Source organism: Nyctereutes procyonoides, unplaced genomic scaffold (genome assembly GCF_905146905.1).
Source record: "Nyctereutes procyonoides isolate TBG_1078 unplaced genomic scaffold, NYPRO_anot_genome, whole genome shotgun sequence".
NCBI classification, from domain to species: Eukaryota; Metazoa; Chordata; class Mammalia; order Carnivora; family Canidae; genus Nyctereutes; species Nyctereutes procyonoides.
In genome coordinates, this window is record NW_026575042.1 from 11,808,307 (window position 1) to 11,929,806 (window position 121,500).

The following is a 121,500-nucleotide window of genomic DNA, read 5'->3' on the forward strand; positions in this document are numbered from 1 at the left end:
AAGTTTGTTCTCTGTAGTTGAGTCTGTTTTTGTTTTTTTTTACTTGTTTGTTTGCCTGTTCATTCATTTGTTTTGTTTCCTATATTCCACATATGAGTGAAATCATATGATACTTGTTTTTCTCTGACTTATTTCACTTAGCGTAATACCCTCTAGGTCCAGCAATGTTGTCCCCAAAGAAAACGAAAACTCTAATTCGAAAAGATATATGCACCCCTACGTTTATTGCAACAATATTTACAATAACCAAGGTATAGAAGTAACCTAAATGTCCATTGCTAGATGAATAAAGAAAATGTGATATATAAATACACAATGGATTATCACTCAGCCATAGAAATCCTCAATATTTAAACTGATACTGTATTGGTGCCTGATAGACAGACCAATGGAGCAAAATAAAAAGACCTGGAGTAGACCCAAGTATATATATATATGTCAACCCAATACATGATAAAGGTGGTGTTAAGTATCACTAGAGAAGGTGAAATGCTTAGCAATTGGTTTTGAGATAACTGGCTAACCATTTGGGAAAAGACTGTACTGGACCTATACTTCATACATATGCAAGTATAAGCTTCAAATAGATCATACTTAAGTATAAAAAATGAAATCCCAAATGCTAGAAAGAAATATGGATTAATTAAAAACCAGACTATAACTTAAAATTAAGATGTAATTTTTTAAAAGATTGATAAGTTTAACTAAATAAAAAAGTTTTATGAAGTTTTTGCAGGACAAAATAAAACAAACACCAAAGGCAAAGTCAAAAGACAAATGACAGCTTGAGAAAAAATATTTCTAATTTATATTATGTACAAAGGGCCAATCTCCCTAATATAAACATTTTTAAAATCAAGAAGACAGTCCAAAAAATTAATAGAAAACTGGACAAAAGACACTGCTGATAATTCACAGAAAAGAAAATGCAAATGGCATTTAAACATATGAAACCATATTTAACTTCATTTATTATAAGAAAAATTCAAATTAAAACTACACTGAGATGATCTGAATTAACTTTTTCAGAATTCTGGAAGTTTACCAAATGCTTACAGCAATCCAGAGAGTGTCTACTCAAGAAAAATGACTGAATCTTGGTAGGATAGGGAGCTTTGTGGCATTATAATTTAGGTATTTCCATTGCCCCTTCTCAGATTTATAGTTACCTTAAAAACAAATACTCCACAACCATGGTAAATACCTGCAGCCTGGCAGCTGTATGAGGGAGCAGAATGAGATTGGAGCTTCTTTAAAGCCCTATTCTCAGAAAATTATAATTATTTGACCTGCTTAATGGTTAAGAGGAATACCTCTCTGGGGCCCTGGGGTGGTCTAGCTGGTTAAGCATCCAACTCTTGATTTTGGCTCAGGTCATGATCTTAGAATGATGAGTTGGGACCCATGCTAGGCATAGAGCTTGCTTAAAATTCTCTTTCTCCCTCTCCCTCCACTCCACCGCCCTAAAAAAAAAGAGAAAACCCCACTCATAAGAGTGGCTTTATTTGACCTGACTCTGAGTTTACCCAGTGTAAATGGTCTTTTCCTCAGGGACATTTGTCAAAAATAATTAAAGTCAACTGTTTGTATCACAGCTGCCTGAGATGGTAGGTAACAGTAGGGCCAAAAAAAAAAAAAAAAAAAAAGGAGGGGTGGGGGCTAATCAAAACACTTAAAAGGAAAAAGATTGGAGAATAAGATGTCCATATAGGACTCTTTGAAAAGAGTCTAAAATATACATACACTTGGACTGAATTACACCACCATCTTTCTTGGATCTCCCACTTGTAGATGGCAGATCAAGGGACTTCTCAGCCTCCATAATCATGTGGGCCAATTCCTATAATAAATCTCTCTCTCGGGCAGCCTGGGTGGCTCAGCAGTTTAGTGCCTCCTTCGACCCAGGGTGTGATCCTGGAGACCTGGGATCGAGTCCCATGTCAGGCTCCCTGCAGGGGCCCTGCTTCTTCCTCTGCCTGTGTCTGTGTCTCTCGTGTGTGTGTGTGTGTGTGTGTGTCTCTTGAATAAATAAATAAAACATCTAAAAAATCTCTCTTTATATATCTATTTAACTATATATCTCTATCTATCTATCTATCTATCTATCTATCTATCTATCATCTATCTATCATCTCCTATTGATTCTGTTTCTTGGAATAGCCTAATACAGGCACCATCAAGCATAGCAACAGAAAAAAATATTTAATGAAATAATAGCTCCAAACTTTCCAAACTTAATGAGAAATACTAATCCATATATCCAAGAAGGTTAATGAATTCTAAGTCAGATGCACTCAATAAATCCACACCTAGACACATCATAATCAAACTATTGAAAGATAAGGAGAAAATCTTGAAAGCAGCAAGAGACAAGTGACTCATGATACACAGGGTATTCTCAGTAAGATTAACAGCTAACTCTTAGAAACTACAGAGGCCAGAAGGCAGCAGGATGGCATATTTAAAGTGTTGAAAGAAAAATACTGTCAACTAAGAATTCTATACCATGTAAAACTATTTTTGAAAAAAAATGAAGGAGAAATTAAGATATTCCTAAGAAAAACTGAAAGAATTTGTTGCTAGCTGTCTTTCCTTATAAGAAATATTAGAGGGAGTCCTTAGGCTGAAATGAATGGAGACTATACAGTCACAAGAATAAATAAAGAACACCAATAAAGGTAACCATATAAGTGAATATAAAAGACAGTATAAACATCTTTGCCTTTTCTCTATAAGACAACTGCTTAAAGCAGTAATAAATCTGTGTTAATGGGCATATAGAGTATAAAGATATAATTTGTTTCACAATTATGGCATAAGAAGGGGGAGGAAGATAGAATTATATAGGAGCATAAAGTTTTTGTAAACTATTGAAATTAAGTGGTGTCAGTCGAACTAGGTTGTTCTAAATGAAGATATTAATTATCATCCCATAGCAGCCAATACGAAAATAACACAAAATATATAGTAAATGAAATTAAAAGAGAATTAAAATAGTACACTGGAAAATCTCCAACACAAAAAAAAAGTACAGTGGAGGCATTTTGGAACAATAGCACAACAAAAGACATAATGCATAGAAAATAAATAATAAAATAGCAAACCTAAAGCCTACTTTATTAGCAATCATATTAAATTTCAAACACTGAAAAATTAAGCCCCCCAGTTAAAAGGCAGAAATTGACAGGATGAATTTTAAAAATGGTACAACTATATGCTGCCTATACAGACTAAATTTAGGTTAGAGGTTCTTGGGAGCTGGGGAAAGAGGAAAGAGGAAAATGACTACTAATAAGTATTAGAGTTGTTGGGGTTTTTTTTTGCAGTAATCAAAATGTTCTGGAATTTGATAGTGTTAATGGTTGTGAAACCTTATGAATATACGAAAAACCAGTGAATCATGCATTTTAAATGGATAAATGTTAAGGTATGTGGATTATACTTAAAAAAGAAAAAACTTCTCTGAGATACCATTTCTCCCCTCTCACATTGTCAACCCCCCCAAAAAAATTCAGCAATGCACCCTGTTAGCAAGACCATAGAGGGGCATTGCTAGAAGAAATACAAAAAGGCATGACCTTTCTGGGGAAGACTGTGACAGTATGTGGCATTTTGTACTTTCCCTTTTTACCAACCATCCCACCTCAAGATACACTCTCACAAATGTGAAGTATCCCATGTGTAAGTTATTTCTTATAACATTATTTGTAGTAGAAAAATATCAGAAGCAACCCTAATGTCCATCAATCTGAAGCCAGTTGGATGAACCATGATACCTCTATAGGATGGAATAGTACCCAGCTGTAAAAAACATTGAAGTCACTCCGTGTATTCATGTGGAGTAATTGCTAGAAAAAGCTGGTAAGTGAAAAAGTAGGTTCAAGTAGGAACAATGTTTCTGTAAGGAGTAGAGGGAAATGAGAGGACAATTAATTATTTGCTTCTTTTTCTAAAAGACATACTGCAAAGGAAAAGTCAGAGAGGAGAAAGAGATTGAGGTGCCTGGGGTAGAAGGGAGACTTTTCTGAGCAGTTTTGCACATTGTTTTGAATTTTGAACAATGTAAATGTCTTACATATTTTAAAAAAATAAATGAGAAAGAAAGGCAAACCCTAAAGTAGAACTAGCATGGGTGATAAAAGTTGACAGGAACAGACAATCAAGTGACTTTTGAACACAGTGTGCTGGCTGCATCTCTTAGCAGATATAATAACAAAAGGACAGCAAACAAATCTTGCACTTCTTGTAGTCCTTTTGGTGTTAAGCATGCAGTTAGTATTACTATCTTGGAGCTGTTTGTGTGTGTTTGGTGGGGCCTAGAGGCCATGATTCCTTGCCCTGTAGCTAGCTGTTGCATTTCTAATGATCACTTCTGGCTACAAGATGGAAATGGAGCTGTCCATTGTCCCTTACTGGCACTCGCATCAACACGTCTACATCATCTTCCATCTCTCGATTGTTCTTTCGTGATTCATCTTTTGGTCCTTTTGTCCTCTAATATGACAGAAGTCCTGTTTTATTGCCTCACTCACTGAGCCATTTTTTAAAAAGATTTTATTTATTTATTTACGATAGACAGACAGAGAGACAGAGAGGCAGAGACACACACAGGCAGAGGGAGAAGCAGGCTCCATGCAGGGAGCCCAATGCGGGACTCAATCCCAGAACTCCAGGACCACACCGTGGGCCGAAGGTGGCGCCAAACCGCTGAGCCACCCAGGGATCCCCTCACTGAGCCATTTTTAAAGCCATGTTCCTATTCTAATTCAGTGCTTGTGTGTGTGTTCTTTTTTTTTTTTTCTCTCTCTCTCTCTTTTAGATTTTTTCTAATTGGGTTTTTTTTTAATAACTTGTTCTTGATTGATATGAAATTGTCCCTTATCCATCTCAAAGTGTTGTTCGCTTGACTAATTAATTGTGCTTCCTCTGCTGTCTATTCCTCTGTTTTATTAGGGCCTCTCTTGGGTACGCTTGATTTTCTTTGGGTGTTTGTTAAATTTTGGTTGTGTATTCATTTTTGCATTTGAGCTGTCCTGAAAAGTGCAGGTGGCATTACTTACCACAGCTTATCATCATGGACATAGGCAAGGGTGACATGCAGCTCCCAAGGAGGATCCAGGTTTCTGGATGTGGGGGCTGCTGGCTTCTTGAGTCATCAACTGTGAAAGATACTGCTTACCTTGAGGTAAGCATCTGTACTCACTGCTCCCACCCAATCAGTGGTGCTCCCCGTTACCTACTGCTGGGACAAGTGGTGGAAATTGACAAAAGGGCCTGAACCACCTGGCTGCCTCTTCTACTACATCCCATCTAGAACCCTTCACATCTCTGTATCTGCCTCTCTCCAACTTGGAGATCCCCCTAGAACGCCTTCCTCCTTTTTAAGAATCCTCCCTTTGCGTGTTTTGGGATTTGGTTTCCTTCCTCCGTCTGACCCCATCTGCCTTCTGACTTTCAGGCATCCCTTATAATGTCCACTAATGGTGCCCTCTCTTGCTTTCCAAAATAGTTATGAATTTTTTAAAGATATATTTTCTTAAATTTCTACAGATTTGTATGGAGAGACTATAGTGGATGCATATGTTTCTCTTGACCTGAGGGATATACTGTTTAAAAAGCATGACCAGGCAATTAGGCAGCATTGACAAGGATGTCCCAGGGTTCCCAGAGCAGAGAATAGAAACTGCAAAATCATGATCTGGACTATTTTCCATTAACGATCTTAAACTTGAAAGGAAGGACTCTAGGGAATCATTGTGTTCTTGAATCCCATTTCTGTCACAGTCTCATTTATTAATCACTGTACTAACAATGACTTTGCCACCATTTGGTGATGCTTCTATTGGCTGGAAAGCACCCAGATGTACATTCTCAGAAGCTAAATCAATTCCATTGATTGTAAGATGATAAATGATCCTGAGGCACAATCCATAAAGCTGATAATTGCCACGTTATCAAAGGAAGACATCTTTAAACAAGCTCTAATAAGAAGGTTAAATGTTATGCAGGTAAGGGCTTGAGAATTCCAAAAGAAAGTAGTCACATTATGAAAAGATGTCGAATTTATTCACAAAAGGATAGGGAGCTGTGTGATTTTCAAATTGCATGTGAAAAAAACTAGAGCTAACAAGAGTACCCATACTATTCTGCCTCCCCCAGCTCCTCTGGGAAGGAACAACAAAAAGCATCCCCTACCTACCGTGGGTCCTCCTGCCTGGTTCCTGACCCTACAGAAGGTAAGAGTGGAAGCCTAGCACCGAGGAACACTTGGCTCCATGTGCTGGTGGTATTGGGGCCTGGGTGAGCCCCAGAGGCCTGCATGTGTCTGATGCTTGCCTCATTGGACTTCATCCCAAGTTTTACACACTGGAGCAGTGAACCCCCCCGCCCCCCGCATGGAACACCACAGCATCAGGAGTAGGAGCAGGTATCACATAAAAGTGCTGCTTTTATTTGGAGCATCAATCTTGTCAAAAACTTCAGAGGGAAAAAATGTAATTTTATGTAAACAGACATATTATGGAGTAGAAGGCAATCTAAACATTAATTTTTAAGACAAAACAGATGTCAAAGAAATGCTGGAGTAGTGGAGCATGGCTTTAACTTTGTCTTCATATTCTTCATGGTATTTATTTCTCCTTGGACCACTTTCCTGAAAGTTTCACTGGAAGAGCTTGGGAAGTCATTCTTGTAAGGGCAGATACTATAGGCAGACTCACTCAGTACCCACCACATGCTTCCCTCTTCAGCTGGTCTTCCTATTTTGCAGCCTCTGGAAAATTAAAAACTGCATTTCCCAGACTTCTTTATGGCAAAGCTTCCTAAGTTTTGTGAAACTAATGTACCCGTTTGATACTACCTGGAATAAAGGACTAAGACCATATACTTGATACCCCTTTGATCTATGAAGTCTAGGACGGTGCCCTGTGCCCTTCTGCTTGGCAAAGGACCTTATACCCACATGGCAAATACAGTGGAAAGAGAATGGGTAGAGACCCAGCCCCCATCATGGTACCAAAAGACCCCTGCCTCCATTCCTGAGATCATCTATCTTCTTGTCATTCAAAAAAGTAGCCTGAATCCATTCCCTTGGAAGTATCAAGACTGTAAGTCAGTCGTCAGTATTCAGGAGAGGAATAATGAGGGCTTTAACCATCAATGATTCAGATTGAAGAAGGTGAATAGGATAGATCACAGAGGTGTTCAAAAAACAGAATCAATGGAGCATGGGGCCAGAGTGGTGACACTAGTGTTTCTGGCCTGGCCAAATCCCAAGTCAGGTAATGTAGGAACATGTTTGGAAGTAAATTATAAATTGAACACTGGAAATTCTGAGCTGAGTCTTGTGAAGAAAACCCCAGAGTGGAGATGCCCAGTGGACCGATGAAATATAGACCTAGAACTTGGGGAAGATATTTGGTCTTGGGAAGTGGACTGAGAATCATGAGCACATACAGGTTCAAATTACAGGTCTCCCCATGGATAAGCAAATGACCCAGTGGGCCTCTTAGTGTGTATTCCCCATATTATTTATGAGTGAATAATGCTCACTTTGCATCATCAGGACCCTGAGTTCAGTTAACTGCTCATCTGTGTGTGCATGTGTGTGTGTATTTTTCCCTAATATATATATTTCCCCATATATGTATATAGATAGATAGATATAGATAGATATAGATTTAAAGGAAGGAATACATGGTAGAGTTTAAGTAGCATCTTAGTACATTTTCCCCAAAACCACTTTTTAAAAATTTAACTGCCAAAGAAATACTAAGTCCAGAACATGAAAAGACCAAAGAAGGGAAATGAAAATGAGAAAGGTTCTGTCTCCAGGCATTGCTCTATTCAGCTTTTTAAAAGAAGATTTTGTTTATTTATTCATGAGAGATACACAGAGAGAGGCAGAGACATAGCAAAGGGAGAAGCAGGCTCCTGCAGGGACCCTGATGCCAGACTTGACCCCAGGACCCCAGGATCACAACCTAAGCCAAAGGCAGATGCTCAACCACTGAGCCACCCAGGTGCTCCTCTCTATTCAGCTTTGATATCTACATGGGATCTATAACATATGAGGTCAGAATGAGGGGATGGCCATTTATTGGATGTACCTAGACTTAGGCTAAGTAAGTGTGCTCCAACTAATCCTTCCAGTACCATGACTCTACAGCAATCACCAATTGATCAGTCTATCAATCAATTTGTCAACCAACAAACTGTGAACTCTGAGTCCAGTGCTTGGTCATACAGAGCAGGAACAGCCTTGACCATGGGAGTAGAACAAGTCCCACTAGAACTAGAAGCAGAAGCTGTGGTCTGACTGCTCCTCTTCCTCCTCCAAGCCCTGAAATCTGCAGGTGCATTTCAAATGCTCCCAAGAAAAAAACTCACCTGGATGTTCCCAGAACTAGACTGTTGTTGGGGGACTTTACCATTCCCTTCCTGTAACAACCCCAACCTGTCACCAGGCCATTCCTAAATTAACCATCTAAGTAAAAAGTGCCCTTGTTATGCAAACACACTTCACACAAGTTTCTCAGCTGGCCCTCACCCTGTGCCAACCAAATTGCTGCCCCTGCCCCACCACCTCTGTCAACTCATAGAGAAATTCTGAAGCCACAACAGTAACCAATAGGAGGCAGCAAGTTAAGATTGTTTATGATTATTTTATTGTTCATTTTCACTTTTGTTTATGGAGATATTTGAACACATGCAGAAGCAAAGGAAATAGTATAACAAATTCTCATTTACCCCTTACTTACCTGCATCCACCCTTTGTTTTTAGGCAAATTCCATGATTATCACTTCATTGTAAATATACACTCAGTGTATATTTCTAAAATATAAGGATTCTTTTCTCAGAAGCCTAACTGTAATACCATTATCTCACCTAAAGATACTCGATAATGATCTAATATCATCAAACGTTATTTATGTTTATTTTACTAACTGGCACTTTTCTACAAAAAGAAGAATTGCATTTCCATCTTCTTTCTCTGGCCTCTCGTTTTTCTGGTCCAGAAGCAGCTCCATGTCACTAAGATAAACCCTCTCCACCTGGGCTAGGGGTGGTGTCCTCAGTTACATCCCTCCCCATGTGACTCTGGTCCAGAGATAGCCCTCTGTTCCCTCAATTGAGGTTGTTTATTACATTTAAGAGACATTCTGAGTTGCTTTCATAGCTCTCAAGCTGGACAAAAAATAATTCTAACAAATTTGAAATTCCAGCTCTGACTTGGAGATCCCTCCAGGGTATTCATTATTTCATTTTCCCTGTGGACTGTAAACACTGGGTCCTTTACTTAAAAGGCACCCTTGGGTTTTGTTTTTACCAACAGCCCAATAGGCAACTCCAAATACTGAAATGCAGGACTAACATTATTTAGAATAGCTTGTTAAAAGAGCCTCCTGCAATCAGGCTGGGAAGCCAGTTGAAAAGAAAGCTTTAGCTTTACCCAGTGGCTTCATTCACTCAATTGAAACATTTATGGGGTATCATGGACATATGGATCTGGCATTGCATAAGGGCTGTGAGAAATGTGCTTTCAGGGACTTTCTACTCTAGTGGAGAGGTAAGACATTTGTACAAATCAAATGACTAACAATTGTGGGCAGTCTAGGGGTGAAAGGAACAGCTCAGAGCATGGACTGAATGTGTCCCCTCGAGCTGCAATGTGCTGGGCAGGTCCCTGGTTAGAACTCGTGGTTTGGGCTCAGAGCAAGCTACAGTGGAGAGCAAAGCTCTATCAGGCAAGGTGGCTGTTCTGGAGATAGATGCCAACTTCTGAATGCAGGCGCCAGTGCCAAAGTCACAACATGTATTGGAGGGTAGGGGGTCCAGGCTGAAGTGGGAGGAGAGCACTTAGGAGAACCACATTGGGGTGCAGGCTGAACTGGCCCCTCACTCCCCAGCCAGCCAGGACCACCTGCCTGCGACAGGTGGCTCTCAGCCCAAAGGAGAGTCCTTCCTTCTTTCCTTGAGCTCTACCTGGCTCCAAGGCCCCCATCCTCTTCCTGGCCTCTGCTGACCCAGACCTTTGTCCAGATCCCTAGCTTTTTGTTTCCTATCCAAGATCCTTTGTTCCTACCTTTACTGAAGCCCTGGATACAAAACTTGATTGATTTTGTTTCTCCTTCTCCCACCCTCAACTGACTCTGGACTCCTTTTCTTGCCTCCTGAACTTCAGACATCTTTCCTTTTCTCTCTGTTTCTGCCCACATATGGAGCCTGACAACTGCCTGCCTGTCTGCAGCCCAATGTCTACCTCAAATTCTCACTTTTTGACAAAGCCAAACTGTATAATTCAATTTTAAAATGAGGCTTTAAGTCTGCTCTAAAGTGAGTTTTAATAAGATGATGGTGTCTGGCTTGAATAAGAAAATGAGATCGTTCAATAGTCATTGTATAGCCAATCTATGGCATCTTTGACAGCCAACCGTGGAGATCTGGCTTCTTGTGCCACCCTAGGCTTATTTCTAGTGAAATAAGAACTTAATACTATTATTTCAAATGAACAAGAAGGGAAGTATTTTTCATTTCCTTTTTTATTAACTCAGTTTGTAAAAATAGGAACCTCTGAGCCAGATAATGTCTTAAACATTTATATGTATGGTCTTACTTTTGGTAAATTAGATAGCTTGAATAAATTTCACATCACTTTTTCAGAAACAAACTGGGTTTTGTATAACTTTTTATTCCCAGACCAAATGTTTTGTGGTTTTAATGAGGTCACTTACTCTACACATTGTGTTTAAGGCTCTAATATATATTCAAACAAGAAGTGATAGAAATTGAAATAGCTGTTCCTGCTGCCAAGTCAGCCTCATGTTACAGAGCAACCTGTGACTCCAAGTCCCTGAGACACTAAGCTCCCAGACCTGCTCAGCCCTGGGTGAGGAAGGGGCTCCATAGAGATGGAGCTCCTGGTTCTCAGGACCCAGCACACCGATGTGCAGAGTTGGGCACTTCTTTCCCACACTGGGGTTTATGTAGCTGAGAAAATTCTGAAAGTTCTGTTCCAAAGTAGAGTTGGATTCAAATCCAAGGTAGACCCTACAAAACCAGGTTGCACATCTTGCCATACAAGTCAGATATTTGTAGATGGAAGAAATTCACAATTTATTAGACAAAAAAAGGAATTAATTGGTTCATGTAACCAAAAAGTACAGGGAGTATACAGCTTCAGGCATGGCTGAATCAGGGGCTCAAAGAACATCTAAAGGAAACTGTATTTACCTTTCTTGTCTCTGTTTTATTTTATGTTGGCCTCATTAAGAGAGAGGTTAATTTGGCCACTAGCAGTTTCAAATATTTACTCTACCAGCTTAACATCAGAGGAAAAAGAGCAACTCCTTTTATGGGGGGGGGGGACAGGTTGTAAGAGCTTTCTTGGGATATAATTCACATATTAAACAGTTCCCCCAGGTATACCTGGGTGGCTCAGCGGTTTTGTGCCTGCCTTTGGCTCAGGGCATGATCCTGGACACCCAGAATCGGGTCCCCCGTAGGGCTCCCTGCATGGAGCCTGCTTCTTCCTCTGCCTGTGTCTCTGCCTCTCTCTCTGTGTGTCATAAATAAATAAATAAATAAATAAATAAATAAATAAATAAATAAATAAATAAAATTTAAAAAAAATAAACAGTTCCCTCACTTAAAGTTCACCCATTTATATAAGCCAGTGGTTCTTAGTATATTCACAAAGTTTTACCAACATCATCACAATCAACCAGAAACATTTCATCATCCCAAAACAAAACCCTATGTCCCTTCCCCCACCTCCCACCCTAACCCTAAACAACCACCAATCTATTTCTTGTTTCTACAGATTTCTAGGCATTTCACGTAGATGAATTCATACAATACGTGGTCCCTTGCAACCATCTTTTACTTAGTGTAAGGCTTTTGAGGTTCATCCATATTGTAGTATGTATCAATATTTTCTCCTTTCTTCTTAACTAACAAGATTTCATTGTGTGGATAGACATTATTTAACCATTCATTAGTTGATGAACATTTGAATTGTTTCTACTTTGGGGCTATTATGAATAATGCTTCTATAAACATTTGCATACAAGTCTTTGTGTGGACATATGTTTTCATTTCTCTTGGGGGTATACCTAGGAGTGGAGCTTCTGGGTCATATGATAATTCTATGTGTAACTTTCTGAGAAACTGCTAAACTGCTTCCCAAAGTGGCTGCACTGTTCTACGTTCTCATCAGCAGTTTAGGAAGGTTCTAGTTTCTCATATCCTCACCCACATTTGTAATTATCTGCGATTTTGATTATAGTCACCATAGTGGGTATTAAGTGGCATCTCACTGTAGTTTTGATTTGCATTTCCCTTGGAAAGAAAAAGAGGTAAAGAAACTCTTTGGGGAGTAGACATCATAATTCCAGACAGGAAGCTTGAACTTAGAATTAATTGAATATTTACACAAAAGAGACATTCAAATGAAAAGAGGTAGAATTACCTTTAATTGGGAAGTGCAAATGTTCTTCTGCTCCCAGAGAGAAATGACTCTAAAGCAAATTGTGGTTATATATATCACACATATGCATGCATAGATACACACAAAGAAAATTACATTTTATGCTTATCTGAGTCTTGGTGGGTAAACTTTGGTACAGCTACATTTGATACAAATGCTATACCAGACACTTGATTATCATAATATCATTCAATATCTTATTTTATAGATTTTTTTTAAAAAAGCCCTCCAAACAAGCTGAGATCCAAAGCTTTAAGGGTAAAAAACTGTAGACAGTACTGGATCTTCCAATCTCCTGGCCAGTGCTCTCCCCACCACATCACATGCCCATCCTCTGAGTCCTTGCGTGTATGCTGTTTCCAGTTGATATGAGTTGAATTTTTTTGTAAGATTTTATTTATTTATTAGAGAGAGAGAGAGAAAGAGAGAGGCAGAGGAAGAAGCAGGCTCTATGCAGGGAACCCGACGTGCGACTAGATACCGGGTCTTCCAGGATCACGTCCAGGGCTGAAGGCGGTGCTAAACCGCCGAGCCACTGGGGCTGCCCCATATGAGTTGAATTTGATTCATTTCTAAGGTACCAAGTTGCACGGGAATAAAAGCCTGGGGTGATGGTTGAAACAGAGTAGTGATAAATGCTGAATCGGGCAGGGAGAAATGTGGTTCATTTTTCCTGTGTGGGTGATCAGCTCACACAGACCATCACATGAATGCGCTCTGCTTTGGATCTCCAGGCCCATGACTGAAAGATGGATGAAGACCATGGATATGCAGACTGCAGGGACTCTGGCTCCTCCAAAGCAAAATCAATGTTCAGCTCAAGCATCATCCACAAGCGGCTGTGGGCTTGAAAGACAGTAAAAATGAATCTGTGACAAGAGGCAGGTTTATCTTCAAGGCCGAGGGTGAGACCGAAGGTAAGGATGCCACCCTGCATTATCGCCTCACATTCTGCAATCCCTTGGATTTCTTAGCAAAAGATAAAGCTACTGCTAAAGCAGCCATCAGCGAGGAGGCCAGGACACCTGCCCCAACCCTGTATGGAATTTACCTGATACAAGTGTGCATTCAACTTGTGCCTCAGAACTGCCTCTCCCTTCCTTGCATGCTCTCCTACCACATCTGGAGAAGAATGGCTTGCAAGATCCCGAGGACTCTTCAAGGATAGGCCACCCATCTCTGGAGTCTTTCCAAATTAAGAGCAACTGGGATTTCCCAAATCAGAGAATACAAGTCACTCTGATGCTTCAGATCTGCCTCAAATTATCCCTCAAGGTGCCATATGGGGTTTCTGGAAGGTAGCCATGGTATTCTGAGGGAAACATAGCATACTGTAGTTTCTCCTTGGAGCTTCATGACCCACATTGGAGAATTAAAAGTTCTTAAGTCCTGACTTAAAGAGAAAAACGTCCTCACTTTTATGTAAACCAGCTCTTCCAGCCTTATCTGAGCACAGAGCACTTGTTTTCCCCTAGAACTCAGGTTAATCGCCCACTGAGGATGGTTAGTGTTGTTAGTGTCTGACTGTCAGTGTTCTATGCCTGGGTGCTTCCTGTGAGGTTAGGTTTGTTCCTTCTGTCAGTTCTAGGAGGTGGGCAGAAATGGAGAAGGTTTGCAGCCCCAAGTCTCCCAGCTGGGTCCTCTAACAGCCCAAGCCAAGGAGTCAGAATGCCCATTGCTAGGGTGACCAAATGGCCTGGTTTTCCCAGAACAGCCAGGTTTATATCATTTTCCCAAGCACAATTATTAATAACTCCTTTCACTCCCCAAAGTGTCTCAGTTTGGGTTATAAGTTACACAGTGCTCATTGCCATTGTGAGTGTCAGCCCTTCCTAATGCTGCGCCTGGTCAAGACTCTTAGACTGGGAGTGAGTGGGCTAGTGGAGTCTTGAAAGTGTGAGCCCAGAAACAGAGAAAGTCTTCAGAGGGTCTCAGGTAGCTCCAAGAAGGGTGAGATACCATCTGGAAGCCATGGACAGAGGTAGACAGGGAGGAGGAGGGCAGGAAGCCAGAACAGCGCCTGAGAATGGCTCCCAGCAGAAAACCCCAGGATCCTAATGCAGCTTTTTGCTGTTTCTACTGGATTTTTAAACTAAAAGTCTGTACTTGAGTACGTCACTAATCTTTCTCATGTTTGTGTTTTCAGAGTTCATCCTCCCATCTTTTTAGTAAAACTCTTCAAAATGTCAGTCTGTGCCAGTTGTGCTAAACGGAAAAACTGTTTCTACTGACTGCAATGTTTGAAAACTAGAACACTCTGGGGCCTGGGGCTGTGGGAGTTGGAGATTGTGTTGAGAGATTCCCATGAAGTGGTTGACTGCTAAGGGCAGAGATAAGAACAAGTGAAGTTCCATGGCACCCAGGAAGTAGGGAGCTTGGTGGAGTTGGGTGGGATGGGGTGAAAGATGGGAGGGTGTTTGGATCAGAGGGAAGAGCATAAAGATACAATTTGTTAGTTTCTTATTGCTGCTGTATCAAGTTACCACAAACTTAGTTTAAAACAGCTTACCATCTTAACAGTTCTGGAGGTCCGAGGTCTGAAATGGATCTCATTGGGCTTAAATCCAGATGTCAGAAGGGCTGCATTCCTTCATGAAAGCTCTAGAATCCACTTCCTCACCTTTTCTATTTTCTAGAGACTACGTGCATTCCTTGGCTCATGGCCCCTCCACATGCAAAACCAGAAATGGCATCATTCTGAGCTCTGCTTCTGCCAGCACATGTCTGACTCCCTCCCCCCTCTCTCTCTTCTCTGGTCTTGCATTTACAAGGGCTCTTGTGATGACAGGGGCCCATGTGGATAATCCTCCCCAGCTCAAGATCATTAATTTAATCACACCCACAAAGTCTCTTTGGCCATATAAGGGTCACATAGTCACAGGTTCCCAGAACTCAAGAGTGGGCATCTTTGGGGACCATGATTTTGCTTAACACAGGCATCAGTAGGGAAGTGTCCCTGAAAACCAGGAAGAGTGAATGGTCCATTTCTCTGGATTGGAAGGAGTTTGTGTGAGAGAAGACATGGAAGTGTGGGCAAAAGATACAGGAAAGGAGACAGATGCTTTAAAGATTCTCTTCAGAGGGCATAAATGGCAATGGATCGTATTCTTCACTCAGGCAGCAAGAAGTGAGGGCAGCTATGTGATGCCAGGGTGGCAGCCATGGGGCAAGGGTGGCAGACCTCTCCCATGATGACACGCCACACCCAGTGGGCCAGCCAAGGTGCAGGTTTGTAAACTTGAAATCTTGGGCACCTTAGCTCATGTTGGGGTGAGCAATGGGCTTGCTTGGTGATTATCACCTTTTTTCCATTAGTGGAAGTAGCATAAGTCTTTTTGCAGATTAGATCCTTAGGTATAACAGATTAAAGCAGAACTGTTCAGGTTGTCTCAGGGTGAGGGGACCCTAGAACTACCTACTCCCCTGCTCACTGAGGTCCCTAAGGCATCTCCAAGGATGCAGAGCACGGTGGGAAACCAGCAGCCAAGTTCAGAAGGCTGAGTGGTCAGCAAGGACTCAGAGGAGCTGGGCTGAATCAAATGGTCAAATGTGATGGTTTGTGAATGGAACTTTCCACAGCAAGGTTTGCACAGTGGGTCTTGGTTTGAGCTCTCCCAGAAGCAGATCTTGAATTAAGGATTTAAGTGCAGGTGGAGAGAGCATGGGAAGGTGAAAGAGAAAGGTATTTGGGCAAGGGAGGATAGTCCGTAAGGGTGTGCTTTCAGCCAGCTACTGCAGTGCGTACCTGGAGCCAATCCTAAGAGCTCTGACATATGTGGGCCCATGGGTGATGGAGCTGGGGCATTCACATCCGCCAGTCATTGCTTAAGAGAGATATTAATTCCCTGGTTCTTCCCATTCCTTCCCAGATACAGACCAGATGGGCTCTGGATGGGTAGCCCTTCAACAAAGATGGCTAATCAAGTCAGGCTTATGGTGTGCCCAGAAATGGCAAGGATTTCCAAGGGTGAGCACTGACAGCACTGCCTGGAGTGGGTGTGGGGACAGCTGAATGGTTCATTCCGCCTATTTTTCTACCATGACCTACAAGCAGGCCTCTTACCAAGGGTTCCAGACCATTCCAGGTTCACAGTGACAGAACCCTGTATTCTGTTCTGCAGTCTTTTGAGGAACACCAACTGCCTAGTATCCATGGCGCCTACCATGTTTTTCTATCACAATACGACTTCTCCATTGTGTAGGAAGAGGAATTTCTGTCTCTGTCTCTTGGTGTTCTGAAATGTCCATCTCTGTGTGATCAAAAGGTATCCAAGAAAATCTGCACGCAGAGAGAAGCATTCCTAATTTCAGAAGCTCCTACAGGATTGGGCCAGTTTTCTGGCAGAACGTGGATGTGAACTCAATGTCCTCTGGAAAACCAGCTTCACTTCTATACCAAGAGCCTGTAATTATAGCAACCAGGCGGGGAAGGATAGTTGAAGTGATGATTAAGACATGAAAAAAAATTAAAGACCCTTTGTTTTTCTGCTCATTATGCCTTTTTATGATGACTATACAAAAAAGTGCTGTTCAGACAATTAGCTTAATTAGCAGATTATATAAATTAATGGTTTTCTAGTTTCCTTCCAGGCCCCAAGCTGAGTGCCCAGCAGTTGATCAGAGCTCGGTAGGGATGCACTTGTGCACCCGCCTTCCTTCTCCCACCCACCTCCTTTTCCAGGTACGTGGCACCCAGGGCTGCCCATTGCAGACAGAGAATGACAGAGAAGCCTCTGCCGTGGCCCATCTCCCAGGGACTTCTGGGCAGAGCTCATCTCCGGTATATGGGGCCTGCCCTGCCTGGGCAACCATAGCCCCTCTGGGCTGTAATCTGATTGCTTGGGGGAGGGCAGGTGGCAGAGATGGAAGCCAAACTCCTCAATCTGAAAAGTCAAACTCCAGCCTGTATACCAGGTCCTTCCCAGGAGAGTTCCAAACTCCCTTCCTGAGGCCACTACCACCTCCTTCCTGGATGCCCCTATCCTGCTGTCTTTCTCCTCCCCTACTTCTGTCTTCCAGATCCTACTATTCTTCGGGGCCCTTCCATCTCCTCCCCGGGGCATTTCTTATTTCCTCTCGGACTCTTTGCACCTCTCCTATGATCCTCACCACTTAAAATTATTTTAATTTAAAAAGCAATACCTTAATTCATCTGACTGTAAAACATGAAACCCAACTAAGCACAATTATCCAGGATAAAATGCGGAAGTCCTCCACCACTCCCTCTGTCCCTCCCAACCCCTTGCCAGAGGTAATCACCGGGATAATCGACAACCCTCAATGTGGGTCAGTGCTTGCTTCTCTCACCTTGGAGATTTTCCATGTCAGGGCTTAGGGGGCGACTTCACCCTTCTCAGTGATTGGTGAACACCTGATGTGTTACCAGCCTGCTACTGACTGTCAGGGTTGCAGGGAATTTGTGATTAATAGAGTTAAAAGGCAAATGTTTCTGAACGAATTCACTCCTTACCACTGCCCCTCTTTCTCCCCTTCCTCCTTTATATAAATTAGAGAGGTTTTAAGTCTATTCCCAACATTCATGCTCACTCTTTTGCATTCTGACTTTTTCTTCATCCTAAAATATAAATGTACACAAATATTTCAATTCCGGAATATTTAAACTGTATGAAAAAATAGAGAGAGAACAATATAACAAGCATCCAGATACATACTTGCTAATATCTGAACACATTTTTTTCCACATCCTTAAAAATAGAAAAGAGAAAGAAAAAGTAAGTTAGAGGCAAAGCCAAATCCTCTTCCCAGTGAATCCTTTCCCTCCCTGCCTACCATGTGTAATACCCACCGCCCTAACATTGTATACTTCTCCCTTGCTTTCACACTTTGCCATTATTGGAGGGGAACACAGTATCAAGATATTTAACCCCTTGCATGGGTCATGGCACCAATCACAGTGGTAGCCAGCCAGAAACCATCGGGCTCTCCCAGCAGTGCCCTCTGCACCCTGCTCCAGCGCATAGGTCTCCATGAACGATGTAGTGTTTTGTGGGTCTTCAGTGGATACTATCCTACTCCATTTCCTTTTGCAAATTGTCCCTTCACTCAACTTTATGCTTTGAGATAGATTCCTATAAACACTTATAAGTCTAGCTCATTCATATTAACACCATGCCCTCTCCGGAGGAGAGGGGGGACATTGTTACATCCAGAGCTCCTAGGGTCATGCAGACACAGCCTATCTCAGCAGGGCTGTAGCCAGGCCTAGAACTTCATGGAGCTGAAGGAGATGTTTCCATGAGGATTGGGACAAAATAACTGTAATGCCGATTGCTTTACTTCCTTGCAGAATTTGTTTGAGGGTGAGCACTGGGTGTTATTCTATATGTTGGCAAATTGAACACCAATAAAAAATAAATTTATAAAAAAATAAAAAAATTTAAAAAAACAAAAAAAGAATTTGAGGTTTCATAAAATGTGGTTATGCTTATGCAAATGTAAATGTTATATTTGCTGGGAGGAAAACAAACACAATTGAAAACAGCTGTGCTGGGGAGGCTCTGTTGAATCCTACATGAACTGACAGTCCTGTCCTACTGACAGTGCCAAGGGGAAAAGCATGGTGCCCCAGTTAGAGACAAGAGGACTAGGATGGAGAATTGAGATCCTTGTGTCCTGGTACCAACTCAACAGCCCAAAGAAGCTGAGGGCCGCAAGGAGCAGACCGGGCTGAGAATGCCCTGTGTTAATCAGTGATGAGGACCTGAGTACTGAAAGAGAATGGGCTTGGAATTGTAGGGTTGGACTGTGCTATCTTTCCTGAGTTGGGTATCAGGATGTGAGAAACCCAAGCAGAACTGGGGTGCAGAGGAAATCTGGACTTAGGGCCTCTCCCAAAGATGCTAAAACATCTTTTCCTCCCTGCCCCTTGTCCTGCTTTCAAAACCATTATCTAGGAAAAAGCTAATGGCAGTCATTTATACTCTCTGAAAATAAATTGCAGTCACTTGTCTTTCTTAGAGGTATTTGCACACCTCCTCCTAACTACGGCATGAGATGTTCCGTCCTTGCTGGGTCAGGTCCAAGTACCAGGGCACAGAACGAGAGGCCAAACAGCACAATTTCTACTTCCATGGAGGAGAATTTGCCAATATCTAACAAAAGCACGGATGCATTTACTTTCTAACCCAAGAATTCCACTGCCAGGAATCTACCTTCTTGATGTACATCCACAAACGCAAAACAAATATGAAAAAGGTTTGTTTTTGTGACATTATTTATAATAGCAAAAAATTGGAAGTAATCCAAATGTCTATCTATAGATGACTTGACTGAGTGACCAACTTGTCCTAATTTTCAAACTGAAAAGTCTCATGTCCCAGAAAACATTGTCCCCTGCTGTCTTTAAACATTTGCTCGTTCTCTGGACCAACAAGATGTTTCAGACTCTGTTCATTGTTCCTTGCCCCAGCCCTAACCCGAGGAACCCTTGTTCTTTTGAGTGGGAATAGTGTTCAGAATCCAAGATCTAGAGGTTTGGGGACTATTGCTTCTAGGCCCTTTCAATGAGGAGAACTATCATATATAGTAGATATAGTTTATGTATGTATTTTACATATCATATATTATATATGAAATATGTTTATATTTTCATTTATTTTATTTAGATATAGACATATTTTATATATAACTGATGGAGTTCACAGGACACAGGTCTTTTGGTTTTAAAACCGAGACAAGTCACTCTGTCAGGCCCCTTAGGGACTTTATACATATTTATGTACACATAAATAAAAATAAATAATCATGGGTTCATATTTATTCCAATTCAAATTTAACAATGCAGATTTTCTATTAAATCTATTTTATTTTGTATTTGGATCTCTTTTCTCTTACCCTCAAAATGTTAGGTCTCTAGTAATATAAGAATATGGTTAATTAATTGTTTTATTCTCTATAATACATAATACATAGTTTACAGTATTTACTTCTTTGCTTTATCTTACAACATACTTAAAATAGTCACCCAATTAAAACAGCTCTGTTCCTAATAAAACTGTGAAGTGAAATCGACTATTTTCTTGCAGTTCTTTCTTCTCTTGGAATACATCTCGCAAAGGACATACTGCCAAAGAACCATGTCAAAGATGTCTGAAAAACATTTTTCTTGGCATCGCTGTTACTAATTTGTTATGCAGTTAAGTTCCTCTAGCCTACTTTGTTTTCAATTTTAAGGTTTGCTTTTTTTCTTCCTTATTTAATTTTATTTTGTGAATATAAAATTTTTATGTAGTTAAATCCAAATGACATAAAAAGCTATATTCAGAGAAGGCACATTTCCATTCTCATCCCTCCATTACTTTCCCCATTCCAGCTCCGATGAGCAACTATTTTTATTAGTTTCCAGATTACCTTCCCAGTATTACTTTCTATAAAGCTAAGTGAGTAGATATGAGTGTGTTATTAATGTACATTCTTTTCCTCCATCTTTCTTTTACAAAAGCTGACATCTTATATGCTGTTCTGCACCTTGTTTTTTTTTTTTCTCACTAACAATATGTCTTGCAATCACTCCATGTTGGTACATGAAGGGCTTTCACATTCTTTTTTACATTCACATAACACACCATGGATGCATGTCCCATAGAATCTTCTGTTCCCAGTGATTACCTCCAGGAAGAGGCTAGGAGAGGGACAGAGGAAGGAAGGAAGGAAAGACAGAGGCAGGAGTATAATATTTCTGTATTTGCTTCTTTATTCTCTATAATTATTAATTGCTTACTGGTTCGTAATAAAAAAATTAATGTATCTCTTTAAAAAATACTTTTTTAAGAGCAGTTTTAGATTCATAGCAAAATTGAGCAGAAGCTACAGAGAGAGTTCTCCTGTACTTTCTGCCCCTACACATTCACAGCCTCCTCCACTATCAACATCCCACACCAGAGTGGCACATTTATTACAACTGATGAACCTATAATGATGTGTCATAATCGTCTAAGGTCCATAGTTTAGATTGGGATTCACTCACGGTACGTTGCTCTATTAATTACAACACTGAAGTGATGAGAATCATGAAGAGATATGTGCCAGGACAGGTCATGGGAGTCAATTTGAAGACTTCTCAGTGGCCCAACTTGAGACCACTGGAGCACCAAAAAAAAAAAAAAAAAAAAAGAAAGAAAGAAAAAGAATAATGACTGCAATTTATTATAAAACATTGAATAATTGAATACACAAAGACACATGAGTCTGTAGTAATAATTTTTAAAAGGGGGGGAGAAAAAATTCAACCGCCTTTATTGGAGATAACTATTATATTAAGTCCTTATTCCAAAAATTGACAAAAGACAAAGAAAACATTTACCCTGCTTCTGTGTGTGTGTGTGTGTGTGTGTGTGTGTGTGTAGGAACTTTATTTAGTTCATCCCTAGTTGATGAGAGAAAGCTCTTCCTTACAGAAAAATAAATGTGAGCTAATAAACAGAGAAGAAAAGCAAAGCATCATTTTGCAATCCCATATATAATTACTGATTCATTTTTAGCCTTTATTGGTTTACGTACTTCCCATGAAAACAATGTCCCCTTGTGACACATGGATAGTATCCTTACAACCCCATCTCTGAAAGAAGTGTGACAAGTATAGGCTCCATTTCATAGACCAGGAGACAGAGACCCAAGGATGCACTGCTGGTAAGAATGTTAAAATCCAGATCTTCGACTCCCCATGCGGCATCCTTTCTTCTAGATGACAGTGTTTCCCTGAGCTCTGGAGGCCAAAAATTTGAAATGAAGGCATTGGCAGGGCTATGCTCCCTCTGAAATCCTTCTTTGCCTCTTCCAGCTGCTGATGGGGACTGGTAGTCCTTGGTGTTTCTTGGCTTGTAGATGCTTCACTGCAGCATCTGCCTCCCTTGTTCTATGGCCTGTTATTCTTGGCTGCTCAGCCCAATCAGTGAAAGGGTGTTGAGGAACACACATTCACACTGTGCCAACGTATCATCCCAGAGATTATTTACTAATCACTAAGGGGAAATGTGCTTTTACAATGGAGAAATCTGGTTATCCCTAACCTAAATAGGCATCATTAGCCTAAACGCAGCATCCCTTACAGTGTGACAGCCTGACATTATGTGTCTCCTAAAAAGATGCAATATGATGGATGCAACATTACCTGGGGATGTCAGAAATATTTAAGTTGGACCCAATCAAGCATTTGGATGTAATTTGAATCTGAAAGAAATCCATGGAAGTAGAAGTCAAGTGGCCCATAAAGAAACCAGTTACATTAATCCAGAATTTGAGACATTCTACAAGACAATTGGCCTAGTTTGTTAAAAAAATCAATGCCACTGAAGAAAAAGAAGAGGATTAATTGATTAAAACAGAGTAAGCAGGGCAGCCTGGGTGGCTTAATGGTTTAGCTCTGCCTTCAGCCTAGGGCGTGATCCTGGAGACCCGGGATTGAGTCCCACGTCTGGCTCCCTGCATGGAGCCTGCTTCTCCCTCTTCCTGTGTCTCTGCCTCTCTCTTTCTCTCTCTCTGTTTCTCACGAATAAATAAATAAAACCTTAAAAAATAAAATAAAATGAAATAGAGTAACCAGACATAGTCAATGTAATGCATGAAATTTGATTCTGGATTTATTTTGTTTTGTTTTTAAAAAAAGATATAAAAGACATTTGGGGGACAATGGGAGATTTAAATTGGAATTTAATGTTGAACTATATATATATTTATATTTTGAATACAATATTGGAGATTAATGTTAATCATCTTAGGAGTTTTAAGGGCATTGTGTTTATGTAACAAAATATCCTTATTCTGAGGAAATGCTTGCTGAAATAAGGAGAGAAGTATAATGAAGTCTGCAATTTACTTTCTTTTTTTTTAAGATTTTATTTATTTACTCATGAGAGACAGAGAGAGAGAGAGAGAGAAAGAGAGAGAGAGAGAGAGAGAGAGAGAGGCAGAGACACAGGCAGAGGGAGAAGTAGGCTCCATGCAGAAGCTTGACGCAGGACTTGATCTTGGGACTCCAGGACCACTCTGGGCCGAAGGCAGGTGCTAAACCACTGAGCCACCCAGGGATCCCCTGCAATTTACTTTCAACAAAAATATAACATATATACACAGAGATAAAGCAACTACAGTAAATGTAGACAGTTTTCCAATCTGAGTGGTGAGTATAGGTGTATTCACAGTACTATTCTTTAAACTTTTGTATATCTTTGAATTTTTTAGTAATAAAAATTGGAATATGCAGTTGTAGAAATCAAGCATCAATCCCGCATTTTTAGTAGGAACTTAATTTCAGAGGCACCAGAGAGCCCCAGAGGCAGAAGGAAAGCTTAATTCCTCAAAGAATGCTAGCTAACAGATGCAGAAGAAAGAGAGCATTGTTTCACCAACACTATTAAAATGGTTGATTCAAACAAGCTTTATTCATCGTTGCTACCATCCTCAGATGAACAATTGATGGGGAACTGAGCATTTGTAAAGTGCCAAAGGATCATCATAGAGTGATATATTCCGACCATGAGCACCTTCACTCGACAGGCAACCTTAGGATCATTCAGGAAAGTATAGGAAGACCGCTCTGTCCAGAGTCATGAGACCTTGAATGTATCTACACAGGCAAAGGCTTGAGCAGCAGCTAATCTGGTCTTGGCAGAACGTCCTGTGATCTCAGAACACAGGATGAGAGGCTGGCAGGGAGCCGCCATGAGGCCACCTTCCACTAGCCTCCCTATCTCCCCTGGGAGGCCTTTTTGGAAACCATTTCTCCTGGCCTCCCAAGTTCTGCTGAGGAATGGGGCCTTCTGTTCCATCCTTGCTGCCACCTGCCTCCAAACACTGATACAGAATACATCCCTGCTCAGCTTGGAGTTTGCGTTTAACCGGTCCACCAGAAGGTCCTGTGATTCCACACAGTCACTGCCCCTGTGGCTTCAGAGTCGTCCCCATCGGTATGTGGCCAAGGATCATGGCAAGCTGGAACCTTCAGCATATTTCCTTTTACTGCCTAAGTGAAGTAAGTAATTCTGTCTAAATTTCAATGGGCTTGTACCTTTACTGATCAAATCAGTCAGGACTTAACCTAGGCCTAGACTTACCTAGTATGTGAGAGCTTGGCAGAAGCGTCACCCAGACATTAAGGTCTCCCAAAGCAATCTGAAGCATGTGGCATCACCTATGGCATACTCTAGGCACAATGTTCAACTTCAGCATGCCACTGTCATCCCAAAGGGGACTGTGCGAGGTTAAAGAAACTTAGGTACCTAACTAGATGCTGTGTCAGAGCCTTGATTTGAAGCTGGTTTGGATAAACCAGCTGTAAAGGGTATTTTCTTTGTCAACTGGAGAAATTTGGATATGATTTGAGTATTAGATAAAATAAAAATTATTTAAGTATATGAATAGAAACAAGTGACCTACAAAACTATGCTCTCATTTTGGTTAAAAATTGTGTCTAGGAAAAGAGCTCAAAGAGAGTATGGACCATTTGTTGCCACAATAATGCACAAAATAGGGACGCCTAGGTGGTTTGATTAAGCATCTGCCTTTGGCTCAGGTTGTGATCCTGGGCTCCTGAGATCAAGCCTCACATCAAGCTCCCCACTGAGCAAGAAGCCTGCTTCCCCCTCCCCCTCTACCCTTCCCCCCTACTGATGTTCACTGTCTCTCTCATGCTGTCTCTCTCAAGTAAATAAATAAAATCTTTTTAAAAAATGTGCAAAATAACCTGAAAATTTCAGTGGAGTGCAATAATAGGTATTTATTCCTTACTCTCTCATTTGCAAGTAATCTGGAATTATCTAGGTTGGCTTTGGTGGGACTTCAGGCTGAGGCCAGGTCTATGCCATGTGTTTCTCCTCCTCCTTAGACCAACACCTACCTGAGGCATGTCCTTCTCTTAGTGAATGGCAAGAGTGTAAATTAGAAAACCCTACCACATGAACACATTTCAAGCCATTGATTGCATCATTTCTGCTAACATCCCATTGGCCAAAGCAAGGCCTGAAATCAAGGGCCAGGGTAGTTTAGCTAGCCATCTATAAGGCCATGACAAAGTGTAGACATTTAATAATACTACAGGGGAGTGGAGAATTGGAACCAAGAATTTAATCCCCCACAAAGGGTATGCTCTGGACTGAAGTTACATCAGTAATCTATAAATGGTAGAAATGCAGTGTTTTAATTTTTCACATTTATGTGTTGGCATTTTTCTAATTTTCCATAATAAATGTATATTATATATTGAAATAATGAAAAAACTAATTTAAAAATTAATAAGTACACAAAACAGTTACTCTGACTCCTTATCCTTATCCCTCTAATCCCCTTCCATATAAACTGGGATGATGTCATTCTCTTAAATGTGCTCATTTTCTTGGAGGCTGCTCTGCTGGAGGCTTATGAGAAGTAAAATAAGGAGCAGTAGGGGAAAGATACTTTTCTTTCCCCAAGACACTTGACAAAAGGCTGTTTGTTCATACTCGGAGGGGTAATGGGAAGTGGAGATGCCATGTCCCTGGTATCCTATCCCTGGAGGCTTGTCTCAGGACCTCCAGAAAGTAGGCTTCTGGATTGGGGGCCTTCATATGTGTCTCCCATATCTCAACACTTTGACCTGACTTTTTTGGAATCTACCTCACAGGATTCCACCCTTGGAAGCCACTCCCCATTGCCTAGGACTCAGCAGAGCAGTGAGCACGGAGTTGGCCTGGGGCCATCTTTCTAACCTGGACACACCTCTTGAGTAGGGGGTGGCATGGGGGATGCTGTGCTCTTGCTGCATTGGGACCTTCCTTCCTCAACATGCCTTACACTCCTGACTGTTCCTGCTGTCCTCCTGCCTGTGACCCTTCTTTTCTCTCTCTACTACCTATCATGCCGCAATAGTTAGTTCCCTCCTTCCCCTAGACTCTCACCTATCACTTGTGTTGCTCCCCAGAGGGCTTCATTCATGCCTGCGTCCCAGCAGCCATGGCCTGACATCTTAGAGGTGCTGGTGTATGTGTCTCCCCCTCAAGATTCAAACCACACCTGCCGATCTTCTAGTCATGTAGGGCCATGTCTACGGTAGATGTGTAATCATTTGCTGAGTGGGCAGATAGCAACATGTTGCACATGGCTTGTGAGTGGACATGATGTCTTATGTCCCAGTGATCAGCCCCTTCTAGCTAGCTAGTCATTCTCAGAAATAATCAGTGCTTCTCCAGGCCCAAGATGAAGACTTGGTTGCCCCAATGACCCTAAAAGGTGTCCTCCATAGGAGACAGTCATCTCCACACCCAACCCCCTAGTAGGACCCATAACCTTCTTATAGAAGTTGAGTCTGCCAAGAGTAACTTGTTCCCAAGAAATGTGATAATAACAAACATAAATCTCCATATGATACAGCCTTCCCTCTTCCATGAAGATGTTCAGATCAACAAGCATTTATGAAGCACCCACTGAATGCCAGACAGATGAAATCATGCAGCTCTTGCCTCAAAGAAGCATGCCGTGGTGGGGCAGAAGGAGGTGGAGAGAGAGCAAGTGGATACAGACAAGGAAAATTTCAATAAAGTTGAGGCCATCTGAGGATGGCTTCCTAGCTCATCCAAGATTGAGCAGGAGGAATGAGTCTGGATCAGGGTGTGGGAACTAATTAGGCAAAGGAGGGATGAAGGTGCTTCCAGCAAGGAGATAGTTGGAGCACAGGCAAATGCCGAGACACCTGAGGGTGGAGGGGAGCAGCCGTGCTACCTTTTTTTTTTTTTAATTTTTTTAAGATTTTATTTATTCATGAGAGATAGAGAGAGAGAGAGGCAGAGACACAGGCAGAGGGAGAAGCAGGCTACATGTGGGGAGCCCGACATGGGACTCGATCCCAGGTCTCCAGGATCAGGCCCTGAGCCAAAGGCGGTGCTAAACCACTGAGCCACCTGGGCTGCCCACTGTCTACCATTAATAATAAATAAGATGCCCAAGACGGCAGAGAGGGGCATTCCTGATGCATTATTACCAAAGCACCACTCGTCTGCACAAGGGGAATGTCCTGAATGCCGTCAGGGTGTGTGACCTGTTCCGCCCTTTCTCCTGCCCCTGCCCAGTGCTCAGGACACGGGAAGTAGATGACACTACTTTCTCAGATTTAAAAATAAAGAAAGAATTTATTATGAAAGAAATACATGCTTACTGTATGACATTTTGGAAATGCAAAAGAAATATAAAGAAAAAAGTCCAAGGCACCTACTGTCCCCTGTGAGGGCTAAATGGGGCTAATATTTACTAAGTTCTCACTGAAAGCCAGGCACACAGCATTTCCCAGAGCTTGCAAGAACCCTGAGAGGAAGGTACTAGTGTTATCTCCGCTTAACAGATGAGGAAACTGAGGCTCAGGAAAGCTACTGTATATGGGCCACTCATGAGTAAGTGAGGGAGCCCATGTTCAAACACAGGCAGCCCAGGTTCTAGGACTGAGCCACAGGTAACCTTCAGCTGTATGGCTGCTGCACCCCAAAGGATGTGCTGAGGAGCCCCCAAGGCACAGCAGGAAACTCACAAAGGTGCTTCTGGGTGTTTTAAATATCAGATGGAAACATAGCAACCTCCATCCAACATCATACAAACTACTACTGTTCAATTGTTTGGACCCAACTACTTAATAAACCAAACTGTCAGGTTTTAATTCAGGGCAGGAAGCAGTATCCAGAGGCTCCATAAAAGAATCCCTGGGGCATAAATGTTCCATGAATCAAGAAAGTTTGAGAATCCCCAGCTAAGTGCATTCTATAGAAGCATAAACAATTTTCTTTTTCATCTTACAAAAATGGACTCATAAAGTGCATCTGACTTTATAACCTGCTTTTTCCTTTCACCATCTTGAGAATATGTTTTGTATAATTAAATGATTTCCCTTTGCTTTGTTAGATATGTATTTTTTTTTCAAATCTCTCCCTTTTTTATAAATAATGCTCTGTGAACATCTTTGTGAATAAGGACACCACATTGCTTGGCTGAAAGTTGTGTCTATGTTTAAGACTTTCAATATGTGGCCAAATTGCTTTCCAAAAGGTCTCCTTTAACTGCATTTCAACCAATAGTATGTCAAAATAGCAGATTTACTGTATATTATCGCTTAAAGACCACTTGTCAGTCTTTAGAAAGATTTAGAAATCTTTCTCATTATTGTTTTAATGTATTTTTGCAGGTGGCTATTGAGTTTGGAAAATGTTTCATTTGTTTATCAGCCACTTGTGGTTCTTTTGTGAATTGTCTATTCACGTTCTTTGCTCATTTTTCACTTGGAACGCTCAGCTATTTCTTATTGATTTGCAAGAGGCTCCATCCAATTTTAATGAAAAGTTTAAATCCCCGACGCAGCTGTCAGAAATGCTGATGGCTGCAGTTCTCTGCAGATCTAATTGTTTTAATAAGTTCCACTAATGACTCAGAGGCTAATGAAGGTGTAGATCTGATTGATGGAGCTTAGAAAAGAGATGTAATTAGAAGTTTCCTCTCCCAGTCAAAAGAGCCAACTATATTTATCAGTTCGACTTCCTACTTTTCTCCTATTTTGAAAAATACATTTAAATATATCCCACTGGTCTTGGCAGGGTGGCAGGGAGGACATGAGAACCTCGTCTGGTTGTTATATAACCCTCCAATTAAGTTAGGGTCTTATCTCCTCTTTTAGGTTTCATATTCTGTCTTCAAAGTGGAAGCTTCAAATCTCTTTGGTTCATTTCTGCCTCTGCAGCCTCCAGAACCGGGAGCCAGGATGTCACCTAGCAACCAGGGCTCTGCTTATAGAAACATAAGCCTCAGCCTGGCCCAGAGAGGAAAATCACCAGTTGGAATAAAAAGTTTTAGCTTTTAACTAGAGACCAGCCAGAGGCACAGCACCTACTGAGATATCATAGCCAAAAGTCCTCCCAGGGGAACCCCAGGCTTGCAGGACTCTGATGCAGAGTTGGGGCGAGGAATGTTTTCAGGTACAACCTCTGGACGCTTTGCTTCCCAACCTGTTGGATGACAAGAAGGTGAGTGCTTTCCATGTGAACTCAGAAAGGAAGTTCTAACTTGCTTACTTCTCACCCCCTGAGCTTCTGAGATAGGTAACTCTATCTCTTGGGGTCCCTGATGCTTCCCAGTGTTCAATATTGGGAAGCCACAGGGTTCAATTCTGCTCTCAAGAATTTAGGCATGAGGTATGCTCCAGGGGAGGGGATCAGTTTCATCATTTGGGTCTGAGAATGTGTAAAAACCTCTCAAGGGGCTCCACTATGAAGTTAAGGGTTAAATTAACACCTCCAGAGTGTTCTGCATCCATTGTCCATCACTAGAAGGAGATGTGTGGGAGAACCTAGGTGCCTCAGGAGGTTATGCATCTGCCTTCAGCTCGGATCATGGTTCCGGGGTCCTGGGATCGAGCCCCATATTGGGCTCCCTGATCAGTGGAGAGTCTGCTTCTCCCTCTCCTCTTACCCCTACCCCACTAGTGCTCTTGCTCTCTCTCTCTTTCTCTCAAATGAATAAATAATTTTTTTTAAAAAAAAGGAGATATGTGGCCAGAAATGGGGAAAAGCTAGATTCACTGAGTTTCTGAGGGAAACAGAAACTTCTGACCTCCAGTGTTATAATCCTACTGGCTGACTGCCCCTATTTAATAGCTATAGTATCTTGAAATGATCCACCCCCCCAAAACACACACACACACACACACACACATACACACACACACACTCATGTACCCACCCATCATGTGGATTCCCATTCCTTCTTATTTTCCCTTCTCTTTTTCCGTGGGACTTGCTCTGGCCAAAGGAATATTACTCAGCAATACTGGACAGGAGTAGGGACTTTAAATGTTCGTTGATAGTTTGGCTTGCTCTTCTACCCTCTGTTATGAAAAGACAAGCCCCAGGCAGTCACTGGTCCAAGAAAAATGAGGAGACATGTATTGCACACCTGAACTTACCTGTAGCCTGAAATAGAACCAACACAGCCAACTCTCAGGACCATGAACAAGAAAAATAAAAGGTTTATGGTCATAAGCCACTGAGCTTTGAGGGCTATTTGTTAAGTAGCTGTACTGCAGCAATACCTGACTATCACACCATTCATTGCTCCTTATCACTATTTCCTTCTAGATTTCCTGTTCCCTGTATTTTCCAAAGTTGAGTTGGTCAGCTTTTCTTTCAATTCTGTGAGCTTTATCGTATCCTTCTAATAAAGTCTTCTCTTGGCTAAAATTAGTTGGGATTGATTTCTGTGGCTTATAACTCAGAACCCTGACTGGTAGAGCTCATCTACCAATATCTTACCAAACCACCGACTCCTTCGTCTGAATTCAGAAGCTTTCTCATATGATCTGAGAAGTCTATTCCAGTCTTCCTTCCCCTTATCTTTTTTTTTTTTTTCAGATAGCCTCTGTGGCATCCAACTGAAACAGTATGTGCCCTGGACAATGTCTGGGGCGACTTTGCATACATTTGCTTTGCCTGGAACATCCACTTCCAATCTCCAGATGCTGAAGTCCTGTGCCACTTTCAAGGCTCCATTCAAACACAGTCTGCTCTATAAAGACTTCCTTCATTCTCCTGGGAGACTCTCTCCCCTCTGCCAGTACTAGAAGCAATTGCCCCTGGTCCAGATGGAGCTTACCTTCCTTGGCAGGGCTGCTATAGTTTATTCCCCACTAGAGGGAGACTCACTGAGGCCATCTCTCAGGGGAAGCAGAGAGAGTCCAGGTTCTCTTCTTTCACACTCATTTCTGCTAGTCAATTTCCAGTCCTGACACTTGAGGTCACAGCCTTGTATCAGTTATTTTTGAATGCTTGGTGCCAAGCTCAGGGCTGAGCAAAGGTGTACTTTAAAGTATCATTGGTTATTTGAATGCAGGCATGAGCAAATATCCGTCTTTTCTAGAATCTCAAGCCAGAACATAGTAGAAATCTATTTTTGGCCAATGACGTGCTTCCTTTGATCCCAAATGGGACATGATTATCATCTTATTTACCTTATCCAAAGATGACGTTGGATCTGGGATCAGGCATGCCAAACACTATGGGAAAAATCCAAATGAAGCATCCAATATTTAAAATTCACTTGGCCTGCTGCACTTGATAGGACCATCATAGATTCAGTACACATAACCCATGAAATAAGGTCCAGAGTGGGGAAGCAAGAAGCCAAAATTTACACAGACGGTTGAGATTTGGAAGCCAGATCTCCAGATTGTTAGTCCTCTATTTCTTACAAGGAGTAGCAGACCGGAAAAGGTCCAAGCTGGGTTTTTCCATTTTCCATGGGTCTTCCTACACAGCCTATTGATGGGGAGGGCATCAACATCCCTGTACCAACCCCCACAGACACAAAGGCTGCTCTTCTGTGCCCAGGAGGATTCTTAAAATAATAATGCTGCCTGCCTCTGTGGGCTGGAGCCAGCTGTCTTGGTACACTCAGTTCCTGAATTATAATTTCCTGCTCTTTTACTTATGGCGATAATTAGTGTCACAGTAACTGGTCAGTCATGCCTACTTCTGTCCTTGTAGTCAAGGCTTGATTAGGCAGAAGAGAGATCCAGGATGGAAGAAATCAGATGAATATCATATGATGGGGCAGGCAGAACTTTGGAACCAAAAAGATGTGAGTTCAAATCCTGGCTCTGCCACTTGATGCCCCTGTGGCCTCCATTTTCTCATTTGTAAGTGGGAGTAATAATGACACCCATCTCAGGGGAGCTGATGTGAGGCAAATATTGTGTCTGACACAATCAGGTGGTTAGTGAGTATCCTAGTCTATAGGGGAAGGAAGAAGGCTGTCTTAGACTGGGCTACTCCAGAAGCAGACCCGAGTCAAGCTTTTTTGGGAGGTGATCCTAGAAAACATCAGTATGAGAGCAGGGCATGTGTCAAAAAAAGGGATGGTAGTGATACTGACTGCTTTAACATGTAGGTTACTTTATGAACATTTGAAGTTCAGCCCTACCCGGGATCTCTGGGACACAGGGTAGAACAAACTTCTGAGTTGTCTGTCCTGCACAAGGTGAGGAGGTTGGAGTATTTATTCACCCCAACTCCCATCCATCACTGATTGAGAGCTATTGGAAGGGGGGGGCAAGACTTAACCCTACAGCACAGCTTGTTCCTGGTGCTTGCTCAGTGGGCTTAAGTAACCAAAGAAGCATCAAGTTACAGCTGCTGGAAATTGGAAATCATGGGGTCCACATGCAAGAGAATGGTCAAGCTGAGCCCCCATAGAGTCTGCTACAAGGACCCAAAACTCATCAAGAGGAAGCCACATTTGTCATATCGGGTCTGAGCTTGGACTAGAATCAGGTGTCAAACCTAAAAGTCAGGAGCTGGTATAGGTAGCCTGTGGAGGTGGGAAGTGAGTCAGAAATGATGTTAGGAGTCCTGGACATTTGCCATCAACTGTCCTGGAAGCCCAAGCCCCACATTCCTGGGTGTTGGTTATACTGTGAAGCAGGTCAGATTTCATTCTGTGTGACCTGGAGCAACTTGGAATTGCATTGAGAACCTTTCTCACTCTTTTCAAATCATAAGGGTCCCTGTTTCCCATATATACCCTCCTCCACTCCCACCCTAGAGCTAAAGCTAAAGACCTGGTCCTGAGTGCTGGATAAGGGTGTGTGTGTGTGTGTGTGTGTGTGTGTGTGTGTGTGTGTGTGTAAGAAAGGCTGAATTCTGTGTGAATCCTCCCAAGGCACAGCCTCCTTTAATGGCCAGTGGAGAGAAGTATTTGGAGATACCTAATGCTTTGTAAGCCAAATGTCAGAAATTCCCACTGGGTTTGGGTTTGAATGGATTATTTGAGTTCCCTGAATCCTTTTCTAATACAATTATAAAAAGGTACGAGGCTTTGTGACTTCCAATGTAAGCATAATGAAATGAGAAAGAAATATCAAAATGCCTCGCCAACTTCACAGAAAAATCACCTACAGAAAGAACTTTTAGTAGCCAATTTCCATTAGAGCTTCCGTTGGAGTTCATAAATATATATACTGATAACAATTATCATGATTATCAATTATAATCATCCCTATTAATATTTTAGCAAGTACCATTTCTTGAGAGCCTCCTATCTGCTGCTCATCTAGATTTTCATATCTTATTGCATTGAAGCATCACAAGAATTATATATGAGGAAATAAAGGCTAATTGATTTGCTCAAGGTTGGACAGCAGGTAGGTGGTAGGGCTGGGATTCAGCACCAGATTGTTGTTTTCAAAGCTGCTCTTTAAATTCAGCACACCACATACCAGGTGACGTATTTGAAACTGATTTCCTTTTGGTGGTAAAATGTTATTTTTGTGTGCATTGTGATTACTCTTGACTTCTTTATCATAATCAGAATTTTCAGACCCCCACAGCTACATGGAATCCATGGTGTTGACTCAGCTTCCAGTTTGGTGATAGCTCCATGCTAACCATCATGGCTGCAAATTTATAGACCAGATCTAGCCTCCAGATTTTCTTAGACTGGCCCCCATGGTGCTGCAAAGTAATTTGAAGTTACACTTAAAACTTGGGAGATTTGATGTTAAAATCAGGATTTCCAGTGCTTTGGAAAAATCAAAAGATCTATAATACTGATGGCAGCTCCCTCTTGAGTTCACCACAGTCCTTACCTGTCCTTACTGTCTCCCTATCATTAGTGCCAGGTGATGGAGCCACATATTATCACATTTTGCACTGTTTGGGGGGTTTTTTAGAGTAAATCAGATTTTTCTAATTCCTTTACCCTGCCTATCTTTTCCTCACTTTTCCTGGCCTCTTTAGGTATTTGCATTTTTGATGCTTGAAAATCAACTCCCCACCCCAATACAGTTCTTTAGAGACACAGGAAAAACATCCTGGGTTTTATCCTGTCCTGTCTTCTATGCTCTTGTCCTGCTGAATGGCACAAAGACACCAACCTTCAAGCAAGCATTTTTATTTTTTTAAGATTTATTTGTTTATTGTTGGGGGTGGTGGTGTGGGGAAGGGGCAGAGGGAGAGAAAATCTAAGCAGACTCCACACTGAGTGTGGAGCCCTAAGGTCATCTCATGACCTGAGCCAAAACCAAGAGTTGAACGCTTAACAGACTGAACCACCCAGATGCCCCCAAACAAGGCTATTTAAATTGTGGATCTAACACTTGTTATTGCCTCCGCTTCTTCATTTGGAAAATGACTCCAGGTGACTTCATCTGGATAGTTACCCAAAAGCCAAGTCAGATGAACAGGTCTCCCAAAACATTGAGATCTAGTCCACCAAATAAGCAATTCAGTATATAATTTGATCCTTTGAAGTATTCTGTTTTCATTGATCAGTTCATCTTGACTCCATACAGGATTTTATGAAATATTGAACTATTATCTCCCCCAGCTCTCTGCTGCTGTAGCTGGAGACTGAGGTGGCAAGACAGAGTGGTGGGGGAGGTTGACAGGAAGAGAGGGGACAAAAGAGAGGCAAGCTGGTGGTGGTGGGGGTGGGCATAAGGAGAATACATTGATAAGATTGTGTCCTTTTTTTTTTAAGATTTTATTTGTTTATTCATGAGAGACAGAGAGAGAGAGAGAGGCAGAGACATAGGAAGAGGGAGAAGCAGGTTCCCTATGGGGAGACTGATGTGGGACTTGATCCCAGGACCCCAGGGTCACGACCTGAGCCAAAGGCAGAAGTTCAACCACTGAACCACCCAGGCATCCCAAGACTGTGTTTTTTATTATAAAGATTCATAAATACATTATCCTTATGAATAAGAAAACATGAGTGAAGGATGCGCTCATAAAACTCTCCTTATTAAAGAATATATTACACTTTTTCTCTCCCTCCACTTCCCCTCTCTCCACCCTTAGGACCCAGGCAACAGCAGAGGAAATGAGAGCAAGGACACAGTGAATGCTCTGTGTAAATGTTGTTATAAGTACAAAATGAAAACTGGTCAATTAAAACTAAATAATTAGACTAAACAAGTAAATCAGCAAAGTTACTGTTCAGTCAATTGGGAAATATACTCATACTTTCCTTGTAGGTATTTTGGGAAGACTAAATGAGCTAATGACTCTGTTGCCTGTAGCATAACACTCTTTAAAACAGGGGCTATTGCATTGATTCAGATGGTGCCAACCAGCCAGTCTGTTACCCAGATCTATCACCTGAGTCAACTTTGATCCCTGCCTCCTGCCCACTCTCAAGTCCAGTCAAAACCAAGATTCCAACTGCATGGTGACTAACAGAGCCCCAAGTGTGGAAAGGAAGAAATTAAGACTGTCTTGAGATTAAGCCAGGAATTAGCTCATGATGGAGTGAACAGAAGTGTAGAGGCCCCAGAAAAATCCCAGGCCCACAAAAGAATCAGCCCTTTGAGGAAGAACAGATCCCTCCATGAAGGTTGATGAACCACAAAAGCCCAAACAAGGAGGGGCAGAGGCTGCACATTGGCAGGGCCTGCACACCCTCTGCCCAGGCCAGCCTGGGGCCATGAGAAGCTCACATTCTGGTTTCATGTTCACCAAGCCACCATCGGATAACTTGGCTTCCTGAGGAGTGATTCCCCCAGGGACAGAACGTGCTGGCCCTGCTGATGTGAACCTTCAGTCTGCTTAAAATTAGCAAATTTTCTTTCTGGTTTGTCCTCATCTTGGGTCCCTCATTGGCAATGTTTATTCAAGCATCAATAACTTCTGGACTTCAAAGATTGAATTTCAGCGCTTACGCCGCTGAGGACCAGACCCCGGGGCGGGTAGTGATTCATTCTCCAAGGTCAGTGTTCCCTGGTGGGGGTCACTCTGCGTGGCCAGTGCCCAGTCCCCACCGTGGGAGTGGGCTCTTCCCATGGGCAAAGCCTCAACCACCCCAACCAGACACCAGTCCTGGAGCAGAAGGGAGGGTATAGCACCACTGCCAAAGAGAGTCAGGTTTGAAGTTCCTCGCAAGGCAGCAGCAAATTTTGTTCTTGAGCAGGACTTATGGCCTTCCCTAATACTGCTAGAGAGGAAGGGGGAAAATTCCTCCCCATATTAGCCTGAAAATCTAATTGAGGCAAATTCTGTTGCCTAGACAATAGCATATTAAATTGTTCAGTAAAAGCAAGAATTTATAAAAAATTGTCTCTGATCTATAGAACTAGGAAACGTAATAAATCTCCCAGGATTTTTAGCCATGCTTAGGATATATCATGCTCAGAAATTGCATTAGCATGTAGATGAGATGGGCAGAGGGCTGCAGGCTCCTGAAGCAAGAGAACAGTGATCCAGAGCAGTCTGGCCTCTTGTGGTAATGAGTGTGTCTCCAGAGCGCATCCAAGAGAAGGAAGGGGCTGAAAGGAGAGTGTACTAATGACCTACTTTGTGCAGGCACAGCCTTGGTAAACTTAACTATGTATCATCTTTTTGAGCCATCACCATGTGCCTGTACCATAGAGTAGATCGTTTGCTGTCTTGCTGTTTTTAAAATCTCCTTTACATTAAGTTTCTTAGGTGGCAAACAAGAGAGAAGCTTAAATAAAAAGCAGTCATCAGTGGATAAATCCTGCTGGATCCCACAGAGAAAAAAGGAAAAGCTAACCCAAGGTTGGAAAAAAGGCAGAAGCTGTGGACTCGGTAGCAGATTTGCTCACTGCCTCTCCATTGTACCGACATTACCATGACTCAGCAACCTAAGATCTAGGCCCTTCAGTTCAAAGACAGAGAATAAGGTGGATGGAGCAAGATTGGGTTCTCTCCTGTAACTCTCAGGATTGGCCAAGGGGGTGGGGATATGCAGTGTAGACAAAAGCAGTGAAGACTCATCCATAATCCTGGAGGTACAGTGGTGGCAAGTCTCCAGGGACCCAGCAGAAGGTGTTGAAATATGTGCAAAATCAGCATCCCTGCCTTCTTAGGCTTCTTCCTGGCCTATGTCTTCCAGGAGCCTGCATTTTCATCAGGGCACTCTTTTAGGGGTAGCAGAATAAGCAGCCTCTGAAATTTAACAAGGCATGATTATTTGACCCCCAATGGCCTCAGAGCATCAGCAGCAAGTGTCTGTCCTGTTGTCACTCAGCTTTCAGGTGGTGGTCCAGCTTGTCTGGAGCTTATCCCTTTCTGGAGGCATTTACTAAAGTCTGTAGATGATCTCCAACTTCTGAAATACTCGGATATTTTGCTGGTCAGCCCCCAAGTGCTTAACCACTGGCCACATGGTCTGGCCCCAAGTTGACAAAGAGAGGTAGGACTGTGTTGGACCCTATATGTAAAAGACCTGCCTATCTCCTGCTGGAATCAGGGAGTCCTCACTTCTTCCCACCCCATTTCAATTCAGCTGCTTCCACATGGGAAACTCTGTTATTTTGCAGCCCATTCCCAAAAACTGTATCAAAAAGAATGAGAGAAGTTAATTTGTACAGATTCAGAACGACGCTAAATACTTTGCATGCATTATCTCACTTAATTCTCACAACAACCTGGTAACCTCTATGCTACTGCTTTTGGTTGTAAGCAACAGAAAAGAAAGAAAAACAAGCAAAGCTATAGTTATTGGCTATGATTATTCCATTCATCTATTGTTGCATAAGTAGCCATTCTAAATAGAGTAGCTTACACTAACAGTAACGATTTACCTTTCTCACAAATCTGCAAAGTTGGGTTCAGCAGGGATTGTTTATCTCTCCTCTTAATGGAATCAACTGGGACAGCTGGACTGAGGCACAAAGATGTACTTCCCAAGTGGTTCAGTTATATTGCAGATAAGATGGTGCCAGTTGTTGGTTTCTCTCCACATGAGCTTTTCTGTGGGCAGCTTGGGCTTCCCCTTCAACATGGGGGCTTGGGAAATGTCAAAGAATTTGGGGGGCCATATTTTAAATCTACCACATTTGCTTAAGCAGAGGGGGATATTTATTGGAAGTAGTCATGGTAGCCCATGGATTCCAGAAGAAGAGCAGGAACCAACAAAAAAATCCAGATACTTCAGCACTGAGAGTGATTTCCTTAGATATCTCTAGAACTGTGCCATCAAAGTGACTCAGCCCAGCTGTCTTCCAGACTCTGTGCTTCTCATTGCAAAATCCCAAACTCCTCAAAAAAGTCATCAGAGTATCACACTGGGGTCAGGTGCCGACCCTGGATTCATCAACTATGGCCAAAGGCCTAAGCCTAAACTTCAGACATTCTTTCCAAAGGAGGGAAACATTTAATGCCCTATTTTACAGGTGAGTAAACTGAAACTCAGTGAGTGTAAGTCATTTGCCTGAAGTCACATAACTGGTAAGTTGTGAAGCAGAGTTTATGCTCAGGGTCTTTCTGCCTCCTATAAAGAGGCTTGGAGTGAATAAAATTCAAAGCTGGGCAACCCTTGAATTTGCCAAGTTCCTTAGGTGAAAGTGGTTGTGGTCAGCCAAGCCATGTTAAATAATACTTCCCTCTATAATGTAAACCCATTCCACCTTTATTAAAGAATCAGAGTATTCTCTCTGTGTATGATAAGTGCCTCACCTTCAGAGCTTCTGATCCAGCAGGTCTAGGGTGGGGCCCAAGAATTTACCTTTTAACCAGTTCCCAGGTGCTATTGTTGCTGGTCCAAGGACTACACTTTGAGAACCACTAGACTGAAAGAACAGACCACTAGATTAGAGGATTTATCTTTCTCAGAGCTTCTGAGATACATGGGTGGGTCAAAGATGACTGTTTAGCAAATATTTACACTCCCCACCACACTTCCATGGGAGGAATAAACTGCCCTGATTGATTCACTGATGTTGGGCTAGGTTATGTGACTTTTTTTGGCTTAATGGTTGATGTGTACTTCCCTGCCCTTAAACTTTGTATTTGACCATGTTATGGGCTTCGGTCAATGGGATGTTGGCAGATATGACATGAATGGAGTAAAATGTGCTTGTATGATTGGGCTTACCTGTGCTGCTTTCATGGGAAGGGCCCCCAAAGGTAATTCAGTAGTTCCAGAAAAATGAAAAATTAATGGAGCACATTTGCACCCAGCAGTGAGCTGTAGTGAAGTACTGCTGAGCCCTGCTGAGCTTAAATTGGGTGGCCCCAGATGACTTGCAGACATAAGAGAAAAAAAATAAATACCTATTGTTAGAGCTCACTCACATATGGATAGTTTGTTATATAGCATTATGGTGGCAAGAGGTAACTGATACAGTGACCAATGTTGGACCTTCCCAGTTCTTTAAACTTGACCCTCTGTATAAATGCCTATTTCACAACCTGGATGAAATCTTGAATTTGTCTTTGTCAGATTTCAGTATTTCAATCTACATGAATTCATTTTCAAAAAAAATTTTAATGAGTTTAATTAACTCATTAAAAATTATTTAAGAATTACATTTAAAAATAATGAGAAAGGTTTGAGCTAAGCCATTTTCTTTGCTGGCCATACAGAGCAATCAAAGCCAACTGGCTTAAAGTTTGCACTTGATTCTGAACTTTGAAAGAAGCTGGGAAAAATGAAAGCCAACACTGAAATGACAGTGCATCTGGGAAAAGCCAGAATTTATTGCTGGGATAATAAATTAGAAATTTCTGGAAGGAAAATCTATCTGGAATGACAAAAAGGGACCCCAAGTCCCAAGTACTTTAAAGACCAGAGCTTGTGGGAAAGCTTGGGTGATTTACTGGCTTCTCTGCCAGTTCCCATTTCATTTTACAGACATCACTGTAGTAGATAAAATTCTATAGAAATAAATCTGCCTTTGCCAAAAGAAATAGGAATACAAACTGTTATTTACATTTGCCCTTCGAAACACCTCCCGAAGGCTGAATTCTAGTCACTGGCTTTCATTAGAATCCAAATGGGTTCCACTCAAACTTGTGCGTCTTGTTATAAAGCGCATAAAGCTAAAATGTAGGGCTTTCTTCCAGGGAAAATAAACATCCTCTGGATTACATTGTATTCTAACAAGCAGTTATAAAGTTTTTTAAATGTCAGTTGTAGCAAAACAGAGCTAGCCAATTACATTCCAGCAAGCAGAAGAAATAGAAAAACAGATCATAGAGAACACATGGATTACCTGCTCTGTGCCAGGAATGGTGCTCAATGTTGCAATTACAAAGTATTTTACTAATAGCAATAACCAATAATAGTTTCTATGGATCAGGCTCTGCAATGTCCCAATGACTGATCCACTTCTTTATTTTCTTGCTCAACAAGTTTTAGAAAGGTATTCCTTCATCTTTGAATGTACTAAATTAGTCCACACCCAACAATACAGAAATTGTGTGTTTGTGTGTGTGTGTATGTGTGTGTGTGTATAAACTTTATAGACAATTTTAGTGCCAGGGAAGAGAGAGTCTTGGACAAATCATCCCTTACCAGGCTTTTACTCTACTCAAAATTATATGTCATAGAGATATTTAATTATCAAAAAAATTAATATTGCTTTAATTGAGACAATACTAGTTAGAATTTATTGACTGTTTAATGTGTACCATGCACTATGTACATCTCATGTTATCCTCATATAACCCTAATTATTATGTTAATTCCCAACTCCCCTACAAATTTCCCAATTTCTTCAGATCAGGAAATTAAGGCTTGGAAAAGTGATCACCTTTCAGGACTTTGTACAGTCAGTAAGTCAGAGGGCTGGAACTAGAACTCAGATCTACTGCATTCCAAGGTCCCTGCTCTCCATAAACTGCCCCAATTTTAGCTTAATGGATTTTTTACAATACACAAACTGTCCAGGACAAGCAGAAGAGATCATTTGACAGCATGTTAGAAGTGAGAAAGCAAATGGTTGTGTGGCAACTGACTGAGAGCGCTCCCAAAAAGCTGGCCTTCCGCCAGCAGCAGAGCAAATGCAGGCTGGGCCGATCCTCAGCGTCAAGGCCAGGAATGCCTGCCACTGATTACTCTGAGAGTGTGGAGAAAGGGAGGGCTACATGTGTCAGGTTTAATCCAATCTGTAGTGAAATGAAATAGAGAGGGAGGCCAGGCAAAAGTTCGTTGAAACAGGCATTTAATTGGACACACTCTCTGGCAAGGTTGGGCGACCTGCAGGGGAGGGAGAGAGCGGGGCAGTCCCAGGCTGGGGGAGCCATGTGCAGGGGAGGGCAAGAGGACTTTTTAAGTGTTGTGTGTCTGTACGGGGTGATAGGTATTAGGCATATTACTGGTGAAATTGGTATGGGGCATTAACTGCCTTAATAACCCCTTATATGGGGTCTGGGTAAAGTACGGTTCAGGTTTCCTGCATAGGTCCAGTCTCCCCCTGATGACTGTCTGCTGGTGATGGAAGAGTTCTGAGGTGGGGGCAACAAGGTGGAGGGTCTGCCACCATTGTGTTGGTGCCTCCCGATCCCCCTTGATCCCGCCAGCCCAACAACATGGCCCAAAGTCTGCTTAAGAATCAGTTAAAGGCCACCTCTCCTTTCCCCCTCCACGCATGCAGCCAATGCTTACCTTGCCTCTCTCATGGAAAACCATCATTCTGTTACCTGAGGAAGGCAAGGTTGAGTTTCTGGACTGGGGATATCAGGCATGGTTCAGAATGTGAGTGCCATATCACAATCAGGGGATTTCAATAAACACATATACTTGACAGCTGAGCCATTGCCCACTCCTTAACTTTCTTCCCAAACTAGCTCCAAGAATGGGCAGCCAGGTCTATCCATTCCAGGTAGAAGACTCTGTCAGCCTTCTCTGGGAACTATGACCACCTTAAGTAGGCAGACTTGAAGACCTGATTCCAGTAATGCCCACAAGGATACAACCCAGCCAGACCATCCTGGGGTGAAGCTCACCCTCTCCAAGAACAGTCCACCCACAGCCTTCGAGCTCCCAGTCAGCTCCTTGCTTTCCCACCCCCCCTTTTTTTAAATTTATGATAGACATAGAATGAGAGAGAGAGAGGCAGAGACACAGGCAGAGGGAGAAGCAGGCTCCATGCACGGAGCCCGACATGGGACTCCATCCCGGGACTCCAGGATCGCTCCCTGGGCCAAAGGCAGGCGCCAAACCGCTGAGACACCCAGGGATCCCGCTTTCCCACTCTTAAACATGAACCAGCAAGCAGGGATCAAGAGACATTTGAAAAAAAAACTTTAAATAAATAATTTTAAAAATTTTATGCTGCAAAAAAAGGAACAACAAAATCCATCATAAAAAAAACATATTACATCTTCAAAACAAGAACAGGGTACTAAAAGGAAAGAAAGAAAGTTCAGAGAACAAAGCCCTTAGAAGTTAAAAGCATGACAATAAAAATGAAAAATCAATAGAAGTTCTGAAAAAAAAAAGATAAGGAAACTTTTCAGAAAGATGAAAAAATCAAAGAGAAAAAAATGGAAAGAAAATATTAAATGAATGAATGAAAAATACAAGATGCACAGCATCCCTATACCAGGAAGGCCAGAAAGAGAGAACAGAGAAATCAGAAAAGAAGAAACAATCTACAAAATAATCCAAGACAATTGCCCAGAACTGAAGAACATAGATCTCCAGATTGAAAGGTTGCATTATATTGAAACTTTAAGTACTGGAGGCATGTCATCATGAAATTTTGAAATACTGAGGACTATCCTACAATCTTACAAAAGAAAATACAGGTCATATACAAAGAACCATAATCAGAATAGCTTCAGACTAATCAAGAGCAATTTAATAAATATTCTAAAGGAAAATTATTTTTGATCTAGATTTCTATGCCCAGCCAAAATATCAGCCAAGTGTCAGGGTGGAACAAAGACATTTTCCGACATACAAAGTCTCAAAAGACTTCAAAAAAGTTCCATTCAGTCTAAGCAAGCATATGGAGGATGTGCTCCAATAAAATGAGGGAATAAACCAAGAAAGAAAGGCTCTAACCCAGAGAGAGATAAAAGTGATGGTGGTAAAAGAAAATTCCAGAACAATAGGTGTGCTGGAGACAAAATACTAGTAAAGACTGAAACAGAATGTGCCAAGAGAGAGAGAGTTCTTCAAGAAGACAAACAGAAAGAAAATCTAGTGAATCTACCCATTTTGAGAGAAGAATTGGACAACTGGGGAAAAGTTGGGGGCTGAATGAATGAGAAGTAGTTAGGCAACTAAGCAAACAATGAAGCAAACACAGTTTAAAGAGGAGAGAATGTTGTCCAGGAAAAAGAAGTAATCATAGACTAGATGCCACGGCTCAGCTGTGAAAACCATTTGCATAGCCATGATGGAGACCAAATGTTGAAAGAACCCAAATTATAATTGGACCATATTGGTAGGATGGGAGCCATACGGGCTCCGTATGTGTGGTGGCAACAAAAGAGCAAAAGAGAATTAAACCTCTATCTCCCTCGTATAAGGAGACCCCTAATTTCACACAAACCAAGGAGCAAGATAAAAGCCCATTCTTCAGAGAATTGGATGTAAATACCAAAGTATTGGCTGAAAGAGTTGAAAGTGTTTTGTTTTGTTTTTTTTTTTCTTCCCTGAAGAAGGTGAGAAAAATGAGGGAAGGCTGATTTTCACAGCCAAACCTATTTTGCTCTTTAAATCATGAGCTTATATAACTCGAAGTAAAAATGAATAATTAAAAGAAACAATTAAACTTCATTCACTTAAATGTTTTTCACTGCAGTAAGTACTTAACAAATTAACCTCATTAAGTCAGATCTTAGGATTTGTACAGTCTTTTTTTGTCTCTTTCCAAGGAAATCAATGTCCTACCAAGGAAGAGAGAATGTAACAAGCAGTACACCCATTTCTACGTTCTCCCCTGGGTTGTAGGAGCCAGAGGCCTGGGAGGTACCCGTGCCAATAGGAAGCAGTTGCAGTATAAGCTTCACCACTGAGCGATAGACTCTCAGTGAGTCTGAAGGGAGATTTAGAAGGGAGGGAACAGACTGTCCTTCATCTGGAATGGTGCATATCGAGACTCAGCAGGCCGAATTCCTGAGTCAGGCTACATCTTCTGCTCCCGGCCACTTCACTCAAACCTGCAAGTTTTTGCAGAAGTTGACAGCAAGCAGTTTCCTGCAAATTCTAGGCATGCTAGTGGAAGCCTAGACTTTCTGCCTCCTTGTACCCCAACTGCAGGGGTGAACCTGGAGGTGGCTAACTTTGCTCCATTAACTCTTCCAGCAACTAATTCTGGAAAGCCTTAGTAGAGTCACAGCTTAGTGCCTAAGGGCTTCAAAGCAAAGCTGTGCTCTATTCCAGAAGTAACTGCTTTCCTTTTGAGAAGCAGCTCCTCCGTTGCCAGTAGGACTGACTATAGGAGACCAGTGACCATGTGAGCTGAACTGCTCATTGTGACCTACGTGCTCTCTGATTGTCCAAGCCACAAGGGTGGCTCTAGTGTCCAGCAGCACACCATTACTGAGTAAAAGTGACAGACCTAGCATTGGGCTTGGTCAGGTCCTGAAGGCACGAGAAAGCTGCTTCAGCAGGTGCTCAGGCTCAGATTCCCATAGTTCCTCTTCTCCCTCCAGCCTCACCTATGGCTTCACAGGGTGTCCTTTATGATCAGGTGATTGTAGAAGACAAATCTGGGGCCTACCTGATGGATGGATCTACACAGAGTGCTGCCCCAAGGAGATGTAGACTGCTATAGCATCATACAGAGAGAAATCTCCCTGTGGGCAGAATTTTAAGCAATACAGTGAGTCTCATCTACAGGAAAGAAAGAAGGATGGTTAGAGGTAGATCTCTATGGTGATTCACAGGAAGTACTAAGAGTTTGGCTCGATGATCAGAAATCCAAGAGGAACAAAAATGGAAGACTGGTAACAAAGAAGTCTGAGAAAGATTTGCAGATAGACCTCTTGGAATGGGTACAGAGTGTAAAGACATCTGTGTCTTATGTGAATGCTCATCACAGGGCACCCCTGGCAGAAGCAGCTTTCAATAATCTGGTTAACAAAAAGGGTTGTGGATGATGGCAGTCTCTTTTCTAGCCATACCCGATGAGCAAATCAAGTGGCTATGATATGAGGAATGGGATTCATGCATGTCCTCAACAATATGGATTTCTCCTTACCGAGACTGAACTGCCCAAGCTTCCCATAGCAGAGACTACTGCCTATGTCCTGGATATAACACCATTCCCCAGAGGAACCAGCTGTGCACTTGCTGGGAGGTTGATTATACTGGATCTCTTCCATCATGGTGGAGGCAGCTATTTATATAGTCATGGGAATATTTGCCTGTCCTACCTGCAGCGTTTCAGTCAGCTCCACTATAGGCTTAAAAAGATTTCTTGTTGTCGTGTTATGCAAACATTTCGGGTTAATCCCATATGGTCTAGATCGCTTGCCTGTCTATGGACAAATGACCCTTGCCCAGTGATGTAGAATATATTACCTAAAGACAAGTGATTCACTTTGGAACAAGATGAATCAGCCTGTCAGCATTATTTAGTAAAATAATTAGATTGATGGTTTGTACCTACTTCTGATAGCAGAGCAGATTTGAATGGTTAGTGCTGATCACATAGCTAAAGTGTGCTTACATGACCAGCCGCTGTAAGATACCCCACTGTGAGTAGGCTCCCTGATACTGAAATGCTTCATATACCTGGAGACATGTGCATCCTATGTGACCCAGAAATTTGAAGACAAAGAAGTCTGCCTGAGATCTCTGGCTTCCTTCCCCCCTGCCTTTGGCTTCATATTTTATTCATATTTATTTTCTACTGCAGTTGTGATGTACAGATGTCTGTCTATTAGATGATCAAGTGGAGATGTAGAACAGGTATTTTTTTGTATGTGAATTTGAAGTTTTGAGGGGAATACGAGGGAGGAAATATACATATTTGGAAGCCATAAGCATACTGATGAATACTGATGTTATGTAACATGGGAGTAGGTGAAAATAGTGAAGAGGCCCAAAGACTGAGCCTGGGTCCCTCCAACATCCACCAGGAAGAGGAGAGATACCAACAAAAGAGGTGAAGAAGGAGTGGCCTATGAGATGGGAGAAGCTCCAGCAGTGTATGGTGGCCCAATGACAGTGAACTTAGTGTTCTAAGAAGGAGTGATCAACAATGTCAAATGATGCTGAGAGCAAGATGTGATCTGAGAATTGATCATAGGATTTGGCAATGTGGAGATCATCGATAACCACAATAGGTGTGTTTCCAAGGAGTTGGATTAAGAAGAGAATGAGCAGTAAGGCAGAGAGGGGAGGGAACCTGGACAATTCTTTTGAGGAGTGTTTGAGGAAATGAGAGGTCATGAGAGGGATTTTTTTTTTAATGGGAAAGATTACAATATGTTCTTATGAGGACGAAAGCAATCATGTAAGGAAGATAATAGTCCAGTATCACTTGTCTCTTGTATAGTCTAAGAGTAAGCGAGAAGGGTGGTATCCAAGACCCAAGTTAAGAGGCTGGCCTTAACCGAGAGCATCAGCAGTTCATCCATGAGCACAGAAGGGAGGGAGGAGCATGTGGGGGCAGGTGTGGTGGGAGCCTGCAGATGGTCTTATCTGAAGGCTTCTATTTCCTCCGTGAAATAGGAAGCAACATCATCCGTTAAGAGGGTGGATTAGGGAGGAGATGTTGGAGATTTAACAAGACAGGAGAAAGTGTGAAATAGATTGGAAATGTAAAGGCCCACTTGATAATGGTTGGCAAGAGTTTAAAGTGACACCAGTCAACATGGTGTTGTGGGATTCTTATTCTTCTCCTCTAAATATGTAGAGCTACGTGGGCACAAACATGGAGCAGGGGAAGAGTCAGGTTTACCTGAGGTTGAGTAGCCAGGTGGGTATGTCAGAGAGATGAAAGATGAGTAAGGGAGAAGTGGATTCATGCTGGCATCACAAAGGCGGCCTTGAAATCTAAGCCAGGGCTGGAGACAAGTGAGGACACAGGAAAGGTGGGGAACAGATCAAGGGGAAGAAAATCAATCCTTTGATATTCCAATGGAATCAAAGAATTGTCAGAGTTGGAGACCTGTGGGAGGGAATGCCATGGAAAGATATGAGGTGGTGTTCAAAGCGTGTAGGGTTAAGATGGAGGCTCTGGAGGTGGCAGAGCTACTAGCAATGGCAAGGCTGAGGAATGCATGGCCATAGGGGTTGTGGCTGAAGTGAGGTTGAGAACAAGATCTTTACAGACAATGATGTTAAGGAAATGAAATGTCAGGGTGCTGGTGGCTTGTCTACAAAAATGCTAAGGCCACTGAGAATGCCTTCAGCAGTGGTGGACAACAGCGTGCCAGGAGCCAAAACCTTCAGGGCAAGAGACAGGAGAATAGAGGGGCAGACTTGCTTCAAAGTAGCTAGAAGTCTAGGGAGGAAGGAGGAAGCAGTGATGAGGAGCCAGGGATGCCTGGCCGCTAACCCTAGATGTAGGTAGAATTTGAGTTTCAAAACGAAAACCAGCCACCGCTTAATGGGAATTCTAGAAAGCAGTGTCCTGAGAATGAGCAAGACACAATCTTCTCAACTCCAGTAACTGATGTGGCCAAGCCATCTGAAGGATACCCATGGCACCAGATGGTGAAAACACACACATGCACACACCACCCTAAACCTCCTGATGGTAGATCTTCAGCAGCACCTTTGCTCATTCATATCAATGTAGCACTGGAAGACAGGCAAAGGGCCCAAGAATCAGAAGATCCCATCACTTCATTGCCACCCCTCAACATGGCCACTGTTTGGCTGGCCGAGCCAGGGTCATTCACTTCACCCTACAGATTGGAAAAATAAGGCTCAGAGAGTGAAGTGACCTAACAGTCAGTGCAGACCCAGTAACAACCCTATGTCTTTTGCGTCTTCCCAACCCATACTCTTGCTACTCACCAGCTTCTCCCGTGTCCCAAAGATCAGATAGAGCTGGAGATATTTTTTAAAAAGACACATTCTGGGGCCCCATACCTAGAGACAAGGCTTGGTAGAAATGAGGTATGACCCAGGAATCAGCATTTTAACAGCCACTCTAGGTGATGTTCATCATGATAGAAGTTGGGAAACATGGCAGGTCACCACACTGCCTTCTCTATTGATTTATTTTATGTAGCTGAGAAAGTTACTTCATTTCTTAGGACCTCAATTTCCCAGCCTGTGAATTGTACACTGTGACAATGGCCCATTGTTCCATGCTGGTTACCTAAAACCTCTTCACCGCAGTCTTTTTAAAAAAATATATTTTATTAATTTATTTAAGAGAGAGAGCACAAGCGGGGGTAGGGAAAGAGGGAGAAGGAGAAGCAGACTCCCCACTGAGCAGAAAGCCCAATATGGGGCTCCATCCCAAGGCCCCAGGATCATGACCTGAGCTGAAGTCAGATGCTTAACCCATTGAGCCACCCAGGTGCCCCAGTGCAAAGTCTTCATTGAAAAGCTGGAGACCAATTTTCTAGCCAATGGTGGAGTGAAAAATTAACACCAACACACCAAAATTAACAGAACTAGGGTGTGGAGTGGGTCGTGTGGGGGAGTCATAGGTTTTGAGGAGATACCCATTCCATCTCCATCTATTACCAAGCTGGAATAAAGCCAAGTTGTTTAGTCCCTCCAAGCCTCAGTTCTTCCACCCATGATATGGTTCTAATTCATACCTACCTTGGAAGGTTTTGCAAGGTTTGAAGATCTTGTATGTAAAGGCCTATGTGTAATATATGTAAGGTTGGGGTTCATATGGTAGCTGCTGGTACTAGAAGTAATAGTAAAGGGAGTCATCATTGAGACTTTTTTTAAATTTCAATTCAATTAGCCAACATATGGTACATCATTAGTTTCAGATGTGGTTTTCAATAATTCATCGGTTGCATATAACAGCAGTAAGATTTTTAAATAAAGCATTCATCATTCCCTACACTGGGCAGGGAGATCTGGCCCCAGAGTGAGTGCTCTTCGCAATGCCCACTACCAGTGGGTTTGAGAGTGCTAAGCCAGAAGTTGATGTTGGGAAACCCCAGAGAGACTATTCCAATCGATATACTAACATTTGCTTTGTCCTCCAGTCTCACGCCCATGTTGACAGAGTGGCCATTAGAGGCCAGTGATAAACCACGGCCAAGTAATGGGCTGGAAGGAGATCGCAGCACGCTGGATTGGGCACTTGAGGAGATAGTGTTTTAATCAATTGCAGGTTGTCATTAATGTCTGGGGAAAGGCTGGGTTGAGGTCAGGTGCATTATCACTCCCGGGCCCACCCTCAGTAACAGCATGGGATTCCCAGCTCAATAAGGAAGTGGCTCTCAGGGTCTCAGAGTGTAGACCTTGCAAGTGTAGACCCAGCAGCAGGGATTTTACTGTACGACTCATGCCCTGTGGTTGGGAACTCTGGAATACCTTTTTCCTTAGACAGGGGGGAATACCACACAAAAACCAATTCAATAAGCTGATCAATCATTACTGAACTTAGTCAAAGCTCTGCCCCGAAATTCTGATTTATAGCTGTTTCTTCTCCCCCCTCAGAAAGCACCAAGAAACAAAAAGAAGGACTGATTTGCTTTCAGCTCTGCCTGCCTTTTGGTGGCCATGATTCCCTGAGGTCGGTTACTTGGTGTCTGGGTAGAAGAGAGTTAACAAAGGAAGGTGATATCCATTAGTTTGTCCACATACAAGAATGCTGTGAGGTTGTTCAAAACAGTGCTGGGTTTCCTATCATAAACCTGGAAATACCAGGCCACAAAATATTGCATGAGAAAAGGCAAGATACAAACTGTTTGTTCAGTGGTAGTTCATGTTTGTAAGGAAAAATGTGTATGTGCGCACACCGAAGTCAGGAAAGCAGACACATAAAAAGACCGACACCATCCCTACCCCAGGGCTCTGGACTGTGGCTGCATCACAATGATGCAGACTTCCATTTCCAGTGGGGAATGATGGGTATTTTTAATTTCCTTCTTTATGACCGTCTGTACTCTCCAAGTTTTCTACATTAAATATATGTGACTCATGTGATTTTGAAAGTGTAAACAAATGAAAGGCAGCCACAAATTGGCACTACAGCATACTTTGTAATGGTTAAAAAATGGCAATATTTAAAAATCTAATGTAGGGAGAAGTTAAATCAAATATGGTGGGTTCATACAGTGGAATATTAACTGGCACTAAGTTTTCATTTTAAAGAATCCCTAACATCCATGGTGAAGCCTATGCTGCTGACAGCTCTCTCAATGCCACTTCAGTTCTTTCCCTCCTGTGCAGTGCTGAAAGGTTAGGAACTGTGCTCTCCACACTTGGGTACCTGGCCTCTGAAGAACAGATAGCATAGCTCTGCTGCTGCTTCTGCTCCCCTGGCTCTGGCAGGGGTGCTCTGGAAGCCCAGACTGGCCCCTGGTGCAAGGATTTTATAAGCCTCCAAGCTTCAGAAATAAATCCCTTTTATTTAAAATCACAATACATGGAGGGGAAAGATTTATTAGCATGCCTTTTTCTTTCTTTTTTAAAATTTATTTATTTTTATTTATTTATGATAGTCAGAGAGAGAGAGAGAGAGAGAGAGAGAGAGGGAGAAGCAGGCTCCATGCACCGGGAGCCCGACGTGGGATTCGATCCCAGGCCTCCAGGATCATGCCCTGGGCCAAAGGCAGGCGCCAAACCGCTGCGCCACCCAGGGATCCCCACCTTTTTCTTTCTAAAACATGAGGTATCAAACTCTGTAACATTATCAGAGCATTGTTGGTAATTCTACAGGAAGAATAAACCCAAAGAGAATAACAACCAAAGCATGATAGCTATTTCCTTTGGGAGCTAAGATCATGGGACGACTTTTTAAACATTTCTATATTTCTCTTTTTCTTTTTTTTTCATTTTTATATTTTTCAATTTCTCTAATGCAAGTATGTGTTACTGATAAATTTTTAAAACTTAACTTCTTACGGAGTGACCCAGCGGTTAGCGCCGCCTTCAGCCCAGGGTGTGATCCTGGAGATCTGGGATTGAGTCCCATGTCAGGCTCCCTGCATGGAGCTTGTTTCTCCCTCTGCCTGTGTCTCTGCCTCCTTCTCTGTGTGTGTGTGTGTCTGTCATGAATAAATAAATAAAAATCTTTTTAAAAAAACTTAACTTCTTACAGAAGAGAACAACTGTCACTTGATTCTCTCCATAGAAGTACAAGGAGGATTTTGTAGTGTCACTTCCTCCTGCATGTCCTAGCATGGGCACAGCTTGGGACTGGTGGCCCTGCTTGCCTTTGACCCCTCTTTCACTGTTATCTTTTCTTCCCTTCCCTACCTAATATTGACATTCATGGATTCATCTTGTCCAGATAGTTTCCTTCCTTCTTATCCTCCATGGTTATGCTAGTAACAATCACAGTATAATTAGACAAGTGGACACCTTTGGTCCTTTTGAGTAAGTAGCTGGTTTATTCTGCATTCTACATCCCCGGATAAAGCAGAATTTGTCCTGTTCCATCTGGAGCTGCCAAGTGGGGAGATAATCAACAGGATTGAGGGAAGATAGCTTACAGAAAAGCATCTTCATTTGGAAGGTGCCACTGGAGAGTGTTGTCGGGGCCACCCTTGCCGATGAAGTCTGCAACCATCCAACCACCGCGCCAGATTGTCAGCGAACCTGCAGTTCAGGGACCAGGAGGGCCTGCAGAGAGGAAAGCAGGGAAAGTGAACAAGAGGGGGCTCCCCAGTGTCTGAGCTCAGGATCTGCAGGGTTCCAGTCTCCTCCCCACCCCAGCCCATTTACACCCTGACCTGACCCTTGAAGCATTGGTTGGAGCTTGCCACCCAGCTGCTGCAGATGCACATTTCTTTTGTGCATCTCAAGTATGATTCTCTTGCTGACTCCAGCACATCCTAGCATGAATGCTAGGGTCCCCTAAATCCTCAGGCTCACACCACCGGTCCCCCTTCAATCCATAAATCCATAAATCTCACACTGTGAATTTGGAGACCCTCCCCTAGCCCTTGATAAGAGAAGTACTCATAAATTCTCTGAAGTGAGCACCAGAGAAGTTCCATGACTTGCTCAGGTTCAGGTGGTGAGTCCTTGGCAGGCCCTTGATCTGAAATGGGAATCCTTGACCTTAAGCCAGGGTTTCTTTCACCTTTCCATGCACGTGCTTCTTCCCTAGCACCTCAACCCTGCCTAGGCCAGTTAGACTGAGTTTCTCAAACTTTTTCTCCTCATGCCCCTAAAAGTGATTCCTCTATTCTCAGCCCCCATGCCAGCACCCAGACCCCAGGTCCTCCTATCCCAACCTAGAAGCTGTGGGGTTCACCAGGCCAGCTGCAGGCCATTAGAAATCCTGGTTAGTAGTAGTAGTAGTCCGTTAGCCAGGCAGGCCCCCATGAGTCTTCCAAGGTAGGGGGTCCCACAGTTAAAGAAGGGGTTCTAGGACCCCTGAGTGGCTCAGCGGTTGAGCATCTGCCTTCAGCTCAGGGCATGATCCCGGAGTCCTAGGATTGAGTCCCACATCGGGCTCCCTGTGAGGAACTTGCTTCTCCCTGTGCCTATGTCTCTGCCTCTCTCTGTGTGTCTCTCATGAATAAATAAAATCTTTTTTAAAAAGTTAAAATAGGGGTGGGGGGATCTGATCCCCTAGCCCCTAACAACTATAAAGCAGTGGGGAAAACACACACACACATATTTTCAGAAACTGCAGGGCTCTCCAGAGCCCAGGGCAGGCACTGAAGAAGGGAATCCTGTAGGTATGCAGGCCCTTGGTCTTCTCCCTTTCTGTCTGCCTCAACTCTGCAGAGCTGCTTGATCAGAGCTTTGAAAAGACATGGGTGCTTATTAGTTTAATAAAAGCTCACTTTGCTGGGAGTCCTGAACAAGTGAGAAGGCTTTAATCAGCCTGGCCCAGCATATCTCTACTTAGTGTTGTGCAATAAAGATGATTTTAGCTCATTAGTGCTCACCCTAGAGAGCCAGCCATGCTTCCAATTAATTGCAGAGTAGAGACTGTATGAAAGATATTTTAAACACTGGGAAGACACACTAGTAAGGGGACTCCCACTTTAAAATATAATCCATTAAATTAGTAAGGAAAATGGATTAATGTATAAGTGGTATTCAGAACACTGATTAACCATTTGAAAAATAGAAAGCTGGATCCCTACACCTCATTTTTTATATGACAACAAATTCCAAGAAGGTCAGCAATTTAAGTATAAAAACGTAAAACCATGAGAATTCTCTTTTCTAATTTATTAACAAAAATTTAATTATAGGGCTCATTTTGGGCGGGTACTATTCTACTTATTTTTTTAAGATTTTATTTATTTATTCATGAGAGACACACAGGGAGAGGCAGAGACACAGGCAGAGAGAGAAGCAGGCTCCATGCAGGGAGCTTAATGTGGGTCTCGATCTCGTGACTCCAGGATCATGCCCTGGGCTGAAGGCAAACATTCAACCGCTGAGCCACCCAGGCATCCTATGGGCAGGCACTGTTCTAATATGGAAGAAAACATAGTTTCATTTCTTTACAAACTTGGAGTGCAGTTTCATATAAATTCAGGAGCCATGCATGAAACAAAATATTGAAGGATCTGATTCTGTGAAAATGTAAAACTCCTATATGATGAAAATACCATAGACAATGTAAAAATACAAACGGCAAACCTGAGAAAAGTAGTTCACATAGATATCATGGATAAAGGTCTAATAACCCTGATTTATAAAGGACACATCTAAAATCAATAAAAACAAAGGAAAACATTAACATCCCAGTAGAAAAATGGGCTACTACGACCCACCAACTGCACTGCTGGGGATTTACCCCAAAGATACAGATGCAATGAAACGCCAGGACACCTGCACCCCGATGTTTCTAGCAGCAATGTCCACAATAGCCAAACTGTGGAAGGAGTCTGGGTGTCCATCGAAAGAGAATGGATAAAGAAGATGTGGTTTATGTATACAAGGAATATTACTCAGCCATTAGAAATGACAAATACCCACCATTTGCTTCCACGTGGATGGAACTGGAGGGTATTATGCTGAGTGAAGTAAGTCAATCGGAGAAGGACAAACATTATATGTTCTCATTCATTTGGGGAATATAAACAATAGTGAAAGGGAATAGAGGGGAAGGGAGAAGAAATGGGTAGGAAATATCAGAAAGGGAGACAACATTGAAGACTCCTAACTCTGGGAAACAAACTAGGGGTGGTGGAAGGGGAGGAGGGCAGGGGGTGGGGGTGACTGGGTGGCGGGCACTGAGGGGAGCACTTGACAGGATGAGCACTGGGTGTTATTCTGTATGTTGGCAAATTGAACACCAATAAAAAATAAATTTATTATTTAATAAAATAAACAAAAAAAGAAAAATGGGTTAAGCATGTGAATAATCAGTTTAGAGAAAAATGGCCAACAAACACACGAGAAGATGCTCAAATTCTTTGTAGTTTAAAAATATTTTGCAAAGCAAAATAGAATGGCATCATTTAAGTCTCAATTTCCAAAAACCACACAAATTTTATTGCTCTAGGTTGGCAAGCTGGGGGAACACAGGCCCCCTCATGCAGTATATCGGAGGTGCCCCTCTCTGAATGCCAGTTTAGCAATCTCTCTACCCACATTTAAATGCACCTGGCAAATGGAAAAAAATCTAAATGTTCATTGATAGGGGACTGGCAGATAATTACCTGCAGCATTTAGAGGGCAGAGACCTTTAGGTGATGCTATACCAAGATTTAATTTTATTAATAAGTGAAAAAAAAGTTAGGTGCAAATCAGTGTATATGTTGGGATTTCATGTGTATTTTAAAATATTTTTCTCATTCTCAATGTTTATAGATTTTTCTCTGATTTATAGGACATATTAATAGTGGTGACCTTCAGGAGGCTGCTGACAAGAGCAAGAAGTTTACTTTTTGATTATCATCTTTAAACACATGTATTATTTTTATTTTCAGAAATAATAAATGATAAATTCTTTTAAAAAATTTAATGGCTTCTACGTAATAGCCCAAATGCAGCCTCGATCTTTCAACAAATATTTAGGGCATACCTATTATATGCCAGACACAGAGCAAGATGCTGGAGACAGAGGCAAGAAAAACAGACAAAAATCTCCAACTGAATTTAGCACCAAAAGGCACAGAAAAAGACAAAAAAGCAACAATAAAAAGCTGACCTCTGAGATTGACACACTTCCTGTTGCCACATTCTGAACGAGGTCTCCACTGCCTACAGGGCCCAGAGGTCACTGTAAGAAACACCACCCAAGATTTCCACTGGTAAAATTAATCTACCTGCAGGTCTGCCCCTCCAGCACTCACTGACTTGTTTGGAAGCCGTGAGTCTGCCCCCACAGAAGAACTGTATAGAGTCCTTCAGTTGCCTTTCACATGATGGAGCACAGATTTCCCAGGCCAACCACCCCCCATCTCTGAGTAGACTTGTGAAAGCCGAGGTCTAGAATAGCAAAGATCTAGAATTAATTCCAACGCTATGGCCACGGGTAACTTGTTGTACCTCTCTATGCCTCCGTGTCCTCATTTTATGGGGAATAAGAATAGTCACTGCACAAGGATTCGTGAGGATTAAATGATGATGTTTATGTAAATATATAAAGCCTACAGATGAAAGAAGTAAAGAAATTATAGCTATCATGAAAGGATTTCCTCTATTGTAAGATTCCTTCTATGGTAAAATACATTAGTGATTTACTAACAACTTTTCTGGGAGGAAGCTATTGCAGGATAAACCCTAATAGCAAAAATATTAAGATGTACAATCTTAAACTGAGGAAATATGACATTGTTTCTAAATCTAACTGGTGACTACAGTGCCCTGAAACAACCAAGCATTCAATTCTGAAATGTGGGGTAGAAAAGGCAAAAGATGGTGGAAATTGGTGGTGAGACAGTGGATAGTGTAGGCCCACCATGATCAATGGAGATGATAGAAGTGCATGCTGGAAATGGAGAGTTTTCATGTACTCCACTGGCTTAGCCTATGAGAGAGGACTAGGCACACATATCAGGAAAATCTGCAATGCAGAAACTGGGCCAGAAGTCTTGCACAGAAGTCTATGCCCAGATGGACATTTGTGAAGTGGGTCTGAACCATTACTAAAATAACAGTGAGCTGAAACAAGAAAAAGTCACATAACCTATTAGGCAAATACTAAATATGGGTAAACCTGTCCTTATTTAAGGAAAAATAAAACTAACATGGTACTTATGGGAAATATTAGTATAAGATAAAGGGCATCATCATGAAATTCAGAGGAACATTTTTTATGAGAATAACATACTACAGAATCCAAAAGTAAGTTTTATAAAACTGAGAGCCTCAATCAGATGTAACCAGGCATAACCTCTGGAGAAAGCCATGGAAGAGAAGAGAAATTAAAAAGGCAACAACTTGAATTTTAAAAATATATATATGGATAGGCTAACATAGAATTGCAAAGATACTAAATATGTAATAACCAAAATTCAACACCCATTCATGATTTTAAAAACTTTAACAAACTAGAAACAGAAAGAACACTCAATCTGAATAAGAGTATCTCAGAACGTTTAAAGAAAATATAACACTTAATGATAAAATATCAAACTTACCTGTGAGATTGGGAATGAGCAAGGATGCCACTATCATCACTTCTATTCAACATTTACTGGTGATCCTAGCCAATGCAATAAAGCAAGAAAAAGGTATTGTAGAGCCAAATATGAAAGATTAAATAAAGCTTTTAGAAAAAAAGTTAAGAATACCCTCATAACCTAAGAATAGACAAATATTTCTCTAAAATAACCAAAAATAACCATAAAATGAAAGTAATAATAATTTAGACTATATTAAGATTAAGAATTTCATTTTATCAAGACTCCATTAAGAAAAGGAGAAGGTAACTCACAGAATGAAAGAAGATGTATGTAATACTTGTATCCAACAAAAACTTTTATCCAGAATATATAAATAATTCCTGATAAGTTAATAAGACAAATACAATAGAAAAACTGACAAAAGATTTGAACAGGCACTTCACATAAAAGGATATCTAAATGGCCAATAAACATTTGAAAAAAGTGCTCAATCCCATTAGCTGCCAAGGAAATACAAACTAAAACCCAGTGCAATACCACTACAGTCACAAGAATAAACAAAAAATACCAAGCATTCTCAATAATTTGGAGTCACTGAAAACTGCAACTGCTGATGGGAGTGTAAACAGAATCTCTTTAGAAAGTGGTTTGGTAAAATATACCAGATCTGAAAATATGCATATCAGTGATTTCATTCCTTGGTAAAGTCAATGGAAATCCATTTATATATTCACCAAAAGAAAAGTAGAGAATGTCCATGGCAGCACTAAAAAAGTGAAAACTACCCAAATACTCACCAACAGAATAATGGATATATAAATTGATATATCCATATAATGGAATATTATACAGTAATGAGAACAAACAAATTAGAACTATGCACAACAGTATGAACAAGTATTGAGTGAAAGAAGTCAAATACAGGCCCAACCACTTGTAAATTTTAGATGGCTTTCTGAAGCAAATATCTGCTTAAAGAAGAAATCAGAGCTGCAGTTATTTCTGGTAACAAATATATAATTATCTGTTAATACACCTAATATAATACTTAATATGTAAGGTGTTCTTACAAGTAAATATGAGGACCTGAAATTTAAAAATAAGCAAAGGACAAGGGCCGCAGGAAAAAAATCACAAAATAATATAAATATATAGCAAACATAACAGGAAAACACCCTAATGAAGTATCACAAAATGCAAAAGAAGATAAAATTGTTATATGCCTTTCAAATGGCAAAGATTTATAATTGATGAGAGTGCAGAATTTTATTAAACTCTTAATATTAATATAAATTGGTGCAAACTTGCTGGAGAGTCATTTCACAACATGCATTAAGAACCTTATAGGAGGGCAGCCTGGGTGGCTCAGCGGTTTAGCGCCGCCTTCTGCCCAGGGTGTGATCCTGGAGACCCGGGATCAAGTCCCACATCAGGCTCCCTGCGTAGAGCCTGCTTCTCCCTCTGTCGGTGTCTCTTGTCTCTCTCTCTCTCTCTCTCTCTCTCTCTGTCTCTCATGAATATATAAATAAAATCTCAAATATATATATATATATTTGTGTATATCTCTGATTATTTCTTTCATCTAAATTCCTATAAGATTCTCTTTTTTAAAGATTTTATTTATTTATTCATGAGAGATGGGGGGGGCAGAGACACAGGCAGAGGGAGAAGCAGGCTCCCTGCAAGAAGTCCGATGTGGGACTCAATCCCAGATCCCAGGATCATGCCCTGAACCAAAGGCAGATGCTCAACCGCTGAGCCACCCAGGCATCCCAGGTTTATTTCAAGGCTACTCATCCTAGCCCTCTGTATAACCCTAAGCAAGATCTAAGAAGGAAAAAAATACATTCCACTTAAGGCAATTTGATAATTATGTCCTTCCTTCTGAGACTTTGGGGTTGCAGAACTCAGTGGTGGTCTACTGCTTAGCATGATGATTAAGATCCCACTCATTTGAGACTACAGATGTTCAGAAACCAAGATTAGGCCAAGATTAGGATTAAAGATAATGGGCGGAAGACATCAACATTGAATATTAAAAAATGTACCACTTACCATGCTCCCATCCCATCTTTTCCTTTTACAATTTTCTTGGCACATTCAATTGTCTTCTTCAAATTTGGATTCAGTAAAGCTGTGGAGAAAATAAAGTGGAACAATACAAGTCTATAACTGGCACTACTTAGAGTGATGTCAGGGAAGGTCTAGTGTGCTAACATTAGAGAGGCTTCCATGTGAGTCCAAGGATAAATCTATGCCTAGATTTTTCTAAGGCAACCCTGAAAGATGGTAGCATGTGGTCATCTCTTACAAAATCTATTGATTTTTCTCTTGTAATTCTTATTATAATACTTTCATTAAAAATATGTATAGTGAATACTCTGTGCTAAGCAATATAAAGAAGCAGTGGAAGTAGAATGGAAAATGCAGTCAATATATCCCTGTCCTGAATTTTAAAAAAGAAAACCATAGCTGGGGGCATCACAATGCCAGATTTCAGGTTGTACTACAAAGCTGTGGTCATCAAGACAGTGTGGTACAGGCACAAAAACAGACACATAGATCAATGGAACAGAATAGAGAACCCAGAAGTGGACCCTGAACTTTATGGTCAACTAATATTCGATAAAGGAGGAAAGACTCTCCACTGGAAGAAAGACAGTCTCTTCAATAAATGGTGCTGGGAAAATTGGACATCCACATGCAGAAGAATGAAACTAGACCACTCTCTTGCACCATACACAAAGATAAACTCAAAATGGATGAAAGATGTAAATGTGAGACAAGATTCCATCAAAATCCAGAGGAGAACACAGGCAACACCCTTTTTGAACTCAGCCACAGTAACTTCTTGCAAGATACATCCACGAAGGCAAAAGAAACAAAAGCAAAAATGAACTATTGGGACTTCATCAAGATAAGAAGCTTTTGCACAGCAAAGGATACAGTCAACAAAACTAAAAGACAACCTACAGAATGGGAGAAGAGATTTACAAATGACCTATCAGATAAAGGGCTAGTTTCCAAGATCTATAAAGAACTTATTAAACTCAACACCAAAGAAACAAACAATCCAATCATGAAATGGGCAAAAGACATGAAGAGAAATCTCACAGAGGAAGACATAGACATGGCCAACACGCACATGAGAAAATGCTCCGCATCACTTGCCATCAGGGAAATACAAATCAAAACTACAATGAGATCCCACCTCACACCAGTGAGAATGGGGAAAATTAACAAGGCAGGAAACAACAAATGTTGGAGAGGATGCGGAGAAAAGGGAACACTCTTACACTGTTGGTGGGAATGTGAACTGGTGCAGCCACTCTGGAAAACTGTGTGGAGGTTCCTCAAAGAGTTAAAAATAGACCTGCCCTACGGCCCAGCAATTGCACTGTTGGGGATTTACCCCAAAGATACAGATGCAATGAAACGCCAGGACACCTGCACCCCGATGTTTCTAGCAGCAATGTCCACAGTAGCCAAACTGTGGAAGGAGCCTCGGTGCCCATCGAAAGATGAATGGATAAAGATGTGGTCTATGTATACAATGGAATATTCCTCAGCCATTAGAAACGACAAATACCCACCATTTCCTTCGACGTGGATGGAACTGGAGGGTATTATGCTGAGTGAAGTAAGTCAATCGGAGAAGGACAAACAGTGTATGTTCTCATTCATTTGGGGACTATGAATAATAGTGAAAGGGAATATAAGGGAAGGGAGAAGAAATGTGTGGGAAATATCAGAAAGGGAGACAGAACATAAAGATTCCTAACTCTGGGAAACGAACTAGGGGTGGTGGAAGGGGAGGAGGGCGGGCGGTGGGGGTGAATGGGTGACGGGCACTGAGGGGGCACTGAGGGGGGCACTTGACGGGATGAGCACTGGGTGTTGTTCTGTATGTTGGCAAATTGAACACCAATAAAAAATAAATTTATTATTAAAAAAATATATCCCTGTCCTCCTAGAACCTGCAGTATGAAAGGGGGTAAAGATCGTAGACAGTTATCATACAAAGGATACCTGGAATGACGGGGGAATGCAGCTTGATGTGGGAGTGGTAAGTGGGGGGCACCCAATCAGACTCAAAGGGTTGGGAAGGGTAATTGGGCCACGGAACATCTAGAAGAGTCCTATCAGGATAAGGAAAAGGGACGGAGGGATCACAGAAGGAAAAGTGTTCCAGGTAGAAGAAACACCATTTGAGATGGCCCAGAGGTGCCTCTGAGGGGCCAACATGACTAGGCATTCATCATTCCATTCTCTTCTTTGAATATGGAAACTGAGACCTCCTACCTGAATTACTGCAATACTTTCCTTCTTGACTGCGTATCAGTCTTCCCCTTTCCCTAATCCAGTCTGATTGCTTTTCCTGAAAACATTGGTTTAGCGCCCCCTAGTAGCCGGTAAAACAAAACCCCAAACCCTTGGCTTACTCACTCTTTGCCCCAACATGCCTTTCCGCTTCTACAACCTTACCTTCCATTGCCTTCCTCCATGACCCCACCGTTAGAGACCTACCAAGGGGCAGGACACAAAGCTAGCGCCTGCCCTGAAAGTGGGTGCTCTGCCCCTGATACCCACAGCTTGGGAACCATGCATCATATGCAGTTCCTCTTCCTAGACTTTGTTCATGTTCATCTGCTCATCTAAGGACAGTCCTTAAAACTCTGTCACTGCCCACATAGCTCACGGTGCCTTCTCCCCTCTTCTGAATAAAATGTCACTTCAATTCAGCACTAATATGTTAAATACATATATACAAATATACATATGTGCATACATAGATACACGTGTGCATACATGCTTACATGCACACACACGCACACACACGCACACACGCATGCACACACACCCTAATCCCCAGCTACCTTATAAATTCTTGGAATGAAGTTGTATTAATCACACACCAGGAAGTATACCCGACACTACGCTCAGCACTTTATATACATTGTAGTATGTTAAAAACTCACAAAAGCCTTGTGAGGTAAGTACTATTATTACCTCTACTTTACAGATAAGAAAACAAAGGTTCAGATCACGTAACTAGTAAGAGGTGGAGCCAAGATTCTGTCTGGCCTCAAAGCCTGTGCTCTCTCTGTCCCTCACTTTGCTGGACAAGAACAGTAGACAATTCCTCTGAACTGCCCCCCAGGACTTAGCACAGGGCCTCGTACCTCTCCATGGCACCTTGCTTCATTGTGAGTCCTACTGGCTTGTGGTGACAAATTCCCAAAGAGACTGTTCCCCCCACCCTTCCCCATTTGGAATGTCTTTGCTTTCAGGACTTTCTAGCTCATCTTTCAGCTGATTTTCTGGGGTCTTGGCTTTTGGTGGAGTCTCCAACGCATCTCCTGATTTTGCTCAGGCCCTATCTACACAATGACGTCAAACCTGTGCCTTAGGCCACAGGGAATCAGCTGATGTCCCCCCAGGTCACCATCGACTTCAATCCTCACTTACCTGTCTGGATTCTCACTTCTCATTTTAACCTTTAAGGATTTTATGTTCTTGTCAGCTCAGCCAGATACTACAGTAGATTCATTAATTTTTTTTTAAAGTAGGCTACATGCCCTAATGGGAGTTAAACTCACAATCTCGAGAGTCACATGCTTTACCAACTGAGCCAGCCAGGCACCCAGATTTTTTTTCCCATTTTGTCTAGTAGGAGGGTTTTTTAGGATATCTAATCCACCATATTTTCATCACAGCACTCAGTAGTACCACTTCCTTTACAGGTAATTATTTGTTTCTCCTGTCAGAGTCTGGCTATCTATCTATCTATCTATCTATCTATCTATCTATCATCTATCTATCTTCTTATGAGATATAAATTATGGGCCCAGTGGGGTTCTCTTTTTTCTTTGGCTACCAGGAAGCTCAGGGCAATACTGAATGCTCTATCACAGTAATTAAATTATGTTCTTAATGTGTAGGTGTCCCCTAGCTTTGATCACATGATTCCTACGGGCCTTGCACAGTGTTTCACATACAATATCACATTTAATGCTCACAGCAACCTTAAGAAGTAGTTAGTGTCATCCCCACTTCATAGATGAGGAAGCTCTGGGAAGGGACCTACACAGGCTCATGTAGCTCACTCATATTGGGGGCCGCTGGGATTCTCACTGGGTTCCTATGTGTTTTCTGCACCTTTCCCTCCTACTTTGCAATTCTGCTTCTTCTTGAATCTGGAAACTATCTTACTCCTCTCTGGAATCCCAAGGCCAAGCATAGGGCCCAATATCAAGCAGCTTCCTTCTGGACCACATAAGAAATTTAAAAGCTTTTACCATGACCTCTCCACTCTGTCTCCTAAAGACCCAGCTCAGAAGGCACAGGTTCTGGAACATTTCTCACTCATAATGGGGAAGGGAGCTTTGCTCATTAGGGAGACCCTGAGAGTGCCAGGCTCTCAGACCCTCCTGCTGCAGAATGACAGCCTCAGGTATCAGAGAGAGTTCTGGCATGGTTGTGCAGCCCATTAGTCTGGCTCTGGCTCTGGGGCCATGCTGTGTGAGTTTGCCCCTCAACAATAACACCTACCAGCTGTGTGGCTTTGAGCATGTACTTACCTTCTCTGGGCCTCAGTTTCCCCATTTAAAGAGTGAGATAATAACAGTGCCCATGTCATGGGGATCTTTGTGAAGATTAGATGAACTCAGACCCATGAAGAGCTTAGAGGAGTACCTGGCAGTTAGCAAGCACTAGAATGTCAGCTCCAGGAGGCCTGGCACTTTGTGGGTATTCAGTGAATGCTAGGAGGAGGGGATCTTGGGCCAGGCATCCTCTTGACTACAGGTACCTGGGACCCCTAAGAGCAGCAGGGAAAGCTTCTCTTGGAATGGCTTACTTCTGTCTCCTCCCAGTGACCCCTTGTGCCTGTCCAAGTGGCAGCATCTATTCCATTTGAAGAAGAGTGTGTGGCTGAGCATGGGTGAAATGAGGCCCATGCAGAGCAGAGCCCTCTGCTCTAACCCTTCAGGCTCAGGTGGGCTCTGATGCCTGCAGCCTCCTCCCCACCACCTCTCCACATCCTGATGCCTTTTCTGCCCATCTGGATGGGGGAATCCATGACTCTGTCCCTGGTCACCACCCGACTCTCCTCTCTGTGTACTCTACTGTGCAGCACTAAGCCTGCCAGGCCTTCTGCCTCCCTGCTCCAAACCTATAAACTCTGGCCCCCCTGGAAGGCTGGCCTCTGAGCTCTGTGCTGCAGCCCCCAGTGCCCAAGTGTGTCAGTAGGGGGGGACCTACCAGAGCAGGACATGTGGCAGAGGTTCCTGCCCCTGTCGCACCAGTCCCAGTCGCGAATCTGAAAGAGGCCGTAGCCAGTGTAGCCACCAGGCAAGTTCTCGTAGATGGCCATGGGGTTGAACTTGCTCTCAAAATAAGCCAGGCACACCCCTAAGATAGAACAGGAGGTGGGTGGCTTGGAGGAGGGAGGAGTTGGGGATGCCTGGGCAGGGGCCAGAGGGAAAGGAGGGGAGGAGGAACGGGGTTGAAAGGAACCTACTCACAGTTTTCAAGGCTATAGCCCTCAAAATAATTCAGGCCTCCATCATAGAGCTTCTTAGCTACCACGCAGCGCCCCAAGATAGCAGCACCACTTGGAACCACTAGGCAGCCAATGAGGGAGAGAACCACAGATGCCTTCATCTTCTCAGGCTCCTGCCAGCTTAAGGCAATAGTGGCCAGGTAAGCCGGTGGCGTCACAGAGTCCTGCCAGGATCCCAAGGACGCTAGTGTCTCTGAGGGTAAAGAAGGGCACTGTGGGGTGGGGGTGGGTGATCCAGAAAAAGGGGAGTCCCACCTGGCTTACCATGATCCTTCTTCCCACTCTAATCCTTGGCTTCACATTACCCCAAAACAAAGACACCTGAAACCCTGCCTCCCCTTCTCTTCTGGACACCCTATTTTCTAAGGAAACAGCTCTTGAAAAGGTCACCTCCCTGCCCCACCCCACCCACACACACATTCTCTCCCTCCAGCAAAACCCAGTGGCTTCTGCTTGATTTTCTTCTCACTCATTTCTCTCTCATGTTAGATACACATGCTCAAATCTTCTCTTCCCCTTTATTATGAAAGTACAACTTGTCCATTAGATACATGTTGAAAAACAGAAAAAGAAGGGAAAACTTTGTTGTGGTCCCACTACTCAAGAACAATCACTACTGTTACGTTGAATTATTTCCACCATTGCATTTTATCCTAGAATACATTCAGAGCTGTGGTCTTACCCTTGCCATAGTCTTACCTCCAGATTATCTATAGATCAAACTCCTCTGAGCTTTTCTATGGTTGTCCACACAAGGAGACAAACCCCAGTCCAGCCCAGACCTGCCATGTCATAGGGGGGATTCATCACTGGCAGTAATAGACAAGGCCCTTAGCCTCATGGGGCCTCTCTTTTCTCATCTGTGAAAAGGGGGGGTCATGTGTGGGGTGCTCAAAGAATTGATTCCTGAGCTTCTCCTCCATTTCTGTTGTCACCACCTAAACCCCCCTCATCATTATCTCCTAAATCCCTCTCATCTCCATCCCCTGATCTCATTTTCATCACCTTAAAGCTCCCTCATTTCCATCCCCTTAGCCTTCCTCATCTCTATTCCCTAAACCCCCTTCATCACCTTCAAGTAACCCCTTCCCTGCACCCTAATCACTGCAAGTTGAGTCATAGTCCAGCCTCTTGGTCTCCACTCCTCCAGGCCACCTCTTCCAGGTGGTGTTTTCTAACATGAGTGAGGAATGTCCCCAAAGCATGTACACAATGCCACTTTGGGAATGCTGCTAGTTCCCTATTCCTTATCAGAGCAAACCCACACTTGGCTTTCTGAGCCCTCCATAACCTGGCGCCCTCCCTCCATCAGGAGGAATCAATTCAGTGAACTCTGAATTCCCATGTTGCTCCTTCTCTGTTCCTCTCTGCCTACCCACACCTCACTGCCCATGCTTCTGCTAATTCTTAGCTCTCCACGCATGGCTCTTCCCAATCCACAAGGCCCTACCATGCTTTTCTACACCAAATGCTCCATCTTCAGGTGTCTGCTCCAGGTGCCACCTCCTTGAAGCCTGATGCAATCCTGCATGGATATTCCCTCTCTGAGACCCTACTGCTCTCAAAATCACTTCCAGAACAGCTAGCAGATGATTGTCCTGTTCTGTACCATGTCTTATCCCTCAGACTAGGATGTGCATTTGGAAATTATAACATATCTTCTTCCTGGCATGCCCTACAGCCTGCAACACTGCATAAATATATATCAACTGGACAACTAACTGGACCCTCCTCTTTGTCATCATTGACAGGTGTATGCATGTCCTCCAGCCTATCTTCACCTGCACAAGGGGTTCTTGACCTTGGCACTTAGGCTGGAAAATTGTTTGCTCTGGGGGCTCTTCTGTGCACTGGAGTTTATTTAGGCGCACACCTGGCCTCTAGATATACAGTACATCCTCCCCCGCAGTTGCGACAAACAAAAATGTCTCCATACATTGCCAAACACCTCCTAGGGGACAAAATCATCCCCTATTGAGAACCAATGACTTAAATGTCTAACTTGGGGAAAAGTTAGAAATAAATAAGTGTATTCCTGAATTAAAAGAATTTTGCTTTTAAATATTTGTTTAAACTCTCAAGTCACATAATTAGTTACAGACATCACCATAAACCAAAAACATTGTTGAGGAGGGCCTAACATTTAAGTGTTCAGACTTGGGAGTCAGGTTGCCTGGATCCAGAGTCTGATTTTAGGAATCCCTGGAATGATCTAAAACAGGTACTTGGCCTCTCTGTACCTCAGTTTCCTCATCTAAATAATAAAATAATACTTACCTAATTGTGTTCACTTAAAAAGTAAATGAGTGGAATATGCAAAGTATTGAATCCCCAGCAAACACTTATCTTTTGAACTATGGTCACACATCGTGCCCTTAGCTTAATAATTGAAATTTAATGCATATTGGAAGAGAAGTCCATGTTTACATTTTCCAGTAGAGCAAACGATATTTTCAGGTGATACCTGTCTCCCAGACATACTCATAAAAGGCATGCTGAGTCTTCCCTCCTTCCCTCTTCCCCTGCAGTGAATTCACTGGAAGCCCTTCCCCCTGTTCTTTCAAAACCAATCCACCTCTCACCATCCCTTCTGCCATCATCCCAGTCCAGATCACCATCATCTCTGACTTCTGTAGAGTCTCCTAGATATACTCTGATAGTCCACAGTCCTCTCCTGTTCCCCCATGCCCTGTTATCCACATAGCAACTAGAAAGTCCTCTTTAAAAACATATATCCAGCCACATCATCCATCTCCAATAGATTCCCCTGGCACTTTAAATAAGATCCCAACTCCTCAACCTGGACGACAAGATCCATGCTGCTCTAGCCCCTGAGCACCTCTCTAGTCTGTTTTCACAGCTCTCTTGCCCTTGTTCACTTTCACACCACCACACTCCCCTAGCACATTTCTTTTTCTTGTACATTCCAATCTCATTCCTACCATAGGTTCTTTGCACCTGTTGTTTCTTCTGCCTGGAACATCACAGAGCTTGCTCTTTCTGGTCATGGTCTCAGCTCAAAAGTGAGCTCAGCATATCTAATAGGGCTCTCTTATCACTGCTCTATCACAGAAAATCATTTCTATTTTCTTCAAAATATAAGTAAATTTCAGAAATTACCTTGTTTTTTAATTTGTTTGTCTATCTCTTAGACCAGAGTGTAAACACAAGGAATGCAGAAACCTGGTCTGTTTTGTTCTCTGCTTTATCCCCAGAACTTAGAGCCTAGTGTGTAGGAGATGCTTTGTGAATCTCTGTTGAATGAATGAATGAATGGGAAAAAGCCAACTCTTCCTAACAGAATTGTCATCATATAAGCAATAAATGGATTTTCTGAGTGTCTCCTGCACCTGGGTATCATCATATCTGTCCCTGTTCCTACCTACCCTATACCAGCTTACCAGTTCACCAGTCCCTCTGCAGACCTTAGAGCCTCCTCAGGGGAGGGCAACTGCAGCAGTTTTGACCTTTTGCAGGAAAGTTGCTCTACCTGCACTCGGTTCCCTGGACTTTTCAGATTCCACTTCCTTGATAACCCACTTACCTTCACCTAAGAGCTTCTAAACTACAAGTGCTTCTCTATAACCTGCTCTTCTAGAATCTTTTCTATGACATCAGTTGCTAGGTGCCAGAATATTCTGAAGCAGAGAAGGGTCTGTCGCCAATGCAATGTATTAGTTTTCTGTTGCTGCTGTACCAAGATACATCAAACTTAGCAGCTTAAGCTACATAAATATATTATCTTAAAGTTCTATAGATCAGAATTCTGACATGAGTCTCACCAGTCTAAAATCATCGTGTTGGTAGGACTGAGCTCCTTTCTGAGGGTCGTAAAGGAGATCCCTAGCTCACTCCCTAGCTCATTCATGTTGTTGGCAGAATAAAATTCCTGGTAACTATATGACTGAGATCCCATTTCCTTGCTAGCTGTAAACTGGGGACCATTCCCAGCTTCTAGGAGCTGTCTGCACATCTTGGCTCTACCTCCCTTCCCTATCTTCAAAACAGCAACGATGGGTCAAAACCCTCTCATGCTTTGACTCCCTCCTGCCTCTTCTTACATTGTTGTATCTCTGACTCACCTTTCTCTCACTTATAAGGACTCACGTGAATAAGTTGGCTTCCCACGCTATCCAAGATAATCTCCCCATTTCAAGGTCCTTAATCTGTAAAGTCCTTCTTGCCATGTAAATAACATGTTCAGAGGTGTCAGATGTAAGAGTGTGAACATCTTTGGGAGATGATTATTCTGCCTATCAGAGTGTTCATCTGGACCCCCACAGAACTGCCTTCTAGTAGGGAGCAGTGGGAGAAGCCATTATTTTGCTCCTTTATTCATAATGAGGTCATGGTCAAGGACATCATCTCTGGAGGCTAGGCAACCTCATTTGCGATGTAGATTATCTTTTTTTATTTTTACTTTTTTAAAAAAAGATTTTATTTATTTATTCATGAGAAACACAGAGAGAGAGGGAAGCAGAGACACAGGCAGAGGGAGAGCAGGCTCCATGCAGGGAGCCCAGCCCAACATCCTGGACTGAAGGCGGCGCTAAACCGCTGAGCCACCCAGGCTGCTCATGTGGATTATCTTTAAAATCCCTTCTAGCTCCAAAGAGTTAAAAGATGTTGAAATGACTAAGGATAATGCTAGCTTTTTGAAACATTGAAGCCCTTCTGGCTGACTCAATTATGATTGGTTATTAGTTTATTAATTAAAAGTGATAAAATATAGAATCATAAAAGAAACAGGCCATAAACACTAAAACTTAAATTGATGAACCCATAAATGCACATTGGCTCAACAATCTTCAGCGATGGCCTTTTCTAAGATATATGTCATGGACTGGAGCACTGCTTGAGGTTTTTGTGTAAATTTTATGATGCCATATTCCATTTCTAGTTTCTATAACTTTAAGGCAAAGCAAGAACTTAAAGACATAAAGCAAAGCAACGTCTCCTAGATTTCCTTTCTAGATTTTCAAGATTTTTCTAAACTTTCTTAAATTACTCACAATTATCCCTTTAGTAAAATGGTTTTTAATAATTTGCTTTTCTCAAGTCTTTCAAAGCATTCATCTTAAGTTTGATTATTAACTTAGCTGGAATGACCAACTTTCCTGGTTCAGGTGGGCAAAGCCTTATACTTGTATAGTTGACAGATCAGTAGTAATGGCACATATCTACTTCCTCTTAACTCTTCAACTGAATTTGCAAAAGTCACCACTACTACTCATCACTGTAGAATATTTTCAACTTTATGTACTTTTAAGTAGTTTTTCAAAGATAACCCTGAATTCCTATGCTTTTCAGAAAACCTCTGATCAAGAGGGATTATGTCTCTTCTCCTGGAGTCAGAAGAAGGGAACAGAGGTATTTTAGGGGAGGTCTAGTTATTAGCCCTCCTCTGTCTCCCCCACACTTCCACTATTATTTGTCCAGATTTCCATTCCTGTGCAAGACTTAAGTGCATTCACTAGAGCACCCTGGAAAGCACAAAGCATGCTATCATTATTATTGTTGTTGTTGTTATTGTTATTATTATATATTATTATAATGGACAGTGAGTTTTTATTGGAACACAGCCACCCCTATTCATTCATGAATTAGGTTAAAATAGGAAACTATTAAAAATAACTTATATTTCCATCAACAGATGTTGATTACAAAAGTTATTGAAGTGATTTCATTGGATGGAATTCTTTTTAGCCTTGGAATCAAGGAGGCAGCTCTCCACATACTATTATGGAAATATTTATGAAATATTGTTAAGTTAGAAGGAGTCTCAAATCAGTATCTCAGTATGCTATCATTTTGCAAAACAGAGTAATATTCATGCATATTTGCTTATTATGTATATGGAAAAATAAGCAAGAAATTTATTACAGTTGGCCATGATTTCAAAACAAGTAAATAAATTGCCTATTCAAAAAAATTAAAATATTTTTAAAAGTTTTAATGACAGAGCAGAAAGTAGACTTTGAATAATTGTTCTTATGCTGAGAGTTTTACACACTTATATACACATACAAAGCATGCCCTACCAAACAAGTTTTGATCAACTTGGCTGCATGAAAGAAATGAGAACTTTCTAGAACTAATTCATTTTAAAAATTTGGAAAGAGTGCTTAGATTTCCACAACTAACTAGCTGACCTGTCAAGTTAGACAATGATCATAACAATTGCTCTCCCACCCAGTCAGACTGGAACATCCTACTTCTCTGCCTTTCCTTATTCTTTCAATCACTAAAAGAGCAGTTATTAAGCATAGACTATGTACTGTATCTAGGGTGGGCTCAGTGAGGAACCAGACACATCCTCTGCCCTTAAATTTGAAGGAACTGCCAGGCTAATGGGAAGACATACATCAAAAACAAAATGTAGTAAGCCAAGCAAAAAGGAAGGGAAAAGTTTGTGTGCACAGATTAACAGAACCAGCCTCAAGGCAGCAAGCCCAAACAGTAATGTTAAGGGATAAGATTCTCCCACTTGTTTTGTGCTAAATGTACATCTCTTGGGAACAAGTCTCTCTCTGTCATTACTGAGAGTGCTCCCAACTTCTGTAAGGTGAATTCATACTTTGCCTCCACAGTATGAACACTCTAAATTTTCTACCTGAATGCACCCACCCCTCACTTGCCCACCATCTACAGAGGGCTCCATGCATAGTTCTGAGGTGGGGGAGAGAGAGGAGGGAGTGCACATGACCAGGCCTAAATCAATCAACACATCACATTCTTCTGGGGACAATGATTTGTTCAGGAATGATTAAGTGACCTAAGCTGCACTAATCAGAAGGAAGATTAAGATTTTGATAAAAACTTCTAGAAAAGAAGCATATTCCAGTGTCCGTGAATCTTTGAGAAAAGGCAAGCTTCTAAAATGGTTGTGTCACTGTGAGGGTTGATCCTGCCACTGCCAAAGGCCACCATGAGGAGACAGAAAATGAAGCCAACTCCACAGTCAGCAGGGCCAAGAAACGAAGATAAACTAAGTCCTGGTGACATAATTTGAATTCTGGATCTGGCTGTACCTGAAGCCAGCCCACCTTAGGGCTTTCCCATTCCTCTTGGCTTCATCCAGTTTAAGTTATGTCTTGAGTAGCCCTGACCCACTCACTTTGTGAGAAAAGCTCATGGCTCTCCATCTTGGTCAGTAGCAGAGACCATCAGAACTATCCCTTTCATTTTGAATTCTTTCATGGGTAACAAAGATCTTCTCTGTGTTTATCTTTATTTAAAATTCAGTATTCTGTGTGTCAGTAATTGGATTTCATTCCTCTTTCAGTTGACATACCCTTTGTCACCCTTTTTAAAAAAGATTTATTTATTTATTCATAAGAGACAGAGAGAGAGAGAGAGGTAGAGACATAGGCAAAGGCTATGTCTCCCCACAGGGAGCCTGGTGTGGAACTCGATCCCTGATCCCAGGATCATGCACACCCTGAGCTAAAGGCAGACACTCAACCTCCAGGCCACCCAGGCGTCCCACCCTTTTTGAAAAAAAACAACAACTTCAAGAAAGGATACTGTATTTTTGTCAAATACTTTTTCTGCATCTATTGAGAAGATCATATATGGCTCTTGTCCTTTCTCTTATTAATGTGGTGTATCACATTGATTGATTTGCAGATACTGAACCACTTCTGCATCCCAGGAATAAATCCCGCTCGGTCATGGTGAATAATCCTTTTAATGTACTTTTGGATTTTGCAAAGCATTTGACAAAATACAGCATTCTTTCTTGATAAAAACTCTTCTCCATGTAGGGATAAAGGGAGCATACCTCAACAACATAAATGCCATATACAAAAGACCCACAGTGTATATCACCCTCAACAGGGAAAAACTGAGAGCTTTTTCCCAAGGTTAAGAACACAACAGGGATGTCTACCCTCACCACTATTGTTCAAAATAGTACTGGAAGTCCTAGCCTCAGAAATCAGACAACAAAAAGGAATAAAAGGCAATCAAATAGGCAAAGAATAAGTCAAACCTTCACTCTTCACTGATAACATGATGCTGTATGTAGAAAACTCAAAAGACTCCACCAATAAATTGCTAGGACTGATACAGGAATTCAGCAAAGTCAGAGGATATAAAATCAATGCACAGAAGTCAGTTGCATTTCTATACATTAACAATTAAGCAGAAGAAAGAGAAATCCATGAATCAATCTCACAATTGCACCAAAAACCATAAGAAACTTAGGAATAAACCTAACCAAAAATGTAAGGGATCTTACTCTGAAAACTATAAAACCCTTATGAAAGAAATTGAGGGGGGAATCCCTGGGTGGCGCCTGCCTTCCACCCTGGGCATGATCCTGGAGTCCCTGGATTGAATCCCACATTGGGCTCCCGACATGGAGCCTGCTTTTCTCTCTGTCTGTGTCTCTGCCTGTGTGTGTGTGTGTGTGTGTGTGTGTGTGTGTGTGTGATGAATAAATAGATAAAATCTGGGGGATCCCTGGGTGGCGCAGTGGTTTGGCGCCTGCCTTTGGCCCAGGGCGTGATACTGGAGACCCGGGATCGAATCCCACGTCGGGCTCCCGGTGCATGGAGCCTGCTTCTGTCTCTGCCTCTCTCTCTCTCTCATGAATGAATAAATAAAAAATCTTTAAAAAAAATAGATAAAATCTTTTTTAAAAAAAAGAAATTGAGGAAGACACAGAGAAATGGAAAAACATTCCATGTTCATGGATTGAAAGAACAAATATTGTTAAAATGTCTGTGCTACCCAAAGCTATTTACACATTCAATGGAATTTCTATCAAAATACCATCAGCATGTTTCACCAAGCTGGAATAACCAACCCTAAAATGTGTATGGAACCACAAAAGACCCCAAATAGCCAAAGGAATGTTGAAAAAGGAAATCAAAGCTGGAGACATCACAATTCCAGACTTCAAGCTATATTATAAAGCCATAATCAACAAGACAGTATGGTACTGGCACAAAAACAGAGACATACGAAGCGATAGAACAGAAGAGAGAATCCAGAAATGGACCAACAATTATGGTCACTAATCTTCGACAAAGCAGTGAAGAATATCCAATGGAAAAAAAGACAGTCTCTTCAACAAATGGTGTTGGGAAAATTGGACAGCCACATGCAAAAGAATGAAACTGGACCACTTTCTTACACCATACTCAAAAATAAACTCAAAATTGGGGTGTAGGTCAGTTAAGTGTCTGCCTTCAGCTCAGGTCATGATCCTGAGGTCCTGAGATTGAGTCCCACATCGGGCTCCCTACTCAGTGGGGAGCCTGCCCCTCCCTCCCCTCCCCCGTTTGTGCTCTCTCTCAATATCTCTTTCTCACTGTCAAATAAGTAAATAAAATCTTTTTTAAAAACTCAAAGTGGATGAAAGACCTAAATGTAAGACAGGAATCCATCAAAATCCTAGAGGAGAACACAGGCAGCAACCTCTTTGACCTCAGCCACAGCAACTTCTTGATAGACACATCTCCCAAGGCAAGGGAAACAAAAGTAAAAATGAACATTGGGACTTCATCAGGATAAAAAGCTTCTGCACAGCAAAAGAAATAGTGGACAAAACTAAAGGGCAACCTATGGAATGGGAGAAGATATTTGCAAATGACATATCAGATAAAGGGCTAGTATCCAAAATCTATAAGAACTTAACAAACTCAATACCCCCAAAATTTAAAAAATCCAGTCAAGAATGGGCAGAAGACATGAACAGACATTTTTCCAAAGAAAACATACAAATGGCCAACAGACACATGAAAAAATGTTCAATATCACTTGGCATCAGGGAGATACAAATCAAAACCACAATGAGATACCACCTCACACCTGTCAGAGTGGCCAAAATTAGCAAGTCAGGAAACCACAGATGTTGGAAAGGATGTGGAGAAAAGGGTACTGTTACACTGTTAGTAGGAAAGCAAACTGGTGCTGTCACTCTGGAAAACAATATGGAGGTTTCTCAAAAAGTTGAAAATAGATTTACCCTATGACCCAGCAATTGCACTAGTAGGTGTTTACCCCAAAGATACAAATGTAGTGATCTGAAGGGACACCTGCACCCCAATGTCTATAGCAGCAATCTCCACAATAGCCAAACTATGGAAAGTGCCCAGCTGTCCACCGACAGATGAATAAACAAAGAACATTTGGATAAAATATATATACACAGGAATACTACTCAGCCATAAAAAAATGAAATGTTGCCATTTGCAATGACATGGATAGAACTAGAGAGTATTATGCTAATCAAAATAAGTCATTCAGAGAAAGACAAATACCATCTGATTTCACTCATAAGTGGAATTTAAGGAAACAAAACAGATGAACATAGGAGAAGTGAAGGAAAAACAAAATTAGATGAAAACAGAGAAAGAGGCAAACCATAAGAGACTCTTAACTCTAAGAAATAAACTGAGGGTTGCTGGATGGAAGGTAGGTGGGGGTATGGGGTATCTGAATGATGAACATTAAGGAGGTCACTTGATGTAATGAGTGCTGGGTGTTGTATGCAACTGATGAATCACTAAATTCTACCCCTGAAACTAATAATACTCTGTGTGTTAACTAAATTAAATTTAAATTTAAAAATGTAAAAATAAATAAATAAAAATAAGAAAACAAAAAAATAAAGCAACTTCGTTGAAATATATTTCATTCTATACAATTAACCCATTTAGAATACACAATTGGATGGTTTTGGGAATATTACATTTTTTTAAGCTGTGGTAAAATACGTGTAACATAAATTTTGTGATTTTAACTGTTTCTCAGTGTATAATTCAGTAGCATTCATTACATCTACAATGTTGTGCAACCATCACCGCTATTTCCAAAATGTTTTCATTACCCAGACAGAAGCTCTGTACCCATTAAATAATAGCTCTCCATTCCTGCCTCCTCCCTGCCCCTGCTAACCTTTCATTTTTCTGTCTTTGTGAATTTGCTTGTTGTAGGTATTTAATGTAAGTGGAAACATACAATATTTACTCTTTGTGTTTGGCTTATTTCACCTTGTTTGGCTTTTTAGCTTATTCTAAAAATAGAAAGTAATTGAATCACTATTGATTTACCTGATGTTCCTCACACACCAAATTCATCCCAAGGCCAGACTGACATTTATGTCCTTCAAAATTACCCCCAAACAAGCTTCTGCTAATGTACCTAGACTCGTGAAATAGGTATATTCATTTCCCTTATGGGACACCCACATTTCTGCTGCTAGGAGGCCTCTGGTTTTCCTGGGGAGTGGCTCTGGTAGGTTTCCGTGATCCCTGGGAGCTCTGGTGTCATATGCTCCTCCCAGAAATGATGCATCACTATGCTTTCCTCATTGGCCATGACCTAAACCAAATTTTCATGAAGAGAGAAAGTGGTGACCTTGGGAATTAGCATTATATGTACTTCTTGTTATCTGGACCTTCTGTGTGCTCTGGGGTTAGAAAGGAATGTGTTGGTTCTGAAGAATGTGCACTACTGAGATACATCCTCTCCTGTAGACCTAGAATCTCTGCCATGTCCAATTCCCAGGCTCTCCAGCCTCCCAGGCTCCTCTCCCTCAAGCTGGTCCTTGAGAAACCATACTACACACCATTTTTTGTCTTTTCAGCTTTCTGCGCAGCCAGAGAAGGAGCTACCATGGGTCCAGCCTACCCCTACCATCTAAGCAACCATTAGTCAATAGCTGACAGGGTGATAGACATCTCCTTGGCTTATTATGAGTCCTTTTTTTCCTTTTTCAGGAGCCAGTGAGTCCATGGGCTAGGCCTCATTTCTGACAATATCCAGCACACTTGGCCTTGGAGACCTTTCAGAAAACTCAGATGTAGGTGAAATACAAGAGAAGGGGTAGCTCAAGGATAGCTTCAAGGCCTGGAGACTGGATAACCAAGAACCAAAGTGCCTTTCACAACTACAGGCTAATCAATAAATAATCCCTCTGCAAAAACTACAATCTCTAAAAAGGCATATTATCAGAAAAGAAATTGTTACACAGCAATAGATAACTGACACATCCCCTCAACTCTGTACTCTTGCCCTGGCTCAAGTCTCTAGGCAACCATCTGTCTGGGACCTTAGCACATTGGCCATCTGCTCTGGCTCCCTATTGACAACCCACCCTATTGACTGCGCAGAATTGGCTGGTCAAGCTGATACTGCAGTCACACAACCTCCAGCAAAGGTATAATTTCCACAAGGAAGAGGATTTCCTTTTCTTCCTTATATGACATTTACCTTTGCCAGAAAAATTGACCAAGAAGCCCTCCTGAAAAGGAGCCACCTTGGGCAAAGACACCAGAGTTTGCCATCCCATCATTTGCCCTTACTGAATCATGGGCATAACTGGATAGAATGGGTCTTGTGTTACCAATGGGATTTAATATACTGGGTAAACTGGGGCTGGGGTGGGGGTCTTCTCTTTCTCAGATCAATTGCTTATCGTTCTGTGCAATGTTTTTTCACCCAAAATATTTATTATGCCCTAGTATGTGACAGAAAACTGTGCCAAGCACCAGAGATGTCAAGAAGAGCTCATAGCATAGTGGGATACCTAAGCAGGTTTTAAAAAATTACAGCAACATTTTAATAAGTGCCATAATAGAAATCCTTTCATGGTACTGTGGGGGCAAAGAGAAGGGAACCCTCACATGCCTGGGGTGGAGCAGAATGGGGACTAGGAAGGCTGAACTGAGGAAAAGATGTGGAAACTGAGTCTCAAACAATGGGCAAGAAGGTCACCAGCAAGGTGAAGGTGAGCTATACCTGAGCTCTGCCTCTGCCCCTTCTTTTGTTGTTTACATCCCCTACCCTCCAGCACCATCTTGCTCAAGTGCCTTTGGAAAGATTGAAAACTTCATCTCCTCCAAAACAGTAGCTTGTCTTTCTTGAGTTCTGCCAATGTGGTTGGGTCCTAGGCTAAGGCAATAGTATGAATTCAGTCATTTAATCATTACAACCTCTCCAACAGTTAAATATTATTGTGATTATTATGCTCATTTTATGAGGAAAGAGCCAAAGCTTAGGAATGACTTGTCCAAGGTCACCAGCAGGTAAGTGAGTGGGTAAGAGCTCTGTTCCAGCCATGTGCTCAGCATGCTGCTCTCCTGCTGCTTAGAGCAGTACTCTGAGCATGCTGCTTCCCTCTGTCCTTCAGGCTCTTCAGTTTCACTCCATTGGGTCCAAATGTAGATTTCTTTTAACTTATTTATCCTACTTAAAATATGTTGAGCTCCTAGAATCTGTTGACAATGAATCACTCATTATTTCTAAAAAGGGTTTTCAGGCACTATCACTTCATCCCATCCTTATGTTCCTCATCTCTCCTTTTTTCCATGTCTGTATGTCTAGACTGCATTTTGGATAATTTCTTCAGGCCTATCTTCCAGCTCACTAATGCTCTCTTCAGGTATGTTTAATCTGCTTTTATTTTTATTTATTATTTATTTTTTTTTTAAGATTTTATCTATTTGTTCATGAGAGACACACAGAGAGAGGCAGAGACACAGGCAGAGGTAGAAGCAGGCTCCATGCAGAGCCCGATGTGGGACTCAATGCCGAGTCACCAGGATCACACCCCGGGCTGAAGGCAGGTGCTAAACTGCTGAGCCACCCGGGCTGCCCTCAATCTACTTTTAAATCCAAGATTTTAGTTTTTCATTTCATTAATTTGATTTTCTGTGTTTTTCATTTCATTAATTTGATTTTCTGTGTTCTGTTCTATTTGATTTTTTCAAGTCTGCTTTTTCTCTTTTTTTTTTCAAGTCTGTTTTTTCTTTTTTCTTTACTCATGTTTTTAACCTCACCTTCATTTTGAAACCATATTAAGCATACTTGTTTCACATCCTGTAAAATCTGGGGACTTATTCCAAAAAGATCTGGGCAGGTATATTCCTATTATTTTTGCTTTCCAGTCAGCTAGTGGTGAAGAGTTGTTAAAGAAAATAAAAGCTCTTCCCTCTTCCCCTTGCCCCTACCACTTCACTCCATGCCCAACTTTAAAACAAGCAATTTCCCTTGCAGTCTGCAGGACAGGATGACTAGGTTACTGCACTGGGTGCAAAGCTCTTTGGAGTCCCAGCCCTACAGGGGCTCTTCTGTGAGACCCCACCTCTCCTCACCAAAGCCCCCCAAAGCTATTCCCTGAGGGCAAAAGCTGGATTCCACACTCATTGAGTTTTAGAGAGAAGTATTTTTGTTTCTGTGTTTTGTTTTGGTTTAGTTTCTCATAGATGTACTTAATTAGTTTTTTAGTCAGTATTTTTAGTTTTGTTTTGCAATTTTGATCTGCTTACCCAGCTCACCATATTACCCAAGAGGTAGTTTCTTACTACTCAATACAAAATAAATACCATACAAAAAATGATAGCCACCATCTATTGAACATTTACTGTGTGTTAGATTTAGACTGAGCCTTTTATATGCTACATCTTATTTAGTAGTCACAGTAGCCTTCTCAGGAGAGAGCTGAGATGCACAGGTTATTAGATGCCCAGTCTTCAGGTAAGGAAACTGAGGTTCAAGGAGATGGCATGGCTTGCCTGAGATCACATAGCTACAAGAAAACTAATTGTCCTAACATCTCCAGAGGATCCCGACTTATGAAGAACAGAAGGAAGTAGGCTATTGCACTTCACTGGGGGGCACTAAAGTTTCATTATCACCCAAGGCAATTTATAAACCTTGACTGCATTCTGGATTGAAAAATAGTAGCTATAAAGGTCATCTGTGGGACCATGGAGGCCATTTGAGCATGGACTGTGCATTGGATGGTGTAACTAGAATAAAGTTGATTTCCTTAGAGGTGGTAATGCTATTGAGCTTAGGAAGGCAAATGTCCTCATTCTTGGGAGACTCAAACTGAAATATTTAGGGGTAAAATGTCATTATGTCTGCAGTCAACTTTCAGATGATTTGGCACAAAGAGAGAGAGAGTATGTGTGTATATTTTGAGAGAGGCATGAAGTGGGAGTAGCAGGGTGTTCATAGCCAGAAAACCTGGCAAGGGGTACACTAGTGTTCATTACATCTCCCGTCTAACTAGAAAAATAAGCTAATTTTTAAGAGGCTAAAAAAAGAACCGGGGCTTTAAAGTTAGACAGTCCTGGCTCTGTGGCTTCCTAGCTATGTGACCTTGAGCATCTAACATATTTTCTTTTGTTTCTATTCTTCACCTGTAAAATGGGGATAGTATAAAATCTACCTCATAGGCTTGTTGGAGAATTAAGTAAGATAAATGTATGTAAAATACTTAACACAGCACCTGGCCCATAGTTGTTGACCAATAAGTAGTCATTTTAATATTAAAATAAGAAGAAGGAGGAGAAGCAGACAGTAAAGGAGGAGGTAAAGAAAAAGAGGAGGAGGTGGAGAAAGAGGAAGAGGAGGAAATGAAGGTAGAGAAGGAGAAGAAGAAAAAAAGAGAGGGGAACAAATTGCTTCCCTTGCCCTTCTCCAAGGAAAGGTATTCCAACACAACAATACATGGGACACAATTTGACCAGGAAAGAACAGCAGTTGAGGAGCATGCTCACCACCCAGAGAGGTAGACAGAGTTTCTCCTAGGCAGGACAATTTAGATTTGGGGAAAGGTTTTTCTTCAAAGTTCTCATGGTAAAATGGTTGATATCCTAAGTTGTAAAGGAAAAGCATTTAACAAAGTTATAAATGAATGCTGCTTAATTACCACCACACTGACTTCCCAACTCCAAGCTTTCCTCTCTTTTATTGTTTTTAAGATTTATTTATTTATTTATTTATTTATTTATTTATTTGAGAGAGAGAGAGCACATGTGCATGCCAGTGGGGCAATAGGGAGAGCAGAGGGAGAGAGAGAATCTCAAGCAGATTCCATGCAGAGCATGGAGCCCGATGCTGGGCCGGATCCCATGACCCTAAGATCATGATCTGAGCTAAAATCAAGAGTCAGACACTCAACCAACTGAGCCACCCAGGCACTCCCAACTCCAAACTTTTCTGAAAAATATCAGAGACAGGCTAACATCAGCTGCACAGCCACTGGCTACTCATCTTCCCCCAGGTCTGGTAAGCAAGGGAAAGACATCAGTCATTAATCCCTTTGTTCCTTGATCTCAAGTCTTTCCAGCAAAGCTGCTGAGATGCCTCCTTCCACAAGTGGGGAACACCTGCGTGAATAGGCAGACCGCCTTTCACTCCACTCCACTGGGGAGACCCTGCCAGGTGTTCCACTACAGCTTTGTTTTTTTAAAGAATCATGTGTCATTTATAATCCAGCAGTGAGATCAGTTTGGTTGGTTCAAGTCCCAAGTCTCTGACAGGAGCCAGGAGCCCTGAATTGGAGCCTGGCTCAGCCACTTCTCACTGGGAGATGGGGAGCCAGTCCTGAATCTCTGAGTCTCACTTCCTCTCATGGGGTTGAGGGCCCTCAGTTTGCCCCAACCATTGCCCCTGGCTGGACTTCTGAGCCTTCTCTGACAGATGGGTCCCCATCTACTCTACAGACACCATCAGATAACACAATCTATAATTATATTTGTATCTGTCAATATCTACATCTATATCTGTAGCGTCTGCAAAAAAATGCCTAGAGACAAGAAAAGATATTGGCCAGCCAATCTTGTAGATGCTCAGAAACGAATGAGGAAGGAGTTCCTTTTGAAATTATCTGGTTCACCTGTTTTCAAGATTGTTTCTTGCCATGAAATCACTGGTGTAAAGCAATTTCATGCAGAAACCCCCACTGTTAGTTTGCTTTCCCTGCCTCCTTTGCAAGTGGTGCAGAGTGGCCATATTGGGAATTGGAGAAGGTGCATCTAGTTCACCATGTTATTCACATCCGAGCAAGACAGAAACAGAGCAAGGGCCAGAACCCAAGGCTTTAGAGTTCCCAAGAAAGAGGGCTAGGGATATATTTTTGGTCATTCAGCCAAAGCCACCCCCTCCCAAAAAGAACTGTAATAGTGTTTCATGCATTGGGCAGAGACCCCTGAACCACAAAGAAGATGGGACCTGCCCCTGTGGACGGTTGGATGCGAGGGGAAGTTTACAGGGGAGGGGAGTGGGAAGAGGGGCTTCTGGGAACAATTTCCCCCCAGGAGAGAGAGGCAAGAAAGGAGGGAGTCCCTGTTCTAGGCTACCCTGTTTCCTCTTTGAACTCAGCTGCCAAAGCATGATGTTTGGAGTTACTGCTAACATTTTTTGACATGAAGGGACCAAGACAATGGCATTGATACCTAATTAGAACCTGACATCACTGATCCCTAAATCAATATCAGCCATTGCCTGTCTCCAGACTTTTTCTTCCATAGGGGGGGAAAAAGGCTCTTGCGTGAACCCCCTTTAATCACGTGGTACACTTGCTGCTGAAAACGTCTCTGATTCAAGGGATTGGTGTAAATCTGCCACACGTTTATTTTCAAATCCAAACATTTTTAGCTGTGGTGTTGCTTGCCTAGTTTAAAAATATTCAGCTTCATCTGAAATGGCATCAGAAAGAAAACAGCCCCAATTTTGTGTACTCATTGAGCATTTGTCTGAGCAAAGTGTGCTTGCAGCGTTGAGAAAGGGAGAGGGAAGTGGAGATGTTTTCTTTTATAAACACTCTTCTCGTGACCGTGTCAGGACAAAGATTCTCTGGTAACCCACAATGCACAGAAATGTAAGGAGAAAGACATCAGGCTGAACAGAGAGACATGCTGAGAGGGGATCAGGCTGGGGACCCATCACGACTACAAGTCCACTCATGGTGGGAGGCAGCAATACTGGTCCAGACTCTGGGGCGTGTGGACACACATTACAAAAGCCAGCAGGAATCACCTCATACCAAAGGGCCCTCCCTGAAGAAGAAAGGCTAAGAAGCACGACCTGTCAGGTTTGTGAAAGGCAAGAATAGGACCCCAGACCTGTGTGGTTGTGGTAGGATGACCAGCCATGCCTGTTTGTCTGGGACTGCAGGATTTCCAGAAATGTGGGACTTCCAGTGTTAAAACTGGGAAAGTCTTGGGTGTGGATCCTCTAAAAAGTAGTTTCTTGAATGCAGGAGATACACATGAGATAAAACCCCCACCTCCTCAACCTTCCCACCTGCACCACAGATGGGGGACATAGCAGCAGAGCCAGCTCAGTTTGGGGGGCCAAATCTGAGCTGTCTTCAGTCACTCCATTGGGTCTGAGTGAACAGAAGACAATGAATGGATGGATGCATGGATGGATGGATGGATGGATGGATGAATGACCCCAACAGAATATGATTATTTATGTGTATACAACAGTTCTGTTTCCAATATGATTATTTTCCATTGACTAACATACAAATTCCATCAATTGACAAACACTGGTAAATCCACTGCCTCCTACCACTAGGCCCCACGGGGCAAAGGAAACTCATTTGAGGCCATGGATCAAAAAAATAATCACATTCACACACATTTTACACTTGTACTTTTTCTGCCTTGAAGAAATTTACTTTCTATTTGAAGAGTTACTGTGAACACAGAAGAGTTATAATCTGGAAGCCTGTGGCCCAGGCCAAAGAAGAGGAGCTCACAGCAAGGGCTGTGGAGACAACACACAGCATTGAAATGGCAGTGACCTTTCCTGTGGCCCAGGCTCTCAGGGCATGATTTACAACATGTTGCCCATAGCTCTAAGAAGTGGGTATTCTTATCACCCCTATTTTACAGAGGGGGTACCTAATGTCTGTAGGATCTGGGCAACCTGCCCAAGGTCACACTGACAATAAGTGGTGGGTCCCATGTCTGTCTCGCTCCAGAGGCCATTCTCTTAACCCACACTCTGCTACTTTTGTGCTCCAGAGACAGAAGACCTGGGTAGGTCCTGATGCTGCTACTTAATGACTATGTGACCTGGGACAAGGTATTTTAGTCTCTGAACTTCCATTTCTCTGCCTGCAAAATGGGGATATAAGCAGTGTTGACCTCATCAGGTTGTGTGGAAAGTTCTATTCCACAGTAAGTTCTTCGTGAATGTCAAGGACAAGGGAGAGGAGTATCTAGGAGCACAGTGCAGAGATGGTATGAGTAGGCCAGACTGGTGGTGAGGAGGAGCTAGCAGGCTCCTTGAGAAAGGGGGAGGGAAGTGGAGGTGTTTTCAGGGACTGAAGGCTGAGGGATCAGCCAGTGGTTCTCAACCCTGGCTGCACATCAGAATCACCTAGATTATCACAACCAAACCAAGTAAATCTGCACATCTGAGAGTAAGACCAGGCATTAGAATTTCTACAACTCCCCAAGTGACCCCAATGTGCAGCCAAGGCTGGAGGCCTAGCCTAGTCTTTTGCTCTTAGATGTGGAGTTTATTAGGAGAGCAGAATCTCAGTTCCCACCTCAGATCTACTAGGGGGACTCTACATTTGAACGAGATCCCCGGGTGATTCATAGGCACATTACAGTCGAAGCATCCCTCAACTCACCTGTGGGTCATACAGATGAGGAAAACAAGCCAAATGCCAGGCAGGCTTTGAACCTGATTAAAATCCAAAGTGCAAGTTGGAGGGGGAAATGAGGAGTGGCTGTTTACAACAATCACCCACGGATAACCTCATCTCCTGGCAAACGCAAAGGGCGGGGGTGATAGGTCTCCGTGTGTTTAAACTTCAATGAATCTGTGATTGTGGACACTCAGGAAGTTGGGGTTCTGCCCGCCACCCGATGTTTGCTCATCTGTCACAGTATCAGCCAGAGGACTAACATTATCTGGTGTCAACAACATGCGTGCTGGTCCTCGGGACCAGGATTAGCAGAAAAATATCATCCTGTGTGAGGCCTTGGAATCATTATCAGGAAATAATTCCCGAAGAACTTTTCCTCGCCCAGAATGCGCAGCTCCCCATCTTCTCCATCTCTCAAACCCACTCTGAGCTGCTCAGGTAGTGGCTGGGTCTCCACCATGGCCGTGACCTGACCCTCTGTGACACAATTTGGGGCAACTTCTGCTGTGGCTCCAGACATACGGCTTTCTTTGGGAGGGAAAAGAAGTCATAACATCTAGAACTTGAAGAAATGATGTGAAGTAAATTCTGATCAGTATTTACTATCTCTGATAACCCCAATAGGTCCACCATCATTCGATAAAGGACAGCTAAAAAGCAGATTCCCCACCTTATATTGAAAGCATTCAAGAAGACAGTACAAATATGAAACCCTGGTTTTAAAAAAGCAATCCAGTGTGGTTCAATAGCTAACATTATCTCAGAATACCCAACTCTTTGGATTGGCCTATTAATCTAATCAAAGCTGTGGACCATCTCCCTGAAAAATGGGCATAGATGTGAACTTGTACACACAACTTAATCTACAACGTATTCCATTTCCCTAGCTATAGTAATTGACTCAGGAATAGGCACATGGACCTGCTTAGAACCAATAAGACTCGATGAAAATTAAAGGAAGGCCCTTTCCTCTTTCCTATTGATATACAACAAGAAGGCTGTAACCACAGGGGCAAAAAGCCAGCAGTTACCATCTTGGGGCCACAGAGGAGAGTCTCTGCAAGAATGGACTCAGCACAAAGAAAGCAGAGCCCAGAAATAAAGAGAAACCCAGTCCTCAACACTGCATGTGAGCCCTGAAGTCCTGTCAGATCTATCCCTGGGCTGCTTAGCAAATAAATCCTGTAAGCCCATGCTTAAACCAGTTTGAGCCCCATGCAACAGAATGCACTCTGATGAATAATCTTCATGAATTCATTGGTTATTTGGGGGTTTTTGTTTGTTTGTTTTTAAAGATATTTATTTATTTATTTATTTGTTTATTTATTTATTTATTCATTCATTCGAGACACAGAGAGGGAGAAAGAGGCAGAGACACAGACAGAGGGAGAAGCGGCTCCATGCAGGAGCCCAATGTGGGACTCGATCCTGGGTCTCCAGGTGGCGCTAAACCACTGAGCCACCCGGGGCTGCCCTCATTGGTTATTTTGATGGTTCTTCACATAACTACCAATTAAACAAATAATGTCACCATACAAATGCTTTTTATGACCTAATGTTGGCCTTCAGTTTCAGTAAATCTTTTTATTCTTACAGTTAATCCTCAGCTTTCCCAGACTCCTTTATACATAAACCCCTTCCGATACAAGGTTCCTTTACTCCTATGTACAGTGATGTTTTCGTGTACCACAGAATTGCAAATCATGATATATCATATCACAACAAATATATAAATCTGATTATTGCAGGCTAGTCTAGGGTCCAACTTTTGGGAAACTACTTAACATCAAAGTACTCTGAAATCGAACAATTCATTGTTACAACTGTGATTAAATGCAATCTAAAAGAAGATTGAAAAAAAAAGGAAGATTGTTCTTAGGTTTCAAGGATATACATGTCATTTTTCAGACTACAGAATGTTGATTTCTAGCAAGCCAGAATAGGAAGAGTCTGCTGTCAGCCCAAACCCAGGTTTAAGTGAATTCCCAATAGTCCTACAAAAAGGACTATGCCATGCAGTAAGGAGTTTGGTCTCTGCAACCAGGCAGACCTGAGATAAATCCCCAGATCCTACGCTTTCTAACTTGGACCACCTCTGAGTCTCCATTTCACCTCTGTAAAAATGGGCATATTAACATCTCTCTTTCAAAGCTACTAAGAGAATTTAAAGGCTCCACCCTCCCTCTGCACAGGTCACATTCAATTATTTGTTATCCACAAAGATAAATTCCCAAGTACTAGGGCACCTACTTATGGTTATGAAAATTAACAAAGAAAAAGAATCAAGCATGTGTCATGCTTCTCCTGCACACACTGTAACTCAAAGAAACTGAAAAGTGGATGAAGAATATCCCCTTATAGGAGAATTTTAGTTAATAAATGAGTAACAGATGATGCAATTAGAACATCATCAGTTTGCAACCCCCTAACAAACTAATGGATGTGGGTGTTGGGCACCAATGATTTCTCACATCTCAAAAATAGAGTGCCACATACTATGTGTTTCTTGAAAGAAAAAAGCACCATCTGTGAAGTGATCTTGCAAAAAAAAAAAAATGACATCAGAATCCAGTCAAGCCTCTATCAAACTGCCAAATTTCAAGAAATACAGGGGACAGAGGAACCTGTTATATGTCACCATAGAGAAACAGTCAACAAAATCTAGACCATGAGAAAGTCAACAAGTGAACAACCTAGTCTCTCGAACAAAACAGTTGCAAGAAAGAATAGAGAGGTTGAAGAGGAACCTACCAATTAAAAGACATGTCAACTAACTGGAACAGATGGGCCCCATTTGGAACTTGATTGAAATAAGCTAACTCAAATAAATTGCAAGCAATCAAGAAATCTGAATGCTGAGCATAGGTAACAAGGAATTGTTAACTTCAAGATGCAACAATGGAACTGGGGTTATGTTTTTAAAAAGAGGGACACCTGGGTGGCTCAGTGGTTGAGTGTCTGCCTTTGACTCAGGGCATGATCCCGGGGTCTGGGATCAAGTCCCACATCGGGCTCCTGCTTCTCCCTCTGCCGATGTCTTTGCCTCTCTCTCTCTTTTTGTCTCTCATGAATAAATAAATAAAATCTTTTTAAAAAAGAGAAATTTTTACCACCTTTAGATAAATTGTGAAATGTTTATGGGTAAAAATCTTAACCATCTGGGATTTGCTACCCAAAAATATCCGGGGTAGGGGTGAGAAGTATTGATATTGACCATTGTTGAATATAGTCAACATGTAGTGATGTGGGTTCATAATATGTATTCTCTCAATTCTGTATATATTTAAATATCCTATAATTAAAAGTTGAAAAATCTCCCAAGCATTGTTGAGTAACGCAGATTTTATTGAAGATTTAGGAGCAGGATGGAAAGTTGGGTTGTGAGAGCAAAACTTATTTAGATGTTCCCACTAGACTACCTCTGCCTCACTCAAGTCTTCTCCTCCCTGTTGTTTTGGCCACATCTGTCCTTCCTCTCCCCCCTCCTGAAACCCATCTGCTCACCTCCCTCTTGGCCCAGGATACTCCATTCTTCATCACAGCTTCTCCACCCCACTCAGCAAAACCAGAGCCTTTCATGCAGTCCAGCAGTGACTCCCAGTGTTTCTCCTACCTACCCTGGGGGCCTCCTGCCACCATATCAAAGGGCTGGCCCACAGCTATTGGTGGCTGTTCTTCCCAGGGTTTAGTCCTACAGCTGCAGAATCATCTGGGAACTTTTTTTTTTTTAGGGGAGGCGGTGCAGAGGGAGGGAGAGAATCTTACAGGCTCCATGCCCAGCATAGAGCTTGATTCAGGGCCTTATCTCACAACTCTGAGATCATGACCTGAGTCAAAATCTAGAGTTGGACACTTAACTGACTGAGCCAACTAGACACCCCCATCTGGGAGCTTTTTAAAATAAAGCCCCACTGCACATTCTCTCTCTCTCTATCTCCCCCACCTCCCCCCCAACTCCCATTCTTCCTCCATCTGGAACGTACACACCTACACCAATGGCTGAACCCAGAGTGGTGAGTGGTGAAACCCACTGCTCTGGAGAGCAAAAAGGCAGGACATTGCATGTGTCATATTGTCAATGATCAGCTTCTGGGATCCAGACTGTGGTTCAACCCTCTTTGCAACCTCCAGTAGGAGCTCGGGACTGCATGTTTAATAAATGAATGGACACCTACTGAACAGGCAGGATGGTATTTAACGTCTTATCCAAAGCCCACATTGAGTAGCTCTGCACTGTACACACTTTGAGGTGCTCAGCTGGTGGCATCAGCAATTTTCCTTGTTCCCAGCTTCCAGCATGGGTCACAAAAAGCCTTGCCATTTTGCTAATAGAGAAATGCTAGAGAAATGAGACATGGTCATGAGCTTCCCTTCAAAGAAATATGGCAGTCTTGAGAACATAAGAGGGCAGTGCTGCTGAGCATCATGGGCAAGTGTTATTACTTCAGATTCTATAGCTCTTATAGATAAATAACAGGAACATAGTGGAGGTAAAAACAGAGAGGGAAACAACCACAAAGCCCCAAGGGAAAGAACAAAATCAAGAGGAACTTGTTGAAAAAGACAAACATCAAACCTATGGAGGGGAGTGGGGGAAGAAGGACAAATCACAGTAAGTTTTGGTTTCCTCAAGAAAAGTTTGAGGCAGCAATTAGAACAAGTAGGAATGAGCTGGAATAACAATCTTGACAGCTAGAACTAAAGTAGAAATTGGGGATGGGGTGGGAAACAGAAAAGAAGCCATCTGAGACCCAAAAGATAAAATAAAATGTGTTTGATCCAAAAGAAGGGCACAAAATATTTTTCAGTGACTTGGGAAGATTCTAAATTTGGTAAGATGGGTGGTGGTGAGGATTTTCAGGCTGTCCCCCACTATCTAGAATGCCTAAGAGTGGAAGGAGATCATCCTGGAGGATTCTGATCACAGCCCTACTGTCCTTGTAGAGCACAAAAGGTGGGTCTACTGATAGATTCAGGCCACCCTCCCAGAAGCTGTCAGCAAAATCTCCACAGGTGCTAGTCTCATGCTGGCCCCTTCACAGAATGCTCCTGCCCACCCTGGGGGGAAACTTGGCCCGTGTTTCACCAAGCTCTTCATTCTGAAGTCCAGTATCTTTCCATATTCTCCAATGCTCTAGTCACTTTCCCTCATATTGAATCATAGGATGATCGAATGGGAGGCTGGGGGAAGAGGGGCATCCTTTTAAAGACATTTTTAGTGGACACACAAACTCCCTGGAGAATCCTGCCAAAATGCAGATTCTGGGTCACATGTCTGGAGTGGGACTTGAGAATCTGCATTTTTGTCTCAATCTCCAAGGTGATGCCAGTGCTACTCCTCCCCAGACTGTACTTTGAAAGCAAGACTTTGGGCCTCATTGTCCTTATACAGTAGCCACAGGCCAAATCATATACAATTCAAAATTCACTTTCTCAGTCACACCAGCCATATTTCAATAGCCACCATATTGCACACAGCAGAACAAAACATTCTCATCATCACAGAAAGCTCTATGGAGCAGCAGGATAGACCAATGACCTCCTCAGAAAGAAATCCTTTTTCTTCTCCAGTGTTTCTGCCTGTGAGATAGGAAAGTTCTCATTCCCACAGTATGTTGCTTGGTGGATTCAGCTGATCTGATCCTTGCACCCACCTTATTTTCTGCCTTGACTGTTCACAGTCAGTCTCCCTATTTTGGAGATATAAATGAGTCTGAGACACAGCATATTATTTAGTTCTAAACAGACATTGGCATCAGATAAACATCTCATATCTTTGGAAAATGTGGCAAAGGGCTTATTTACTGGCAAAGGAGTTGTCAAAGGCTCTACCCTTGCCCTGTTGATTCATAGCTCTTGGAAAACCAGTAAATAGGGAGTTCTTATTATAAGGGCCTCTCTAGCCGTTCAATGGGGAGCACAAAATAAGAACAACCTCTGCTTTGTACATGGCATGTAGCAGTGTAGAGGCAAACAGCTACTTGAGTCCTAGTTTTATGTTCTGTTTGTGGGGAAAGATGAGGGACCTTCCCTCTTTCTAAAAGACATATAAAAGACCATCTGTCGAGATCCCTGGGTGGCTCAGTGGTTTGGCACCTGCCTTTGGCCCAGGGCGCTGTCCTGGAGTCCCGGGATCAAGTTCCGCGTCGGGCTCCTGGCATGGAGCCTGTTTTTCCTTCCTCCTGTGTCTCTGCCTCTCTCTCTCTCTCTCTCTCTCTCTCTCTCTCTCTGTCTATCATAAATAAATAAGTAAATCTTTAAAAAAAGAAGAAGAAGACTATCTGTCTTATATCAGAGTAACATATCATATGGCTCTTGTTCTTAAAATCATGGAATTCGTATGTTGGAGGCATAAGTCACACAATTTCAGGTGATAAGCAATGTAATTTTCTTGATCACTTTATAAATCATGATAATTCATGTGATAAGTCCTGTGATGGAGGCTGATATGTGCTTTCCAGATCTCCCTTCGGGAGTGAAGAAAGCACTTTTCCAGCTGTTGACTGTGCAGCTGGCAGATGACCTCAGCTGTCAGCCCCTCTGGGGATTAGCCCAGCTGAAGGGAGCTGCCTCACCCAAGGTTATGCTCCCTTCTCCTGTGGATGCATCCAATGCCTGATCAGTGCAGAGGCATACAGGTCCAGCCCTCTTACCCCAACTCAGAATAACTCTAAAGGTCTACCCCAACTCCAGAGCTGCCAATGGAGTTGGCTGAGATCTCCAATGGGACTGCATCCAAACTCCACTTCTCCCTTTGCCCAGCCCTGCTTCCAGCCTCTCCTCTCCAGAAGAGTTGATCTTGAGGGCACACCATCCTACAGGCTAAGCTCTATCCTAGGATCTTCTGCCCAGGGAACCCATTCTGTGAAAGGTCCCTTTTTGCTATCTTCTGGCTATACCTGATTTCCAGGGGTCATCATAAACCCAAGACATCAGGTGAGGGTAGGTGAAACGATGACAACAGTTTTTCATTATCATCTACCTACACTGCATCACACATGCCCAATAGCCCATCTGGTCCTCAGATGTCTTTTCACACAGTCTATGCCAGCCTTTTTGGGGCCAACTCTTTGTATGTGTGTCCCTCCATGCTCCTGGACATAAAGGAATCCACTCCTCTGTTCCCACACCATGCTGGGAACTGACCAGGGAACTCTATCTAAAGCTCCATCTTTATGTGCACACCACACAGCCATCTCTTTTCTAGGTCTTTCTATTTCCTCAGGCTCAACCTCAGAAGTGGTGCCAATCTGCTCTCAGATCCCACATATCTCTTTAGAAATTTCTGTGTCCTTCCTCCTCCCTGATCTAGGCCTGGGAAAAGTACTAGGATTCAGAGCCCTTCTATGGTAGATTTCAGATGGCTACCAATTCTTTGATATTCCTCCCCTTAAAGTAAGATTCATGTCCCCTGCTCTTGAATGTGGGTGGGCTTTGTGACTGCTTTCAACAATATATCAGAGCAAAAGTAACACTGTGATTTTACTCATCACTGGGCCCAGGCCTTAAGAGTCCAATAGTTTCCTGATGCTTGAAACATGCTTTCTAGAAGCCTTAGGCCACCATGTAAGAAGCACAACCACCCCAAGTGCCCCATTCTGGAGAAGCCATATGGAAGTGTACCAGTCATCAGTCCCAGCTGAGCCCAGTCTGAATTCCTAGCCTATGAAATTGAGATGAAATAAAATGGTTGTTGTTTTAAGCTGCTGCTACTCCTTCTCAACAACGTTGTCGTTGCTTTCTTTATGCATCTCTATCTGTATTCATAGATTCCCTTCAGTGAATCTTTGCTGGTTGAGGGGCGTGACTGTACCGACCAGGAAACTAGAATCTCTACATCATGCATCATGCATCATGTAGTCTCTCAAATTACTCTGGCCTGAGCACATCCCTCTCCCTGCCAATGGTTTGGCTTTTGAATCTCAAAAGCCAGGAGTCTTACCTACTTTCTTATCTACTTTCTGCTGTGCCTTCTCTTCCCTGTAGACAAGGGACAGAAGGGCCTTGTTGACCAAATTGGCATAGTAGTGGGAGATCAGCAGAGGAAATACAGAGAGAAACATGAGAAAACATTTAAGTATGACACTGAATTCTAGTGACTTTTGAGATCAAGGTCTAAACCACTTCTGTTACAAAGAAAGGAAGACACAGGAAAATGAGATGATCAGCAGAGCATGCAGGGCTGGGTGACAGAGTGAGAACTTTAGACCCATGGACTCTGACTTCCAGCCTTATAGTCATTTAGGCAAGTCTTCCAAAATATGTCTGGGATACTTATTTGAAGCTGAATTATCCATCTTGAAAATACAGTTCACTCTCATTCAATGCTGATGGAAAGGTAAACTGGTATAATGACTTCAGACTGCCACTCCACACCTAAAAGAAATGAGCACATGTCCAAAAAGTGGGTACAGAAATGTTCATAGCACGTTTATTCACAACAACCCAAACTGGAAACAACCCAAGCGTCCATCAACAGGAAAGTGGATAAACAGACTGTGGTATACTCAATACCATCGAATACTACAGCAATAAAAAAAAAAAACAGACCACCAGGTATGCAACAAGATCATGGAAACTCACAACACATTGTGTTGAGCAAAAGAAACAAGACACAGAAGAGCACATACTGTATAATTCTATTTATATGAACCTCAAAGACAGGTAAAAGTAATCTATGGGGAAGGGCTCTCTGGAATGAGAAGATTGGCTAAAAAAGAGGCACAAGGGAATATTCTCACATGGTGGAAATGTTCTGTGTCTTGGCATATGCATATGTAATAGTTTAAGAAAATCAAGATTTTAAAATTTTATTGTATGTAACTTATACCTCAATTTAAAAAAACATAAATATATATGTATATGGCATATATATACACATACAATACACTCACTATAAATACATGTATATTCCATACATGTATGTATTTTATATATATTACATATATGCACATCTGTATGTACTTCATGTATTATATAGCACATATATATTATCACTTCCAAATCTAATTCAAGAAGTTATTCTTCTGGGGGTACTGAGGTGGCTCACTGGTTAAGCATCTGCCTTTGGCTCAGGACGTGATCCCAGGGTCTGGGATTGAACCCCAAGTTGGGCTCCCTGCTCAGCAGGGTGTCTGCTTCTCTCTTTCCCTTTGTACCTCACCCAGCTTATGTTTTCTCACTCTCTCTCTCAAATAAATCAATAAATAAAATCTTTTAAAAAAGAAAAAAGTTGTTCTTCTGGCTACTGTTCTTTTACCTCCTGGCATGATTTTGATTTTCATTTTCCCCAAGATCAGTCTCCTTTCTTTTGCTTTAAATTTTTATTTTATTGCTATGATTATATTCTTGGCAGAAATTCATTTTAAGTTTTTAATATTTTTCTAAATGGCTGACTATCAGGGGTCCTATAGTTCTACTCTCCAAAACACCAGGAAGCAAACCCTTTCCATCTGAATGCACTACACAACCTTCTCCTTCAGAAATCTCACTGCCTCCCCAGAATCTACCAGAAGTGGGGAAGGTCTTCTCAACTCTCAGACCTCCATGCAGGTTCAAACTTAAAAACCTTGACTCAAACTGTTCCCTATGCCTGGAAAACCTTTCCTTCTGTATCTGTCCAACTTCTATACATGCTTCCAAACCCAACCATCCTTGGTATCCTCCCCTTAATCTTTATCTGTTTTTCATGGCCTCTGTGTCAGCTTTCTTCCCACTGGACTCTAATTCTCTATTTCACTCCTGTGAATTTTCCCAGCTCATGTCCAGGGACATGTCTGCATGGGATTTGCACCCCCTTTCTAGCACAGTGTCTAGCAAACATTGGGGATACAATTTGTTTGGAGGTGTCTCCCAATGAATGGATAAATCCTCGGGTTCCATTATAACACAGCTGTTTCACTTTCCGTAAATAAAAAATCTCCAACATTCCAAAAATTCATCTGGAGATTGGGGAAATAAAATGTTCACAAAAATAAAAGTGCTGTGAATGCAACTGTAAATGGGAAGCCTCTCCTTTCTATGGAGACTAATTGCCCCCAACGGGCTAACAGCAAATAATGAGTAATGAAGGATGCCAAAATTATTTATAAAGCTTTGGCTCCTGTGGCTTTGATAAATTTATCATGAAATGCCCTACAGAACCTCAACCCCAGGGGGGGAGTCCATTGCTTCTGTGATCACGACTTGAGATGTGTTTAAGGCTGGGTTTCAGAAACATCAAATGTGTGTGTGTGTGTGTGTGTGTGTGTGTGTGTGTGTAAGAAGTCACAAAAGCTTTGGAAAACTAGAAAACTTACTATGTGGGCATACATCTTATTAGTGATGGCAGACCTTTGACACATCTGTTCCAAACCCCCACTCGTTTTCCTCCCTACAGATCCTGGGTAGGAAGATACAGGAAAGCCTGCTTTTGTGAATTTAAATACAGGCTTCCAACCTAAAAGTCAGGTGGACATGAGTGATTCCTGGAGGTAAGTAGATAGAATATCTGAGTAAAAAACCTCAGTTCTACCCAAGATTTGTGACCCCAGAAATATCTCCAACGTGTCTGCCCTCCACTATCTTGCCACCACCCCTAGCACTCTGGGCTTTCCCTTGATGTAGGAAATATTTTCAGTAAAAAGGTTGAAGGAAGAGGATGAAGGAGCTTGGGTGGAGGTAATCATCATCAGAGCATCTATGACCCTCTCCAGAAAGCTCTGAGCAGACAAAAGTGTTCACAGGACCTGAAAGTAACATCTCTCCATACTTTCATGGAAAATGGCATCTTGCTAATTGTGATTATATTCTGCTCTAAAAAAGTGGAAATTGTTTCTATGAGTCTTGAAGCTCCAATATCCTGGCAGGAGGCACAAAGGGAAGGAAGCCTGAGCAGTTGTATGATCTTGATGCCTCTTCAGTAGGAAGTGAAAGCAGGACTCCTCTGGCCTTGGTTTCAGAGGATGCTCCCCTACGCCAGTGAGATAGACAGGGAAATCCGAACCACAGTCTCCCCATATAGAGATGTGCCAAGGACATGAGAACCCCCAGCTGGATCAGGGTTGTGAAAACAAGATCAGAGTGTGGGAAGGGATAGGATTGGAGGAGAAATTCTTTGCAGAAAACTGTGCTGATGCCTTGAGGGGCTGGATGGAGTGCTATATCCATTGCTTCTGGTCTGTAGGGAGTGGGCTTCAATAGAAACATCCAGAGGGCTTCTTCTGGGTTCTCCTCAGTTGGGAGCAATGTGGCCTAGAGTTGTACTCCTGTCCAGGTAACCAAGGATGTGTGTACCAGATGTGGGCCATGTTAAGTCTTGTTCAAGGATTCAGCTGGGAGGACCAAGACCTCACAGGATGAGAGCTGTGAAAAGTGGACACCCTGACCATGGCACTTGGAATCAACATTGCTATCCTACCTCCATGCACTGTACTTTGATGGGGTCTCAAACAGCAGCTTGCATGTGGGAGAGAGGTAGGTAAGAGAAGAGCAGAAGTCACTTCTTCCCAGTGAGAGATAGCTGCCAACCACAGGTGTTAGCATGGAGTGAAGTCTTACTTTGAGCGCTGTATGAGCCATGTCTTTGTATTCCATATTTTTTGGATGCTTTGACATCTTGCTGATCCTGGAGGACTGCAAGGGCTAACCAATTCTTAGAGATAGTTTAAGGAGTAAAATAAAAATAAGACTTGCCTTCAAAAGAGTACCTTCCTATGCAAACCAACCAATCCAGAGCCTCTGCCCCCAACAACCACCGCGTTGGTCAGACTCTCACACTAGGCCACTATCCAACCCAGGGCCAGATACCAGGTAACTAGGGACAGCTCCTATGCACCAAAGCCTGCTAAAATTATTCAAACCAACCAATCCTAAATCTGCTTCCCCAGCCTCACAGAAACTACAGTAAAGGCTCTTGCTCACATTTTTTCTCACTCCCTCTGCCTGACCCCTGTGCTTCCATGTGTGGCTCCTTGTGACAAGGTACATCCCCTTCTCTTGGGATCTTCTCTTGGGATAGTGTCATGAACTATCATTTCAATGGCAGCCTCCTGATCTGTTGGCCTCACTGTATCTGAATAATAACAAAACCTACATTTTAGAACAAGTGAAGATGGAAGGCTTCATTAATATCCTTAATTGGATGCATCCTCATTATTAGCTAAAAGTGACTGAAAGACCATCTATGACCTAGGTCAGAGTAGAAAACAAGTTATATTAATGTTCAGAGGCTAGGGAAAGTTACTCCCCTGAAAAATTATAAAAGGACCATTTGAGACAAAAAATAAAGTTGCGTTTTGGTTTTGACACAAGTTGTATTTATGGAGCAGACCATTTTCAGCTATATTTAAATCATTATTACTGTTCACAGCCTGAAATGTTACTGCAACCAGGAAGAAGAAAATGTATTCTACAGTTTAGAACTCTCCATGGGTTTTGGAAAAGTGACCCTGCAACCAACATCATACACGTAACACTCTCGCTGTTCTATGCTCGCTTGAATGTGCAGGTGTTGGTAGAAAAGGAATATGAGGGTTGGGAACTGTGAAGTCACAACTGCCAAATCAAAGCAGTCAAATCTAAGGGTAGACGTTAATTCATGCCTGATTTTGTCAGTAGGGGTGAGAAGAAGGACCCCAGAGAAATGAAAACCCTGAAGGGTGGAGAAGCATCCTGATGAGGGTTGTGACCATCTCCTGTCTATCTCCTGAAATCACTTGTGAAACTAGGGAAAATTGGCCAGGTGCCAACCAAAGGTTAGAAATGTGCAGTGTCTGTAATAAACATGCAGAGGAAACCAAATGGAATAAGGCCACCAGGTGGACCTGTAGCCAAACTGCTCAGAAGGTACTGGGCTCATGAGAAGAATGTCCTGAAGACCAGGGGCTGCATGAGCTCCTCATCCTCCACCACTGGAAACAAAGAAGCTAGAAGCAGAACAGACTATGTATCAGCTGATGGAGGCTACTGGGGGTCCTTCTGATGGTTCTCAGACATTGGAAGCACAAGAATCATACCTGGGTAGCTCTTTAAAATACTGCTTCTCAGAGGCACCGGGGAAGCGCAGTCAGTTAAGCATCCAACTCTTGATCTCAGCTCTGATCATTATCTCAGGGTCCTGAGTTCAAGCCCCATGTTAGCTCCACACTGGGCGCAGAGCCTACTTAAATAAATAAATAAATAAATAAATAAATAAATAAATAAATAAATAAGCAAGCTGCTTCCCAGGTTCCATGCCAAATGATGCTGACTCAGGAGGTCTGGAAGGAGGCCCAGAGTCGAGCATTTATCAAGCACATAGACTGTCCCTATGAAACTTCTGATTTCACTCCACACCAACCCTCATGCTTGATTCGGCACTGCCTCATATCCTACTGTCCATCACTACACACATACATACACATACACCCCAGAAAGAAAACTCCACAAGGCCATTCTGAGCTTACTTAGGATGTTGTAGGAAGTTTCAGAGGAGGTCACACTGTAAGACACACAGCATTTCATGACAGACTTCCCCTTTGAACATCACCTGCCTGGTCTCTCTCCTCTTGGGCACCAGCCATGCTGCATCTCTCCCTCCTGACCTTTCCCCAACTGCTCTATATTCCCATCTCTCCCTCACAGGCTTCAACTCTTTGCCAAATTTAACTCCGCCTACTCTGTTAACTTTGAGTACTCATATTTTGCAAACAAAATGTCCTCCAGCTACTAGGATCCTCACACACCGCCTCCCTTTCGAAGGAAGGTTATAAGTAACAACAGCTTTTTCCCAGTAGCCACGGTGAGGATGAGGTTCACCTCCAGTGAGATACCAATGGGGAAGCAGCTGAGCAGAAGTGACAGCCAACGACAGGAGACCCAAAGAAATGGTGAGTGCATGGGTGGGAGAAGTCAGTGGGCCATGGGGAAAATGCATGTCAAAACCACAATGAGGGGGGCCTAGGTGGCTCAGTCGGTTAAATGTCTGCCTTCAGCTCATGTTATGATCCCAGGGTCCTAGGATCAAGCCGCACATTGGGCTCCCTGCTCCTCCAAGGAGTCTACTTCTCCCTCTTCCTTAGCACCTCCCCTTCTTGTGCTCTCTCACTCTCTCTGTCTCTCAAATAAATAGATAAAATCTTTTTTTATATAAATTTATTTTTTATTGGTGTTCAATTTGCCAACATATAGAATAACACCCAGTGCTCATCCCACCAAGTGCCCCCCTCAGTGCCCGTCACCCAGTCACCCCCACCCCCCGCCCACCTCCCCTTCCACCACCCCCAGTTCGTTTCCCAGAGTCAGGAGTCTCCCATGTTCTGTCTCCCTTTCCGATATTTCCCACTCATTTTTTTCTCCTTTCCCCTTTATTCCCTTTCACTACTTTTTATATTCCCCAAAAGAATGAGACCATATAATGTTTGTCCTTCTCCGATTGACTTATGTATACAATGGAATATTACTCAGTCATTAGAAACGACAAATACCCACCATTTGCTTCAACGTAGATAAAATCTTTTTTAAAAAATCACAATGAGATACCATGCCATACCCACCAGGATGATTAGATTCAAAGTCAGATAAGAACTAGTGTTGACAAAGATGTGGAGAAATTGGAACCCTCATACATTGTTATTGGTAAGAGTATAATATGGTACAACTACTTGAATAACAGTCTAGCAGTTCCTCAAAAAGCTAAGCATAGAGCCATGATATGATACAGCAATTCCACCTCTAAGTATGTAGCCAAGAGAAAGAAAACACAGATCCATGCAAAATCTTGTACATGAGGGTTCATAGTAACATCATTACATTAGCCAAGAGGTGAAAACAACCCAAATACCCAACAACATGTGGCCTATCTGTACACACTGGGTGGAATACAATGGAACACCAGCAATAAAAAGGAATGAGGGTGATTCATGCAACAACATGTGTGATCCTTGAAAACATGCTAAGTGAAAAGCCAGACACCAAAGGCCTCATGTCATATGATTCTACTTATATGGAATGTCCAGGATAGGCAAATATATATAGAGAGAAAGCGGATTAGTGGTGGCCTAAGGCTGGGAGAACTTGGGGGAAACATGGAATGGTTACTGATGGGTACAGGGTTTCTTTTTGGAGTGAAGGAAATACCCTCAAACAAATCATGGTGATGGCTGCACAACTCTGTGACTATACAAAAGCAGTTTAATTGTGTATTTTAAATAAGTGAATTGTATAGCACATGAATTATAGCTCAATAAAGCTGTGTTTTTTTGTTTTGTTTTGTTTTGTTTTTGTTTTTGTTTTTTAATAGAAAAAGAGAAAGACCACCAGTGGAGAATTTAGGCTTCAAGCGAAGCAGGCCTGTGTTGAATACCTACCACTTCCCAGCCATGTGGCTTTAGGTAAGTTATTTAGCATCTTAAAGCCTTTGTCTTCCTTATCTATAAAACAGGGACATAAATACATACTCCCAGGCTTATTGTGAGGATTGAATGAGATCATGCATGCAAACTGCTCAATATGCTATTGGAACACAGGATAGCACACACTCAGTGAGTAGATGCTAATAGTACTCCTAGTAATAGTAATAAATGCTGTGTCTTGCAAAGCCTCAGAGGTCTTTGTGCTCATTTGTTTATTCAGTGAATACAGACCCAGGCCTACCCTGGGTCTGACAATGTTCAAGACACTGGGGATATAGCCGTGAGTAGATTAGAAAAAAAATCCCAGCATATGTGAAGCTCACATTCCAACTGGGGGAGAAATAAGACAGAAAGACATGACAAATACCAGAAATGGACAGGTGGGCCTCCAGGCCTCCTCCTCAGAGCAGCTCACTATTAGGTTTGTTGTTGTTGTTGTTTTGAGAGAGAAAGAGACAGAGAGACAGAGAGAGAGAGCTTGGGAGCAGGAGCAGAGAATCCCAAGCAGGCTCCATGCCCACTGTGGGCTCGATCCCAAAATCCTGAGCACATGACCTGAGCCCAAATCAAGAGGGCCAACCCTCAATCTACTGAGCCACCCAGGCACCCCATCACAATTAGATTTTGATTATTGACCTTTAAATGAGGTTTTATTTGAATCTACAATTCTCAAAGCTAAAGAACCTACAGTCCTCAAGAGGGGAAAAAACTCCTGCCCACTTTTATTCCCAAGAACCTTGGAGCATCTTGAGGTCAACATGGCATCTCACACATAAATGTGCATTCCAAATTTTATCCCAATGACATGGCTTGAAATAGGCCCCCTTCTCAAGCCATGCAAAATGGAATTTCTCATTTGTCGTGAAAGCTAGACTTCTGAGCAAATGCAATTCCAAGCAGTCATCAAGATTCATGCTGCTAATAGGGCCTCCTGTCTTTCTGATTCAGTTTGGATCTTTCAAAAACGCCTTGATTAAATTTGGCTCTCTGAAAATGTCAGGGACTTTGATTCAGGAAGTGTGAATTCTCAGCACGTTTGCCAAATGTAGGACGCTTCTCTTCATCACACATTCACTTTCCTCAGTGACTAAGGGCTGTGTCTTACACAAATGGGTACATTTTTAGCCTAGTGGCTGAAGAAGAACACCAGCCAGAATTAAATGCCCACTTCCCTTGCAGGTTCACTGTGCCGTGAAGGTAAATGACATCGTGAGTGGGTGCCCTCAGTCTTCTGAATGAATCTGCGGGGACTAGGCTGGGTGCATTCCAAGCTTGCTCATCAGCAATGCCCAGGTAGGAGGACTCGGAGACACTTGCATGGTATCTGCCAGAAGGTGTGCTTGACTACACTAAAGCACTTCTCAGTTTTCAAAAGTCTCAGCGGCCTCCTCTGTCTTCCCTCCTCGGCCCAAGCACACGGCAGTGGGATGAGCTCTCATCTCTCATGCGGTGCATCTGGCATCGGCTGACAGGGCGCTCAATTACAGTCTCCTCTGGGAAGCAGCACCAGGAGCCACTTGTATTTTCTGACAGATGCCAGGGGGAGGAGGATGTGAGCAGACAAGGTATACCTGTCCTTTAATATCCCAACATCTGTAACAAGGACCACCCCTGCGGCCACCCAAACAAAGAACAGGGTGGTGATGGGGAATCACGACAAGACTGTGGGGATGTTTAAACACCCCCTTTGTGTTGCTGGAGAATACCTGGAAATGTTGGCTGCATATCCTCCTATGTCTGGCTTCTTTCTCAGCCCCGACAATGACAACCTCCCCTTGTGACAGAACGGGAGAAAAGTCAGAACCATGGCTTGGCTTTTGAATGTCAAAAGTCAGCTTTGGGTTGTAAGAAACTGAAGGATTCAGAGCCTAATTCATAGATTATCTAGAAGCTTGGAAGACCTATGACAGGTCAGAGTTAGTTTTCCAAGCTCGGGAGAGAAGTTCCCAGGAGGGCAAAAGAGAGAGCATCTGGGAAGTGGTGCAGGCAGCAAGGGAGGTGGACACTGGGGCTTTCCTCTGAAAATGGCCCTGCTCCTCCACCCACCGTCAGAACCTGCAGGGGAGCACAGAATATGACAGTGACCTCAGGGCAGGGGTGGGGGTCCTACGGCAGAGGGTCCCACACTTAGGTTGCTAGACAAAATGAAATATTGGGACATATTTATACTAAAAAACCACTCATTGTTTACCTGAAATTAAAATTTATTCAGGTGACCTGTATTTTTATTTACTAAATCTGGCAGCCCTACTTGTTCCTCACCTTCTTGGGGAGGGCATAAAAAGCCCATAAAAAGCCCCTTCATCGTAAGTATGATGAGAAAGATCAAGGGAAGGGACAGCCTTGGGAACGCTGCCGCCCCATGGCCAGTAGCAGAAGGAAAAATGTTTGCTCTGCATAAGGGGGAGTCCCAGAGCCAGGCTCTTGGGTAAGTTTCCAGAAGCCAAATGAGGACACAGCCGCCACCTGTAGGAGGCATTCTCCTCAGACAAGGTCAGTATGGCTTGATAGTGCCACCCAGACCAGAGTTGACACACACATACACTGTTCCTCTGTGCCAAAACAATAAAATCCCACACTTTATAGAGCACTAGCTATGTACCAGGGACTATTTGCACAACTTATGTTAATACTTCCTAAATGCACTATACTTTGTCCACTCCTCTAATCCTTGCAACAACCCTACAAGGTAGGTAGTTTTATCTCCATTTTCCTGATGAGGAAGCAGAGACAAAGAAGTTAGGTGAGCATCTCAAAGTCATCTGGCTGGCAAGTGACAAACCAGGTGTGAGGAGGATAGCTGTTTGAGTCCAGAGCCCACACTCTTCTTTTCTTAAAGATTTATTTATGTATTTATTCATGAGAGACACAGAGAGAGACAAAGACATAGGCAGAGGGAGAAGCAGGTTCCATGCAGGAAGCCCGATGTGGGACTCGATCCCTGGAGTCTGGGATCTTGTCCTGAGCCAAAGGCAGATGCTCAGCCGCTGAACCACCCAGGTGTCCCCAGAGCCCATACTCTTAATCTCCTCCCAATGGCCTCTACAACATGTATCATTTGGGCTTGGGTGTAACAACAAGTTATGGAGAAACGCAATTAGCAGTGACTGAGACATAAGTCCAGAAGTAGACAGGCCAAGACTGGTCTGGGAAGTTCCTCCCAGCCTCCCCTCTGCCCTCACTAGGTGGTTTCAAACTTGTAGTCCGAGATAGCTGCAGGGGCCCCAGTCATCACATCTGTGTTCCAATCAGGAAGAAAGAGGGAAAAGAGTGGGCTCCCCAACCTCCTGCTGCCAACTAAACTCTTCCAGGAAGTCACACATACCACCTCTTAGATACATGGCCTCATCTTGCTGCAGGAGAGGTTGGAGCAACCAATGTTTTGGCTAGTTGGCAACATGCCCAGCTACAATTAGGAATGAAAGAAGAAAATGACTATTGAGCAGTCCCCGTTACATTAGCTCTGAAATGTCAAATTTCCCAGAACTATCAACTTCTACTAGATTTTCCTTTCCTCAAGTCCCTCCCCTCAGCTCTGCTGTGGACGGAGCCAACAAAGTAGCATGAGTGCCTTCTCAAGGAGTCTGCGAAGAGCTCATGAGGCTGGAGGCTGAGGAACAGAAGAGTTCTCAGGAATTGTCCTCATCCCTTGCACCCCCAGTTTGAAGCAACCACCATTCTGATTCCTACCACCGCAGGTTAGTTTCACATTTTTCTCAAACTTCATGTAAACCAGAATCACAGAGCATGAACCTTTTGTGTCTGGGCTATTTCACTCAGCCTTGCATTTGAGATTCCTTCCTGTGATGTGTAACAGGGCTGTATGGTGCTCCCTATGATGATGTCACAATGTGCTCATCTATTCACCTGCTGAGAGATATCTGGTCTTCTCCAGATTTGAGATACTGTAAATAAAGCTTGTGTGAGTATTCTTGCACAAGGCTTTTTGTGGACTTCACTCTACATTGTTCTCTGTTAAATACCTAGAATTAAAACTATAGGACAGATAGGCCTGAGTTATAGGACAGATAGGCATTTAACTTTTTATGTAATTGCCAAGCAATTTTCTAAAGTAGTCACAAAATTTTACAACCCCCTATCCAGAGACAATACATGAGTGTTCCAATTCTCCACATGGTGGGTTCCGGGGAGGAGCCCCAGGGGTGACACATTGTCCTCACCTGGACCTCAAGGGCCTGGCAAGATCACCAGGTGAAGCTCCAGCCTGGGAAGCCATGGTAGGAGTTCTTCTGCATCATGGCCACAGGGAGGCTTGGGCTGAGGAAGTCCAGAGTAGGAGGCCACTGCCACAGGCCCTGTGATGTGAGGGATACCTGGGTGAAGACATTCTTGGGAACCTGAAGGTCACAAGCCCCTCACAGAGGGGCTCCTGCCATCCTTCATGTCAGCACTGGCCTGTCAGGAATGCAGGGATACAGTAGGATATATGAAGGGAGGTGCGGTTAGGAGATGAGGTTTCGACACTCAGGATAGGCCCCAAAGGGAGTAATGGCCCCAGAAAAGAGCCAGCAATGCCTCCATCACAAACCCCCACATACTCTAAGAAGCCAGGATGCAAGGACCCCTCTGACCTGGAGTACGAGGAATGTGTAGGTGGTAGGAGCTGTTTCACCCAGATGTAAAAGATGCTGCTGTCTTATGGAAGACTCTCCCAGTGGAGTCTTAGGTCCACGGTTCAGGAACTCTGGAAAATCAACAAGCCTTTCAGGTGGCTTGATCAAGAAACATCTATCTATCTTCATATTTCTCCTGATTTTATTATCTTCTCAACACAGAACATTTGTTCTGACTCTGAGTAAGGAGACTGTGGCACAAACCCAGCCCCTTCCCCAAGACCTGGAGTCTCTCAGTAGCAAAGCAGTAGTTCCCATCTTACCTTGGTGGTTCCAAAGCAGGAACTCCATGCTTTACACCCCTATTCCTTTTATTTACATCCTGTAAACCCACTGGGCTGAGTGGTGGCCTGAGGACTTAGGAATGTGGTGCCACTGCCACCTGGTGGTAATGTGATCACATGGCCTGTGGCTGGGGCTCCCAGAGAAGACAAGGGGACAGAGATAAAGGACACATCTTCAGAATGAAGGACCAATGGACAGCCTAACCAATGGAATATTAGAGGTTCCCAAAGCCCCTCTAGAAGCTTTGTCCCCAGAGGGCTCACAATTCTCAACGATTAGAATCTATCCTTCTAGAAAAGGCATTTTGAGATAAACGCATGCCAAAGTTTGTATGTGTAATTAACACACCAATGTCTTAGGTGTTTACCCAGTCAGCTAGGGCTTGCCAAGGAAACAGAAAGGTCAAGGGGATGGAACACAGAACTCAGGTAAGTTTTGATGGGGAAGATGCAATCCAGAAGTAGGGCTTAAAGCAAGGGCTTCACGCAAAGAGGTTGGATTTGGGTGGGGGCACTGAACTTAGAGCCCTTTCTATAATTCTGCCCTATTTGGCTTTTCTTTGTCAATTCCCCCACTTGAGTGGAAGAAGGTGGGTAAAAATTCTTAATGAGGAATACAAAGCCCTCTGAGTTCTAGATCCTGTGACGTGTCCAGCCTCCTGCCCTCTGCCCAACTTCACACCCTTGGGCAGTTCCATGCTTGGTGGGTAGTTATTTCTTGGGCTGCTCCCTGTAAATGCACTTTCTGGGACATGCCCTTCAACCCTGTAGAAGAGATAAAATCGTCTTTATTTTTACCCTTCTAGGTTCTTGGCTGGGGCTCTGTAACAAAAGAGAGATTAACCAGAGGAAAAAAGAGCTAAAGTTTATTAACACGTCCATCGTGCATGTAACACACCCAGAGATGAGTAACTCAAAAGGATATAAGAGTTTATGTGCCGTCTTAGGTAAAGAAAATGGGGCTTGGTGTTTCTGGGTGGGGGAGGCAAGTTACAGGAAGGTGATCAGAAGTATGGTAAATAAGGGTTATTTAGTGAAGTTTGTTATGCAGATTTAAGTTGTGCCTACTCGGGATCCCTGGGTGGCCCAGCGGTTTGGCGCCTGCCTTTGGCCCTGGGCTCGATCCTGGAGACCCAGGGTCGAATCCCACGTCGGGCTCCCAGTGCATGGAGCCTGCTTCTCCCTCTGCCTATGTCTCTGCCTCTCTCTCTCTCTCTGTGTGTGTGTAACTATCATAAATAAAAAAAAAAAGTTGTGCCTACTCCACTGATAAGAGTTGTTAAGGGTCCTCCACTTCCTGGTACAGGAGAGAGACACTTCTCTACAAATAGAAATTTCCTTTATAATAAATGTAAATTTACTTTACCAAAGGAAAATGTGTTTTCCTGTTTCTAGGGCTTTTCCTGCACCTGTCGACTCTCAATGACCACAAAATAATCCATATGCCAAAAAGGCAAATTTGGGGGTAGCATGTTCTGGAACCCCTCAACCCTGTAACACTAAAGGCCTGATGCTACATACTCCAAGAGCAGCTTCCACACTGTACGCTGCTATGTGGGTGGCATCCCTCCATAGACTACAAGATGAGGAGTGCCTCTGGGGACTCGTGAACCTTGCAGAATGCCTGCCACTGCCCCTAGCATCCATGCAATTGTGGTGGGCAGTCATCTTCACAACCATGACCTAATCTCCAGGCCATAGTTCATCGATCTGATGTGGGCTCCAAAAATAAATGGCATTAGTCAGAAAGCTCCCAGCCCCCAAATTTGAAATTGATATGAGATTCCAAAATCAGATTGACAGCGGTACCAAATAAAGAAAGTGTGGGCAGCAGCCCTAAACTCTGTGTTATGGTACCCTGACCAGATCTCCTGTGCCAGGTTGAGTGCACCCATCTTGCCTCCTGCTGTGTGAGTTGCCAATGTTTTAAAGGTACCTTTTCTCTGGAAAATCACCTGCTGCCACAAAGAGCTCACCTCTCCCCCCACCCCCTCATAGCCACAGAAATACAAAAGGCCAGCCTCAAGACTTAAGAACTCTGCAGTGGATTTGCATCCCAGAGGCCCCTTCACCAATCCTGCTTGACCACCTCCTTCACGTTCCTGCTTCCTCCCTACATTATAGGCTTCACTTGAGAACACTACCCCCAACAGATCACCCAAATCCATCTCAACTTCTACTTCTCAGGGACCCACCTAAGGCAACCGTATTCTATCACATGGACTACAAGCAAAGGGAGCCAGTCTGTGGGGAGAGAGTGGCAAAGATTCTCTTCTTGACCAAACTTTAGATGACTTTTGACTAGACCTCAACTTTGGCGTATAAAAACTGCAGACTCTCAGCACAACTGGTTTTGTCCGTCCCTGCACTAAGAGACCTGAACAAACACTAAGGTAGTTTCCAGTAGCTCAAGGCTGCATCCCTAGGATGCTCCCCTGAAAGTGCCTGCCTGAGGCAGCTCAAGGCTGCCAGGGGAATCACTGCTCTGTTTCAGCCAAAACCTGGTAATAGACAAACAGGTTCCAAAACCTAGCCCCCCACCCTTAGCGAAGTTACTTTAGAAAGCTTGCTATTGAGAATCCTTTCTGTCCCCCTTGAGATATAGATCTTCTACCACCAGAACCATCTTCTCAAGGACCTGAGTGCTATCTCTTTGAAATGCAAACACTTAGGGGATAACTCTTGCCTCCCTCTTAGCCAATTCTCCCTCTCAGTTCTTGGGCTCCTTGCTTTAACTTGCACCACCTTCTGTCATAAAGATGTGAGAAGTTTGCTTCTCTATCTGATAATAACCAATGAACAAACTCAGTGTCTTCTCTAGCTCCCCCATTCTTTCAAAACCCCCAGTCATCTCTGTACAAACCAAAGCTGAGTCCAGCTAACACTGGAACCTCCTCCCCATTGCAATGGTTATGACCAAATAAAGTCTATCCTCACCACGTTAACTAGTATCCAGCTTTATCTTTGGCAAGAGAAATGAAGCAACTCTCCAATGAAGAGCTGGGGCAGGAAATGGGGACCAGCATTGCAAACTCATGTCAGTTTCTATTACTTGTAAGAAATTCAGCCCTTCCTGGTATGTTTCCTCCTTGGGGTGGGCCCTTCTCTTCCCTGCTGTCTGCCTGGCTTCTATCTACTTGTCTTTCCACACAGCTCCAGTATCAACTCCTCCTTGAAGCCTGCCCTGATAAGACACTCTGCTGCTCCTGGCACGTGCTTCCATCATATCCAGAACCCCTTGAACATTGCCTGCACTTTTGCTTGACAATTAAAGATGTCCTTTGAGTTTATATGGGAAACCAACTTAGTCAATAGAACTGAAAATGTGTGCTTTGGTGGAAAACTATGCATTGTTTAGAGCATACTTGTTCTTGTTGTCTAATTCTGATTTCATGTAAGTGAATTTGCAACTCTGTAAATCATAGACAACTGATGCCAATGCAAAATAATTCTTGCCTAGGGACATGTAAATAATTTTTTTAATTTATTTATGATAGCTACAGAGAGAGAGAGAGAGAGGCAGAGACACAGGCAGAGGGAGAAGCAGGCTCCATGCACCGGGAGCCCGACGTGGGATTCGATCCCGGGTCTCCAGGATCGCGCCCTGGGCCAAAGGCAGGCGCCAAACCGCTGCGCCACCCAGGGATCCCACATGTAAATAAATTTTATGCAAGGGAAGGGTGACCTTCCTCTGTGGAAAATCCAGTCTTGAATCCACTTGTACATTCATTTCAATATTCCCAATCCATTTATAAATGGATCTGTTCTTTGGATTCTCCTTTGATCTGCTTGTGAAATTTTTACCAGTTTTCTCATTAGTAAGCTAAATAAAGCCTCTAACATGTTCATGTTTGTATCTTATGGGAGTGATGATTCTACCAGTTTTGGAAAATTATCCTTTAATATAACATTGGGGTCTCTTGTTTTTAAGTCTCATAGTAATGGCTACCATGGACTACACACTAAGTAATGGGTTATACTTTCAATGTTTCATTTAGAATGGAGATATCATAAGTTTTGTTCACTGAATAAAATATACTTCAGCTCCTAGAATAGTCCCTGGAATACAGCAAGTGCTCAAAACTTATTTGTAACTAAATGAATAAATCTCATCAATGCCAAGCAAAGCTGCTGTTTTTATCTCCATTTTAAAGATGAGGAGGTTGAGGTCCTCAGATGAAATTGAGACAGGGAAAAAAGTCTCATTATGGGGTTCCTGGATGGTTCTGTCAGTTAAGCATCTGCCTTTGGCTCAGGGTCCTGGTATCAAGCCCTGCATTGGGCTCCCTGCTCAGCAGGGAGCCTGCTTCTCCCTCCTCTCCCTGTCCTCAGCTCATGTTCTCTCTTGCTATCTCTCTCTCTCTCTCTCTCTCTCTCTCTCTCATGAATAAACAAAATATCTCTCTTTCTCAAATTAATAAATAAAGCCTTTTAAAAAAAAGTCCCATTACATTTCCTTTTACAGAAGTATGGAAATTGTTCCAAGAGGAACTCCCAACAGACTTTTCCTTATTTTCCTTTGGCTCAAATTGCATAACATGTCCTTTTGTGAACCAATCTCCAAAGGAATGAACTCCCACTTAGATCATCTGGGCCATGGCTAGAGTTGGTCATGAAGTCAAATGCAGTGGGGTGGGTCTGAACCAAACAGGTGGGTTCACAATCAGTAGTGTCAACTCCAACAAGTTTTGCAGTTGCCTCTTCCCCACTGAGTTCACCAGCTTAGAATCCATCTTATTTCTGTCTTCTTAAATCAATTTTTTATGTTGTCATGATTTTTTAGAAATATATCATTTATATCAATGAGATGTGTCCATTGTCCCATGTGTACATCCATGTAACCACCACCCCCAATGAAGATATGGAAGATTTACATCACCCCAAATAATGCTTTTGTGCAACTTTCCAGTCAATCCCATACCCCTGCCAAGAGGCAGGCAGTCACTGTTTTGATTTGTATCACTATAGACTAGCTTTGCCTATTCTAGAAATTCCCATAAATGGAATCACGTAGTATGTACTTTTTAATGTTTAGGACATTTCATTTAACATATTTTGGGGAAAAAAGATTTTTAGGATTCATCCATGTTTTTGTATGTATCTGTAATTTGTCCTTTTTTATTACTGGGTAGGACCCCATTCATACAATAGTGATATTCACCACAAACTCTGTGTCTATTTTCCTTTTATGAATATTTGGTATTGTTTCCAGTTTGAGGCTTGTGAACAAAGATACTAAGATCATTCACAAGGCTTCTCAGATATGTTTTTAAATTTTCTTCCTGGCTCAAGGATCCCAGACCACAGGTGAAATTAGCCCAATACACACAAGCAGCAATGGCTCAGTGACCAATGGAAAACTTGGTTTCCACCCAGGGACCATTTCCAGCCCAGGATCCTGGGCTGCCAGACTGAGATTCCATTCTTGTTTAGAGAACTCAGGCAAAATAACACCATTCCAGCTCTGTATTTGACCCCCTGGCACGCCCAGGGAAGGCCTCAGCAACTTTCCCTGAGAAGGGATTGTACACTCCAATGTCTGAGGTATGCATTTTGTCCACATCCACCCATCCCCTGGGTCATCACACAGTTCCAACTCCAACTCCTAGGAGGACGTAGAGATTTCTTCCTTCCTTCCTTCCTTCCTTCCTTCCTTCCTTCCTTCCTTCCTTCCTACCTTTCCTTCATTTCTTCTTTCTTTCTCTTTAAGCTCAACTGAAAAAACTGAATCTATTCAGTCACCCATTCATAAAATATTTATTAAGCACTTAGTATGCACCAGGAATTAAGGATATAGCATTAAATAAAAGGCAAAATAAAAGCACAGTAAACAAGAAACCAAAACCTGTTTTCAAGTAGCCTGACGGACTACTCTCAATGACAGATGCAATGAGGTAGATAATGTCTACAAACACTTCAATTCTCAGCCTCCTTGTCATTATTTGGAGGTCATATGACTACTTCTGATTAATGAAGTGTGAACAGTAGTGACAAGTAACATTCTGGGTTTGAAACGAAGAATACCCCATGTAGAGTTCTGTCTCCCACTTCCCTTGGGCCACTGGTGCCAGATGTGGGAACTACAAAATGATGGTACCTCAGTTAACCTGAGACCCTGAGTGACACTGCAGCAGTCTCTCACCCTGCCTCCTGCCAATATGTGACAGGTTTAATTGTGTTAAATCACTGAGATTTGGGGGATTTTTCTTACCACAGCATAAGTCAGCTAACCCTGACTAATGCAGAAATCAGTACCAGAAAGATACTGCTGTGACAAACCTAAGAAATAGTTGAACAGCCAGCCTATAGGTAGCAATGAAATCGATATAGAAGGTTGGGAAAGATGACACTCTCAAGTTATGTAGGGGAAAAACTCTTGAGAAAACTATTTACTGCAATAACTTGGGAGATAGCCCACATGACTAATAAACTTATAACTCTAGGGGAAGGTTGGAAATCAAAATAACAGTAGTATCCAGTAATATTGGCCTCATTGGCAAGACAATACAAGGGAAAAAAAAGCACTTAAGAAGTCATTTGCTATCTGGAACAAAAAGGAATCGAAATAATTAAAAAATCAGGGGGTTTATATTACCAAAAAAGCCAAATGTTTGGAGACCCTAATTCCGAGAAGATAAATTGATAAAGCCTACAAAAACTCAGACTTTCAGGAAAGATCAGACCAACAGTAGAGCTTTCCCATGGAAGCCTGATGGCCTCAAAGTATCCCTCTTCAGAGTAAGCACAAGGCACGGTGGCATGGGGGGTGTGAGGGAAGGAGGCAGGCAAAGAAATATGTTGATCTGAGAACTAGATTTTGGAAAGAACTGGATTTATGGTTTCAATGACATGGAACTGGCTGGGATCAAATAGACAATAAATCTGCTTAGTTTTTGAACTGCAAAAGAAATAGTTCTGGACTATAATAGTTCTGGAATTTCATGACTCCTCAAGATTTATACTGACCCCTCAGTATAAATCATTTGTTTAGCAGGAAGTGAGCTAAGAAATCTATGCAGCCCCCAAAGAGAATATATTCTCAACCCTCACTTCAGATTAACCAAGGATAATAAAGAAGATAATCAAAGAGAATTCCTCAACCCCACAATAGGGGCACTCACAAGATCTCCCCAGTGAAATTTCAGAATTGCTCTTGAGATATACTTAGAGATCATGGAAGAGCCTGGGCTTGAGAGTCATTATTATATACAGAAGTATTTGAGGCTGTAGGTCTGAAGGAGATTAACAAGACTGATGGAGAAGGAAAACAGTCCAAAAAGAGATCAGGGGCACTGGGAGGCTTAGAAGTCAGCAAGATGAGAGGGAACTAAGAAAGGAGCCTGAGAAAGAAGATCCAAAGAGGTAGTTGGGAATTAAGGAGCATAGAAGCTCACCAACCAAATCAATAAAAGGCACCAAAGAATAACTCAAAGGCATTTAGCTTTTAGGTACTCAAAGGCATTTAGGTACGTAGCTGAAAGTGTATTCATATACCAGAAAGCACAATTTTGTATAAATTGTCACTCTTAACAAAGGCAAAGGCAGGATTTACAGTGCAAAACTCATAGAGAGCATATGAACAGAGACTTGAATTTTGTGTTTGGAAAGGATGGTTGGTCACAAATCCTCAGGAAATGTGGCATGCACTTAAGAAGCTGGCAGGGTTAGGGAAGGCAGTTTAGTTCTTTGTGCAGTATCTGAGAAGCCCTGATGGCTCTACTGCAGGTATAGATAGCATACCTGCCTCTAGTGGTGGCCAGTGTCTTTCTGCTGGTGTCTCCACCTTAGGTAAGCAGGTAGTCTCTCCATGTCTCTCATTATGACTTCTCAGTCTTCCATTTGGTCAGCCAAATGGAGCTCACTTAGGTAGCTGAAAAGATCAGTAAGACCACTGTTTCTTTTTGACCCCGTACCATCAGCTAGATGCCAGCTTGAGGTAACAGCTGTATAATAACATTTAAATGCTGGGAGACAGACAGCAGAATAAGATGAGAAGAAAGATACTTGCAAATACCACAAGAAAAAAAGTAACACCCACTTCATATTTCATATCAAGTTTCCTTTTAAGCCTACCTCTCACCAAGAGAGTAAGATCAATTGGCCAACAATCAAGTGTCCTTTTCTCTCACTCGACTGATTATTTTGCTCCACCTTTAGTGCTGACCCAGAAGTTAAAAGATGTAACTTTTAGCTATTGTAAAAGATGTATTAGCTCTAGCCCTTTGGCTGGCTGGAAAATAGTCAAGGGAAGTCCTCCTATCTACGATAGCTTGACCCAATAAATATAGTCTGTTATACAGTCTGTCAAGCTCCCTCAGCTTGAATGTTTGTTCATAACCTGGGCTAATGTCACAAATAAATGGTGGATTTCTGTTAGATTTAAGTAATTGCTTATTAGTTTCTAGAAATTTTTTTAATCTGAGAGACTTTATAGTCTATCTTATTGACTCTCTCTGAAGGGAGGAAAAGATATACTAATTCGTTTGCTCTCAGAAGTTTTCACTTTCAAGAGAAAAGAGAAAGGAGAAGTTATGTGTTTAGAAGCTTCAGATTGAAGGTGGGGAGGGATGGCAGCCATGAAGTTCTAGACAAGCCAAATGCAATGACCAACTTCTATTTCTATTCCATCTGAGGTATGAACTCTTAAACATGTATTTAGGCTCATTTAAACAATTCTTATACAAACCAGGTAATCTTGCTTAGAAGCTATAGCTCCCTGTTCTCTCCATCATGTGAAACCAATTTCAGCTGTTTAACTCTTTGTATACATTTCCTCTCTTTTGATGGCAGGTTGGCTATACAAATTTCACATACGTAAGGTGTACACAAATGACAAGCTCCTATGACCATTTAATCTCTAAAATTCTCCCCCTAAAAAAGAGAGGTGACCACAAATGCAAACAAAGGGAGAAGATAGTTGATTATAGGCAAAGAGAACTAGAAGTCTCCTTTTTGAAACACCCATCAAAAGCAATTACTGACATTGTAGGCCAATTATTCTACTTGCCTTATTGGAGCTTCCATAGATCTTCACACACAAACAGTGGCACTACAGCAGGGACATATTCCAGGCCACCAGGCTCTAAACTGAAAGATGGATATCCACCCAAGTCTGCCAGGCTGCCACTCAGAGGACCAGAATGTTTTAGACTCCCACTGTCCAAGTGCATGTCTGCCAACCTTCCTCTGGGAGGCAAGGACCAAGATGTTCATACTTCTAAAATGTGAAAGACAGACAACGGCCTATATCTAACGACAAGTAACATCTATCAGCTCTGAAAATGGTCGTCTACTCTGACAATGAGAACAATTTGTTGGGTCTCAGCCTAAACTCACCAGTAAGTTAAGCAGTTCCACAAAGAAAGGCCAGGAAGACACCAAAGATCTCAAAGGTGCATTTGCTTGATATTTCTTGATCTAGGTCTGTTCTCCATTTCCAAATGTTTGCTTTGCACAAAATTCTATTTGTTAGTGATTTAAGCTCATACTGCTACAAAGACAAGCAGATAACACAAAGGATGCTATCAATTGTTGGGAAACAAGAATTAACCTGGCCCAAAGAAGGATTTGACCCTTTGCCTCTGGCTCCTGAAAGGTAAGCTTTGAGGTCTTTGAAATGTCCTGCCTGATAAGAGAGTGTCTTGTTTACCCACAGATAGATTGTCTGTGTTAGCAATGTGGCTTATGATGGGAGTTAGACCTCTAAGGGGTGGGGACAGGAGACAAAGGTCAGCAACCCATACACTCCTCCATGTCTATGTGACCCACCCCTGATGGAAACTTTGGACATTACTGCTCTGGTGAGCCTTGTGTGTTGGCAGTACTCTACACATATTTTCACACATTGTTGCTGGGAAAAATAAGAACTTCCACATGATTCCAACTTGGAAGGATGACTACAAGCTTCATGTCTTGTCTCTCCTGAACCTTGCCTTATGTGCCTGTTCCCATGGCTGGTATTAGTCTGTGTCTTTTCACTGTAACAAACCATAACAATGAATATAACAGCATTGCTGAGTTCTGTGGGCCCCTGTAGTGAATTATTGAACCCGAGCATTGTCTCAGAACCCCAAACTACGACAGATAGAGACACAGATAGTTTATGATGTATAAGTGCACAAGTGACATCTCAACACTGTGGCTGAGACCTGCTAACAATCTAAATCAAAGCTTTGTGACCCAATGATAGACAAATGCCCCCAATGCAGAATATAGCATAATCCTCAAGACAAAATGTCAAAAAATATAACAACAAATCACTTTTCTGCCACTTCCAGAGAAAAACGGAATGGCCATGTGCAAAACAGAATCAGAATAGAATCAGATGTGACGCAGGGCCATATTCAATATTTGAGAGACAAAGAGTTTGATTATCAGACTTACCAGAGAAGTTAAAGAAAAGTGAAGCAAGAGTCAAAGGGTCAATGAGGTGTACATTCAGGTTCATCATTTGCTCAGCTCTGAGAGAGGGCAATATCTTAGTATTATCTCCCAAACTGTCAAAGAATAACTTAGAGATGTTTAGTTGAAGTACAGCTGAAAATTTACATGCCATCAAGGGAAATCAATCATGTATACAAGGACAAAGGAAGGGGTTATAAAAGTAAAAATTACAGTCTGTGGAACATAGAGTCATATTTTTTGTTCTCAAATTGGCTAATTGACTAAAAGTGACCCAGAAAGGCAATTTGCTCTTAAGAAGAAAAATACAGTTGTCAGAGAAAGCGGTTTTAGTTTTTTGTGGATTTTCTCTTTGGGATATTAACTGTTGAATGTACTTGGACTTGACCTCAGACCTCATCTATAGTCGTGGACTTGATCTTTGGAAATGAATTTGCCGGGACCTTAGATGTGGATCTTCATATGGGGCCTGGAGATGGACAGTAGAAATGGACCTTAGATCTAGAATTCTCAAAAGTTCTTATTGCAAGTTAGAGAGAGAGAAGTATTTCTAAGTAGTATTTGTGTAAAAAAGCCATTATCACACATTGTTTAAAAAAATATTTTCTTATTGCAAGTTAGAACCGATTAAGATGATTCAGAGCAGTGTATGGGAGAACAAATAATTTTCCCATTTTCCCAAATGTGTAAATAAACTAGTCTCATACACTGTTCTCAAAAGTATGGTCTTACTGCAAGTTAAATGAAAGTAAGTGTACAAGCTCAGAATCAAAATCAAAACCTTAGTACCAAGTCCAAGTCTAAGTTCAAGTCAGAGGTCTAGGTCTATATCCAATTTCTAAGTCTAGGATCTAGCCTAATGTCTAAGCTAAAGCAAGATCCAAAATCGGGGGCCAAGGTCTAAATACAAGTTCCAAAGACCACATCTAAGGTCGAAGTCCAGGTCTAAGATTAGAGTCCTTAATCCAATGTCCAGAATTGAGGTCCAGCTTCCAGTGCAGAAGTCCATGCTGCAAGTCCCAGGCTCAAAGCCAGATACAGAGCCAAAGTCCAAGGCCAATGTCTAGCTCCAAGTCCAATTCCCAGGTCTAAGGTAAGATCCAAGGAACTAGAAAAAGACTATTCCAAAGACTAGGTCCAAGGTCCACATCCATATCCCACATCCAGATCCATATTAAAGGGATAAATATAACATGTTCATAACCCATATCCACATCCAAAGTCAAGTCTAGGTCCATGACAGAGGTTATAAGCCTCAGGTCAGCATCTGAGGTTAGTGGTCCAAATCCAGGATACAGGGCCACATTCAAATTCTAGCTCTAAGGTTATATCCACTAGGAAAACCAAGTTTCAGTGTCCAAGTCCAACAGCCATGTCTAGATCAGAAGTCCAGATCAAGGTCAAGGTCAAAGGTGCAAGGTACACTTCCAAGACCCAGAAAAACTGCATGTCCAAGTTACAGGTTCAAAGCTGAGTAACAGTGTGAGGTCAATGATGTAGGCTCAAGGTAAAAATTTAATTCCAGACTAAAAGTGCAAGACAAAGTCCAAGATGCAAAGTTTATATTTCAAAGTCTGAGGTCCAGGTCCAGGTCAAGGTCCAAGATACAGGAAAAATGAAAGTCCGAGGTCAAGTTCTGATTCCCATAGAGTCCAAGTCCCGACATCCAGATCAAGTTCCAAGATTCAAAGTTCATTTTGAATTCTAAGTCAAGGTCCAATATCCAAATCCATGGACAAAATCAAAGTACAAGATCCTAGTTCAGGGTGCACATCCAAATACAAGTTCTAAGTGTGAGGTCCAGGTCCAAGTCCAAATTCTAATAACCACATTCAGAACTATATCCAGGTTCTTGTCCAGGTCCTATTCTAAGGTCCAGATCTGGGTTTAAGTCCAAGGTCTAAGATTGACTTTAGAGGCCTAAGTCCAATTCCGGGTTGAAGATCCAGATCCAAATGTAAGTCCGGAACAGACATCCAAAATCTAGGTCTCAGTCTAAGGTTCAGATTCACGTCAAGGTCCAAGATCCAGGTCAAGTCCAATCTCCAGGTGTAAAAGCAAATAAAAAATTAAAAATGAAATAAAAGTAAAACAGATAAAATTTAAAGTCTGTAGTTGTAATCAAAGTTTAGATCCGAAGTCTAGGTTTGAAGTCTGAGTTAAAAGTCCAGATCTAAAATTCAGGTCCAGGATCCAAGGTTGACTTTAGTTCAAGTCCAGTTCCAGGTCCAAGATCCCAGTCCCAAATGTAGGTTCACAAAAGAGAGTCAAGGACAAGGTCAAAGTCCTTGTCTAGGTTTAGATTAATATCTAAGTGTAAGATCCAAATCTAAGTTCAAGCTCCAGGTCTAAGAGTGGGTCCAGGAACTGGGAAAAATCCATGACCAAATTCCAGGCCCAAAATCAGTGTCCAGGTTAGTTCCAGGTCCAAGTCTGTATTCCAGGTCTGAAATCCATCCAAAGTTTAGAGGTCCAGGTCTAAGGTCCAAGCTACAGTTCCAAGGTCGAGGTCTTAATCTAGTTCTCAGGTCTAATTCATAACCACATCAGAATGCAGGTTCAACATCCAGGACCAGGCCAATGTTGAGGTCTAAGGTCCAGGTCCAAGGTTTAGGCCCACAACCTTGGTTCAGGATTGAGTACCAGGTCCAAGTTCCAAGGTCAAGAATCATGTACAAGTCTAGGCCTGAGCTCCAAGATCAAAGTGAATGTCATGGTCCAAGATTCATGTCTGAAATCCAGGTCCATGACCAAGAACAAAATCTAAGGTTCTAGATGTTAGAAAAATCCAAAGCCAAAATTGAGATCCTATGCCTGTCTGAGGCCCAAATCCACACCTAAGGGCTACACCAAGGACTAAGATTCAGGATCCAGTTCAAAGGCTGAAGTCTGGTCCAAGGTCTGGTCCAAGGACCAGGTCCTTGTCCAGGATCCATTTTCCAGATCCTGGCCCAAGACCAAGGTCTAAGTCTGAGGGTTAGATCTATGTTTCAAGTACAAAGCTCAGGTCCAGGTCTTAGTTACTGATCCAAGACTAGAATCCATTATAGAGATCTAAAGTCTTGGTCCAACAGCCACACCCATCACAGTCCATGTCAAAGTTCAGAAGTTCAGGCCAAAGTTCCATTGTCCATGTCCTGGTTCATATGTAAGGCACAGGCTCTAGGTCCAACTCCAAGATATAAAGTTTACATTTGATGTTCAGGCCCAGGTTTGAGGCCTAGATCTGAGGAATATATCCAAGACTGAGGTTCAGGAACAAAGTCAAAATTCCATTACCAAAGTTCAGGAGCAAGGTCCAAACTCTAGATCCAAGGTTGACATTCATGTCAGAAATCCTGGTCCAACATTCATATCCATAGTCATGTGTCATTTCAGATCTGATGTCCAAGTCTGAAATCAACTACAAGTTAGAGACTAAAGTCCAAGTTCCAGTCCAAAGTCCATGCCCAGGTTCAAGGTACAGAACCAAACTCCACATCCAAGTTCAGATCAAGGTCCAAATTGGAGGTCTGGATCTACTGTTCAGTTCCAAGATAGAGATGCTGATTGAAGGCCCAAGCTCATGACCAAAAAAAAAAAGGTCTAAATCCAGGTCCAAGGTCCATAAGAACCAGGATGATGCCCAAGATACAGGTCCAGTTAAGAGGTCCGGGCTTAATATTCAGATACCAAAGCCTGCTTAGATTAATTTTAATTTGGACTTGTTTGCACAAATACTGGTTGGATTTGTTTTAACCTGTTTTAACTTTCAATAAAAACTTTTGAGAACACTGTGTGACTTGCAGCTAGTTTTCACAAATACTGCATGGATTTATCTTGTTTGTTCTAACTCAAAATAAGAGTTTCCTTTTTAGAGTAATGTGTGACTCTGAGCTTGTTTTCACATTTACTGCTGAGATTTATCAGTGTATTTGACAGGAATGTGTATTTTCAGATTTTGCTCATGTAATGCTGATGCCCCTTACAGGTCATTTTGCCAAGCAATAAGAAATTACTCTGGAGGAGGATTTCTGAGACTGAACTTGTTTGCACTAATGCTGTCTTGTTTCAAAACAACAATGCAGTTTTCCAGCTCCACGAAGATGGAGTTGTCCCACTCTCCCTGCTCCTTCTTACAATTAAAACTCCCTGGACATAATACAACAGACAAGCATAAGAAGATTCTGAAGGGTAGAAAGAACACAGACTACCTAGAAACCCATAGATTTGATCAATCCTATGGTAAGTCTCCTGGGCTTCCTCCTTACTTCCCACATGTTCTAGACAGAGTATTGTGCAAGCTCCCATCCCAGAACTATGAACAGGTACAGCCATAAAAATTTCAAGAAAATCCTGTTCTCTCTAGGCAAATGACCCCCGCCCCACCAAAAAATGATCTAACAACAGAAAACTTTGGCAGTACTTACCCTACTCCAATCAAACACCAATTTAAAAACCACACCTTGCCCTGGCAATTTGAGCAGAAACATAAGGGGGTAAAAGGATTGATCTTCCACCCACGCCCTCACTCCACGGAAGTAAGAGGCACAATCTGATTTTTCTGCCAGCAGCGATGGTGAGTCTGAGGAAAGAGCTAATATTCCATTCCCTGTGTGGCAGAAGCAGGCAGCATTCTGATTCTCCTAAAAGGTGGTATCAACCAGGTGCAGCAGTGAGCTCAGCCTCCATCCACCTACACCTGGCATCGATGCAACTCAGAAAGGCCCTGCAAGTTGGGGCTAGTCATCCCTCCACTTTCCTTCCATTCCAGGTATCAGGAAGGCCCAGGTGCAAAGTGCACCTCCACATGCACCCAGCAGCAGTAAGACTGAATGGCAGTGCAAAGCAGGGCTAGTCAGCACTCCAGCACCACCTTCCCACGTGCTATCAGGGCCCAGGGTGGGGCTGAACTTCCACACCTATCCTGTGGCAATAAAGTGGTATGGGTCAGTCCATTTCCCTCCAACTCCATGGTAGCTGTGCAGCCCAGTGGGGAGCTGACCTTAAACTTCCACTCAGAAGCAACAAGACAGTGTAAGCTGGGGCCACACTTTTTCTGTGTCAGTGAGGCTCAGGGGCAACTGAACTTCCACCCCATCTCTGCCAACAAGCCAGTGTCCCACTTTTGTCAGGGTGGCTGTTGTCCAGACCACAGTAGGAAGCAGAACATAACACTCTCCCAGCCCCTGTGCTAAACAGAGGGACTCCCTGATTTAAAAAAAAAAAAAAGACTAGGGGCTCAGTTGGTTAAGCATCCAACTTTTGATTTCTGTTCAGATCATGATCTTGGGGTCATGAGATTGAGCCCAATATTGGGCTCTGCACTCAGCATGGAGGCAGCTTGGGCTTCTCTCTCTTAATCCCTCCCCCTTCTCTCTCTCTCTCTCTCTCCTCCTTCCAATAAATAAATAAACAAACAAACAAATAAACAAACAAATAAATAAATCTTTAAGAAAAAATATTAAACAGGACCCAGCATCTTCTAAGATATCCAAAATATCCAAGAGATAATTGAAAATCAACCATCAGAGGGGCCTGGGTGGTTCAGTCAATTTAGCATCTGCCTTCAGCTCAGGTCATGATCCTAGGGTCCTAGGATCCAGCCCACATGGAATTCCTGCTCAGTGGAGAGCCTGCTTCTCCCTCTGCCTGCTGATTCCTCTGCTTGTGCTCTCTTTCATTCAAATAAGTAAATAAATCTTAAAAAGAAAGAAAGAAAATTAATCATCATACCAAGAACCAAGAAAATCACAACACTGAGAAAACATAACATACAGATCCCAACACTGAGACAAATCAGGTATCAGAATTACCTGACAGGAATTTTTAAAGTAGCTATCACCAAAAAAAAAAAAAAAAAAAAAAAGTTTCACACATAATAATGAATTATCTTGAAACAAAAGAAAAGGCAAATATCTCAGCAAATGAAATCAAAGGTTTTTTTTTTTAAAGGACCAAATGAAAATTACAGAACTGAAAAAGACAATAACTGGATTGCTTCAGGGGCTCAATAGTAGAGTGGGGATGAAGGAAAATAGAATTAGATCAATAGAATTTACCCAATATTAACAACAGAGAGAATAGATTGGGGGTGGGGAGGAAGGGTACCTAGAGGACAATAACAAAAGACATAACATCATACTGTTAGAGTCCCAGGAATAGAGGAGGGGGAGAGAGGAAGTGCAAAAATATTTGAATAAATAATGGCTGAAAACTTCCCAAATACGCTAAAAGACATAAACCTACAGATCCAACATTTTCCAACTAGGGTAAACCCAAATAAACCTATGCCAAGACATAATTAAACTTCTGAAAACTAATTCTGTTCAAAAATTTTTAAATATAAAAAAAAAATTTAAATAGACAGGGGTGCCTGGGTGGCTCAATCAGTCAGGCATCTGACTCTTTTTTTTTTTTTTTATAAATTAATTTTTATTGGTGTTCAATTTACCAACATACAGAATAACACCCAGTGCTCATCCCGTCAAGTGTCCCCCTCCGTGCCCGTCACCCATTCACCCCCACCCCCCGCCCTCCTCCCCTTCCACCACCCCTAGTTCATTTCCCAGAGTTAGAAGTCTTTATGTTCTGTGTCCCTTTCTGATATCTCCCACACATTTCTTCTCCCTTCCCTTAGGCATCTGACTCTTGATCTCAGTTCAGTTATTAATCTCAGGGTCAAGAGTTCAAGGCCCATGTTGGGCCCCATGCTCAGGATGAAGCCTACTTAAAAAAAAAATAAAAATGTTCACATCATCCATGAGAAACCAAGAAAAGACAAATAAAGGAATAAGAAATACAGAGCGCAGGTGATAAAAAAGCAAATCACCAACTAATGTAAATATACCAATAAACAGAGACTGACAGAGTAAATTAAAAAGATGATACAACCATAGGCTGTCTACAAGAAATTCACTTCATATACGAAGACCCTAGTAGACTGAAAATATAAAGGTGGGCCACTCCACGTAACAATAGCAAAATACACATTATTTGTAAGCA

At 42.4% G+C, this 121,500-nt stretch overlaps 1 protein-coding gene across 4 annotated transcripts; it reads right to left on the reverse strand.

Annotated features, from left to right (window-relative positions):
• Nucleotides 1-51,676: 51,676 nt before the first annotated feature.
• On the reverse strand, nucleotides 51,677-119,198 carry LYZL4 (lysozyme like 4). Of its 4 annotated transcripts, none has more exons than XM_055321325.1 (4): nucleotides 64,372-64,510; nucleotides 64,109-64,258; nucleotides 58,901-58,979; nucleotides 51,677-51,923 (listed from the first exon to the last, which is right to left on the reverse strand). In XM_055321325.1, exons 1-4 carry the CDS (start codon nucleotides 64,508-64,510, stop codon nucleotides 51,806-51,808), a joined length of 486 nt encoding a protein of 161 aa, XP_055177300.1. In that variant the 3' UTR covers nucleotides 51,677-51,805. The 4 variants fall into 4 exon arrangements, 1 of the variants encoding a protein (XP_055177300.1); XR_008663923.1 differs by lacking the exons at nucleotides 64,109-64,258; nucleotides 64,372-64,510 and adding exons at nucleotides 56,861-56,925; nucleotides 118,926-119,198 and having other exon boundaries at nucleotides 51,854-51,923; XR_008663924.1 differs by lacking the exons at nucleotides 51,677-51,923; nucleotides 58,901-58,979; nucleotides 64,109-64,258; nucleotides 64,372-64,510 and adding exons at nucleotides 96,697-96,964; nucleotides 103,379-103,513; nucleotides 103,790-103,902; nucleotides 118,926-119,198.
• Between the last annotated feature and the right edge of the window lie 2,302 nt (nucleotides 119,199-121,500).

Excerpts from the sequence above, each read along its gene's own strand:
- LYZL4 (XM_055321325.1), bottom strand. The coding sequence starts at position 64,510 with ATGAAGGCATCTGTGGTTCTCTCCCTCATTGGCTGCCTAGTGGTTCCA. Across the intron at positions 64,259-64,371 it reads GGGCTATAGCCTTGAAAACT|GGGTGTGCCTGGCTTATTTT; the intron begins GTGAGTAGGTTC and ends GTTCTATCTTAG. Across the intron at positions 51,924-58,900 it reads AAAGATGGGATGGGAGCATG|GCCCTCCTGGTCCCTGAACT; the intron begins GTAAGTGGTACA and ends TCCTCTCTGCAG.